The following is a 144,179-nucleotide window of genomic DNA, read 5'->3' as shown; positions in this document are numbered from 1 at the left end:
CCAAGCACTGCGACATGCCAACTCGGTGCATGAAACGCGCAGAAGGGCACCCCACCTCCGAGTGCTCCTTACAGAGAGGCGATCCAAAGAGCAAGTGCGCCCTATGCGGCGAATCTGGACACGGCGCCTTCTACCAACGCTGCCGAGTACAAAAAGAATATCGACTACGCGCGCAAGGCACCAAGACCCCCGCCACACAAAAAACCAACCGTGGCGCCGGCCCTACGATCTCGAGAGCGCCGACCAACCCACAACCGCGTCAAACTCGACCGACAACCCGATCGAGACCGTGAGGTGGCGCAAGCTACGCGAGCGTAGCAGGCACTGACAGGAGTCAACAAACAACACCCACAATACACTTAGCCCAGCAGCCGTTCCCCGCTAACGGAGAAACGTCCAGGGAAGCCTCCTCCCCTCAAACTCCCAAGTCCAGTCTGCAGCCAGTAGCGGCAGCTGAGTGCACGTCACAAGGCCCTCAGCCCAGCACTTCTGAAGAGAGTGCAAATGCCCTACGGCCCTCAGGAGTCGTGGAGCAAACGTTAGGCCTCCTAACGCAACTGCTCCACGAAATCAGGCAACAGAACGCCCAAATACTAACCGCCATTAATTTGGTACTCCAAGGGTCGCATAACAATGCGACAACAGCAGAGAAATCCTCCTCCCAGTGATGGATAGACGACCCCACATCCAAGGACTTAGAATGTGCGTCTTCAACGCAAACGGTATCGTCGGACAAAACAATGAGTTCCGCGAGTTCCTACGCGATGAAAACATAGACGTATGTATGGTGGCCGAGACACACCTAACACCGGGTGTAAGGGTGTCGGTACCCAATTACAACTGCTACAGGACCGACCGGCCCACCGCTGGAGGCGGGGTAGCAACATACGTCAAACGCGGAATCCCCCATCACCAGGTCCACCCACCAGCAACTAGGCAAATAGAAACAGTGGCAATAGAGATTGCCACTGTCACAGGGCCCCTCACTGTCGTTGCAGCATATCGCCCTCCCTCCTACACTCTGGAAGAGGACGACATAGCAGCCCTAGGTCAAATCAGAGGAAAACTCTTCATTGGTGGTGACCTGAACGCCAAACATGCAGACTGGCACTCGCGAAACTCAAACAGAGCTGGTCGTCAACTGCAACGACTCGCGCGCACCCACCACTTTCACACATGGGGTTCAGAGGAGCCCACCCACTTCCCCAGAAACGGGGGTAGGGCGGACGTCCTCGACATAGCGCTCACTAAAAGAATAACAGGATTTGTGACCGCGCAATCGGTTAACCGAATGTCTTCCGATCACAATCCTGTGATTCTCGAGGTCGACGTAGGAGACTGGGTACCTCTCCAGCAACAACACATCTCATACAAGCGCACCAACTGGGAGCAATTCAAAGTTGACGTAACTTCAGCGATTGCCCAGGCCCCGCCTCCCACTGCAGACTCTGCAGAACAAGCGCTCAAAGATTTCACCAGCACGATCCTGCAAGCAGCAAAGGAGGCCACACCACAGCCACCGGACGGCCCTCCCCCTGTTAAGCAACTCCCGCCGCACCTGCTTGCCCAAATTAGAAACAAAAATAGGATCGCCAAAGAGTGGAAGCTCACTAGAAACCCCGCAACTAGGAGGCTACTGAACCGCCTACAAATAGAGCTGAAGGTCGCACTCACTGAGCACCGCAACCAGCAATGGTCGGCGCCTCTTTCAGCCCTCCGCGTGGACGACAACAGCCTCTGGCAGGCGACCAAACAGATCACCAGAAGGCGCGCCAGACTGCCACCTCTGCACGGCGAAGGCGGACTTGTCTTTAGCACCACAGATAAGGCAAATGCCCTACCAGATGCCTTTGAAAAACAGTTCCGCCCCGCAGAGGCGCAGGACAGGGACCACGAAGCCGTCGTTCGACGTCAGCTCGCCACATTCCTCGCGGCGGACGATGCCGACGACGACGAAGAAAACACGGCTCTTCACACCCGACGACGTGAACCGAGTAATCAGATCGCTACCCGACAAAAGAGCCCCAGGCCACGACCAGCTCAACAACGTAGTAGTGAAACACCTCCCACCCCCTGCCGTAGCCCACATCGCAAATATCTTCAATGAGATCACGCGTTACCGCAAGTTAGCAAGGTGCTGGAAACACGCAGAAGTCGGTCGCGATCGCGAAACCCGGTAAAGACCCGGTTATCCCGCAGAACCACCGACCAATCAGCCTTTTGCCAACCCTTAGCAAAATTTACGAACGCCTGCTACTTATTCCCATTTTCGACCACGTCAAAACACAACAAATCCTGCCCGACTTCCAGTTCGGTTTCCGGCAGGAACACTCCGCGCCCCAGCAAATAATGAGGGTCGTCGAAGCAGCTACCGAAAGCTTCAATCGCAATAGTTACTGCGGGGTAATGCTACTTGACGTAGCCGCTGACTTTGACTCTGTGTGGCACACCGGGCTCTCTCTAAGCTATTCTCCCAAGGCTTCCCAGGTCCGATAGTCAAGCTACTCGCGAGCTATCTCTCCCAAAGGACTTTCTCCGTTAGGATCGAGTCGTCGCTCTCCACAAAGCGGTGCATCAGGGCAGGCGTGCCCCAGGGGTCGGTACTGGGCCCGGTACTGTACAACCTGTACACTGCCGATCTCCCGACCGTACCGCTGGTGCACACTGCCCAGTATGCTGACGACACAGCGTTCTTCGCGCGTAACCCGAACAGAGACAGGGTTACGCGAAGATTGCAAACAGCGCTGGACGAGACCGGCCGCTGGGCTAAAAAATGGCGCATCACACTAAACGAGACGAAAACACAAGCCATAATGATCACCCAGAAACTAGGTAAGCGACGTACCGCCAGGTATCTTGGAGTCACTCTCGACACCAGGCTCACCTGGAGGGCTCACATCGAGGACTTGCGCCGTAAAGCTAGTGGTAGGATGCAAATGTTGTATCCTATCCTAAACACTCACAGCACCCTAACGGCTGACATAGGAGTCAGAACATACTGTTCACTAATACGACCCATAATGTAGTACGCTTGCCCTGTCTGGGGATATGCGGCGCACTGGCACCTCCGCAAACTCCAGTCGGTCCTAAACCGTGCGCTTAAAAGGGCATTACACCTTCCCTTCCTCTTCCCCACTGCTGACCTACACGCAGCAGCAGGAATATCAACGCTCCACGAGCGCTTCAAAGAATTGGCCGAAAGCTTTTACGAAAACACGGCCAGATCTGACAACAGACTCATCAAAAACTTGGGACAGTACTACACAACACTAGACAGACACAGACGACCAAAAATTATGCTAACAAATTAAGACAGCCTTTACGGCAGCACAGAAATATCAAACACACTGCACCACCATAACAAGACATACCACACAACAAAGACAAACTACACATACAGCATAGAAGAGGAAATGTCCTGAAGGACAATACCCTCCATCACATATGCTCTCCTCGGAAGTGAGGAAAGCACAAACGCAGTAGTCGCCCTGCCAGCGTCCATTCGAGGGGGACGACCGGTCGAGTGCGGACGCGCTGCTGCCGCACGCTACCGGACGATTCATCGAGCGCGCTACGCTTGCCGTAGCCGGGCAAAATTGTTGTGTGCGTTGCGCATGCGTAAAACAAGCAAAATTGTCGGGTGTGTGGGTGCGCACGCTTTGCGACTGCGTCGCATTATTGTCGTGTGGTGACACGGGCCTGGCCCCTTTGTCGTACAGCTGCTGCCGGTCTACTGGCGGCGCGGTGGCGGCGAGGGCCGTGGTTTTCTTGTTCAGACGTCGTCTGATCTGCCTCCGTAGTGATTCGTTCAGACACTGCCGCAGGGCATCCTCCCTGCTCCCCCGAGAGTATGGAAATTCCTACGCCACGGCCCGTGGTGCTACCCGGTAACCCGCGTGCAGTCAATGGTAGGGCTGGCGCTGTTCGGGAATACCTAACGGTGCCAACGAGCGAGCAACCAGGGCCCCTTGGCAGTGCATGTCAGGCTTCCAGCCCAAAGCCCCAGCCCGCTGCGGCACCCAGTCCCTGGGTACCCGCGGCCAATCCACTACAGGCATAACAAAGGCAAAAACACGTATTCAAGAAACGGACGTATTGCCAGCACCTAAGCGTCCGGCCCCAAGCCGGCTCGCTGAGGAACACGAGAGCCCAGACAGCGATGACATGGAAGTAAGAGGGGAAACCGTTGTAGCCAACATCCCCACTTCAAACAGCTTCGTGCCGATCGCTTCCGACGGCGCGGAAGCGGACGAAGCGACGCCTGCCCGTCCCTCGACCTCCGGCGCGCAAGCGCAACAGAAACAGAGACGGGAGAAAGTGCCTCCCATCATTGCTACAATTCAAAAGGCGACCATGAAAATCATCAAAGAGGTCGCCCCTCACTTAAAAGGGGGACTAAACACGTCATGTAGAGGGTCGTCGGTGAAGTTTCAACCATCGACGACACCCCCTGACTACAGGTTTCTAGTGGAGTACTTCACGCAAAACCCTTTTCACACATATCCGATAATGGAAAAGAACACATATAAGGCGGTGATTAAGGGTCTCCCGCGAGACACCGATCCCGCCGAAATAAAACAGCTGCTCATTGAGCGCAAATACAGAGTTATCGAGGTGAAACAAGAAACACGCGCCTCTGACCCCAACAACCCTGGTGAGGGACGTAAAAAGCGTGCGCAATTCAAGGTGATCCGTCACCCAGACGAAAAGAATAGAGAACTCCTAAGGACCGAGCTTTTCATGAATTGCAAAGTTACCATCGAAAAGTACAGACAGCCTGAATGCCCTGTACAGTGCCACCAATGTCAACAGCTGTTCCACACTGCGGAACAATACCACCACCCCCCAAAATGGGTCAAAATGCGCCGGACCGCACTTGACAAACGCATGCAAAAAGAGCCGCAAAACTCCAGCAAAATGCGCGCTGTGTGAGGGCGATCACCCGGCGAACTACAGCCGCTGCTCCACACGCATACAGCTAATGTCTACCCCGTACACCATTGTCGGTAAACGGCGCTGTCGCGGGGCGCTCCCGCTCCTGCGGAGTCGACGCAGCCTGCCTGCCTCTACGGCCAAGGCGCCTGCAGCTAAATAGCTCTCCCACCGCCAACAGCCGCAGAGCGACTGCGCCGGGGCGAGAGGCCTTTCCCTCGCTTCCCCCACCACACGCCCCGAGGGCTGCCGCCGCCTGGCCTCCCCCTCCATGCCACCAGCGCACTGAGGCGCCCGCAGCTGCCGCGCCGCCCCAGTCGGCTGCTGGCCAGCAGCTAGGGACGCCGCACGGCGTCTTTGACGAGCTGCGGAAACTGTTGGCGGGCTTCAGCCTGGCAAACGTAATCACATCAGTTAGGGACACCGTGGCGTGCGTGCGGGCGGCGCCTGATGGCCTCAGCAAATTCATGGCCCTCGCTGAGGGTGCTATGTCATTATTCGATTCTTTTAATGGATCCCCCTAGATCCAGAAAACTAACAATATTAAACTTTAACGCAAATGGCGTAAAACCACAAAAGCAGATACTAGAAGAATTTTTCGACCGGCATGACATCGATGTTGTGTGCCTGACAGAGACCCATCTTAAGCCCGAGGACCGCTTCTCCGTCCGTAACTATTCCATACATAGAACCGACCGCGTAGGCCGCGCACGTGGCCGAGTGGCGATTCTCGTGAAAGGCAGTCGGTGCTTTCGCACCGTGGACTTACCCCAGACACGCAGCATCGAGGCGCCCGGTATAGAAATCAAAATTATAAACTCGACATACATGGTAATTTCCGCGTACCACTCCCCAGCCACCACTATACTGCAACAGGACCTTCAGGCTCTGCTAGGTACTGGCGTTCGTGTAATTGTGGGAGGGGACCTCAACTCGAAGCATAGGGCCTTTGGCTGCCGCGCCGAGAACAGGAGTGGCGTGAGGTTGCATAGACTCGTTGAGGGGCGTGCCGCCCTCAGCGTCATCGCACCCGACGAGCCTACGCATATCCCTGTGGACCCGACAAAAAATCCGGATATCCTGGATATTTTTGTCGTAAAAAACTTTGCACTCGACGCGACAGTCACTGTGGACTACGAGCTGAACTCTGACCACAACCTGGTCGTTCTGGACATAGCCAGTGTCGAAGACGAAGCCGGGAGGATGGCAAGAACAGAAGTAATAACAAACTGGGACCGATACAAATACCTGGTGGGTGAGCACGTGGAGGAAATCCCACAGATGGAAACAAAAGAAGAGATAGACGAAGCAATCACCAACTTTACAGACGTCCTCCACGCCTGTGCTCGCGCTACAAGCGTCAGGCTCACGACAGAGCCTGGCGCCAGGGACCTGCCCCCTGACATCTGGGACCTCATAGTCGCCAAACGCAGGTTGCGTAAGCTGTGGCAGCGTCACCGCGACCCCGCTGACCGCCGCCTGCTGCGGCGGCTGGAGGACCAGGTGAAACTCCGACTGCAGGAGCCGCTGCTGGGAGGAGATGTTACAAACCGCCGAAACAGAGAACAGCAAACGCAAGATCTGGCAAATAGCCCGGCAGCGGACAGCCCCCACCAGAGAGAACAGGCCACTCCACGGCGAGAACGGTCTAGCTTACGAAGACCAATAAAAGGCGGAAATAATGGCAAAATCACTAGAGTCACAATTCCGAACTCACGTCATCGATGACGACGAGAGTGAGAGGCCGGAAAGAATAGTCATCGGACGAGTGACTCGGATAAGAAATACGCGCCCAAACACACAATTCGTGCCCGTTAACGAGCCGACAGTAAGTGCACTCATCAAGCGACAGGGAAACCACAAGGCTCCTGGCCCTGACCGCATCCGCACCCCACTCCTAAGGCACCTTCCGCTTCCCGCCATAACATGTCTGGCAAGCGTCTTCAACGCTTGCCTAAAACTCACCTACTTCCCCTCAGCGTGGAAAACTGCTAAGGTAATCACCCTCCCCAAACCTAACAAAAACCTTCTCCTACCCGAAAGTTACAGACCAATTTCCTTACTCACTGGCGTGAGTAAAATCCTTGAGCTGCTAATACTCACAACCCTCCAGCAATTCCTTGCTGACAACAACACCCTGTTGCCTGAACAGTTTGGATTCCGCGCTGAGCACTCCACAGTCCAACAATGCCTACGCTTGGTAGAGCACGCTTGTCTGGCCAGGGCAAAGAGAGAATCCACAGGAGCAGTATTCATGGACATAGAGAAAGCATTCGACCGCATCTGGCGCGATGGCCTAATATTCAAACTAGATCACATAGGGTGTCCAGAACGTATCATAAAGATCATTGACTCATTTCTTGCGGAGCGTCACTCCTTCGTAAGAAATGGGACAGGATCGAGCCAGGTGCGACCGATTGCGGCCGGAGTTCCGCAAGGTTCGGTTTTAGGTCCCGTCCTATACTCCATTTACACGAACGACATACCGAAGCAGGTCGGCGTAGAGATGGCTCTCTACGCCGATGACACTGCCATCTACAGGAGTAGCCGCAACCTTGACTTCATATGACGAAAGCTGCAAGCCCACCTCGACTCCATAACGCAGTGGTACAATTTATGGAAAATTAAAATCAATCTGAGTAAAACCCAGGCCATATACTTCACAACCAGGCTAAAACTCCCAGACCAACAACTAACAATTGGTGGTCGGGACCTAGCCTGGCGAAATTGTATTACCCACCTCGGGATGGAGATCGACAACCGCCTCACATGGAGACAACACATAAAGAAAGCGGCAAACAAGGGGTGTGCGCTCCTGTCCCAACTATACCCTCTTCTGAAGGGTGAAGGACTCACCTTGAAATGCAAAATGCTTCTCTGGCGCCAACTCATCCCTCCGGTCGTCTTGTATGGCTCGGAAGTGTAGTCAATGGCGTCAGACACCTCACTTTCAAGACTACAACGGCTACAAAATAAAACCTTCCGGGTAGTGACAGGTGCTGACAGATACGTCCGCAACACACAAATCTGAGATTTCTTAGAACACCCCACCATCTATTCCCTCATAAAGGAAAAATCTGCCAAACTTTATGAGAGGACACAAACATCGCCCCATCACCTCATTCGAAATTTAGGCTGCGAACATCCAGACCTTCAACATAAGAGACCTAAACTAACCCTTACGCGCCACTTTAGGGACATTTAAAACACACAAACACACACACAAAACAAACATTTAGTCAAGAACACGCACACAAACCAAACCACCATCTTCATGAACCCCCTAGCGCATTCCTAGTAGTCAGACGGGCACAGCCCAGTGGTACTTCAGTACAAGAGTGCAAACAGAAGGCCTGTCCAGCGCCCACAGCAATATTGTCGTGCTCTACGCTATTTCAGCTGCGATACAAATTGATCAGCATCTATTTGTATAGCGCTTAGGGACCTATAGGGCACGCTGTGAGCCAGGACCCCCTTCATGTGGGATCAGTCCTCGGTCACTCGCTTAGATTCCGTCTCTTCCTCTCCTGCCCTCCTCATCATGGAAGCACAAAGCATTGACGCGGCGGTTACCGCCCCATCTGAGCACGCTCAGGCGGCGGCCGCACCCGCCCCACCACCTGCGGCAACCGCGGTCACGACCACGGTCGTGCCCTCTGCTGCGCCCCCAGGATACATCCCGTTAACCGGGTTACAACTGTTTGCCATCATGAATCGAATGTCCAAAGCCACCACAGCCTCTGAAAGAGAGGCTGCTGAGAAGGCTTACGAAAGGTTCAGAAAATACGAACTTGCCGCTGCGTCGCCAGACGCAGCCAGAGAAGAGGTCTGTGTACCGACGGGAGCCCCGCCAGGCGTGTCCAAACAAGAGGACACTGTCCTGCCGGAGGCGGCCCTGAAGGGAGCAGTGCCACCAGGCTTGGTTTCCCAAAGCAACCAATGTTCTGCTGGCCGCCCCTCCGGTTCAGACCAGTCAAGAGGCTGTTGACCTACCGTCTGCAGCACAAAAGGGCACAACGATTCCAGAAGCGAACCTGGAACAGCTCCTTCTGCACGAAGAAGCAATGGACGTCGCGCTGCCGTCTCGCAAGAGGCCAGCGACGACGGACGATGACGAGCCACCCGCAAGCGCGCCTTTCTTCTGTTCACAGGCTGCCCAAGAAGAAGAAACAACACGCGCCAGAGGGCGCCGCAGATGAGGAGGCCGCCCAAGAAGAAGATGGGGAGTTTGTTGTCCCCAAGCGGAGGCACACGGCTCGGGCAAAGACGCTCGAAACCGTGGCGCCGCTACAGACGACTAACTCCCTTGCAGCCGTCCAAGACGATAACGAGGCCATGGAGACGGGGCAGGCGCCCATAAAACGTGCGCCTGCACCGCCTCCGATCACTATCCAGTGGAAGGAAGACTACAACTCCTTCCTACAGTTGTTTAAAGACATCCCCTCCCTAGCAGTAAAGACTCAGGGACCTGACCTGTTACAAGCAACCGTCCGCTCGATGGACGATTACCGTCGAGCTATGAAAGTCATCGAACAGGAGAAGCTCAAATGCTTTACTCACAACGCCGACCCCCAGAAACAACTCAAGGTGGTCCTTCGCCACCTGCCAATGAAGATGGCGACAGATCACCTCAAGGAAGAACTGGTAGCCATGGGCTACCCAGTCAGCTCGATGACTCTCATGAAGTCACCACGGACCAAGCGAGACATGCCACTGTTCCTGGCTATCCTCCCTGACAACCTGGATAACAGGAAAATATTCCAGGTAGAGAGGGTAGCGCGGGTGACAGTGGTGGTCGAGCCATTACGGGGAAAACGCAGAAGGGCCCAGTGCTACTCATGCCAGAGCCTGGATCATGTTGCATATTATTGCAGCATGCCATCCCGCTGCGTTAAATGCGCCGGCAAACACCAAAGCCGGGACTGCGCAAAAAAGAGAGAAGAATCTCCGGAGTGCTGCAACTGTGGTGAGCCACATGTGGCGAGCTACAGGGGCTGCACTATATTCAAGCGCACAACCAAACCCCAAGGCAAAAAGCCTCCTCCTCGCAAAGTACAGCCAGGCACTAACTATGCTGCCGCTGCCAAGGGGACCACTGCCACCCCATCGCGCCAACAATCACAGAAATCTCTGCCCCAACAGCAAAACGCGGAGACCACCTCCACAGCCCCAGAGGACTCAGGAATGTCGGACATGCCCTTGCCCAACAACACAGTTCGTGGACACCCCCAAGTGCGCCCCACCACCAGCAACTCACTGCAAAGTGCGGAACGCCCCATGCGGCAACCGGTAGCGGCGTCGCAGCTGCAAACCGTTGCCGCCGCCGCGGCACCCGCCCACGCAGCCGCCACACCTCCAGGTACAGATGCAACCAGCTTGGGTGAGCTACTACGCTCACTCAACACACTACTGACCCAACTGCCAGTGCTCGTCACGGCAGTAACGGGGGCCCTCCAGGCCATCACCGTTCCATCATCAGCCCACCATGGATAGACAGCAGATCCATGGCCTATCGGTCTGCGTATTTAACCCAAACGGACTGTCTGCACGACCGTTCTACAGCAAGGCTGAGGGTTCAGAAAACCGGCTTATACAGGATCTGGGCCAAAATATACACCGCAGGCCAACCACACATTGGCCTGACCTACTGAGGGATTAATAACCCTCAGCAGGCAGGATGCAATTGCATCCCTATAGGCCGAATCAAAAAACAAGGCACTATAACCAAAACCATAGGTATAGCAGGAAAAACAAAACATTGTTTACCCTGCTCCTACACGAGCAAAGGACAGCTCGTAAGGTACAAGCGAAGCGAATGCCAGCGTCCAGACGAGACTGGGACGCCGTCGCGGAAGGGTCGTTTAGCAGCGCAGCAGCGGGGAAGAGCAGCCAGCTCCCCCCACCCCCCTCCATCAACAACGGAGCGGCCCGACGCCGGCAGTCGCTAAACAGCGACCACCGCGGGGTACTCCCACACCAAAATAAGCTGAAGGGTGCTCCATAGTCGATTGCAAAGCGCAGGAGTTGGCAAATTGTTGTGACTCTTAAAAAGCAAAACTGTCGCGAGAGTCCCTGCGTTGCGATCGGGAAGCACCATCCTACCACATCGTCGCACCGCGCGGACAGCCGGAGAACACCGAACAAGAGGACCACCACAAGGGCGCAGGGAGCGCAATTGGTAATATTCACCCCTCACGCTGCCGCAGAGCCTTTCTCTGCCCCACCCTAGTCTGTTAGGGCAAGTACTCCTTCAGGGCCCAGTCACTGGCCGGATACCCGCAAGGAGAGGTGTAAACTACCCTCACTAAGGCATCAAACCCGCCCGCACACAACGCCGCATCCGACCAACATGGCGAAGATAGGGAGACTCGACCCAGCGACCCAGGAGTCGTCTGACTCACCTGACTCTCCCCCAGACACCCCCGCCATCAGCCTTTACCCCCACGACGAGGTCGACCATCACCCTCGCGAAGAGGTCACGGCAGACGAGGACAACGAGGGCTGGACAGTGCAGCGCTCCAGAAGAAGAAGAAGGCGTAAATCAAGACGGCGACGCCCTCTCTCCTCACCATCCCATAGATCCGAGAAGGATTATTCCGGAAAGGGGACCTAGGGAGGACAACGAGCGGAAAAGGCCTGCTGGAACGACAAAAGCACCCACCACTACGACATACTTCCTCAAAAATTTACCTGATAAGACTACCAACAAAAGTCTGTCCCTGCAGATCAGGGAACACATTAGAGACTACAGCGGCTCCCTTAACGTCTTCAGGGACGGAAGGACCGCTAAACTCACTGCAGATAAACATCATGATGTTAACTATCTGCAAAGAACTCTTAGGCAATTTCTCCCAACCAATGTAAGTAGGCTGTTTAGATTTTCTTATTGGTAACGCCCCATAGCGCTCTGTATGAAAATCACTGGCTGTGCTGTGTGCAGTCTGTGGCTAGTTTGCATAGTTGTCTGCCACTGTAGTGTTGGGCAGCTGGAAGTGAACAGCGCGTAGCGTTGCGCAGTTGGAGGCGAGCCGCCAGCAGTGGTGGATGTGGGGAAGTGAGATGGCCGATTTTTGAGAATGGATAATCTGGAGGTGTGTCCATCAGAAACAGTACATTTGTAAGAATGGATGTCATGAACTGCTATATATATTATGACTATTAAGGTAAATACATTGTTTGTTCTCTATTAAAATCTTTCATTTGCTAACTATGCCTATCAGTAGTTAGTGCCTTCCGTAGTTTGAACCTTTTATTTAGCTGGCAGTAGTAGCGCTCGCTGTATTGCAGTAGTTCGAGTAACGAAGATTTTTGTGAGGTAAGTGATTTGTGAAACGTATAGGTTAATTTAGTGAGGGCCATTCTCTTGTAGGGATTACTGAAAGTCAGATTGCGTTGCGCTAAAAAAATATTGTGTGACAGTTTAAGCACAGACATGTATAATTTTTCTAAGGGGACGTTTCAATGTCATACTGGAGAAAAAGCTGAGCAGGCCGATTGCAGGGCCCTTGCCGAAGCCCAAGCCCCCATCGTTTAGAGCAGTCATAAAGGACGTGTACTTCGATGTTGACAAAGACGATGTGATAGCTGAGCTGAAACTTCAGGGCCTAGAAGTAAGCTCAGCAAGGCTCATCAAGTCGCGCAGAACAGGGAGATTTGGCCCGATGTTCAGGGTCATCACCCACAACCAAAAGCGCACAGATTTTATGCTTGAAAACGGCGTGCACATTTTCCTATCACACCACAAAGTCGAGCCCTCAAACCCACCAAAACCCCAACCTATACAATGCCGGAGGTGACAGCAATTTAATCATCACACCAAAGACTGCACATCCATCTCAAAATGCAGTCGCTGCGGCGGCAACCACCATCTTGCCGAATGCGCCAACGACGTCCGCTCCACCCCTTCCTGCGCAAACTGCGGAGGACCACACACCGCAAGATCCTTCAAATGCAAGGAAAGGCCCCCAGCAGCCATAAATGAACTGGCTGACACGTCCTACTCACAAGGAGAAGTCCTGAATATCGAGGACTTCCTTAAAGCCATAACTTTCTCCCTAACCAACCTCTTCCACGGCCGCAAAGAGGAAGTAATATACACGATCCGACAACTGGCCCAACGCTTCTTCGACAAAGACGTAATCTATAACCAAACAGGACAACAAGTGACAACCACCATTACCCGCCGCTCTTACGTGCAGACACTCAGGACTTAAAGACCTCACCGACCCCTTCCCTCCCCTAGACTCACCATGGACTACCGCCCCAACAGGCACACCTCCAACCTGATGTTCGTCATTGCAGGCGGCATCAGGAACAAAAAAACCTACTAAATGACATTCTGACAAGGCAGGGCATCGACATCGCGGGCATAGCCGAGACATGGACCAAAGAATCACACAACATCAACACTAACAGAGACTACTACACCTACATGAAACATCGATCAGACGGCAGGGGAGGAGTTGCAATACTCGCAAAAAAATCCCTCGCGACACAGGAAACCCCGCTCCCTATCCAATTCAATCACCTAGAAGCAGTAATAGTCACCATTCCTCGACCAAGACGACGCCGATTGCTGATAGTCTGTCTATACGTCACCCCAGACACTGAAATTCCGAGGGCCTTCCTTAGATACGTGGCCACCTGCCGAGAATACATCTTAATGGGCGACCTTAACGCCAGACACGAACTCCTTGGCGACAAGGGCAACAACAGAAACGGCGAAGCGCTCCTGGACTTCCTAACCACGGAAAACGCTACTAGAATCCCGATGACGACATACACCTTCGTAGGACACGGTGGCAACTCCCTTCCCGATCACATCCTACACAGTCCTAGTTTGTCAGACTCCATTACCGCAGCAACAATAGGAGACAGCATTACGAGCGACCACCTCCCTATTCTCTTCAGCACAACTGCAATTAACCCTCCTCCACTCCCACAAACCTCCAGAACCATACGACTGTACTCAAAAGCAGACTGGAAGAAATACCAAGAGACGATGAACAACGATCTACTGGCACCACTGACTATTACTAACTACTTTGAGTTAGGCTTAATTAACGGCACAATCGTGGACACAATAAAAACAGCCATGGAGACAGCCATCCCCACCAAGACCATCGAACGCTGAAAACCTCTTCTACCCCCTGACGGACTAAAACTCATAAAACACAATGGACAACTACACACAGAAATAGTAACGATAAACAATCCAGAGCCCAAACCACAATGGAATAGACTGAACGCGAAAATAAAGCGACTCGTCTCGGAACATCGATAAAACCAGTGGGACAACACATGCAAAAAAACTTGACCACAGACAAGGACGCAAGTTCTGGACGAAATTCAAAACACTCACAGGACAGAACACGGACAGGAAATACAAACTGACAATCGACAACACTCCCACTACCAACGGCAAAGAAATTGCGGAGGCATTCAAAGAAGTACTGGTCAATGCCCACAGTTTCCCCTAAGACAACCTCTTCGACGAACAATTCAGACAGACAGTCATGGACGAACTTCCCCCCCCCCCCCCCTCCTCCACCATATGGCCACTGTGCCCTCCGAAAACGACCACGACTTAAGGAAATAACGGAAAACGAAGTAGCAGACGCCATCATGTCGGACAAAAACTCGGCCCCAGACGAAAACGGCATCCAAAGAACTCACCTCAGGAAATACCCCTCACGACGCTAATCCCCCTACTGCCTCTACTGTTTAACTACTGCATGACGCATGAAACTACCCCCACAGCGTAGAAAAAGACGAAAACCATAATGATACACAAGCAAGGCAAACCGAAAACAGACCTGAAATCCTATCGACCCATATCCCTAATAGACGTGCTCAGGAAAACCTTCGAAAGGATAATAACCGACAGACTGACCAACTATACAAACAAATTACAAATAATCCCCCACCTCCAATCAGGTTTCAGAAAAGACACTCGACAAACGACCCCCTACTAAGACTTACCACAGACATAACAAGACACCAGAATCTGGGACAATGCACACTCGCGGTCTTCCTAGACACCGAGCGCGCATTTGACAAGATCTGGCACGACGGCCTACTCTACAAACTACTGAAACTAGGATTATTGCCCCCCCTCCCCCCCCCCCCCAAGACAGTAAGACTCATCCAATCGCTACTACTAGACAGACAATCCCAGGTACACGTAAATGACGAAACATCATCACCCTTCTCGCCACAAGCAGGAGTAGCGCAGGACGGAATAATCTCTCCCCCCCCCCCCCCCTGCTATACTCACTATACACCACGGACGTACCAACTACCACCAGACCCAACGACCAAGTCCAACTCTATGCAGACGACAAGGCGTATTGGAATTCAGGACCATCAACAATCACAATCAACCGTGAAACAACGACCTACCTGACGAAACTACAACAGTGGATGCAGAAATGGTGCATAAAGCCAAACCCAAACAAAACTCAGTTAATCCTGTTCAGACATCGCGACATACCCAAAAAGACGAAACAAAACCCTGACAACATCACGCTAACGCTGTGGGAACCAGACTGAATATGACCGACAAAGCCAAGTACCTGGGAGTGAGTCTAGACAAGTACCTAAACCTGGACCACCATGTCAAAGAGAGACTCAACAAAGCAAGACAGCGCCAGTCCTTAATTAGACGAGTCCAGGGAAAATTCCATGGCTGCAATGATAAAACAGCAATCAACACATACAAACATTCGTCCGGCCCCTCTTAGAGTATGCAGCTGCCCCCCCCCCCCCCCCCCCAGCCTGTATGTCGCGAACAAAAACAGGAAGACTATATCAGACCGAAAGACGCATTCTACGCAGTATTCTGAGACTGCCACCCACCACCCACCACCCCCAGACAAGAAGCGTACGAAGAAGCGAAGGTCACTCCCCTTCAGGCGAGACTCGCGGTCCTCCGCGCACATTACGGCCGACGCATACTTACAACTCGCCCTGACCTCACACAGCTATTCACAAACATACCTAGACACAAAAACAAACCGAAATTCAAATACACTTTTCCACCCTGAACAATTATACACAACATACTAGCAACACACCCAGACACCAATCACGACCATGAACACTCTGCACAAATAACACTAATAGCACATGAACCACCAACACCACCACACCTACTGGCACTAGACCCGGATCCCGATCCAATGTGAACTCCCACACACCGGAACAACCTAAACATTGCACAGCCATAGGCCAGGAATCAGAGCAAACTGGTCACCCATTCATTCAAAATCATAGTAACTCAAACATTAATGTTTCACATTGTCAACCATCGAAGTACTTATTGCCTGAGTAATTGTGTACCAAATATATCAAAAATTTAGCTATATTCCAAATTTCCCTCCGTTAACTTAAGTCTAGCTCTTGAATCTTATTGTCAATCACCTTACATAATTGTAGTATGGCTTAATTCTTATTGTCAATCACATCACATAATTGTAGTAAGCCATAAAATTCAAATAAATATCAGCAATCTGTACATATGCCCAAACATCAATAAGTCCGACTGAGGACAGCTAGAATTGTAATTATACAAAATGTATAGTAGATGTAAGTCATAGCTATAAGGATATTGTCAATATAGAGAAAAAAAGCAAGCAGAAATGTTAAGCTAAGGCCAAATAGAGCGAGAAGCTCTCCAATGGCCCGCCCACTACCCCTCACGAGTGGGAATGAAAAGTATAAAAAAAATTTTAAAAATGCCAGCGTCGTCGTGCTGGCAGATGCGCTCCTGCCGTCGCAGCGAAAGGAGCTCTCAGACGGTGATGGCCGGCGCAACGGTAGCTATTGGGGTTTAGGCCTCGCTGATCGCTCTGCTCTACAGAGAGTTCCCTTTCGAGGCGCCAGTAGCGCTCGGTGGATCGGCGGAAGGTTGAGCTTTGCTCCCTTTTGTCGTAAAGCCGCGTAGTTCGCGGAGAAGCTTGATTGTCGCAAGAGTCACTGACTCGCAGCAACCCGTAACTTCGGTTACAAACTCCCTTAGCGAGACTATCTCGTTCTGTGTTAGGGTTGACCGTGCCATGGGCCCGTTCACGTCGGACCATCCCTCGTACTGTACGCCACTTTTCTTCCTCCGCACCTCCTTTAGGTGCCGCGCCACTGCACCAACGGCGCACGCTAGGCCGTAGGGCATTCCCCCTCTTCAGTAGGACCTATTTGATAGCTCTTTCTTTTCAGAAAAAGCAAAATTGTCGTGCCCACCCGCACCTAATAAAGCTCCTGACAGCACCAAGATGGCAGATTCCGCCGGTGTTTCCCCGCCCTAACCCGCAGCAAGGCTGCAGCGAATGAGGTGCGTGAGTCGGCTGTTCCCGTCCGACGTCAACGTCCCGCTTGGCGCCGTTGAGGGGGTGTTGGCCGACAAGGATCGGCAGATCGCTGCGAAAGCGCAGGAACTGCTGAACCAGCGTCGATTAATAACCGACCTCTGCGGCCCAAGTGATTCCCCCACGCGGACAAGTACCCTCCACATCACACTACATTCACCTGCAACTGGTGACTCATGCACTACCGTCCCACTGCAGCAGCTGACTCCAACGGCGGAACCAGCGGCTGCAGATGCGGACACAGAACACCACTACACTGGGCCCTGGCAGGTGGAGGGCCCACGACGAAAACCGAGAAACAGCACGCAAACAAGCGAGCAATCACACTCGCTAGGTAGCCGAAAGGCGCTGCTGCCTACACCGAAACCCACACTTCTGGTTAGGACCTTAGTGTCCTCAACACAACATTCGCGGAAAGGCACACCACACCTTGCACGCTACACACGAAGTACTCTGGGGATAGGGCCTCACTGTACGTGTCAACTAACAACGAATATACAGATCTCCTTATCTTCTTCAAAGAAAAGGGGATCGAACATTATACGTACAGGACCGCTGAAGAACGAACACAGCAGTACGTGGTAAAGGGAGTGGACCCCAATACCCCAAACACTACAGTACAAGCGGCGCTCAACTTCCTAGGATTCGACTGTAAAAGTGCTTCCAGGATGACGGGCTTCCGCTCCCACCATCGTCTACCACACTACCTGGTCGAGATGGCCGACATGGCCGACACGGCCGCCTCCCGCGTCCTTCTGCAGATAAAAAGCCTTCTGCGGATGGACGTAAGGGTAGAGATATACGAACCACCACTAGTCCGCCAACAATGTAACAACTGCCAGCGGTTCGGTCATTCGGCCCTTCGCTGCGGCCTGGCACCCCGCTGCCGCGGATGCGCTGGCAAACACGCATCCAACGCCTGCACACTAATCCACCAAAACATACCCCGCTGCGCCAACTGTGGCCAAGGCCATGCGGCCAACTACAGGGGCTGCGACGTGTACAAAGAGGCGCAGAGTCGAAGCCACCCAACGCCATAACACGTTCAAGGCGCGCACCAAACCCTGTTAGGAACGGAGTATAGTTCGCCATGGCTACACGCCCTCGAGGATCAGAGAAGGCCGCGGAACCTCTGCGCCCAGCACACGCACCTAACACAACCGCTGCGACAACAACACAGCCGTCTCAGCCAACATGCAACACTACAACCTCACCGGTAACAACACCAGTCCCCAAAAACAACACAACCCCACCCCCTGAAGTCACTGCCTGCGAACCCACACACGACACACAGGAAGACACACCTACACAAGGACCCCCAGAACCAAAAACCCAGAGAAGGCGTAGGCGACCACGAGGTAACAGGAGTGGGAACACACGTGCACCACAACAAAGTACCCAACAACAACAACAAAACACTGACACACAGTCAGCAAGCCAGTGATACCAGCACACACACACACTAGTCCACCCCTCACCACATCTGAAACACAGGCACCTCAAAATGTTCCACATAACAACAACACAAGCGCCAACACCCGCAGCAGCAGCCGCCAACACCACAACCGAGCCACAGACCGACACACACAACACCAACACAACACTTGAGGGTTTATTGGCAATAATATTCCCCCATCACACGACCGCTCAGATCTTTAACAAGTTCGCGGCGGCCGTCACCACACTCGTCACATGGCTCATAACTGCTCAACCTGGGCAGTACTGGGCCGCCATACAAACAGCGCTCACCACACTGTTTACACCCATACATGGATAACACGCCACACCCGGCCCCCATCGCAAACAACCAGACACAGACACATATCCTGTTCTGGAATGCAGACGGGATCAACAACAAAAGGGCGGAATTTGCCGCGCTCATGGAGTGTAAGGGTATCCTTATCGCACTGCTGAGCGAAACTAAGCTCAAACCACGCAACCAACTAAACTTCACCGGCTACTGCGTCTATCGTACCGACCGACCGGACGGCTCCGGTCATGGCGGAACAGTCATCATCATACACAAAGACATAGAACACACAAACATAGTGCTCCCTGAACTTGAAAAACTAGAGGCAACCGCCGTCAGGGTCATGTTCAACAGATCCTACACTACACTAGTGTCAGTATACAACAGTCATAAAAACATCAAAACACGCGACATCGGCACAATACTCAACAAATCACCGCGAGTAATCGCCGCTGGAGATCTTAACGCAAAACACCCGGACTGGAACTCACGAACACGAAACTCCAACGGCAAGAAACTATACGAACACGCACTAGGACGAAACTACATCACACTAGCGCCGACCGAACCGACGCACATTCCCTACCGGAGGGGACACAGGCCAGAGGTGTTAGATATGGCCCTCATCAAGGGCATAACAACGACACTCAACGTTGCCGTTGAAAACGATCTGCCCCCAAATCACCAACCCGTTATACTGTACATTGAAGAAACACTGCAGCACATGCAACAACGCAGGATGTTAGACTACAGGCGCGCGAATTGGACCCAGTTCAAGGAAACGCTTGACAGTCGCATCCCACCCACCCACGCGATTAACGAGACAGCCCAAATAGATGAGGCAGTCGAAACCCTCACCAGCGCCGTCCAAGACGCAATAGCCGACACCATACCGATTCGCACACAACAACAAAACAGTGCTGCCCTGCCCCAGGAGATCCTGGGCCTAATCTCAATGAGGAACCGCCTCAGGAGACTTTGGCAGCGTACCAGGCACCAGCACTTCAAACAGCACATGAACAGGCTCCAGGGTATAATCCGGGAAAAAATACAAATATTTAAGACACAACAGTGGGACCAGAAACTCGAAGGGCTGGACACCACGCGACCTGGCGTGTGGCAGCTGGCCTGACACTTCACCAGGGAGAAACTGTACACCCCCACGTTACAAGGGCCCAACGGACCAGCATATTCTGCGGAAGAAAAAGCAGAACTAATGGCTAGAACACTCGCAGCGTCATTCACACCGAACCTGGTCCCCCAGATCCAGCGTTCACACTTGCTACGGACCAGGAGGTCACACGCATCTTGGCCCAATCAGCGCGCAACATCATCCGACAAGCTAGTACAGCAGAAGTCAAATGGGCCATCATGCATACCACCACTAGGAAGGCCCCTGGTCACGATGGCATTCAAAACCGTGTCCTCCAGTTCACGGACAAAGCTGTAGATTACCTAACAGACATAACGAATGCCATACTCAAGCACCTAACACTTCCCCGCCTTTTGGAAGACGGCCAAGGTCCTGATGTTCAGGAAGCCGGGGAAAGACCACGCCCTCCCACAAAATTACCGACCCATCAGTCTGCTGAGCACGCTCAGCAAGATCGTTGAGAAGGTAATATTAAAACGACTCACCAGGCACTGTATCACAAACGACACCCTGAGGCCGGAGCAATTCGGTTTCAGGAATCACCACTCAACAACAACTCCTCCGCGTCGTTTAATACATAACACACGGATACAACACAAACAAAACGACTGGGGCGGTGTTCCTGGACATCGAAAAGGCTTTCGATCATCTATGGCACAACGGCCTAATACGCAAACTTAGCGACGCAGGGTTCCCCGACGGGCTCGTACGTCTCACACACTCATATCTCACGGACAGGAGTTTCAACACTGACGTGCAGGGCAAACAATCGACACGACATGGTATCCAGGTAGGAGTACCCCAAGGAACCATCCTAGGGCCCTTTCTGTTTAACCTCTACATTAACGACCTCCCAGCTACACACAACACGACGGTGGCAATCTACGCGGATGACATCGCCATCCTTGCGCAAGATTGGAAGGCGTCTAACATTAATTCACGACTACAGACTGCACTCAGAACGGCGGAGCCTTGGGTGGTGAAATGGCGTGTTAGAGTAAACGTCGACAAGAGCGAAGCCGCTCTGTTCACTAGAAGACCGAAGCAACTGCGCAAACATCAGCACTGCAACCCAATAACACTACACACACGCCCGATACGTTTCCGCGAGAAGGTCAAATACCTCGGTGTCTGGCTGGACAGGAAACTACTCTGGGGGGACCACATTCAACACATGACCAAGAAAGCAAACGCGAGGCTCAAACAACTCTACCCTATGCTTAACAGGCGTAGCACACTGAACAGGAGGGTGTCTAGGTCCATGTACATGACATTTATTAGACCCCTGATGACGTACGCAGCCCCTCTCTGGGGGTACGCTGCGCCAACTCGCCTGCGCCGTCTGCAGCTCATACAGAACAAAGTACTCAAAATCATAAGCAACGCTCTGCGCTACACACGCATCGCGGACCTTCACCGGGAATACCGGCTAGATACTATCTTGCAGGTATTCCAAAAACTCTCCACACGACTGTACAATAACACGAGACACTCGCGCAACCCGTTTAACCTTTCTCTGGGTAACTACAACCACAACCATAGATGGAAGCATAACGGACGAAAGACACTACTGGCTAGGAACTAAACATCTATGGTCCATAGCATGTTAACACGACAGTACTGGCGAGCCCCTGCAACACAGCTACTACTGGTAACCCCAGATGTTCGACCAGCCGAAAAACAGGGAACCGCAGGGAAACCGTACTGTACACAGCACGCAAACCAACCACACACACCCCCTACACTGTCTGTGAGCCGATCTATGACCGACCGCCCACTAATGTACAACGACCTTGAACTGTTGCAGGGACGCAGCAACTGCAGCAAGCCCCGCAACGAGCTCCAGCAACGACAAATTTAACGATGCACGATACCTCGCACTAACATAACCACACCTTGCATGCACTGTCGCAGCTAGCAAGCCGCTACTGCACTTACTACCCATCCTACTGTCGCAGAGGTTTTTTTTCGCTTGGCACTTTTTTTATTCTGCCCTTACAACCGCTACCCTTCGATCGCTTTCGTCCACTTTCTACACTCCTGGAAATGGAAAAAAGAACACATTGACACCGGTGTGTCAGACCCACCATACTTGCTCCGGACACTGCGAGAGGGCTGTACAAGCAATGATCACACGCACGGCACAGCGGACACACCAGGAACCGCGGTGTTGGCCGTCGAATGGCGCTAGCTGCGCAGCATTTGTGCACCGCCGCCGTCAGTGTCAGCCAGTTTGCCGTGGCATACGGAGCTCCATCGCAGTCTTTAACACTGGTAGAATGCCGCGACAGCGTGGACGTGAACCGTATGTGCAGTTGACGGACTTTGAGCGAGGGCGTATAGTGGGCATGCGGGAGGCCGGGTGGACGTACCGCCGAATTGCTCAACACGTGGGGCGTGAGGTCTCCACAGTACATCGATGTTGTCGCCAGTGGTCGGCGGAAGGTGCACGTGCCCGTCGACCTGGGACCGGACCGCAGCGACGCACGGATGCACGCCAAGACCGTAGGATCCTACGCAGTGCCGTGGGGGACCGCACCGCCACTTCCCAGCAAATTAGGGACACTGTTGCTCCTGGGGTATCGGCGAGGACCATTCGCAACCGTCTCCATGAAGCTGGGCTACGGTCCCGCACACCGTTAGGCCGTCTTCCGCTCACGCCCCAACATCGTGCAGCCCGCCCCCAGTGGTGTCGCGACAGGCGTGAATGGAGGGACGAATGGAGACGTGTCGTCTTCAGCGATGATAGTCGCTTCTGCCTTGGTGCCAATGATGGTCGTATGCGTGTTTGGCGCCGTGCAGGTGAGCGCCACAATCAGGACTGCATACGACCAAGGCACACAGGGCCAACACCCGGCATCATGGTGTGGGGAGCGATCTCCTACACTGGCCGCACACCACTGGTGATCGTCGAGGGGACACTGAATAGTGCACGGTACATCCAAACCGTCATCGAACCCATCGTTCTACCATTCCTAGACCGGCAAGGGAACTTGCTGTTCCAACAGGACAATGCACGTCCGCATGTATCCCGTGCCATCCAACGTGCTCTAGAAGGTGTAAGTCAACTACCCTGGCCAGCAAGATCTCCGGATCTGTCCCCCATTGAGCATGTTTGGGACTGGATGAAGCGTCGTCTCACGCGGTCTGCACGTCCAGCACGAACGCTGGTCCAACTGAGGCGCCAGGTGGAAATGGCATGGCAAGCCGTTCCACAGGACTACATCCAGCATCTCTACGATCGTCTCCATGGGAGAATAGCAGCCTGCATTGCTGCGAAAGGTGGATATACACTGTACTAGTGCCGACATCGTGCATGCTCTGTTGCCTGTGTCTATGTGCCTGTGGTTCTGTCAGTGTGATCATGTGATGTATCTGACCCCAGGAATGTGTCAATAAAGTTTCCCCTTCCTGGGACAATGAATTCACGGTGTTCTTATTTCAATTTCCAGGAGTGTATGACGAAGCCGTAGATATATGCCTCATATGGGAGACATTCCTGAAACCTGGAGTCAGGTTAGGAGTACCCAACTACGACTGCCACCGGCAGGACAGACCAACACACAAGGGAGGGACGGCTATCTATGTAAGAAGATCACTCCGGTACCACCCCATAGAACTCCCGCGCCTCAACACACTGGAAGCAAACGGAATGGCAGTGGACACGACGCTCCGAAGAATAAACTTCATCGCCGTCTACAGGCAACCCGGCAGAAACGGAGCACTCGACCCAGCCGACATAGAAGCTCTCCTCTCAATCCCATGAAACATCTTCGCAGGAGGCGACTACAATGCGAAGAACCACGCGTGGAACTCGCGAGTAAATAACAACAGCGGAAGAAGACTACTGAACGCCGCTGAAAGAAGACAAGCAACCATAATAGGACCCAACAGTCCGACGTACTATCCGAAAAACTACAATCCGGACGTACTGGATGTAGCCCTGGTAAAAGGACTTCCCCTAACCATCCATGCCAGCAAACGCAACGCGCTGGCCTCGGATCACAAACCAGTCATCTACGACATCGCCCTGGAAGGACTCGCCCCGCCAAAGAACGGACTCGACTTAAAAGGCAACAGATGGCAGAACTACAAAGAGCTGCTAGCTGAAGATCTCGCCACCCCACCCGGCCCGGACGAAGTCGGAGCAGAGGAAACCATCCGGTGCGTGACAGAGAGAGCCATAGACGCAGCCGTAGCCACTACGCCAGCAAGGAGGGAAGAGGAACAAGATTCCACACCACACCACCTCCCCCCCACAAATAAGAGCAACCAACAATAGCAGACAAAAACAGAGTCTTCCGAGAGTGGACCAGAACGAGAAACCCAGCAACCAAGAGGCACGTAAACAGGCTACAAAGAGAAATAAAGGCAGCAGTGGAGGCACACAGGAGTGCAGCCAGGACATCAGCACTCCGAATCGAAGATGGGACTGCCTGGAACACCACAAAGAACCTCCTGCGCCACTACCAGAGAATACCACCACTCACAGTGGCAAACGACACATTATGCGAACCCAACAGAAAAGCGGACACGCTTGCAGACGTGTTTGCGCAGAACTTTACACCGATAGAAGGCCCCAGCGACCCGGAGCACATCGAAATGGTGAACAACCGCCTCCCCCGGTTCCTGAACGCTCAAGACGACGGAAACCAGATACAGGAAATTACCACGGAGGAAGTAAAGTTACAGTTCAAATACCTAAACCCAAAAAAGCGGGAGGTATAGACCTGTTCACAAACAAGATGCTCAAATAAATGCCAGAAGAAGCTGCTGCAGTACTAGCAAAGACCTTCAACGCCATACTGTGGACGAAGATGTTCCCCCGAACATGGAAAAACGCCATAATAGTACCGGTCCCCAAACCGGGAAAGGACGCCACCCAACCAACAAGTTACAGGCCCATAAGCCTGCTACCGGCTATTTCAAAAGTATTTGAACGCCTATACCTAGCAAGGCTACTGCAACATGTGAACGAGGACCAACTACTACCCAACGCACAGTTCCGCTTCCGAGCAGGACACTCAACAACACAGCAACTCCTAAGAGTCACACAGGAGGCGATGCAAGCGATGGAACAAAGGGAATTCTTCGGCGCAGTGTTCCTGGATGTTTCCAGAGCATTTGATTTGGTATCGCGTGAGGGCCTACTATTCAAATTGCGGACAAAGGAGTGCCGGAGTCACACGTGACACTATTGAAGTCTTATCTGGAAGGAAGAACATTCCACGTTAAAGTACAGAATGGAGAATCCTCAAGAAGAAGCATCCTAGCTGGAGTACCGCAAGGAAGTGTACTGGGAACGGTGTTATACACACTCTACACCAGCGACATCCCCCACTGTGCTCCACGCAAGTAGCAGGAGTGCCAGAGTCCTCAGGTATAGACTGCAACGAGCCACAGACGAACTCTGCGCCTGGCGTTCAACGGAACGAAGACACAAGCAATCCCCATCTGCAGAACGAAGTTCCCGATGGACCTGCCACCGATAGAAGTACGCGGCACCGCAGTCCCCTGGAGCAGAACAGCACTCTACCTAGGAGTCACGCTACACAGACACCTTACGTGGAAATACCACGTAAACAACATCAAGGACAAGGCAATGAGCAGACTCAGGATGCTCTACCCAATCCTCAACCCCACCTCTGCACTCCCGCAGGAGATGGGTATAAATTATACCTCGCACTGGTGCGGCCACTCCTAGAGTACGCCGCAGTGGTGTGGGGTAATGCAGCAGAAGAACACATTTGCAGCCTGCAGTGAGTCCAGAACCGGGCGCTGAAGAGAGCCCTGCACCGGCCGTGGGATTTTCCAACAGAAGAGCTCCACGAGCTGGCCGGGGTCCCCCAACTCCACAAGAGGTACCGGCAAGCAGCGCACATCTTCTACGAGAGGGCGGCAGCAGCAGCAGCAGAGAATCCCCTCATCTCTGCCCTCAGACACCGAGAGCACCGCAACGTCAACACGAGATGGCCGGACCTGCTGCTGAGATAGACGAAGAAAAGAAGACAATACCCCTCCTGTTACCCCTATCCCGAATGTAAATAGTGTAAATATCCCCCCATACAAATGTAATGTAATATTGTAAATATTCCCCCATACAAAAATAATGTCACCACCAACAGGGGCGAGTCAGTGAATGAATGATCGAGTGAATGAGTACAGAGATCACCTTCAATGGTGAGGATGAATGTGTGTGTGAATGTGTGTCTGAAAAAAGCTATCCAGCAAAGTGGAAAAAAGCATGGCACCAAAAAAGTGTTCCTCAAAGAAGCCAATCACAATTGTATGTACACCCTACACTTGAAAATTAAGATTTGTCCACAGGAATAGCTACAAAGCTCACATTGAAAGACGCCGAGGAAGAAAGAAGAACCTTCCTCACAAGAAGAAAGGTGCACGCCGACAATAGTGTCAGACATCATCGCCGAACACCCTTGCGGCGCACATAAGAAAAGCAAGTGTCATGTAATTCTAAAAAAGCAAAAGTGTCGATTGCTGTTTCACCATGGCAGCGAAACAAACATAAGGCCGTACAGCCACAGCTCCAACCACCACACAGTGCCGCATGGCAGAGCAGCTCTGCCCCCCTCTGTAGGGAAAAATCCGTGCAAGGGCTGGCAGCACTGCTCCGTAACCTGCACACGAGTAGATAGGGCTGATCACTCCCGTGGGTACCTTCAGGCTTCAACGCAAGGTGCCAACCAAGCGGGAACTCAGCGCCCCAAGTGCGGCCACACATACCTAAATATTTAGACTACCCAGCTGACAACGCGCCAGCGCACCAACAAAACCTAACCAAGGTGACTGGACGACCCACTGGTGACCCCCCAACCCCACAACCATCAGCCCAGCATCCCCAGATGACATACCATCTGCACAGAGGGATCAGAGGAGCCGGACACCACCAAATACACCATCATCGAGCTCCTACTGCAGCATGCCGCCACGAAGGCATAGAATCACCACATATGAAATACTCAACTTGCCGCGCGAAACGACCCAAAACTCTACTGCGACAACCTTCAAACAATTCGCCAGTTCAAACATGAAGGCAAACGTAGTGAACATCAATGTCAGGAGAGGCCTCTCGACAATTGTAAAATACACATCCGAGGAAGCTGCGCCAATCCTGCAGACCTCCTTCCGCAATCACCTCTCCCCAGCAATTAAAGTGCAGCTGCTCCCACCCTGAGAACTATCACAACGCAGACAGCTGAGCAAGCCCTGACTTAGCACAGTGATCAAGGGTGTGGAGCAAGAGGTGGATGAGGAAGAAGTAAGGCAACAGCTGATTGAGCAAGGATTGAAGGTCCATAAAACCTGGCGAATCACCTCCCGTGAAACTGGCGGGCCAACCATGAAATTCCGCGTACTGACTCACGATGCTGACACCATCGGCAGAATGCTGAACGATGGTGTCAAGATCGATTCCAAAGTATGAGCAGTAGAAACATCAAACATTCTGCCCCCCCCCCCCCCCCAACCGGCGCAATGGGGTCGCTGCCTGTCATTCGACCACAAGACGCACGGCTGCACTGCCAAACCAAAATGCCCACAGTGTAGCGGAGAACAGACGTTGTCAAGGTGCAACGCACCCCCACAGAACACGAAATGCGCAAACTGCGGAGAAAGCCACTGTGCACTGTCACTAAAATGCAAGAGCCATCCCAAAGAAGCAGTAAACACTTACGCACAGGCCGTCATCAAAACAATTGACGAACCTGCCCCGCACCCCCAAACAACAGCAGAACTGAAAGAAGAGGCAGTCATGAAAGAAGACTTCATCCGTACACTCACCACCGTCCTGCTGAACGTCTTCCAGGACAGGAAACACGAAATTAAGACCGTCCTGCGCCAACTGTCAGACAACTGCTAAATAAAGACCTGGAAGTGACACAAAGCAATAACAGGGTCCACATAACCATTACAGACACGACATAAACACCTCCCCCCCCCCCCCCCCCCCCCCCCCCACACACACACACACACACACAGCGGTCATAATCATGATGGCGAGACGGATGGAGAACGACAGCGCCAACATCATGTTTGTAAATGTCCAAGGGCTGCGAAGCAGAAAAACGCACTAATGCACAGCATGCACCAACACAAGTTACACATCCTTGGCGTATCCGAAACATTGCTGCACCCAACAACAAAACTAAACTAAACAGATACACCTGCCACTCCGAAAGCAGACCTGACGGCAAGGAGGGGGCGGGGGGGGGGGGGGGGGGGGGGGGGCGTTAGCAATATACTCCGACATCAATATCCCAGTTATAGAGGTGCCCCTCCCGCAACACTTGCAGGATACAGAAGCTGTTGTGGTGCAAATTAGGCCAGAACAAAGATGCAAGCTGACTGTCGCATGCTTGTACAACCCGCCCAGACACCCCACCCCATATGACTTCTTGCAATACATGACGATGACCCACAAATTCATCCTGCTGACCGACCTGAACGCACACCACACACAACTAGGTTGCACAGCAACAAACGACAATAGACGAGCACTCTTCGACATACTAACAACCGACCCCATATCCAGACCTGCACTCGACCAACCAACGTTCATTGGACACCGCAGCTCCTCGACCCAAGACCATATCCTCCATAGCCTGATCCTAACCAATAACCTCTCCAATCCCCTCCTAGGAGACCCCATAACCAGCGACCACCTCCCCATCATATTCGCCACAACCGCCATAAACCCACCACCACCTCACCCCACACAACGCACAATCCGCCTATACGCAAAAGCCGACTGGACGAAATTCAAAACCATCATACAAGACGAACTAGCAACGCCAACAACCCTGACAGACAACACAGACCAGGAATACCTAAATGAACAACTAGAGACCACCTTCACAACAGCAATAAACGAGGCAATCCCCCAAAAGACCATAGAGAACTGGAGGCCCACCATTCCGGCGGAGGCGCTAGCGATCCTAAGGTGGAAAAGGCGACTGCAATGCGAAATTAGACGCACCAATAACCCAGACTTAAGACGGGAATGGAACCGACTAAATGCACAAGCAAAACGTATTATCTCCCAGCACAAGCAAAAAGAGTGGGACGACACCTGCCGCCAACTCAACTGCAAAGAAGGCAGGAAATTCTGGAACAAATTCAAGACGCTGGCCAGACAAAAGAAACCCCACAACCAGACACTAATCGTAGACAACGACCGAATCACCGACCCTAAAACCCAAGCGGACACATTCCAGAACGCCCTTCAAATCATCCACTCCTTCCCAACAGACGTCAAATTCGACAACGACTTCTACCGACACTTAGAGAACCAACTCCTCGACCTACTAACAAGTCCAACAGCAGAAACGGAACACACCTCCAAACTGACCAAACCTATAACAGACGCTAAAATCACCAACACAATACGAACCGGACGAAACTCATCCCCAGGACAAAACAACATCAAACGTATCCACCTGCAGAATGCCCCCCTCCCTGGCTTAACCCCAATCCTCTCCCTGATGTTCAACTACTGCCTAACGACAGAAACAATCCCGACTGCATGGAAGACAAGCAAGACCATAATGATTCCCAAATCCGACCAACCACGAACGGACCCCCTATCCTACTGACCTATCTCACTACTAGACGTTACAGGCAAAACTTACGAACGTATACCGACAGACAGGCTGCGAAAATACGTGGACAGCAAACAATTACTTCCCCCGCTCCAAGCCGACTTCCGCCCCAACCCCTCCACCACAGACCCACTCCTCAAACTGACATGCAACATCACCCAGGGCTTCAACAAATCACACAGTACGCTAGCCATATTCCTAGACATCGAACGCGCCTTCGATCGTCTATGGCACAGTGGACTCCTGTTCAAACTGCTCAAACTCGATCTTCCACCAGAATTTGTACGCCTCATAAAAACATAAATCACCAGATGACACAGCAAAGTACATGTACAAGACGCCACCTCAGAACCATTCACCCCACAGGCAGGAGTTCCGCAAGGTGCAATATCATCCCCGCTACTGTACGCGCTATACACATACGACATGCTGACCCCAACAGACCAACACGAAAAAAATCGCCCTATAAGCAGACGACACCGCATATTGGTGCACAGGACTCAGAACTGACGTAACACAAAAAAAAGCTGCAAAATACCTGACCAAACTAGAGACATGGATGAGCAAATGGAGAATTCGACCTAACCCGACCAAAACACAACTAGTCTTATTCCAACATCGCAACCTGACGAGAAAACGACAGCAGAAACAAGAAGACATAACACTATGGAACAAGCCCCTACAACTGACTGACAACGCGAGATACCTTGGTGTCTACCCTGACAAGCACCTCAACTATCAAGTCCACCTACAATATCTGCTCAACAAAACGACAACAGTTAATTCGACAAGTGCAAGGACGACTGTATGGCTGCTCCACCAGGACAGCCATACACACATACAACACATACGACCAATATACGAATACACCACTGCACCACTGGGCGGAATACCAAAGACAGTAGCAAACAGACTGTACTCAACAGAACGCCGACTACTGTGCAGCATAGCAAAGCTACCATACCACACCCCTAGCGACGAAGTATATGAGACAACAGGAATAACCCCACTGCAAACAAGACTGGCAAAACTTAGGGCAAGATACGTCTCACACATCCTACACAAACAACCCGATATGGAAGACATACTGACCACCAAGCCACACACAACAAGACGCCCGAAAAAGAAATACATTTACCCAGCGCGTACAGTAGCACAAAATACATCAACCGAGTTCCCCGACTTAGCACCCACAATGATAAAACTGACAAGAGGAGAAACTACCCCACCCCACCTAGATGAAAGACAGTAATACAGTAACAAACAACCTAGTGCACCACGACAGCCCCCAACATTCAACACACAAGACACCTCATAACACAGAACACAATAGCTTCAAGGAGATCATAGATAAGATCAAGACCTATTGTAAAAACCAGCTCCAAGTACTGCCAAAAGAAAAGGAGAATATGTATAAAAAAAAAAGCATATTGTAGCAACCAGCTTCAAGTACTGCAAAGCAGGAAAGGAGAACATGTAACACTAGTATCAAGATTAGTTTAAGCTAGAGTATATCACCCACAACAATAACGCCACCCTGCAACATTTTGCAATTCGTAGGATGGTTACATAGGGAAAAATAACTGTAAACACTACAAGAATCCCCCATTAGGTTAACGTGTCACTTCCACTTGTATAGTTATATTGTCAAATCACCCCCATATACATTATAAAGTCAATTCACTAATCATATTTTAGATTTAATTAATTGACTAATTAATTTTGTTAAATTAGTTATTTTGCTAAGTAAGTTCACTTTTTGCTTAAGTAATTCAATCAATTTTCTTCCACATTCCATTCATTACAAAGTAACGTAAAGCTAAAGATACTCAATATAAAATAATAGCATATAATCAAATATAGGAAAAAAATGGAAATAAATAAAATAAAAATTGCAACCTCTGGCTGATAAAGGGCAAACAGATAAGCCCTCGAACAGCCTGCCTTCTCCCCTCAGGAGAAGGAAAGAAATGTGCTGGTTTTTTTTTAAAAAGAACCCACACTCAGGGAGTAGACGAGCCGTGGGTGCTGACCGGAGCAGACTGAGAGCCGTGCAGCAGCAGCAGTCGTCAAGCGAGCGCAGTGCCCACGCACCCACCCCTCCCCCACCACTCCACCCAGGGGGGACGCCGCAGCCGCCGCTGAACAAAGCGTCCAAGCTCACGCACTGACCAGCTGTCTGCAACGACGAAGAACACGCTGAGGTGCATTCTAAAAGAGCATTATTGTCATGTTGGTCTGTCTGAATAATCAGGCAGACAAGCAAAAGTGTCGTGTCTCGTCTAGTCAGCGCAAGCAGGTAGGCAAGCAAAATCGTCGTAACACCGGCATCGCACGGCAGCCAGTGCTGCCTCCTCCCACCAGAGTAGGGCAATCTTCGTACCAGGGCTGGTGGCGCAGCCCCGTTACCCGCGTACATGTAGAATAGGACAAATCAGCCCACAGCTACCCTACGGTGACAACAAGTGTGACTGAACTGGAACAACCACTGGTGCGACCACACAAAACATCGCATGACTCCAACATGAACGCTGAGGATCGAGGTGGGACTCCCCATTCCCGATCGCCGCCTCCTCACGACACTGATGGCGGAACAGGAGTGGCAACGCCAATCACTGACAACTGGACCGTGACGTACGTCACGGAGAATCTTCCCCACGACCTCACTCAGAAAACAATGGCCGCCAAAATTAACTCCTTTGTTGAATATGCAGTGAGGGCCAAAATCAAGTCCCTCAATGTAGTCAGAAATGGGAGGGCATATATCAACACCACAAGCAGAGGTCAGGAAGACGACGTCCAAAAAGTCTTCCGAAACCACATAATCTTCACAATCACAGTGCACCCCCAGAAAATCCGTGAACCTAGGCAGTCCATGCTTAGGTCCCGAAAACCACCATTCAGTGCAGTCATTATAGAAGTTGCACTGGATGTTGAGGCAAATGACATAATTGACCAACTGCGCAACCAGAGACTGGATGGGGAAAGGGCATGGTGTATTACCTCAAGGGAAAGGCAAGCTCCCACAAGGAACATTAAACGATATGTTGGCCTAGTTGTACTATAAAATTGTAACAAAATTTTTTGTGTAATAAATAGCTTTATCCTTCAAATATGTTTTCTTAAGTACATACTTTTACTCCAAATAAACTACAATACTTCTTTTCTTTTTATGCAATTGTAAGAGGTAGATTTATTCCTTCAAGAATCAAATCTGATGCATCTATGTAACACCCGTAACATTTAATGTAACACCTGTAACAGCAAAAAATATATACACTGCGTTATGATGTCCAAAAAAATAAAAATTTATATTTCAAAATAAAATTTGGGGCAATACCTCTTAACAGTTGTTTTACAAGAATAAAAGTTTCATCAAGTTTGCAGAAATTAGAGAATTCCCTAACTCTTAACAGGGGCCAGGCCTACTTTTGGTAACACCTGTAACACCACTTTTTTGATTAATAACCAGGAGAACAATAAAACAATTCCAGTATCGACATTTCTAACATGAAATATAATGTGAGCCTTAAAAGTTTTCAATACTAAATTCAATAAATATTTTTCCTTACATTATTTTTCCTGATTTTAAGGTGTGTACATGTAACACCCATAACTATGGAATTGCCCCATGGCAACTAGGAAAAAGTCACACTCTAACGCATTCGCGCGGTCGAAACGGTTCTAACCATAACTCGAACAGAAGAAGGAAGAAATCTGCATATTTTCTGATAGCCATGGAAGAGGCAGAGGTTTTATGGCAAACGTGCAGACGAAATACAAGGTAACTCAAACAGACAAACAGTAATATACGCTCTCGTTGACTTTGGCGATGCCAACACAGTATATGCTGGTCTCTAGCATACTACCATTTGTCATCTGTGTGCACCATATTATATCAGATTGAGTTTTGTGCTATGTCGTGTTATGGTATATTACTTTTGATAAGTTTAGTTGTTTTTCCTCGTCAATAACAACAATAACAATACTTCTTTGCAAGAACGAGTTAAAAGAAGTGCAAGTGCTCCTTCAATGAACAATTGCAGAAAGAATTTCCATTCATCAGTGACATTAGTTCTTCGGTCTCAAAAGGAAAAGTGAGGTGCAACACATGTGCTTCTAGTTCTCACTAAGTCACAGTTGATGTGGTGTATACAACTATATTTAAAAAGTGACAAACATAAAAGAGCAGTCTCTGCAGCAGCATTAAAGTCATTTTTTTACATCAGAGAAACTTTGTGGTCGGGAGGAGAGGTTAGTTGCAACTGATGGCGTTTTTGCTTATCATACAATTCAGCACAATCATACTTTCAGATCTATGGACTGTACATCGAAGCTTCTTCACGTGACATTAGAGCCTAAATTCGCTTGTGCACGTATAAAAACAGAGACAATTGTGAATGTGTTAGCTCCTCATGCATTGGATATGTTACGTCATGATTTAGAAAAAGTGACATTCATTTCACTTCTGACTGATGAATCTAACCACAAAGAGATAAGGTCTTTCCTATCCTCGTCAGATATTTTGATTACAAAACTAGTGTAAAAGTAAGATTATTACAATTAAAATTGTTGCCTGGGGAAACATCTACTATTGTGAGTGGCTATTTAACAGACTGCCTCAGAAAAAACAGCCTAGAAGAAAAAGTTGTTGGACTGTGTGCTGATAACACTAATTGCAATTTTGGAGGTGCTGAAAGAAAAGGTCAGAATAATGTTTTTACTAAACTACAAGTGGAACTCAGTCGTAGACTGATAGGGGTTGGTTGTGCTGCTCATATACTGCATAATACTGTTCGAGCAGCTACTGATATTTTGCCTGTAGATATAGAAATGGTAGTTTCCAAAATATTTCTGTATTCCAAATCACACACTGTGACAGTTGAAACTGTGAAGGACTTTTGCAGCTTTGTTGAAACAGATTTTGCAATGCTTTTGGGTTATGCTCAAACAAGATGGTAGGCACTGTTGCCTACTGTTGAGCGAGTCATCAAAATGTTTAAACCACTAAAATCATACTTCCAATCTGAAAAAAAGTGTCCATTGTTACTTCAAAACTTCTTTCAAAACCCTTTGTCTGAAGTGTGGCTATACTTTGTTCACAGTCAGGCTTCATCATTTCATGAAGCAGTTAAAAAAGTTGAAGGACAGACAGTCACTATATTTGAAGTGGCTGATTGTATTAGTAAGTTGAAAACTACATTGCAGTCCAAAATTGAAGACCAGTTCCTTCCCTCAAGAATTAAAACAATTCTTGAAACTCTTGAAACAGAGGTAGGTCTGCTTCCAGCAGAGGTAAATAGATTTCATGCTGCTGTATTAATGTTCTATAAAACTGCTCTATCCTACTTAAAAAAGTGGACTGAAAAAAGTCTCCAGAACTTGGACTGCTACAATTGGGTTACCTTGAATCAAATACCTGTACGGGATGACATTGAAAGAACTTCTTCTCTAGTTAGCGAAACTGTGCCATATGTTCAGTTTGCAGAAAATGTAATGTATGATGAGTGTGTCAGTGTCAAACAGTTTGTAACCACTGAGAAAAATCATTGACTGGACTGCTTACAACACTGTTCCAGGTCAAAGATGGGTTGAGATGATTTCTCATTTCAGCCAGAATCATGTGCCATTCTCAAACGTACTCAAGCTAGTGGAGTTTCTTTTCTGCCTTCCTGGCACTAATGCTGCTACTGAAAGGGTATTTTCCCACATGAAAAATATATGGACAAGTGACAAAACACAGTTGGCTGTAGAAACCATGAAAGCAATGTTAGTAAGTAGAATAAATTATGATGAAACTTGTGTCGAGTTTCTTCACATGTTGAAAAATACAGACTTGATAAAGAAAATTCACAGCACTGATAAATACAGTTGCCCTAATCACGCTCATTCATCTTAGAAGGTATTAATAAAATGTAAATGTGCTTTGCTGTGTAACAAATTTAATTGATATTTTGTATTTATTACATTTAATTGAAACCTCCTTCTCATATAATAAATAAATAAATACTTATAGCATAATTTGCAAAAATTTTAACGAGTCCCGGATTTGGGCCTAGGAAATATGTTAATGTCCCAAATTTGAGTCTATAAAATATGGTCACCTTATCATTATGGTTCAAAACTAATAGCTTCTTACTAAATGAAAACAAAACCCAGACACTTTAGCATCAAAGAGATTTCTAACTACCAAGAATTAGAAACCGTTAAATTTTTTGGTGTTACTATTGACAATAAATTGACATGGGAACCACACATTAAAAATATATTGGCTAGGCTTTCAAGAGTTATTTATCTAATTAGAAATTTAAAAAGACATTCCCAATGACTATGTGATATCAGCATAGTTTATCTTCTTCCATAGCATCATCTCTTATGGAATCTTACTGTGGGGTAGTAGCTGTCATGTAAATGACATTTTACTTTTACAGAAGAAAGTAATAAGAATAATAACGGATTCTGATAAAACAGAACATTGTAAACCTCTGTTTACTAAACTGCAGTGTCTTACAGTAGTAAACTTATTCATCTACAATGTTTTATTGTACATTAGAGACAATGTGTCTAACTTCATGTTGAGAAGTGATATTCATAGCCTAGATTATCAAAATTGCAGAACTCCTACCTAGTTCTTGGACTAAGGATGTTTAATAGACTAAGTACTGACTTTAAAGAACTGCCTGTAAATATTTTTAAAGCTAAGAAGCTACTAGTGAACAATCCGTTTTACACTATTGATGAATTTTTTGATGATGAAAATACTGTAGTCTAACGTGTACTTATTTTATGTAAACCAATTTACATCGATATAGTAGTTTATGTAGAAATATATGCTCTTGACTTTGTCTATTACTGTAATCAGCCAAATGACAATAAAATTTTTATTATTTTTTTACTATTATATTGTAAGCAGTTATAATTACAGTGTTATAGAAAAATATATTTTAGATTTAGGAATGTCAAAACCATGCAGCACTATTTGTATCATTATCAAAATTAAATTTAGCAAGTGCAAAAATGTCTGAACTACAGCCAAGAAAATGTGGAAGTATTTATTAAAAAACTAAGCCTCATGTATGGTCAGTCAGCACACTCACTTCAACAAATGACAACTACAATAACTTTTCAACTGAATTAATGAACATATTCAATGAATGTTCCCTTTTGTAGCAGTACAGATTGGGTCTCATAAAAGTAGATCATGGGTAACAAAAAGGATTAGAGCATATAACGTTAAGAAGAAACTGCATATAGAGAGGTAACAGTTAATCGAAATCCTGAATTTCTTATATATGTAATCACATACAAAAAAAACACATGACAAAGTAGTCAAGCAAGCAAAGTGTACTGAAAACAACACATTCGTTTTAAATGAAAAAACCAAATCCAATGTTGTATGGTCCGTTGTAAAAAGTGAAGTTGGCAGTGAAATGGAGGGAAGATGTTCCTTTTAACTAACGATAAATGGCATGAAAGTTTCACATCCCAGTGCCGTATGTGAATCCTTCATTAGTTGTAACAGAATTGGTGACTGCTCACCACCAAGTACGATTCCTAATATGGCAGAGAGAAATTGCTTGGGTTTTTAATTTTCGCCTCTTTCAAGCTCTGACATCACTGAAATCAAGATGTACTGTGGTGCCACGTGCAGCACCGCCATTACCGCAAAACGCACCCGGCCACTATCAACCGTGACCTGGTCCGGTTTTGCGTCATTTGCAAACTAATCAAGGACATTTTTATGCCCACAATTATCTATACTCACCCTCCACACCGGTCGCTCAAGTTTTTGACCATGTCGGATCGAGTGCATCATTTGGTGTTTCGCCTTCCAATGGCGTCTCACCACACCACCTTCTACATCGCCTGGCAACATCCGCTCGCTCGCTCTCCCCACCGTCTGAGCACTCCAGGATCGTCCACGCACCATACATGCCGGTATCCACACCAGAACAAATCAACGAGGGCAAGCCTCCTCCGATGCTGCAGTCACCAGCACCACCACCACATCCGGCTCATCCGTACTGCTGGTACCACAAGGTTTTCGGCGAGGATGCTACGAATTGCTGGTTACCTTGCAAGCACCCAAACGCCGACCACAGGACATAGAAGTCGCCGAGTCCTGAAGGGAACCTCACGGGCATCCTCATACATTGCACTCTGTCCACTCGTTCACCCTGCTGAGCGGTCGTTTGGATGTGACTGACATTTCGTCACGGCTCACTTTCCTAGTCGACACTGGTGCTGACAATTCTCGGTATCGATTTTCTGTCCCATTACAAACTCTATCCGAACGTAGTTCAGGGCTCAGTGCTACACCATCCCACTAACACTGAGATACTGTGTCCCACACTTATGTTCCCTGCTCTGCATCCCTCGCGACATGTGAGCTAGTACACGAGTGCTCTGCCCTCGCGGGCGACATTGTGTAATTAATCTACAGTCAGAATACGACTCGGCGGCACAACTCCGCAAGGAAAACACCGAGCTGAAACAACGCGTCACACACACCTACATCGACCTCATCGCATCTCTTAACTCACTGCTAAAAAGGCAGTCCACAGTTCTGCCACCTAATCGAGCTTCTCTAGCTGACACCAGCTCCAACACTCATCAGGTTAGTCCGAACACATTAATCGCGTGTGACGATTCGCGTCCGGTAGACTCCGCACCCCCGACGCACTCGCTTCGTTCAGTGCCTTGTGTTTCACACAGTGCTTCTAACGACAGTGGTGCGATCGACACGACCACGGACACTGCCGCAAATAGCCACACGTGTGTTGATAAACATTTCCCGCTCTCTCGTGCGCCATCCACGTGACTCGGTGGCCATCGCTGTTCCATGCACGCCGCCAACAACGCTCTCGCCCACGCCGATTATCAAGTGCAAAGTTGACAGTAGAGCTCTGCATTTCGATGAAAACAACCGCTCGAGCATTTCCCATTTCGTGCCACTGCTCGAGGGCTGGGAAAGGCCCACGCTGTGATACGGCTGTGGCCGTCTAATGCACCATGTGGCCGGTTGTCTTCCACCTCTCGGTTATCGGTTGGACTGTCGAGCACTGCTGGGCACTTGAGCATACTCACAATCTCGGCCGGTGACAGTACAATGGCAGCGCGCTCTACAGTGCCGAATCGCATTAGAAACTGTGTATAAATGCAGTTGACGACCTGTCATTATGGATAAATCAAGTATAGGTCGTAAATGATCCATTCATGAAATGAAGAGAAGTATTATGGTGAGAATTAGGAGCGGCTCATTAGTCCCGAAGAAGAAAGACATGTCGGAAGAGGAGGTGAAAAGTGAAGCTTGGAAATCATTTGCACTTGTAGTGGATCCTGTCATGCAGGCTTCTGCTGGTTTCGTGCAATGTACCACATGTGATACCATACTTTCGTACCAGTCAAGCACAACAGGTATGATTCGGCACTGCAAAAGTAAATGCAGAGCAGAAGTCCACCGGCCACTTGCAGTACCAAGTAACATAAAGAAAGTTGTTGTTGATAGGTTGGTCGATATGAGTGGAATAAATCTGCTACCATTAAATACTTGTAGTAAAATTGGCTTGAAGAATTATTCGCAGGAGTTCATCAATGTTGGCGCCACTTACGGCAAAGTCAGTATAGAAGATGTTCTACTGCACCCTACCACTGTATCGTGGCATATTAAAGAAACGGCAGACAAAATACGGGTGCCTATCACCAGATTCCCGTACCGCCAGAAGACATCCCTAAAACAGGTCATAATATGTGCCTTAAAGAACAAAATGTGCGCTTTAGACACTGATCTATGGTCTGATAACTACAAGAAGAGACATTTTTTTACTGTGACATCGCATTATGTGAATGATGAGTGGCAGCTAGAAAAGCTTGTTTTGATAACAACCAAGTTTCCGGACGTACCTAAGACAGGACAGAACATACGGCACAAAATCGAAGAGCGGATGCTTGAGTTAGGAATTAACAAGAATGATCTTACAAAATGTTACTTTGTCACCGACCAAGGAGCTAATATGAGGAAGGCTTGCCTTGCTTTGATCACTGCTTGATACTGCGCTTCATCACACATTTCAAGAGGCGTTTTTAGAAGATGAAGCCCCTGAAATCCTGTTGTGTCTACTATCAGCAAGAGTTATAGTAGGCTATTTGAAGAGATCGGGTCACTCGGGGTGTCTGTGGCACTCTGTGAAGCAAGAAGCTGTAACTTGGTGGAACAGTATACTGTTAATGCTCAATTCCGTCATAAGTCAAATCGACAATATTCGAGATCTACTAGAATCCCGAGGGCAATCGACACTCTTAGAAACCTTCCAAGAAGGGTGCGTACGAGACGTTGTCGCTTTTCTAACCCCCTTTAAAAAAGCAAGTTTGGATTTGAAAACTGCAAAGATAAGAATGCTGGAATGTGCGCTGCCATAGTACAAGAGTCTGTTACATCATTGTGAACCAATAGACAGTGACAACGAGGTAAGAACACTTTCTATAGGTTACGATCCACCATCACCACCAACCAGGGTCGGCAGTTAGAGTCTTCCCTGTTCACCATTTTATGTCACATCTGCAGCACAAAGAAAATTCATACCACAGCCTACCAAACACAAAGCAACGGGTTGGTAGAATGGTGACACTGCACTCTGAGAACGGCCCTCAGGTGTCACGACTGCCTCTGGTCTGAAGCCCTTCCATGGGTGCTCCTCGGCCTCTGCTCAACTTTCAAGCCCGACTCACAGGGAACTGTCTCAGAATTCGCTTTGGAGGAGAACCCCATCCAACCTGGGGAACTCATTCAGCCTCAGGTACCTGAAGATTTCCCCCCCCACCCGTATTTCTTAAGTCGCATGCGCACTCACTTCAAACATGCGCACCTGCACCCACCCATCAGCCACTCCTGCTGGACACTTACGTGCCAACCGCTCTCAACAACAAAGTCCTCCAGCAGGCGGATACAACTTTCGGCATCATCATCAAAGACTCTCCCCAAACTGTTTCGTTACACCGACTCACACCAGCATTCGTGGACCCCGACGCCCCTGCTGGCTCAGTCAGATTCTTCTAAAGACTCTCCCACCGTGGAGTCCGACAACGTTTCTCCTCGGGCCACCACACCGATTTTTTCACCAGACGCCTCCCCGGCGCCATTCGCAGGTTTCTCGGATACGTCAACCTCCACCCCGTGTGCTGGTTTCGCTGCTACCTCACCAACTACTGAGAAACTCTCTCCCATAGTCACTCTGCTCTGCAACGTACCCCCACACCACATGAATGACATTTCAATCATAACTCTCGATGACAGAGTTCTCATTCTACCCAAACACACCGTGACCTCGTCACCCAACGACCAGCTAAACTTCAGTTTTGCGCATAGCTTCACCCTCCCTCGTGAGTGCGACCCGACGACAATCCGAGTCTTCATCTCGCTGGACAGCTCGGTTAGCATCCGGGCTTGCCACACCTACACCCGGCCATCCACCGTAAGGCCAACCTGCTCACGGGCCGGCTGCCGCATCGTCCGCCCTCGCTGGTTCAACGACTTCGAGGTGGACCTGCCTCCCGTCGTGCGTCTACCATCTTGTATGACCACCAACAGTATTAATGCCCACACTGTCTCCATCCAAGACTCACCTGTGGTACTCTGTACTGCAGGAGGGGGGGGCTGTGTGCGGTCGATAGGTCATATTGACCATGAACAACATGATCTTTGGCTGAGATCGGACATTCGAGCCACCATGTTATTCTAACAGTCTGTGTTAATGTTCTTGCTGTGTACATGTGCACGACTACTGTGGAAATATATATTTAGGTGCAGATATTTGTGGGACAGTTCGTTCAGTATACCTTTACATGCACCCCGATCCCACAAGTTAAATCACCAGCATTCAATATACAGTAGCTTATTTCCTTCATCATAATGACCCAAAATGCTCATTGAAAATTAAATTGTATTCATTTATTACTCTAATTTAGCATATTATGAAAGTTATTATGCATACGGTTTCATGTTAAACATGATAATATTTTATTTATCGACATATAATTGTTAAACTTTTCATGTCCTATTTTCTGTGTAAGACAATGTATGACAAATCCTACACCATTTTTATAATGATGAAATACAAAGATTCCAAGTAAATAAATAAATAAGTACATCATAGTATTGCACATTGTGTGTTTATTCAGTGCGCTCGTAAATATAGGTGTTTACTCGTGGAAAAACAATTTATTAAGGCAATATTCTGGCTTAAATAAGTAAATTAGTATCTATTGTGATCCATATATTGAAGGTTTTGCTTTTACTTGCGTAGTTTTCGTGAAAAGATAACTGCTCTAAAATGCAAGCCGTTGGCGTGGGTTCGTTTTCATTATCGAACGCAGTAAGTTATGCGATTATTCAATAATTTCTGGGTAGTGACTGTGTAGCTTTATTGCGAAGAGTATCGTGTGTGTATAGTTTGCATTCGGTTCGTGTTTTTTGTGTTTCTATACTTCCGTACAGTTAATTTTCCATATTGTGCAGTAAAGTCATTAAGTGGTGTTTCTGTTTCCATTACAGTATTTATACACAATTCAGTGATATCGCCTGGTCAAATTTGTCGTTAGAAATTATCAAGCCTCTTCAGTTTCTTGCTCGTTTCGTGATTTCCGCCATTATAACTTACGCCAGCTATTAACTTCACGCTGTTTACATTTGCCTGCTGCTGCAGTCATCTGACGTCCAGAAGTTCTCTGCTCATCTCACCGGAAGCTAAGTTACTTTCTACTAGGCCTGATTATTAATTGGTGTAGTGGAGTTCTTTGTAGAGTAATTTGTATTGTTTGTATTCATGCTGTTTGTTTGTAGAGTAATCTGTACTGTTTAATCTGCCGTCATGTGTGACAAATGTGGATGTAGTAGACTAGTAAACAGGGGAGTGAAATGTCAGGGTTGCGAGTTGGTGTTTCACTGTGGTGACTGTAGTGGGGAAGTTGTTATAGTGCCAGATGAAGCTCGCCAATGGAGTTGTAGATTATGTAGCCGTGACAAGAAAATCGTGGAATAGGGAAAAAAGATTTGTGCCCTTCAAGCTGAACCAGAAATGGTGTACTTCGAATTAGACAGGTTGAAGGGGGCAAGAGACAATCAGAGCTGGAACAGGTAACAAGTCGTAGTCAGAAGGAGAAAACCCCAGAAATCACTTTTCAGATTCCAGTGAGCAATCAGTTTGATTTGTTACCTGAAATAGAAGAGCCTCAAACAGTTTTTAAGCAAAGTAGGGTGCAGCGGACTCCTAGTAACAATTGTAATGATACGTCGGGAGTAAAGTCAAGCAGAAAGAAAAAGAGTCCTGCTGTTAGGTAGCAGTCATGGGATAGGTTTAGGCAAGTTGCCACAAGATAACCTAGGAGTCGAGTACCAGGTCACAAGCATTGTGAAACGTAGTGCTAAGCTCAGCCAATAAGAAATAATCCGCACAATTTTGAACACGAAGTACAATAAAGCTTGTGGCCTAGACAACATCTATAACGAACACCTGAAAACTACACTCCCTCTACTAGTGATTCCACTCAGTGCTCCTCAATGAGTGCCTGAAAGGAGGAATTGTACAGGATCAGAGGAAACATTCAAAGGTGATAATGCTGTAAAATGGAAAAGGTAACATGGCTGACCCAAATGTGTACAGAGGCACTGCACTACAGAACACCCTATTCAAGATCTTTACAACACTACTGTGCAAGCTTCTTAGAGATATCATCGATAAGAAACTCCCCGATTCACAGTTTGGTTTCAGATGTGAGAGATCAATGACACAAGCTGTACACTGTCTCCAAACCAATATAGAAATGGCCTTAGCGAACCGTGGGGGAAAGCCTCATGCAATTTTCATAGACCACGCCAAGGCATTTGACACAATCAATAGATCCATTCTAATGAAGAAACTGGAAACCGCCTTAGATCCAAGACATTACCTGTTGCCAATCATTAGACATCATCTCACTAACAACTGGGTGGAAATACATGATGGTATAGGTAAGTCCAGCCTGATACTGCAAACAGCTGGAGTGTTGCAAGGTGAGCCACTGAGTCCCTTACTCTTCATCTTAGCCACGTCAGACGTTACTGAGCCAATGAAACCCGACAATGTAAATCTTCTCATGTATGCAGACAACATGGCATTAACTTCAGTTTCTGAAGATGATCTGCAGAAAACCTTAAACCAGTCAGTGTACTGGGTACGAAAAAACGACCAATCCTTAAATGAAGAGAAGACAGCCTCCATGACTTTAGAAAAGGAGGAAGACCCAGCACTTTATGTTCGAGAGACACCGCCAAAGTTAGTCACCAGTTTTAAGTACCTAGGAGTTACCCTTCAGTCAAAGGGAACAGTAATCACAAGCCACGTACACTACAAAGCCAGCGCCGCAACAGGAGCCATAAATGATATCAAGTCAATATAGGCAAACACTCCCTGGTGTAATGGAACTGACAAATATACCTCATTCTGTTATATTATACACCAATTAAAGTTGTTATAAAAACCATTTGGTCAATATGATAATAGATAGGTGATACAATCAATAATCAATAATAAAATTGTATGTTTTTTGTCACTATGACTGATCTTTGGTGAGCAACGGGATTTTGGCCATGGTCGAGTGTAGTCGTTTTCAAGCTCTGACAGTTTTCGTGTCATGGACCAGAAAATTTCTAAATGATTAAAAACAGTAATCGAGAATTTAGAACACACTATAGATCAGAAAGTGTCGCATCTCAAGGAAGTGATGAACAAATATTGACAATGACTTGCTTTGCGGTAATAAACATCGTAACGACATATCACAGATAGACAAGAAACTTGAGAAACCTTTAGGGAGAGCTCGGCTCGAAACAAAAATAACCAATAGCATTTGCGGGTAGCGATATCCAATAGGACTGCTTCATTTTGAACACCCCATGGCGTAGACATTTTTATCTTTGGAAAGTTTACACATGCAGTTTTGTCAGCAAATATGTAATTAATGGAATAAGTGCATTTTGCCCTTACTGTTACTTCGTGCTGTGGAGTTCACTCGCCCATTTCAAAGTGAAACAGTGTTTCAAGTTACTGATACATCAATAAACATTCGCAGTGACTTAGAGACTATCAAAAGTGCAGAAGATAAGTGTGCAAATGAAACTACAAACGCAAGTGAGTCAACAGAAGTGACAAGAATGATAGGAAAGCCATCTTTTAATGTAAATATTCATTCGGATAGTCATGGACACGGACTCGAGAAAGTTCTACGTTTGGATTATGGTGTTAACTTTTGTAGCTATGTTAAACCTGGAGCACCTATGTGCGAAGTCACAAATAATATAAAAGCTGGAACTTCACGAAATGTAAATGAGTTTACAGTAATAATGGGAGATGTCAATGATGTCTACAAGAATGAATTATCTCGTGCTGTTCTAAACTTAAAGTTAGTGTTGGAATCTAAGACAAAAAACAAGCTCATCATCGTTGGAATACCTCACAGACACGACCTTATAAATGACTCTTGTGTTAATAAAGAAATCAATGAAGCCAACAAACAATTTGAGAAGCTCTGTACAATGCATCAAAACACCCAGTTCTTGCCTCTAAACTATCTGGAGAGATAATGCTTTACCAGACATGGACTGTGCCTTAATGGTAAGGGCAAGAAACTTCTCTGTTATAAAATTATGGAATTGTTGGATGCAGCTCACAGAAGTAATATTAATAATGTGCTGATAGCAGGAGAACCACGTTTAGCTTGCCAGTCACAAACAATAGCTCATCAACCCTTACCAACTGTAGCAGCAGAACCGACACTATCTACTGATAAAACACAGATGTCACCAACAGCAACGTTACCTTCTCTAGAAACAGCAGCAATTACAGAATAAGCATTATCGTCACCCCAACAAACATCACAACTACTGTTACCAGAGTCAGCTGTTATGCCAGAAGCACAAATGACACAAGCATCAGCCTCCACAACTTCGGTAGAAGAAGAAACTATAGCAATAGCAGCACCAATAGAAGACCCCTGTGCCCCACCAACATCTCAACAGGCCACTACCACAGTCTCCAAGGTCCTATCTCCAGCATCACCTGAAGCAGCTGAAAAAGAAGAGATGAACAATGAGACACTTTTTTCAAAGCTTCTACCGTCCACTGAAATGTCTGCTTCCACATGTCCAAGAAAAAGCCACAGAAGTAGAAGACCTGCTGTTCACAAATACTATTTTTATGGGATCAGTGCTGCATCAGGAAACAGAGGAAAGCACAAATCAAATAGTAAGTAATGTGTGCACAAGTAGGCCCCTTAACAGGGAACCAGTCAGTAAATCAAGTATCAATCCTGATGTATTGAGACATTCTAATTTAACACCCATAAACTGCAACTTTAAATCTGTATTGAAAGATTAATTCTGTACATTCCACCAAAATATCATGAGCCTTAGAGGAAAATTGGAGCTTTTGGGTCTCATGTTAAATGAAAACCAACCTCATATATTGTGCTTTACAGAACACCATGTAAGGTCTGCCATGCTGATGCATCATCTGGAAGGTTATGTTTTAGCTGATAGTTACTGTACATCAAACAGAGAGAAAGGTGGATCTGTAATTTATGTCAAATAGGGTATACCTCGTAAATCACTTGACTTAAGTATGTATTGTGAAGATTTTAATTTTGAAAAATGTGGATCTGAAATTTTTGCTGATAAGTCTGTTTATTATAGGGGTAACAATTTATAGGGCTCCTGCAGGGAAAATCTGTATTTTCTTAAGACAGCTTGAATCAGTTTTGGTAAAAATATATTCTAAGGCTAAGCAGTTAGTCATCATGGGTGACTTTAATGTAAACTTCCTTACAGGCAACACCAGTAGAAGAGAATTGGAACATTTATTGGAAACCTTTAATTTAACTCCAATAGTTCAATTTCCTACCCGGGTGACGGATCCCAGTGTAAGCCTTATTGACAACATCTTTATTGATAAGTTTAGTCGTAGTCTTAGTACTGTATGTCAAATTCTTAGTGGTCTGTCAAACCATGATGGGCAGTTGCTAACTCTTAATGACTTATGTTCTGACATTAAAATATATAAACCAGTTTTTAGGTCCTTCAGAACAATCAATGTGGACACTTTAGAAAATTTCAATCAGCTCTTGCAGCAGACTGACTGGAGCCCAATATACAAAGAAAGAAATGTTAATATTAAATTCAACCCATTCACAGATGAATTCATGTCCCCCTTTGAAGCAGTAATCACAAGAAAACTATTAAAATTAACCCCCAGAACTGCAAAATCAACCCTGGATTACAAAAGGGATAAAAATTTCATGTAACACAAAAAAAGGTTATATATGTCACAAAGATGTTCTGAAGATCCTGCAATAAAAGAACACTACAGATTATATTGTAAAATCCTAAAAAGAATTATACAGTGCTCCAAAACCTTACATATTAAAAGTGAAATAGACAACTCTAACAACAAAATAAAAACCATCTGGGATGTCATCAAAAGGGAGTTGGGAAAAAAAAGAGGAGAGTGTATCCAGCATAGAAATAAGACAGTGTGGTAATTTAATTAAAGAAACAAATGCAGTTGCAACAGTCTTAAATGAGCACTTTCTAACAGCTTCTGAGAAAACTGGTTGCAGGGGTTCAGTCAACGAGGCTATGGACCTTCTGAAAGGATCTGGTCTGTGTAAAATTGATCAAATGCTCATAGCCCCAGTTACAGTCAGTGAAGTGAAAAGGATGATCACTAAAACACAAACCAAAATGTCATCTGGCATTGATAATATCCCCACTAAGGTACTTAAACATTGTCATAATGCCATTTGTGTAATACTTTGCCATATATTTAATGAATCCCTTCGACAAGGTATCGTCCCTGATAGAATGAAGTATGCCAATGTGAAACCACTGTTCAAGAAGGGGGAAAAAACTTATGCTCCTAACTACCGCCCTATATTTCTTTTAACATGCTTCTCCGAAGTTCTCGAGAAACTGATACACAGAGAATTGTAGAACACCTGAATTTCCACAAGTCTCTTAGCCAATGCCAATTTGGTTTCCAGTCAGGCCTGTCAACTGATGATGCCATATTCTCCTTTACTAATAATGTTCTAGAAGCACTGAACAGTAAATTGGCTTCAGTTAGTATTTTTTGCGACTTAACCAAAGCCTTTGACTGAGTGAGCCATGAAATCCTCCTTTCAAAAGCAGCCTATTATGGTTTAACTGACACAGTGGGAATGTGGCTCAGATCATACCTGACTAACAGAAAGCAGAGGGTATTGCTGAATCATGAAGATGGCTCAATAGCTTCGTCTGGCTGGGGAACAGTTACTGTAGGAGTGCCGCAAGGTTAGGTGCTTGGCTCTTTGCTCTTTCTTATTTTTATTAATGACCTTCCTCACTGTTCTAAGGCTACCATCAAATTTACTCTTTTCGCAGATGATACATCCCTTGTAATTGAAAAAACACCTGACAATGATATTGCATCATCTGCCAACTTGGAGTTCCATGACCTCCGTAACTGGTTCAGATGCAACGACCTAACTTTAAATCTAAAAGAAACCCATTTCATACATTTCCATGGGTCTCACAAAGTTCAGGATGACATAAGGCTAAGCTGTAATGATCAAGATACACATCAAGTTTATTCAACAAAATTTTTAGGCCTCCACATTGACAAATTAAATTGGTCTTGCCATATTTTGGACTTGAGAAAAAGACTTAATTCAGCAACTTATGCTCGACGTATTATAGCAACAACTGCTAATAGTGATGCTGTTAAGGCTGCGTATTTTGGCTATTTCCATTCATTGTTATCCTATGGCTTAATATTATGGGGTAGCCAACCAATGGCAAATAAAGTATTTGTAACTCTGAAAAGAGCAATTCAAATTATAAGTGGAGTCAACAGGAATCATTCAAGCAGAAATCTTTTTAAAACACACAAAATATTAACAATGACCTCACAATACATCTTATCCCTTATGTGCTTTTCAGCTAAGAACCTACACACGTACAAAACCAATACTTCTTATCATGACTATGACACAAGAACAAAACATGACTCATGTTGACAGAAAAAACTTGAGTCTGATACAAAATCTTACCAGTTAAATGCCAAAATTTAAGAGTAAATTGAAGGAATATCTTCTGGAAAAAGCATTTTACTCTCTTAATCAATTCTTTAATGTAACATTGTAACTTAGACGTAATGCTTTACTTGTAATATTTGCTATTGCCACTTTGTAACTTCATACATCTTACACCAGTATGGGAATTTGTGTTCAGGCAATTGGCACTATCAAATTCCTGCTACTGTATAGTTTGTAATATGGAAAATTGTAATTTATTATTTTATCGTTTTATACCTCTGTTTTACCATAGAAAATGCTTAAGCCTGTAACTATTAACATACTTTGTTTCTTATACACCAATTGCAATTTACATTTGTTAGCATATAGAAGTAGGCTACTGTGTTAATTTATATTGTGACTCGTTCCATATCCATGCAATTCTTTTGTATACCGGATCTACGGAACACGAATAAATAAATAAATAAATAAATAGTGTGTCCGTGTAAGCAGTGAAATTTTCATTGCGTCCAACATGATTTTTCAGCGTCGTGTGAGATAAGGTCTATCCTAAAAAAGGAAATTTGAATAGACACTTCTTAGAGGTTCATGGACAGCAAATAGAGCATCACAAATTGTTTGTGTGCACCCTGTGCAATGAAAGAAATATTTCTGGGAAGTGCCTCTTTGAACATTTACAGTCGGCACATGAAAGAGATGTGAAATACTACATTTTAGCACCGTTGATGAATTTCAGAAGTGGAAGGAGGAAACTGAGCATACAACGCTCTCAAAGTTCGTCAAGCATCATGGTTCCCATGCTAAGGTTGATTCAGAAGCTGTTTCTTATATGGGTCACCGATCTGGTGAGTTTGTGTCTAGAGGAAAAAACGTGATGATGTCTTAAATTGCAAGGTAATAGTAAGATTGATGCACTGTGTCCTGCTACGATGAGTAGATATGAAAAAGGATGGAACCTGCTGTGTGAAATGTGTTTCAACACATGTTGGCCACAAATCCAAGTTATGTCATCTGCAACTAACAAAAAGAGAAAGGGAAAGTATTGCTGCAGATAAGCAAGTGGCATACCATTCTCTGTCATATTAGACAAAATTCGAGATACAGATGTAGATTTGAACTTTGAAAGGATACATTTGATTACGAGACAGGATCTACATAATACAGATCAATCTTATAATTTGTCCTTCAAGTCAATAAAACACCATAATGATGCAATAACTGTGGAAGCATGGGTAAACGAAGCAAATGGTGGAGACAGTCTTTGTGTGCTTTTCTACAAACCACAAGATGTGGTCCTTGATTCACACACACAATTAAAGCCCTGTGATTTTGCATTGATAATTATGAACAGTGCTCAAGGCAAAATATTAAAGAAATATGGGAATTACTGTGTTTGTGTTGATGGGACACATGGTCTCAATGTATATAATTTTGAATTTGTAACTCAACTAGTGCTACATGATCTGAGACAAGGGTTTCCACGCGTGTTTCAAATATCTAACAGGATACCAGACACTGTCCACATTTTTCCAGCATATAAAGAGGCAGGTTGGGCCAATTTCGCCAAATGTTTTTATGTCGGATTTGGTCAAGTCTTTCTTTATTGCAGGGAATTATGTCGTGGCAGCTCCATCAATGTGACTTTATTGTACATGGCGTGTTGATAGATGTTGGAGGAAGAATATATTTAAGATTCAAGGTGTAGAAAAACAAGGTGAAGTATACAAGCAAATCATAACTTTGGTGCATGAGCAGGATGTATATTCATTTGACACTTTGCCATGAAGAAAAATAATCCTAATCCTACTCCTAATGATCCAGCTCCCCAAGACACTATACAAATTGAACCCTGCCTGGAACAGTTCCGTCCTCCGTCACAATGGGACCCACCTCCTCTTCCTCAAAATCACCCTCTCCGAACCTTCCAGGAATTTGTCCTTGCCTCTCAATCTTTCTTGAAAAATCTTAATCCTACTCCCAACATCACCACAGCTGAAGCCCAGGCTATCCGTAATCTGAAGGCTGACCGATCCATCGTCATTCTTCCGGCTGACAAGGGTTTCACGACCGTGGTACTTGATCGTCGGGAGTATGTGGCTGAGGGACTGCGTCAGCTTTCAGACAACACTACATACAAAGTTTGCCAAGGTAATCCCATTCCTGATGTCCAGTCGGAGCTTCAAGGAATCCTCAGAACCTTAGGCCCCCTACAAAACCTTTCACCTGACTCCACCAACCTCCTGACCCCACCGACACCCTGCACCCCTACCTTCTACCTACTTCCTAAAATTCACAAACCCAAACATCCCGGGCACCCCATTGTAGCTGGTTACCAAGCCCCCACAGAACGTATCTCAGCCTACGTATATCAACACCTCCAACCCATTATATGCAGTCTCCCATCCTTCATTAAAGACACCAACCACTTTCTCGAACGCCTGGAATCCTTACCCAATCTGTTACCCCTGGAAACCATCCTTGTAACCACTGATGCCACTTCCTTATACACAAATATCCCACACGACCAGGGACTCGCTGCGATGGACCACTTCCTTTCATGCAAATCACCTGCTACCCTACCTAAAACCTGTTTCCTCATTACCTTAGTCAGCTTCATCCTAATCCACAACTACTTTACTTTTGAAGGCCAGACATACCAACAATTACAGGGAACAGCCATGGGTACCAGGATGGCCCCCTCATAAGCCAACTTATTTATGGGTTGCTTAGAGGAAGCCTTCTTGGTAACCCAAGCCTGCCAACCCAAAGTTTGGTACAGATTTAATGATGACATCTTCATGATCTGGACTCACAGTGAAGAACTCCAGAATTTCCTCTCCAACCTCAACTTCTTTGGTTCCATCAGATTCACCTGGTCCTACTCCAAATCCCATGCCACTTTCCTCGACGTTGACCTCCTCCTGTCCAATGGCCAGCTTCACACATCTGTCCACATCAAACCCACTAACAAGCAACAGTACCTCCATTATGACAGCTGCCAACCATTCCATATCAAACAGTCCCTTCCCTACAGCTTAGGTCTTCGTGGCAAACTAATCTGCTCCAGTCCGGAATCCCTGAACCATTACACCAATAACCTGAAAACAGCTTTCGCATCCTGCAACTACTGTCCCAACCTAGTACAGAAGCAAATAGCTAGAGCCACTTCCTCATCCCCTCAAACCCAGAACCTCTCACAGAAGAACCCCAAAAGCGCCACACTTGTGACAGGATACTTTCCGGGACTGGATCAGACTGAATGTGGTTCTCCAGCAGGAATACAACGTTCTCAAATCCTGCCCTGGAATAAGATCCATCCTTCATGAAATCCTCCCCACTCCACCAAGAGTGTCTTTCCGCCATCCACCAAACCTTCATAACCTCTCGGTTCATCCCTATGAAATCTCCAAACCACCTTCCCTACCCTCTGGCTCCTACCCTTGTAACCGCCCCCTGTGTTAACCTGTCCCATGCACCCTCCCACCACCACCTACTCCAGTCTTGTAACCCGGAAGGTGTACACGAGCAAAAGCAGAGCCACATGTGAAAGCACCCACGTGATTTACCAACTGACATGCCTACACTGTGAAGCCTTCTATGTGGGAATGACCAGCAACAAACTGTCCATTCACATGAATTGACACAGGCAGACAGTGTTTGTTGGTAATGAGGATCACCCTGTGGCTAAACATGCCTTGGTGCATGGTCAGCACATCTTGGCACAGTGTTACACCGTCTGGGTTATCTGGATACTTCCCACTAACACCAACCTATCATAACTCCGGAGATGGGAACTTGCCCTTCAATATATTCTCTTTTCCTGTTACCCACCAGGCCTCAACCTCCGCTAATTTCAAGTTGCCGCCCCTCGTACCTCACCTGTCATTCAACAACATCTTTGCCTCTGTACTTCCGCCTCGACTGTCATCTCTGCCCAACCTCTTTGCATTTACATATGTCTGCCTGTGTCTGTAAATGTGCGGATGGATGTGTGTGTTAAGTCTTTCCGCTCCCGGGATTAGAATGACTCCTTACCCTCCCCCTTAAAACCCACATCCTTTCGTCTTTCCCTCTCCCCTCTTTCCTGATGAAGCAACCATGGGTTGTGAAAGCTTGAAATTTGTGTGTGTGTTTGTGCGTTTTTTATTGTGTCTATCAACATACCATCGCTTTCTCGTTTGGTTAGTTAAAGCATCTTTGTTTTTTATATATATAGTAAATGTGTCAAATGTTTAGACAAAGCTATTTTTGCATTGATGTCTTTTGTGAAGCATAAGCTGTTTGACAGGCTTATTGTGCTAGTTAAAGGTAGACTGACTAAGGACATTCGCCTTAGGCATAAATCTGGGAGTAAAGTTATAGAGGACCTCATTACTATGGAGTTTTCTGGTTGGAAAGTGCGTTCTTCGTCAAAAGAGTCAACAGATTATTTTGTAAATGATAACGACTTTCAGTGCAACTGCAGATTGATGGGCATTAAATTTACGGCATGCATTCACAGGTATTCTTGTAAGTGTATCGACTATACCATCAAATGGAATATGTGCAAGCACACACATAGTGTGTGCCAGATTCAGTTAAAGCAGCAGTCTTCTGAACACCCAGGAAATAGTAAAATCATACTTATTGAGAGTGAAGATATTTCTGTTGTAGATGAGAAAACAGAAATACTAGCTGAGGGAATGAAAAATAGTAGTAATGATTCTGTCTCTTTGTCAGTCCAAAAAGGGAACTTATCGCAGAGTTTTCTGGTACTGTATCTGAACTGACCTCAAATGACTTGGAAACTGCTAAAAAAATGTTATCATCACTAAAGGCAACTGTAGCTGTCGGAATGTTGCAGCAAAAACAAGCACCAATACAAAAAGAAAGGAAACAACCACAAAAGATTTTACTTAAACGTAGACTGTACTCTACAAAGAAAAACAATAGGAGTAATAATGTATCTCTGATGCTACCAAATTCAAAAGAATCCAGTTTAATCAAATTATCTCTACTGGCAGACAAAGAAGATGCACTTGTGGAAAAAGGTATGTTACTGGTGCCCCCCCCCCCCCCCCCTCCAAACAAGATACATCCCTACAACAAAAAATGCTTATAATTAAGAGCACTGGTAAAATTTTACCTATGACTCAAGTGGTATAGTGTGCTGACGTTGGCCATGATCAACCATGAAGTAAATAATTAACGCTGTTCCTGTTCTCTGGTTGTCAGGTTCTTGTATGTACCCTTGTTTGCTCAGTAATTTAATTATCCTTGTAAAGCAAACATTTAGAATAAGTAATTACAAGAAACAAAATATACAGAATAAATCAACGGTCGTTGCCAACATCGCAGCACCGCGCCGCTTGAGCCAGTAAAATTTAACCAGTGCTCTATTATCTGTTAATGTCAGCAGTGTAGAATAGTATTGTGCTTGCAGGTTCAACTGTTAAAAAGCCACCAACAATAAGAAAGATGAGGTTGTAGCAGGTCCATCCCTCATTTCAGCATCATTTAACGATAAAATAAACACATAATTGTAGCAAGCAACAAAGTTCGTCTAGACAGATATTCATTAAACTAAGTGCTACAAATTACAAAAGTATCAGTGGATCTTCACAACATGTGAATGTTTCAGCACGATAAGCACTTGCGTATTCAAAATATGGGCCACATTATGTTTTCCTCCCCTTTTTCACAAAAATAACTGCAGTGACAAAATACACCATTCCACTTATAAAAACGCAATGAAACATTTCACTAGTATAGTTGAGAAATCGTCAAAAAGCTGTTGCCAAACAGATATTTTATCTTCTTCTCCTGAATAATCGTACAAATAAAAAACTGTCAGTGCAAGGAAAACAGATATTCACTGATGATGGGTAATTTTGTTGCTCGTAAAAGGAGTTGTCAACACGTTTCACCTGGCCGCATGCAAAAACGGTAACTATCGCACTAATATAAGGAATTTTGCAATAACTATGTTAACTGTATCTCTACATATGTAAAGACAATATGACAAGACTTTTTATTGTTAAAATTAATGCTGGATTTCAGTTATAAACGAGAAAAACAATAACTATCTCAAAAGAGTAGAGAGTATGCAGTATAAAAGAGAGAAACAGTAACTATCTCAAAAGATTGGAGTGTGTGCAATCTATGTTATTGAAGATGGCATGTAAACACCAAATATGAAAATATCCACTCCAGGTTCATCCGAAGCGAAGCAATCCTATTGGCTCTAGCTACCTTGAAATGCTATTGGTTGATCTCTTTTCGAGCCGAGCTGTCTCCAACGGCAAGCAGAAACTTGGCAGGGTGAAGACAAAGATTTTGACAATAGAATCTAAAGTGAGGGAAGTCACATCTAGTCTGAGAAACAAAATTCAATCTGTAAAAAAAGAACTGGTCACGGACAGAGAAAAATGCGAAGTGTTTTGTTAATATTAACAGACAAATAGATACAGTTTGTGTAAATCTGAAAGTTATGGCTGTAGATCTTGAAAGTAGAGTAGATTCGAAACTAACTGTTGTGAATGATAAAGTGGAAACAGTCAGTGACACTGTAAAACCCCACAAGGTTGAAACTAAGACAAACAATAGTGAACTAAAAAGTACAATATCAGAATTAAATACATAGCTAACAAAAATTTTTCTTTGGACATGTGAATCTTATTATTCAATATTCCAGTTAAGAACTTTTCTATTGAAAGTAGTTTGCATCCTGTTGACTATATGCAGATTTGTAAGGGCAACAGTAGCCCAATATGAGTAAAAGTTTGAAAATGAAGTTTGTAAAAAAATTCTTGGAGGGGGGGATCTTTGTCATGGGCCAATCAAATTTTTTCTATGGACATGTCTTATGCAGAATTTGAAATGGAGTTCTTAAAATGGCTCTGTTCTGAAACTGAACAAGCCATGAGTGTTCCTGAATGGACCAAATTATAGGGAAACACAGTTTCGTAAAAATCAATTGAAGAAACTTGTACATTTGAGTAAATCCTTTGATGAGCTCACACAGATTGATGCTTTAAAGAGATCCTGATGTGCAATGGGACCTAGTTTATGGATCAGATAACAACATTGAAGTATTTCTAAACTATGTGGACAAACTAGACAGAAACATAGACAAAGTGGGGTAACCACATAACTATTTCAATCTCACACAAGAGATGTGTAGGAATCATAGTTGGGGAAATACTAATTTTAACAGAGGGGAAAACAGTACCTGTAGGCCTAACGACAATAGTTTTCATCATAGGGAACAAAATCATCACAATAATAATTTCCATTCAAGGGAAAACTATAATTTCCAATCAAGAGGAAAACTGGTTGTAATGATGAGACATAGAAAGTAATTGACTTGGTTGAATTTTATGAGTGGACAGAAACTTATAGTTTGTCAGAGGACCAGCAGGTTAACAATTTACATGATTTAGGAATTGAAGCACTGATGAGGGAACCAGGTTAGCAAATTGTTGACACTGCTTTAATGAGCAAAGAATTAAATACACTTAGATGTGAAAGCAGTGTTGTAAGTTCTCAGGAGAGAGGAGTTGATGATATTCACTGTTATGGTATAAGGGGGAATGCAGTAGACATTAAATCATTTTTGGAGAATAGAAAGCACTGTGTAAAAAAAAGCAAAAAGTGAAAAATAATATTAAAAGTGTCTCTTCAAATTTTGAAATATGGGGTTCCTCAAGAATTCGTCCTTCATCCAGTACTTTTCATTCTGTATGTTAATGATATGACCAAAACAGTATCTGATAGCGTACTCATGTATGCATGACACTTCATTTGTTGTTATCAGTTCTACAACAGATGACCTGCACGAGAAGGCTTCACTAAATATGAAAAGTGGAAACAATTATTTCAGGGAAAACAATCTCTTTATAAATGGAGAAAAAACAACTTACTTGAAGATTCACGCAAACAAAATACGCACTATGCGCAACTTAGGTGTGAGGCTTGGAGATCTAGAACCAAAGGGGACAGACAGCTAAAAATTTCTAGGTGTAACAGTGGATAGATATATGATATGGGAGAATCACATAACTAACATTTGCAGCAAAATAGGTTCAAGCATATTTATGATGATAAAAATGTCAAAGTTAGTAAATAGACACATTCTATAAATAATGTACTATGGACTAGTCCATTCACACCTCTCATGTGGCATCCTGGTTTCAGGAAATGCTGCCTATGTGCGCACACGAAAGGTATTAAGATTACAAAAGAGAAAACCATATCATGCATCCCAATAGTATCACCTAGAGAACCAACCCTGCAGAAATAAAGTCAGGGTGTGTGTGTGTGTGTGTGTGTGTGTGTGTGTGTGTAACAATTATCTACTTAAAAAATCGAACTGTACTCCATTGCTAAATGGAAAATATCATGAACATAATACAAGAGGAAAAAAGACTATAATATAGAAGGAAGTACGCTAAAAGTAACAGACAAAGAACCTGTAAATGCTAACCGCATACTGTACAACAGTTTACCGCAATGTATAAAGATGATAGAAAGTATGTCTCTTTTAAAGAAAATAATCAATATTTGCCCTTACAGTGTTAAAGAATATCTTCGAATAAAAAATTAAATAGTGTGTCTGTATACATTGCAAAGGGAAACTGTAACAAATTTAAAGCTGTATATAGAATCATTTCCAAGATATATGAAATAATATTTCGGGTCAAAACCCAGACGCTGCTATCTTTTTGTAACAAGCAGATATATGTAATAGATTATAAATGCAATCATACCTTAATTGGTATACAAGTATATCACTGCATTTCGCTATGTATGTGTAAGTTTTATGTAAACATGACATGTACAACATCATTGTAAGAAGTGATCCACAGACAAAGAACCAGAACAGAAAAAACGGGGTCAAATACTTTGCACAGGAGAAAAACAGTGCCGCATATCCATTTGAATGATTTTTTAGTTGGAGGCAGACAGAAGAGGAAGCACAGAAGATGAATGGTAATGGTGCCTCCTGTAACTTGAAAAGGAACAACACAGAAGCAAAACCACCACACTATGTAACAATTAAGTTTCAAAGCCCAAAGTTAATTGCAAATTTGTCAGTGCTTCATCAAAATGTGCAGTCACTGACAAAGTGAGTGAACAACCCACAGTATCTGAATCCTCCTCACTGGAATTAGGTTTTCTGAACTGAGTAGATAGGAGTTGTTCTTGCGACACATTCTTCGTTCCTATAATCTGTCCAGTCTCAACCTCCGTTATCCCTCTGCCCCAAACTCACCACTTTCACTATGCCCAAGATCCTAACTTCATTCACACTGTACTCTCATGTCCTAAACTCACAGTCACCCCCGTTTTCTGTTGTTACCCTCCACCAATCCACTCACCCATACCTCTACTATTCGTTGAATCTTCCTTACTCCCAAATTATTTAAATTTGGAGAACAGTTGCCTACAGTGATAGCATACTGCATAAATATTCTATTGGGTTTCTACAGGGTTGGAAACGGCAGTCCCGTTCCTTGGCCCGCGTGGTCCTCCAATCCAAGGTCTCCCATTCATAAGGAGTTTGCGGATTTCACTCAGATATTTTAGCCATAGGCTATGATTTTTAATAATAGTGAAAAACAAGCTCAACTTTAAATACTTTTATGGTTTTCAGGTCTAACACGACAAGCAATTTCAAGTGGTCATTTTAAGAAACATATTAGACAGCAGCTAAAAGTAAATTACAATCTTGATGCGAGGAATGAATGGAGCGCAATTCAGACCAAGTACAAGCCTGAAATGTTCGCAAAACACTGAGTTATCATGGACCCCAACGAACAACGTCAACAGTGAGCGGATTTTATCTTGCTATAATAAAGTTGTTACAGACAACAATACAGACATATGTAGACTACTTTCTTTTGACCAGGAAAAATATATATTTAAAAAAATCAACTCTCAAATACCAGTTTACTTACTTTCCTTGAAAATACTGATATAACAGTAGCAGTTAATGAAGTAATTGGCAACTGCAAGATGTTACATACACTAACAACAGGGAGTAATCAGATTCTATTAAATCTAGAAATCTACTCATTTCCACAAAATAGAAGCTAATTTTGCCAAAAACAGATGCTAATTTCGCAAAATATGGTAAAACTCCACTTTTACGTTCCTGGATTTTATGTTTTCCTGCTTTTTACATTCATTTTTGTTGGTCCCACCAGGAGCCACTCAGTACATTTCCTTCCTGTCATTAACAATTCCGTGTGATAACATTTCCAGCATTTTTTGTTTCTCTTGATGTTATCATGAACTTTAACATTGAATTTCATACGCATTTCTGCAAAAAGTGCATTGTTTTCTGGCTCAAAGCCAGTTGGAATAAAGCAGAAAACACAGACTACATGCAAAGGCACTGATCATGTAACATAGTATAGCGCAGATTTTTATTGTCAGTGCGTTGGGTCATGATCGCCTCTGTTACAAGTTTGCAGTGTTTTGAAGTGTGGAAAAGTGTGCAGAGTCCCTGCCTTAATGATAATCACGATCTGATGATAGTGACTCCGCCAGCAACCTTCCTCCCATTCACCGTGTTGTATTACAGCAGCTTTAATTCAATTTCACAGTCATTTATACATATAAACACCAATTTTGAAGACAGTCATCTCTATAATGGGCTCCCACGAATCACTGTTACTTCTGCGGAAAATATGCTAATCTGTACCAGGTGCACAGTCTTAGGTTGGTACAACGTAAACATTCCTCCTCAAGATGCTCTGTAATGTGATGACAATTATTGCCCTCTTTTTCACCCAGGACGTTCCTGAACAGAGTGACCACGATGTTGGTAACAAGCTGTAGATTTCATTCCTCCTGTTCTCTGTTTACAAATGCTGGCAATGTTAGTATTTTAACCAATATTGTGTTCATAGTTTGATTTACCATAATTTTATAGTGATTATCAATAATAAGTCTCACTTTAGAACCTGACTATCACCTTAATGTGGTTTCACACATGAGTAGAGTTAACTGCTATTAGAAAGAAACAAAAATAATTATTTCAGATTTTTTTTTTAAATAGGCAAACTTTAAATTGTGTTAATTTCATATTTTGAACACTGTAAAGACAATAACAGTGAGAGTAATTTATTTGTTATTGCTTGTTGTGTTTCCTATACTCTCTTGTATTTTACAGTTTCCTGCATTTTACACTTTTTGGGTCAGTACACTGAAAGTGTAAAAAGGGGCTTTTACTGTATAGATGCTACATTTTATGTCCCCATTGATAAGTTTGCACAGTGGCTACATAAAAACAAACCAATCTAAAATAAACTGTTTACCTTTTTATATTACAAAACAACTCAGAAAGTGAGTGAGTACAACATCATCAGATCACTAGTAACATATCTGGACCAGAAACTGAAATGTGATGCACAATTTAACATTACGATAGAAAGATGTCTTTGTCTTTGGGGCTTCTTTGGTCGATATATGGAGTTGAGTGGAGGTCAACATGGTGAGTGGAGTTGAGGATACCAGGCTGACTGAGATAACGTAATCGTCTGAATTTAGGAAAGTAATCCAAGTGCTAAGCAAATACAAAGAAAAGCTAAGTGTGTATCAATCATTTTGTATTCAGCTTTTGGACAGAGTTGAGGCAGGCAAGCCGAGTGGAACAATGTAAATGCCAGGAGCTATAAAAATAGCTGGAGTGTTAAATATAATAAAAGGAGAAAGACATCTATGTGAACTGTACATTTTTGAGCAGAATTAAGTCCTCAGTGCAATAAAAAGTTTTGATTTAACTTTTTTTCTTATAGTTTATGACTCCAATTATCAAAGTAGTATGAGTGACATGATGCACGACAATCCAGTACTTGCTCCCCCACACCAGTACCCCACAACAACCAGAGAAGTTTTGCACCAAACTGTCACAAGTGGTTCACCTATTATGCAAATTAAAAATTACCAATAAGGAACAGATTCTGTCTTCATATATTCATCCTCACTTAACGTGCAGATATTTAGCAAGGGACCAATTTTCCGGTGCAAAAAAGGGGAGGGGGAGAGAGAGAGAGAGGGAGGGGGAGGGGGGGGGAGAGAGATTTTTTATATATATATATATAACTGAGCTTCACCATAGCCACACTTCAAGCCAAGCTTCATGGCAGCAACAGTTAAAAAACCACAAATCCTAACAGGACCTTCCATTTGTATTAAAGCCCATTTACTCTCAATGAGAAAGCAGTCGGAGACTAACTTGAAGAAATTATGTTCACAATAACAGTTATGTTTCTGACATAGAATTTCCTACAGCAAATATGTAATTTTTAAATTGAAATCTAAATCTAATCTGTAGTTTTTAATGTAAAATCTCATAACCAAACCTGCATAGTAAGTGCCATCATCAAAACTCGATGTGTGTGATCTGTCGTACATGAATGAATAAATGACCTGCCAAGAACATGCTTATATCATGCTACATGTCTGGTAAACCCCAATGGCCCAACATTTACATTAAAAACTTTCAGTCTAACCAGCTAATGGACAGAAAACTGAAAGGAAGAACATATGAAACACTATTCACAGAGCTAAGGAGCTAACCAAAACATTACAGGTCTTCATTTTTCTCATATGAGTGGGTTAGACCCAAACTCTTCATATGAAACTGTGTAGTACAATGTGCTTAGAGGCAATAAAAAGTAATTAATGTAATCTGTTGTTCAGATAGTGTGACAAAACAATTTGAAGAACAATGCAGAGATGCTGAAGTAGTCCAGTTCATATGTAACTTTAGTTACAGCACATACATGTATGGTCAGCTAAGGAACATAAAAACTCCTGTTGTTATTAAGCTGTTACCACAAAACAGGAAATTCAACAGACCCACATTGTGACTTCACAGTGTTTCATATTTTCTCTACTAAATACTAATAAATGGTTTGCCTTATATATCACAGACTAGCAGTGAAGAAATAGGCAACCCATCAAATCCTTATACTATCTGGTCCATTATTTTGTAAAGATGATATAAAATGTACATTTCACAATGTGGTCAAGAGAGACCTTTACAAATTAAGTACTATAACATGATTGCAGACTCATTTGCAGAATTTATGTCTTTAACTGACAAACTATCTGGCTCAATGGACCAGTAGTAAAGTGCCAGACTGCAGATCCAAATGTATCAGCCTCAATCCCTGGTCACTCCTAAGATTTGTATCTGTCATCTTTAGCAATTTTTCTTGATATGAAACATGACAAGTTCCACCATGGTTTGGAATACAGATTTACATGTAGCTCCCTCTACAATCATCTGGTTGTAGAAGAGGAAGGGTATGACGTACTTACTCCGACAGGACCATGCGTAGTAAGCACTGTGGTATACAAACCAATCTTATGATTGGTAACAGTTTTAACTTTACTTTTGAGACCAAAGCATACACTGTCTTTCTTCTTGCTGCAAGGAAGTAAATCTCCAGAGTCTCAATAGAGAACAGGTTACCTTTCATTCTCTGTCTAGTCCTGCACCTTTCTGATGGCTAACACATCTTGAAGTGACATCTAGACATATGCCTGCGAACTGTAGACTACACACCAGCAAAAGGTTATTTCTTGTAGTTTTCATACCAGTGCACCTGCTCTTGTGACAAAGAGGGCCGAGACAAAGACAGAGCTTTGCTGAAGTGATTGTGCTTCACATGACTAGCATCCATTCCTTCATCAGTTAGAGCCCACAAAGCAGCCTGAAAAAAATAAAAAAAATAATGCTCTGTAATTAGGTAAGAATCACTTCAAACATCAGTAATGGATGGGACAGAATGAGCCAAAATGTCAAGGATAAGAGATGGAGGGACAGGGCACATAAAGGTATACGAAATTGTTGCATTCCACTGTGTATCACTCTCTTCCTGTTCTGCTACCTCTAACATACCCCTTTCGGACTTTGTCAGATCATTTGGGGAGGGGGGAAGTCCACTAAACACAATATGAAATACTAGTACTGAAAGCTTTGATGTTATTCACTTCTGCACCTGTATGACAAGCACACTACTACTTAGGACAGTCACATAGGACTCCACTTCAAAGGAGATACAATAAGCCAGGACAACAGGAAATATCTACATATACATCTATACTCCACCGACCACATAATGGTGTATGGGGTAGGGTACCTTTGTACCGCCGTCACATCCACTTTTCCTATTCTACTCATGCATGGTTTGCAGGAGGAACAATTGTAGTGTTCCATGTAACCTCTAATATTACTGGCCTTATTCTTTTGTGATATATCTGTAGAAGAAAGCAATTGGTTGTCTCTTCTAAGAAAGTGCACTGTCAGAACTACCAGCAAACTGCACTGTGATGCAGAATGCCTCTCTTGAAGTGACTGCCACTGGAGTTCGCCGACCCATCAGTAATGCTTTCACATTTACTACATGAATGCATAACAAAAAGTGTTGCTCTTCTTTGGATCCTCTCTATTTCCTCTGTCAATCAGGATCAGATATGTATTCCAGACAGATAAGTAATATTAAAGCTCAGTACAGCCGATAGATAAAACAAAACAGAACAGAAAATTTACATTCCTAGCTTTCGGAACTTGCACTCCAACACATCCTTTCATCCCGCCATCCCCCTGGACTGAACCTACATTAACCAACCTCACTCCCATTTACTCTTCAGTCTTCTTCTTTTTCCCTCTCCTCTTTAGCCATTCATGCATCTTTTCATCCTACATAGTTGTGTTTATCTTTATACTATAAACCTCTTTACTTCTGTGTGCACCCTCTTTGGTTTGAAGCTGGCACAGTACTTAACAGTAGAATATCTTTGGCTTCCCTCTGACAACCATGCCTCCATCCTTGCTACCCTCCCTGTTTACCTTTCCCTGTTGCTTCATAGCCTGGGTTGTGAGTAACTGAATCCACTTTCCCTTCTTTCCTTTTTTCCCCTCTCTCCTCCCTGAAGAAGGAACAAAGTTCCGAAACCTAGGAATGTAAATTTTCTGTTCTGTTTTGTGTTATCTATCGGCTGTACCAAGCTGAGGTAAGTACTGGCAAGCCCCTCTATCTCTTTTTAGTATTTTTTTCACATCTTTATATGAGATTTTCCATTAATCATTAAGCAATATTGAAGTTCATACATTTCGACAACATTGTCCTCAGAGCGCAGTGCTCTGGTGCTATACTTTGATTAAAACAATACCTGAGATCACTGTAACATTAGTTTACCTCATGACAGGTTTCGGCTTATTTGATGTCATCCTCAAAATATTTGGCCCCCCTATGACTGGTGCTGGTGGCTCCTCGGTTTTTCACTTGATACCACGTCTGTACACTGTCACTGCATACGATCTTGGTATCATGCAAAAAACCAAGGAGCCACTAGCATCAGCCATAGGAGGCCCAAAAACTCTGAGGACAGCTTTAACATCAGTCATAACTGGTCGTACAATAAACAAACATTATTGTGATCTCGACTGTCGTTTGAATCACAATATTCAAGTATTGGTTGAATGAAGATTTTGTAAGCTACCTCCTTAGTGAGTGGGCTACATTTCCAGAGGATTCTTCCAGGGAATTTCAATCTAGCATCTGCCATGATAAGCTTTATGTAGATGTTTTATTTTGTATTGCTCTGTAGACATACACCTACATATTTTATGGGCTAATATAACAATGAAAATGATCAATTTTTGACCAAATAAATTAATTAGATAGATAGAAAATCCACTTACCATGCGGCGGCACAACACACTCATAAAAGAGGGTTACAATTACACAAGCTTTCAGAGCCAGTAGCTCCTCCTTCAGGCAGAAGGGCTGAAGGGGAAGGAAGAGGGATGAAAGAAAAGGTCTGGAGAGGTCTAGGAAAAGGAGTAGATTTCTGGAAAGTCACCCAGAACCGCAGATTAGGGGAGACTTACCAGACAAGATGAGAAGAAAGACTGATTGTTGGGGACTGCATTGGATGAGATTTGAAAACCTGAGAGCTTAAATATGGAAGGCGGGGTAATATGCAATACAGAGATTACTGCTTAACATCTTGCAAGAGTTAATAAGAGTAAAAAGCTAAGCGCATTGTACAAAACAGATGCGGGAGGAGGCAGTGAAAAAAGGACAGGTAAGACATTGAAAGATGTAGAATACTAAAACAGAGTGAAGAAAAGAGTAGTTACTATGAAGAAATGCTGAAATGGAATAAATTAGCATAAATTAAGGCCAGGTGAGTGGCAAGAACCAAGGTCACGTTGTAGCACTAGTTCCCACCTGCAGAGTTCTGAGAAACTGGTGTCTGGGGGAAGAATCTAGATGGCATGTGTGGTGAAACAGGCACCGGGATCACGATTGTCGTGTTGTACAGCATGCTCTGTAACAGGATATTGTGAGTTGCCGGTATACACCCTCTGACTATGCCCGTTCATCCTAACTGATAATTTAGTGGTTGTCATGCTGATGTAAAAGACTGAACAATGTTCACAAAACAGCTGGTATATGACATCATTTCACAGGTTGCTTTCCCTTTGATAGTATATGTTTTGCCAGTTACAGTGTTGGTATACGTGCTGGTAGAAGGGTGCATAGGGTAAGTCTCGCAGTGGGGACAGTCACTGCGGTAGGACCCATAGGTTAGGGAGATGGGTGCAGGAGCAGCATAGCGTTTGACAATAATATTGCGGAGATTGGGAGGGCAAATAAAAGCTGTTCTAGGTGTTGTGGGCAAAATCTCAGACAGAATGGATCTCACTTCACTTCAGGGCATGATTTTAGGAAGTCATGGCCTTATCGAAGTAGTTGATTAATACATTCCAGACCAGGATAATACTGTGTGACCAGTGGGGTGTTCCAAAGCTGTTTTTGGAGGAAGCAGCAGTACCAGGATTGGATGTGATGACCAGGGAAATTTGCTTTTGAACTAGGCTGGTGGGGCAACTATGTCCAGTGGACGCTAAGGTGAGAATGGTGGGGTATTGCTGTAAACAGTCTCCTTCCCCATCGAAACAAATATGTTTGCCTCGAATGCCAAGGCTGTGTAGGAGCGAACATTTGACATGGAAAGGATGGCAACTTCAAAATGTAAGTACTGTTGTTTGTTAGTAGATTTAATGTGGACAGAAGTATGTAGCTGGACTCCAGTGAGGACGAGATCAACATCAAGGATGCTCGGGATTTGGAATATGGCCAAGTGAAATTTAATTGGGAGGAGGAATTCAGAGATTCCAAGAATTTTAAAAGGTCAGCCTCACCATGAGTCTACATGGTTAAGTGTATCTAAACCAAACCACGGGATGAAGACTTATGGATCCCAGGACAGCCCCCTCCAAATGACCCTCAATTTATGTTAATTTCTTCCATCTTTGCATTTCTTCATAGTAACTAATCTTTTCTTCACTCCGTTTTAGTTTTCTACATATTTCATTGCCATACCCATCTGTTTTTCATTGACCCCTCCCACCTCTGTTACATACGATGCACTTAGCTTTTCACTCTTATTAACTCACGCAAGATGTTTAAGCAGAAATCTCTATCTTGCATATTACCCTGTCTTCCACCTTTCAGCTCTTAGGTTTTCAAATCTCATCCAGTGCAGTTCCCAACAATCAGTCTCTCCTCCTTATCCTGTCCAATAAGTCTTCACTGACCCACATTCTGGGAGACTTTCCCAAAATCTACCCCTTTTCCTAGGTCTCTCCAGCCCTTCCCCTTCCCCTTCACCCCTCTGCCTTCCCCTTCAACCTTTCTACCTGAAGAACCAGCCACTGGCTCCGAAAGCTTGCCTAATTACAATCTTCTTTTATGTGTGTGTAGTGCTGAGTTGTATGGGGGGGACACCAGACAGCGAGGTCATCAGTATCTTCAGATTAGGGAAGGACGGGGAAGGAAGTTAGCTGTGCCCTTTCAAAGGAACCATCCCGGCATTTGCCTGGAGCGATTTAGGGTAATCACGGGAAACCAAAATCAGGATAGCAGGATGCGGGATATGCGTGTGTTCTGCTGCTGCTTGGGTGAGTACACTTTTTTTAATCTATCCAATTAATTCATATATTTTATGGATGTGACTGCTTCAAGTGATTATTCTGCAATCACGTAATTATTGTAATAATGGGTCTCTTACATTTGCTTGCACAGGGGCTGAACTTTCACTGCCTGTGTCACATGTTAATCCTCTCCAGGTCCTCTGCATTTTGTTACAATTTTCTAGCATTGCAACTTCTCTGTGCACAACAGCACCACCCGCAACAAGCCTCATAGAATCTCAGATGTCATTCATGACGTCATTTATACATATTGCTTAGGTATATTGCGAAAAGTAATGATCCTGTAACATTCTTGTGAGATACACCCAAAGTTACTTTCATGTGGGTAAATTTCTCTCCATTTGAATGTTCTGCTGTGTTCTGTTAGCCAGGAATGTTTAAATTCATTTACACAGCTGGCCTGATATCCCGTACACTCATATTTTGTTAATTAGACAGCAGCGCTGTTATACTGAATGCCTTCCAGAAGTCAAGGAACACGGCATCAACCTGCATGCCAATACCTACTGCTTTCCGGATCTCGTGGAAGAACAGAACATGCTACCTTTCACAAAATCATTGTTTTAAGAGGCCAATTCGATCCTACAAAGGAGATTTTCAGTCTTCACCAACTCATAACATGTGAGTATAAAACGGGTTATAAAATTTTACAGCAGGCCAGTGTCAGATATAGTCCTGTAGTTTTGTGCATCTGTTTGCTGTCCATTCTTAAAAACGGGAATGACCTGCCCTTTTTTCCAATCATTAGGAATTCTTTGCTCTTCCAACGACCTATGGTGTACTGCTGTAAGAAGGGGAGCAAGCTCTTCCACATACTCAACAGAGAACAGTACTGGTATTCTGCTAGGTCCAGTGGCCACTGTTCTGTTGAGCAATTTTGGTTGCTTTTCTATCCCAGGGTCACCTGTTCACTACCTGTCTTTTTGACATTCGTGCAACAATTTAAAGGAGGAGTTACTGCATTATCTTCATCAGTGAAACACTTTTGAAAAAAGACATTTAGTATTTCAGCCTATGATTATCTTCTGTTTTAGTGTCATCTTGGTCACAGAGTGTCTGGGCACATTGCTATTATTTGTTTAATGATTTAACATAAAACCAGAATTTCTTAAGATTTTCTGTCAAATCACAGACATAATTTTACTTTAGAATTTGTTGAAGCTTCACACACATGCCTCTCCTTACACTAATTTTTGCTTTGTTTGGTTTTTGTCTGTCTGTGAGTCACATTTGAATTTGCAATGAAGTTCACTTTGCTTTTGTAGCAACCTTCTAGCATGGCTGTGAAACCATGGCATGTTTTCAGCCCTCACAATTTTGTCTGGTACATACCTGACTTGGGAGTACTGCACAATGCTTTCGAACTTTGTCCACTGATGTGTGTAGAGCATCTTATTTATTCATAATGTCAAAGTTGAATATTATGACTGTCCATGATATCATAAATGATCATCAGCTTTTCTGAACTGTAAGCTTTCAATATTTGCAGCCCATAACTCCAAAAAAGTAAAACCAATAACTCAAGACTTCAATAAACGCACTTCCATAGACACTGTGACTGTCATTTCAAATCAGGAGACTTACGTCGCCTAGGAGGCAGAGCAGAAATTGATTTCCCCTTCCTTCAATGTATCTTCCAGTACTGTTACAAGGGAAGTCAAGTTACTCACCAAATTACTATGAACTAGGTATGTATCGAATGAAAGAACTGCGTCAGACAAAACAAAGTACAAGTTTACGTGAAACTGAAAGAAATTGAAAAATCACTCAGTGATGTTAAGAATTGTATAAGAACAGAATTTTCATTTGTTTTTTCTTAAAGCAGGGCTCGTTAAAATCAGGACAGATTAACATTGTTCTTGCAGGTGTTTTGCCAGAACTGGTGGAAATATTCGTTAAAAGTATTTCCTGAAAAATGGGTTTCTTAATTCAGAGTTTTACTGTACTTGTTAACTCACTATGTAAAATGTTTAATTTATTTTTACTTATGACCTTTTAATGCCATGGTGTGAATTTTTATCAAATTCATTTCATACATTACCTCCTTACACAAAACAGCCAAGTCCGCCCCACTGTAAAGGTCAGTGGCAGCTGCAACTGATGACAGGTCAACACAGGGAGCAAGAGGCATGTGCGCCGTATGCACGCGAAGTATTTCCAGACGGGCATGACCATTTGGTGCAGACACATACACCAAGCGGTCCAATCGTCCCGGCCTCAACAGGGCATCATCAAGCAAATCCGGCCTATTTGTTGCTGCCAGTACAATCACACCAGCTACCTGCAAGATTTGTACAACTTAAGCATACTCAATACAAAATTTCATGTGCCCCCAAGTGCTTGTATTAATATCTACAGACATTATAGTAAAATATTAAGTTAGCACTACTAACATCAAGCACACCTTTCAAACAACAACTGTGCCTAAGCTTACCTGCTTCTATACTATAACAACTCTTTACATCAGTAATGTCACAAGTTACATGGAACCATTTGAGTCTAATTCAATTACACAACATCTAACTCATCCTATTCACATAATGCTGATAAAAGGAAAATTTCAGGAATTGAAGAAGACATGACAAATTTGCATTATTATATTAATATAAAATATGTAAGAAAGTATGGTGAAGGCATCTAAGTTATTGTAGTTCTTTTTATGAGAGTCCACATTGCAAACCACAAATCCAATGAACCTACCCAAGTACAGGGACGAAAAAATTTAGACAGGCTCTAATAATGGCTGACACAAAATTTGTGACCAGATACCATAGATCATTCTGTTAATCTTCTGCTATGCAAAAAACATTATTTCTGAATGCACCCAGTTACACCAAAATACGGTGCTATTACATAAAAATAAAAAGCTTTTGTATTACAGTGTCATTGTATGCAAGAATATTTACAAAGTGAAGACATCATCAGTCAAATTTCTGCACAAGATTCTGAATGTGATTCTTAGAAGAAACATTTTCATGTGCCATCAGTCTTACAAATTTAAAATTTGAAATCAGTACCTAAAAATAATTTCCTGTTTCTTCATTAATCACTGCAGCTCCTGAATATACCAAAGTTCTGAAGGCATCCACAATCTTACAGCTTACAAGGAATTTGCGCATTTCTTGATTTGACTTTAATGTTTCCATAAAATTTGTTTTGTGCATGTAAGCATAAGCCACATAAAAGAGGAATGGTTTCAAAAACAAATATTTTAGCTACATAATTTATCAGCAAGGAAAACTTTGTAAAAAGAAAATGACGCAGTCTTAGAGACTAAGTGACTGACATATTGCTTTATTTCTCATAATTTTTTATGACACAATCAAATAAGCACTTCACAATGCCATAACAGGTTTTGATCAACCAGTGGTCATTTTCAAACTAAAGGCACATGGGGCAAGTGGTTTCTGCTGTGTTGTTAACAATAGTCAAAAGCAACTTGTAAACAAGGTATTCATGTTTGTGTAATTTCTGAAGTAATTTTTTTCTAAAATGAACTTCAATTCTGCAAAGATAGAATAATTAGAATAGGAAAGTTTATGGCACACGTGCTCCCTTAGAAGACACAGTCATGTCAATCAACTATCTTGTCAAAAAGTCACCACATGTGGCCATATAATTGAGTGAATGCATGGGTATGGAAAATTTTAACTGAAGATAACATTTAATGATTCAAAGAGTTACGAGCCAGCTAAAGTGGAAGCTTGGGGAGTGTAAGTTATTGTTTAAAATATTCATAAAGAAGGTACGGTGCAATAGTGTCTAGTTAGCCACACATAATATGTGGTGCAAGACTGATGCAACAAAATGCCAAAATGGTGGAGGGAAGGAGCAGTTCAAGGCACTCTGATTAGCTTTGTGAAATGAACAATTATCCTGTGAATGAAATCAAAAATTTACAAGTGTATCGTTCTATAATATCAAATGGGGTTACTAGCAGGGACAGGCAGCAAGATCTGCAAAGAATTCATGACACTATTACATCAGATGGTGATGATAGTATATCTGAAATGCTGCTGCTTGTCTCGGCTAGATACTAAAAATTAGTTCTACCCCTACATTAATGTCAATATTCTGCAAACCATTGAAGTGTATGGTAATGAGGGACTTCCTACTGTGCTATGTATTAGGGCTGCTTCCCTCCCATTTGCATATGAAGTATGGGAAGAATGACTCTTTAAGTGGCTCAGTGCTCACTGTTATTAGGCTAGTCTGGTGTTTATAGTCACTATGGGAACACCACCTAAGCACTTATCTTATGGTCCTAAATACATCACTGGAAGTCAGTTATTGACACTTTGTAAATAGGCTTTTACTGGACAGTTAGTATCTAATTTCAAGTGTGTGCCAATTTTGAGCTTTCAGCATTTCCATGAGTTTCTTCCTCAGGTCAAATGAACCTGCCATCATTAGTGCTGACCTTCTTATAAACATTCAATACCCCTGGTTGGTCCTATTTGGTATGGGTCTCGTACATTCAGGCCAAATTCTAGCTTAGGTCACAAAAAATTTTTATATGCAATACCTTTTGTATACTGACAATTTTCCTAGCATCCTAAAATGGAATCAATGTCTGCCACCTGCTTCAACTATTGTATCCCCACGAATCAAGTTGGCTAATTCAAACTATGACACACTGACACTGCAGCCATAGGATACTAAATTCTTGCAGTTTGCAAAGTTTTACATTTTTGATCATTTTAAGCAAGTCGCCAATCTTTGCATCACTATGTTATCATGCTTTTTTCAGGCAGTATTTCAAGGTAACTATCATAAGCATAAAAGACTGAGGCTATTACTATTGACATTGTCTGCCAGGTTCCTAATATGCTACATCATCATTAAGGGTCCCAACACACTTCCTTAGGGTAAACATGACATTACTGCTGTACCTGTTGACTCCTCATTCAGGATAATATACTGTATCCTCTGTACCAAAAAAATCCTCAATCCAATCAAAACTTTTGCTCGGTACTGCATGTGATGGGGCTCAGGAAATATTTCAAGATTCTACAACAGATGTATACCAAAGATCTGGGCTGCAATTTTGAGGGTTGCTTCTGCTGACCACCTCAAACAATGGAAAATCCAGGATGAAATAATGACAATATTATTTTAAAGGAGATACTGTTACTCACCATACAGAGGAGCTGTTGAGTCACAGACAGGAACAACAAAAAGAAGTAGGAAACACACACGTGGCCACTGACTCTGGCCCAAAGCTCAAATGTATAGCAATCTTCTTTGCTGTGCTTGTCTGCAACTCAACATCTGCTGACCTGACAGATGAGTGTGACTTTTGCTTTCTTCCAGCTACTGGCCACAGTTTTTCTTTTTAAGAAATTTTCTGTATATTTTGGTTAGTGGAGGAACTAAATCTCAGCATTTCTGCTTTCACTTCTATACTTTCAATTTCAATTCCTGTTCATTCACAAGTGTCTGAAAATTAACTTTGGTGGCACACATAGCCTTTGCAAACAACTACGCTTTCTTCATGTTTTCTGAGAGGACTTTTGATAAGATTTTGCAACAGCAGTGACTGAAAGCTTCATGCACTGCCCTTTTGACAGTCTTAACATGTTTCATTTAGCATCTCCCTATCTATATCCTATGTTTCATTTTACACCTTGGGAAGTCTCTTTACAGAGACTGCGTACCATGGTTGGTCTCTGCCATTATGAACTGTTCTACTACATACTTCTCAATCTGGTACATGGTGAATTATTCTTCTAAACAGTTCTTCCAAATGCTCCTGCTCGGAGCAATATAATTCTAATTTTTCCTTGAGATGCGACACTGCCATCTTTATCTAGTTGGCTGAATACATAAATCTGTTCACTTGTTTTATTCATCCTTCGTACTTCAGTAATTATTTCTGTTGCCAGTTCAGTTCAGCACTGCATTAGTTGTCCAATCTACCTATCAGATCTTCAGTATTTTCCAGAGCAGCATTATAAGTCCTAAAATACCCCTGCAAACAATGACGTAATAACCCCCTGGCATATAACATAACACAGCATGTGGAGTACTTGCAAGAGAAATAACTAAGTTACTTATGTGGTTAAGAGTCCACTGTGGCCTTCATGGGACTGGAATGGCTGATAAGTTAGCAAAAGAAACAATAACCATGGGCATTCAGCAACAAGATAAAGTTCCATACTCAGATTTCATAATCCAAGTCAAGGAAGTGTTAAGAAACAAATGCGATTGAATGGAAAAGACTTAGTGCTACTAGAGGACATCATCACAGTGAATTATAACTATATGTATCTCCATTCCACTACTATATTAATGACTCATACTTCAATGATTATATGTGACCGTACTTTACTGATTATATGTAACGATGTCAGGACTAAAAGTCAATCAGGGACGCTATCAACAAAAACCACATCAAACAGAGGTATGACTTGCCACACTGAGTGTGGAGAGCAAGATGACATTAACCACACTGCTCCCCTGTCTGTGATAAATATAGGCAACTGACTTCCTACATAATCAGTTTCTGAAGTAGAGGAACAAAGGACCTCACAGCATAACAAAGCTTCTCTCTACTATGGATGTCAGCATCTTCAAACTATTATCTATCTTCCTTGCTGCAGAGGGTGTGGAGATATGACAGTAGGAGGCTCACACGATTATCTCAAAAATTCTCAAAAACCTAATCATAAAAAGGGCAACATTAAGAATTTTGATGGGACTGTACATGACTGAGAAAGAGTGCGGCTGCAGCATGACAATTTTGTGAATAAATGCTCAACATAATGAGCCCAGATTCGAGGACAATGGGGCAAGGAATATAATTCAAATACTCTGAAGTGAAAGAGAGAAGATAATTCAACTGAACTGTGTGTTTTTATTATTTTGCTTTTTTAATCACCATTATGTATTCACGGGCATAAGGAAAATGAGCAACATCATAATGCCCAGTTTGACTGATTTGCTTTGTATTCCATATGATAAAGATTCTGGAGAAACTGACTCTCCTCAGCCATCATTAATTGTGTACATGTGGTGCATGATGGCCTCTTCTCATAAAGCAAAGCTTCCTCTTTCACATTATGAATGTGGGACTGCAACTTACTTTTGCTTGAGAACCTTGAGTGTCCAATGGTCCACCAATACCATCCATTTCCAGTAGAAAGGCAGACAACACTCTCTCCTGAACACCCCTCTCTCTTCCCTGGCGGCTTCCGACGAGAGCATCTGGTGACACATTTTTGAGACAAAATATCTATTAATAAGCAACAGTTACAGGACCTAATGGCTACCGAGATAATATGGTAACCATAAAAGGGCACAGAAAATTACTTCAAAATTACAAGGAAACACAGCGGCTGATTAGTATTTACTTTCAGGAGATATCGTTCCAATTTCCAGTGGCAGGTGGCACTGTGCCTAGCTGAAGCTGTGTTTCTGTTACTAGTAGAAAACAGTCAATTTTCATAGAGTAAAGTGATTGTGTGAAGCATATTTTGTAAGTAACTTTGTTCTTTTATATCTCATTTATCCAGGCAACTGAAGATTTGAAACTTCCTGGCAGATTAAAACTGTGTGCCCGACCGAGACTCGAACTCGGGTCTTTCTTTCAGGAGTGCTAGTTCTGCAAGGTTCATAGGAGAGCTTCTGTAAAGTTTGGAAGCTAGGAGACGAGGTACTGGCAGAAGTAAAGCTGTGAGTACCGGGCGTGAGTCGTGCTTCGGTAGCTCAGATGGTAGAGTACTTGCCCGCGAAAGGCAAAGGTCCCGAGTTCAAGTCTCGGCCGAGCACACAGTTTTAATCTGCCGGGAAGTTTCATATCAGCGCACACTCCGCTGCAGAGTGAAAATCTCATTCCGGAAACATCCCCCAGGCTGTGGCTAAGCCATGTCTCCGCAATATCCTTTCTTTCAGGAGTGCTAGTTCTGCAAGGTTCGCAGGGGAGCTTCTGTAAAGTTTGGAAGCTAGGAGACGAGGTACTGGCAGAAGTAAAGCTGTGAGTACCGGGCGTGAGTTGTGCTTCGGTAGCTCAGATGGTAGAGTACTTGCCCGCGAAAGGCAAAGGTCCAGAGTTCGAGTCTCGGTCGGGCACACAGTTTTAATCTGCCAGGAAGTTTCATATCAGCGCACACTCCGCTGCAGGTATAAAATCTCATTCTGGAACTGAAGATTTGGTGATCTGGGGTTTTTACCACTTAAAAAAGCACCATACCTAGTAAACCGTATTCTGCCAATAGTAAATATTGGCAAATATCAAAAAGTACTTGTGATAACTAGCCATCAGCAGTTACATTTTATTGTAACCTAGACTACCTGAGTACCCGACACTGTCCTGGTACATATTTATTTCAATCCTACTAGTACAGCTCCCCCCCCCCCCCCCCCCTCTCTCTCTCTCTCTCTCTCTCTCTCTCTCTCTCTCTATCTATCTATCTATCTATCTATCTCTACCCATCTCCACTTTTCTTTCTATGACCACCTTCCATTTCTCTGTCTTCCATCCCTCAGATCTCTTGAACTGTGTATCATAAATAGATATAATTTTGCAGGTACATTCAGTGATAACATCATCTGCAAAATGTGCCACAAAACAGTTAGTAGTACGAAGAAACAAATTAAAAGTCATGTCTGGTGCTTTTCTTCCTTTCATCATCATGTGGGGGAGTGTCAATGAAAAAAGATCTGTAAAGATTTGAAATGATGTGTAAAGTTTATTTCAAGTCACTAAGAGCTCTTGTTCTCAAATACTTGATTAAAATCCGTGTATTTATGCACTGTGGCCTAACATGTATAAATATATTTTTTTCCATAATCCAATTTTGATGCAATATGGCCTATACGGTGCCCCTCGTCATGCTGAAGTTATCAGTGAAAATCCTATAAAAAAACTGTCTACTGGTTTTAAATGATCAGCAGGTCTGGCAGATAAAGTTTTAATAACACTTTCAATCACAATATCTTTTTTTTTTTCTCTGTGATCTGATTTTGATAAACTAAAGCCTATACAGTGTCCCAAACTACACTCAAGTTACCTGCAAAAACCCGACAAAAGCTGGTCTAGTAGTTTAAGAGATCAGCATACTCAAAGATAGATAGAGATGATGGTTTTACACATTCATTATTAATATATATAAGTTAATTAACAGTTAAGTGAGTACCGAGTTCTTGTTTTAAGCAGAAATGATTAACTTTTTCATTATAACATGCACCTGAACGTGGACGTTGCTGTATGGTACATAGAGTGGGGGTGCTGTGTGTAGATTGTGAGCTGGAATTCCACTGGGGCAACTGTAGTGTGGAACTGAATAGGGAATTCAATGAGGCTCTCCCATGGAAGTGTAGGGTCTGCAAAAGAGATGAGAATCACTAAACAGGAAGCAAATATTTGTGCCCTTCAGGCTGAAGTAGATCAAGCAAAATTTGAACTAGATAGGCTGAAGGGGAAAATGATTGTGGGATCATCACACAATGAAAGATCCCTGTGGTTCAAGGTATCAGAAAGTACCTTTTTTGGTTTGAATTTAGGCTCAGGCAACCCTACTGTGAAAGAAGTTAATTTAACAGAAGAGTCCCACAAAATGCTTAAGGATGCATAAAAAAGTAAGGTTAGGTTATTTCATCACAATATTAGAGGATTGAGTAAGAAGCAGAGAAATTTTAGAAAGCTCTGAAAAGATAGACATCAGGAGCTTATCTGAGCACTATATAACTACACGGTTAAAGAAGTTAAATATGAAAGATTACGCTCATGCAGGTCTAACAGGGAAAAGGAGGAGTTGTTGCATATATTAAGATAGAAAACAAGTTCAAAAAGATTGAAGCAAGTGGATCTTTTAGTGGTCAGCACATAGAAGTAGGTGCCACTGAGAAATATTTCACTTTGATTTTTAACTGTGTACAGATTCCAACTCTCAAATTTTGAACTATTTATGAGGAATTTGAATTCCTTACTATGCTATCTGACAGACAGCAGCAAGCTGTTAATGGTCTGTGATTATTTCAATGTAGATTTTCGAAAGGATTTTCATAGGAAAAATGAGCTGGAACCCATATTTGGATTCTACAACTTAATCTCAGCAATCACCTTTCCAACACAGATGGATCAAGACAGTAGGAATTATTAATAATGTTTTCTTTGATGAAGCTCAAAGCAAGAAAATAACTGTACCAATTAACAAATGCTCTCTCTGGTCATGATGCACAGCTACTTAGGATAAATACGAGGGCTACCCACCTCCCCCCTCCCCTCCCCCCCAACCACTAATCGGTGAAAATCTGACGAAACATAGTGCAAAGTCGCTGATACGCCCATTGAGCACGTCACATTGCACATTTCAGATCTGATTACACAGTGAGTATGTGAAGATGCTCAGAACAATAGTGTATCCTGTCAAGTGTGAAGTGCCTAATTAGGCATTCTGCCTGATTTCATGCAGACCATAAAATGTAACTGTCATGCAATTCTTTCGTCATGACAACACTTGGGTGCACAACAGTGCAACAATGACACTCCTATAGCCCGGACTCAGCTCCCTCCAATTTTCATGTCATCACTCACATTAACTGCTAGCTATGAGAACAGAATTTGCACAGACAATGAACTGCAGACCAACATAGTGAGCTGGCTGATAGCGCAGGCAAGTGCCTTCTATGACAAGGGTGTTGGAAAGTTGGTACCACACTACAATAAATTTCTAAATCGAAGTGGTAACTATGTAGAGAAGCATCTGGAAGTTGTAGCTGAATGTTTGAAACAAAACATTTTTGATTTTCACTGTGATTTCTATTTTGCAACTGATCGGATGTTGAAAAAACACTAAATATATCATATCACTGTTTGAAAATAGTTTTCCGCATAAAATAAGCAGAAAGGACACTAAACAGCCATGTCAAAAACCATGGATCACTAGAAGGAGTTAAGAATCTTGAGAAATGGCAAGATAAATATACTTGTTGGGAAGAACAAGCAGAGAGATCTTGCAGTTAATTGCAAACTATGAAAATTGCTCAGAAAACTCATTAAGAACCAAGGAGCATACACTTTATGTCATAAATCACTACTTCTGACAACAGACTTAAGTCTATAAGGAATGTAGGAAATGAGAAATAGGATTACTTGCCGAAGAACAGGATTAACTGAATTAAAGAGTAGGACCATAAGTGTTGAGTCACAGATAACAAATATATTTAATAATCATTCCTTAAATATAGCAGAAAGCATATGGACTGAGAGTTCCAGAGCAGACTCACAGCAGCCAGTTGATAAAGCAAGTCCCAAAATTCAATCAAATGCATGTATCACCAACTTCTACCTCTAAAAATAAGAAAATTATAAAAGGAAGCACCAAAGAAACCGGTATAGGCATGAATATTCAGATACAGAGACATGTAAACAGGCAGAATGTGGTGCAGCGATCGGCAACGACTATATAAGACAAGTGTCTGGTGCAGTTGTTAGAACTGTTACTGCTGCTACAATGGCAGGTTATCAAGATTTAAGTGAGTTTGAATGCGGTGTTATAGTTTGTGCACCAGTGATGGGACACAGCATCTCTGAGGTAGCAATGGTGTGGGGATTTTCCCATACGACCATTTCACGAGTGTACCGTGGACATCAGGAATCCACTGAAACATCAAATCTCCGACTTCGCTGCGGCCAGGAAGAGATCCTGCACTAGTAGGACCAACGACAACTGAACAGAATTGTTCATCGTGACCAGAAGTGCAACCCTTCGCAAATTGCCGCAGATTTCAATGCTGGGCATCAACAAGCGTCAGCATGCGAACCATTCAACAAAACATCATCGATTTGGGCTTTCAAACTGAACGCCGCTCATGTACCCTTGATGACTGCACAATACACAGCTTTACGCATCGCCTGGGCCCGTCAACACCGACTTTGGTCTGTTGATGAGTGGAAACATGTTGCCTGGTCAGACAAGTCTCGTTTCAAATTGTATCAAGCAGATGGACATGTACAGGTACGGAAACAACCTCATGAATCCATGGGCCTGCATGTCAGTGGGGGCCTGTTCAAGCTGGTGGAGGCTCTGTAATGGTGTGGGACATGATTAATGTCCATTGTGCATTCTGACAGACTTTCACAATTCCAACAGGTCAATGTGACACACAACATGTCCAGAATTGTTACAGAGTGGCTCCAGGAACACTCTTCTGAGTTTAAACACTTTCGATGGCCACCAAACTCCCCATACATGAACATTATTGAGCATATCAGGGGTGCTTCGCAACGTGCTGTTCAGAAGAGATCTCCACCTGCTCGTACTCTTGCGGATTTATGGACAGTCCTGCAAGAGTCACGGTGTCAATTTCCTCTGGCACTACTTCAGATATTAATTGAGTCCATGCCACGTTGTGTCGCGGCACTTCTGCAAGCTCGCAGGGGCCCTACACAATATTAGGCAGGTGTACCAATTTCTTCGGTTCTTCAGTTTACATTCTCTCAAAAATAAAAGCTCATTTGGAACTGGTGTTTTTTCCAACAGTACTAAAGATTTATTCCCATATAATAAGCCCTACATAATGTGGAATACATCATGCATCACTAGCTCAAGGTATGTTTCCATGTATGCCATTCCTAAATCCTTCTATAAGAAAGGGGATAGGAGAGCGATCAGTAACTTCCAACAGGACTTCATTTTCTAACATTTTTGAGAAGGTTATGTATTCTACAATAGTATCCCACCTGAGCAACAATAATACCCTTACTAAATGACAGTTTGGATTTCAGAAGAGTTGTTCTCCTGAGAATGCCATTTACATGCTCATTCATCAAATTTTACGACTATTAAACAACAAAATAGCACCAGTTGGTAAGGCAAACACACACACACACACACACACACACACACACACACACACACACACACACACACACACACACCAGACTGGTGCATGGAACACAGAAACACGTAATAGGAAACAGCATTCACACTATCATTCAAGCTCACTCTCTTTTTCTAGCAAAAGTATACACATTCACACACACACACACAATTACATACACCCAAACGTATACGTACATGGCGAGTTTCACTACGGCCATGGGAGTGTGCATTTGAGTGTCCATGAATTGCATGTATGAATGTGTGTACTTCCGCCAGAATAAGAGCAGGAGCCCAAAAGTTAGTGTGAATGCTGTTTCATGTTATGTGTTTCTGTGTTCCATGCATCGTCCACTGTAGGTGAATAGTTGCCTTTCCCTTATTTCATGCATTTGACTTTGTCAATAACAATATTCTCCCATACAAACTCAAGTAATACGGAACTAATTGTATAGCCAACCTTTGTCCATCACAATATTCTTGTATACAAACTCAGGTACTATGGAACTAATGGTATAGCCAACCTATGGATGAAGTCACATCTAACCAAAAGAATGCAGAAAATTGTACTTGGTAATTCAACCAATGTAATTGGGGTTATTTTCTGACAGGGGAGAATAATGTACAGTGCTCCCAAAGGCTCAACCTAAGGTCCACCAATGTTCCTCAAACAACAAGCAGAAGTCATTCTTTTTAAGGGATGCCACTAGCATTGTAATCAGCACAAGCACACATACAGCAACAGAAGAAATTGTAAACAATGTTCTTAAAAGTGTCTGGTTTTCTGCTAATGGTCTCACAGAGACAACATATTCAGTTCTGCACATCTAGACGTACTACACCAATGTTATTCCCTCGCACAAAGTGAGGAAATAACAAATAATGTGGAAACCTCAAAATTATACTTGTCCCTATGGATGAGAATTTAAACTGGAGAAAGTACATTTTGTAATTACTAAAACAACTTAGTTCAGCCACATTTGCACGTAGAATTATTGCAAGTATTGGGAACAGGGAAGTCATTGTGTTGACATATTTTGCATATTTTCATCCAATAATGTTGCATGGAATAATGTTCTGGGGAAACTCATCTTTAAGAAATAAAGTGTTCGTTGCTTAAAAACTTGCTCTAAAGATAATACATAGTGCTCACCCACTATCATCTTCTAGATACCTGTTTCAGATCTTGGGCATTCTGACCGCTGCTTCACAGTATATTTATATCCTCATGAAGAGTTGTAAATAATACACTCCAGTTCAAAAGGAGCAATGATGTATATAATTACAATACTAGAAAGAAAAACAGCATTCATTATTCCACATTAAGGCTGTCTTTAGCATAGAAACAGGTGCACAATGCCACAACTAAAATTTCTGATAGCTTACTCAGTGATATACAAGGTGTACAACATTGCTACTGCAATTTTCCCCCAACATTTGAGGCTTTAATTAAAACTAATTGGTTACACATGTATCATTCAAAGTATTTTCCATCTCTGGCCACTACTTTCACCCATATTTCGGGCAGCATACGAATCCCGCGTCGAAAAAATTGTTCATCTTTTGAAGCGATCCACGAATTGATCCAACTTGTGACTTCTTCATGAGGTCAGAAGTGTTGGTCAGCCAGGCCATGTGCCATTGTTCTAAACAGGTGATAGTCAGAGGGAGCAATATCTGGAGAATACGGCAGGTGGGGTAGGACTTCCCATTTTAACATTTCCAAGTACGTTTTGACCTCTTTTGCGACATGAGGTCGAGCGTTGTCATGCTGTAAAAACACTTTATTGTACCTCTCGCTGTATTGTGGCCGTTTGTATTTTAATGCTCTGCTCAAACACGTTAATTGCATTTGTGATTGTTTCACTTGGTTTTAACACCTCATTGTACATGACGCCGAGCTAGTCCCACTAAATGCAGAGCATAATCCTTGAGCCATGAATATTCGGTTTGACCATCGACGTGGAAGCATGGCGGGGATATCCCCCATGAGTTTTTGCATTTAGGGTTACTGTAATGAACCCATTTTTCGTCCCTGGTCACTATGTGACGCAGAAATCCCTTCTGTTTTTGCTTCTGAAGCAACTGTTCACAAACACACAAAAGCTGTTCAACATCTCTTGGTTTCAGCTCACACGGGACCCAAGTTCCTTCTTTCTGAATCTCACCAGTAGCCTCGAGAAGTTTTCAAATGGCTTGCTGTGTCACTCCCACTAATCATGCCAATTTTTCTTGAGTTTGACATGAGTCATCACTCAGCAATGTCTCCAATTCTGCATCTTCAAAAACAGTCTCTCTTCCACCACTATGCCAGTCTACGATGTTAAAATAACCATTCTTGACGTGTTGAAACCATTCATGACACGTTTTTTCACTAATGGTGTCCTTACCATACGTACTTGAGAGCATTCCACGAGACTCAGCCGCCGTTTTCTTCATATTGAAACAAAACAGTAAAAACTGACATTTTCAATCAAGAACAACTTCATGATGCCACCACTACTTACCGTTGTCACCACCTATCGGCAAATAGCAGAAGCAAAGTTGTACACCTTGTAAAATGTCTGACTAACAGACAGCACAGCAAAATTTGAAAACAAAACAAATAATTTTCTCCTAGTCAACTTCTCCTATTCCGTAGAAGAACTTCTGTTAACTGTAGTGTGTAAAAGGTGGTGGGTGGAAATGACTAATTCACATCTCCATAATTTTAAGAGAGAGAGAGAGAGAGAGAGAGAGAGAGAGAGAGAGAGAGAGAGAGGGGGGGGGGGCACAGGGGGCTCAGCATTTAGCCATATTTACAAATTATTTTTTATGTGAATGTGAAATGACTTGTTCTACATCATTACTATTTATCATGATAACTAACAAGGTGTGCTGCACTTCATTTTTTGGTTTTCCCACCTTTTCTCCTAATTCTTCATTGCACTCTGTGAACTGAGAGGAGGAGAAATGAATTGTGCATTTAAGAATTAGGCAAAAGGCAAAAACAAAGACATGCAATGACCAAGGATTGACACTTTTCCATTTTTAATCTCCTGAAGGTAAGTTTGAACCAGTCCTCCTGTTTTCTAAAATTTTATCAAGTAAATTTTCCTTCTAATGCAGAAAAGCTATTATATCATCCACTTAAAAAAAAAAAGTCAACAGAGAGGAGATGGGAGAGAATTTGAATTTTATTTCCCGATATGATGGAACACTGATCTTCACTATGCAACATATATGGCTTTTTGCATACTGCAGCTCCACTTCAGACATGAAGGAAAATAAACAACAAATAAAATAACGTATGTGACACCAACTTACACAGCAATTATCTGGGGAAACTGAGAACAGGTCACCAGTGAACACCACAATGAGTCTAAAAGCTTGATTTTCAGAACAGACAGTTCCTTTTTCATGATCTAGTTAACATTTCATGATACAATCAACAGTAAAACCTTTTGCCAAAATTTCATTTTCAAAAAAATGGCCTTATTGGGAGACTGGTTGCCACTTTTGTTTGTACATTTAATACTCTCACCAATTCTATCACATAGAAGTTTTATACTGTTACTATTAACTGGTTTCGGCCACCATCAAATCAACTGAAGCAGCCTTAGGATGGGTGCCAAGTAATGCTTTGCCAGACAAAACATTACTTGGAGCCCATCCTGATGCTGCTTCAATTGTTCTACTGGTGTTTGATACAGTATAAAACTTTTATGTGATTAAATCAATGAAAATATTAAATGCAGAAACAAAATTTCCTTCGCTGATGGCACCATACCAATGAAAGTGATTGTACTCACACTAATGGAAACAAATTAAATGCTTCACATAAATGAATTTACAGGAAAAAAGAGAGGAGGATGCCTCTTAGTACACTGGCTGGTTCAGCATGCAATATACATGCAAAAAATATTTAAAGTTCATCCAACACGTAACATTTATAAAATTTGGTAAAAAGTACAAAAGAATTCTTTTACTAACTTTAACATCACATTATGTCAGATGGTACAGACCACAGACACACAGAGTTATTGATATTGTGTGTTGCCCTTCTTGCCTCCAGAATCTTCAGACAGACAGATTGCTACTCACCATATAGTTGAGACATGCAGACAGGCACAACAAAAAGACTGCTGACAAGTAAGCTTTACTTCTTTAGTATTCTTTTTGCTGCGACTGTCTGAGAATCAACATCTCCATTGCGTGGTGATTAGCAAACTATCCTTTTCATAATATTTTCATTATTCCATCCTGGATTTTCCACTGATTAAATAATATTCAGAGAGATTTTACCCAAAGTACAGTAGGAAGAACTAAATCAGTGACACGCAGTAGACAGTAGACAAAAGACTTAATTACTTTTTAAATCTATTCAAGAATATCCATAAAGCACATTTGGTACCAACCTACCTATTTCATCCACAAAGAGCAAAGTTGGAGCTGCAAGTCTAGCTCGCTGAAAAAGTTCACAGACATTCTTCTCAGCTTCCCCAACATATGGTGAATACAATTCTGCAGCAGAAGTAGACATGAACGTCACTTGCATCTCTGAAGCCAGTGCTCTCACTATGCTGGTTTTTGCACATCCTGGTGGGCCATACAAGAGAAGACCTAGAACAAAGACAGTACAGTTCAGCATCTACAAACGACAATATTATGTTTAGTATTTAAGTTTTTATCATCTTAGTCTAAATCAACAACCATATTCTGCAAACCATACTGCCAATAGGCCAAATTAGGGCTTCTCCCCATGCCCTTCACATAAGGTGCCCATGAAGAACGATTTTTTAAGCATTTGCGTGTGCTCTGCAATGAGTCTAATCTTGTTGCAGTATAGATTGGAAATTTTACATGTGAAACTGCAATGTGTAGATTCTTATGGTTGTAATGGGCTACCTATGCAACCACATAGGTAAATGTAATCATTATCTGCAATTTTTTCTATCTATTGTGAAATAATGGAACAATATGGAAGTGACTGATTGCTATTCATCACAAATAGGAGGCAGTGAGTCGCAGACAGGAACAATGAAAAAGACTGCCAAACTGCCAAGATGTTTACACTTGAAAACACACACACACACACACACACACACACACACACACACACACACCCACACACACACACACAGCCATTGTCTCCAGGTGCTGGATCCAATCAAGACAGTGAGCTTGTGTGAATGCGTCTGTTTTCTACTTCAGAAAGAGGACTTGGTCTGAAAGATTAACCATCTTAGCGGTCTTTTCCATTGCCCCTCTCTGTGATTCAAGCCACCTCTACGTGGTGAGTAGAAGTCTGTCCTTTCCATATTATCGTTATTTCATCCAGGACTTTCCACTGTTCGAAAAGTAGATAATCTCTTTTTAACTTTGTTTTATTTTTAGACCTGAAGATGACCAAATGTTGACCAGAGCTAGTCATCATAAAAATAAATGAGCAACTGAGAGATCTGACCAATTTCTGTTTTTGCTTTGCTACCCTCAATTTCAGTTCCTGTTTCATCAATGAGTGTCTGGATGCCAACTCTGGTGCCACTGGTTGTGGATGACACTGGAGTTGTCATCAGATGATATCCTGTATGTGTTCAATTGGAGATAGAGCTGGTGATCGAGCAGACCAAGGCAACATGTTGACACTGTCTACATCTACATATATACTCTGCTAGCCACCAAGCAGTGTGTGGCGGAGGGCACAATTTGTGCCAAAGTCATATCCCCCCCCCCCCCCCCGTTCCACTCACGGATTGTGCGAGGGAAAAAAGACTGTCTGAACACCTCAGTATGAGCTCTAATTTCCCTTCTCTTTGAATGGTGATCACTGCGCGATTTTAATGTTGGTAGTAATAATATGTGCTCTACTTCCTCAGCAAAGATAAGATTTTGGAATTTAGTGAGCAGCCCCTTCCATTTAGCGCATCGTGTACCTGCATGTGTGTCCCACTTCAAACTTTCCATGTAATTTGTAACACTCTCACGATGGCTAGATATAACAGCCATGAATCTTGTCGCTCTTCTTTGGACCTTCTCAATCTCTTTAATCAGACCCAACTGGTAAGGGTCCCATACAGATGAACAATACTCTCAGACTGGATGAACTAATGTATTGTAAGCAATTTCCTTTGTTGAAGGACTGCATCGCTTCAGGATTCTACCAAAAAACCACGATCTAGAGTTCGCCTTGTAATTGTATCATTGCACTTGATATAATTTCGAACAGTCACACCCAAACACTTGATGGATGTTACTGCTTTCAAAGACTGGGCATTTATTTTGTACTCTTACATTAATGGGGATTTTCACCTTGTTATAAGCAGTAGGTTACACTAATATTGAGAGATAACTGCCAGTCATTACACCACGCATTTATTTTCAGCAAATCCTCATTGATTTGTTCACAACTTTCATGTGATGCTACTTTCCTGTAGACTACAGTGTAATGCCACTGTCAATGCCATCAACCAGATCGTTTATGTAAATCGTAAAAAGCAGCGGACTATTACACTGCCCTGGGGCACACCCGAAGTTATGCTTGTTTCTGTTGAAGTCTCCCCATTCAGGACGACATACTGCTATCTGGCTGTCAGAAAACTTTCTATCTAACCACACATGTTATCGGATAGACTGCAAGTCCGCACTTTTTGGAGCAAGCAACAGTGTGGAACTGAGTCGAATGCCTTTCGAAAGGCGAGAAATATGGCATCAACCTGGGAGCCGGTATCTAGAGCCTGTTGTATATCATGCACAAAGAGGGCCAGCTGTGTCTCACATGACCACTGTTTCCTAAACCCTAGCTGGTTTCTGCAGATGAGCTTCTCAGAGTCTAGAAAGGTCATTATGTCTGAACACAAAATATGTTCCATGATTCTACAACAGATCGATGTCAGTGAAATTGGCCAGTAATTATGTGCATCCAATTTTCTACCCTTTTTATAGATTGCTATGACCTGGGCCTTCTTCCAGTCCCGTGGAACTTTCCGCTGTTCCAAGGATCTCTGATAGATTATGGATAAGAATGGCGCTATATTTGTAGCATAGTCAACATATAATCTTATAGGTACACCATCTGGGCCAGATGCCTTCCTAGCGTCTAAGGATCTTAACTGTTTTACAATTCCAGACACACTAAACACTATGTCAGCCATCCTTGCGTTTGTTCGATAACTGAAAGGGGGAATGGTGCTACAGTCCTCTACCGTAAATGAGTTTTTGAAAGCTAGGCTTAGAATTTCGGCCTTCTGTTTATCATCATTCGTTATGTTATCCATACTGTCAGCAAGAGAAGGTATTGAATTATTTGTAGCATACATAGATTTTACGTACGACAAAAATTTTTTTGGGGTGTTTTTAGAATCTGCAGATAAAATATTGCTGTCAAATTCGTTAAAAGAATCCCTCATTGATCTTTTGGCAGCTGCTTTCATTTCGCATAATTTCTGTTTTTCAGCGGAGCAGTGACAATCTTTAAAATGACTGTGCAAAATTCTCTGCTTTCTCAGCAACTTCCTAATAGGTTTGTTGTACCATGGTGGATCCTTTCCCTCCCTTACATTTTTGCTGGCACATACATCTCTAGCACCTGGTGGACAACACCTTTAAATTCCAACCAAAGATGCTCAATATCTTTGTGTCCTGCAATGAATACTTGGAGCTGACTATGAAGATATTCATTAATGACACTTTTATTTGCTTTCCCAAAGAAGAAAACTCTATGCTGTTTCTTTGGTTAACTTCCATTGACACAGAAGCCACAACGACATTATGGTTGCTAATACCTTCTTTTAGATTAACTTCCTCAAAAAGATCAGGTCTGTTTGTCAGCAAGATATCTAATAGGTTCTCATCTGGAGTTGATTTTCTAACCAATTGCTCAAGATTGTATGTTGAGAGCGCTCCTAGAATAACTTCACATGAGTCTTTACTTCTGCCCCCTGTGATAAACATGTCATTTTCCCAGTCAATGGATGCCAGATTAAAGTCTCCACCTATAACTAATGGATAATTGGGATATTTATTTTCTATGTACTCAATACTTTCCCTTAAATGTCCTGCGACGTCCGTTGCAGATGCTGGTGGTCTATAAAAACATCCTAATACAATGGTCAATCCTTGTCCGATTGACAGCTTTATCCAAGACTATTGCACAGTCCGGCCTAGTATCGATCCAAACTGCATTTAAACAGCTTTCAGCTGCAATGAACACACCACCTCCCATGGCATCAGTAATACCATTCCTAAACATTGTCCAATCTTAGTTCAAAATTTCACTGCTATTTATGTCTGGTTTCAACCAGTTTTCAGTACCTAATACAATATTGGCATTGCTACTGCTTATTTCAGAGAGCAACTCGGGGATCTTGCTACAGACACTTCAACAATTTACCAGCATGAGATTTAGCATATTTAAATCCTTTGGAATGACCTGTTTAGGTGAACTAACAATTTTTATAGTTGACACACCCACATCAGTGTCATGCACTGGTAATTTTTCAGGCCAACAGTTTGTTTCCCGTGGGGAGGATCCTAATCTAAGAAAACCCACGTGCATGCCACAAGTACTGTGCTACCCAGTACCTGCTTCCTGTGTGTAGTGCATCCCTGATCTATTGAGGGGCGTCCTACAACCTTCCACCCCATAATGTAGGTCGAGGAATCTACAACCACTTTCGTCACAGAGTCGACGTAACCTCTGGTTTAGATTCTCCACTCGACTCCAAACCACAGGACCCTGGTCCACCTTGGGTACGATGCCGCAGATCATCAGCTTGGCTTCCACTCCTCGAGAGATGGAGGCCGCCTTCGCCAATTTAGCCATCCGTCTAAAGGATCCAAGGATTTCCTCGGAAACACGACAACAGGCATCATTGGTGCCGGCATGTGCAAAGATCTGCAGCTGGCTGCACCCCACACGCTCAATAGCTGCCGGAAGAGCCTCTTCCACATCCTGGACAAGGCCCCTGGCAAGCACACTGAGTGAACTTTGTACTTATTCCCCACTTTGCAACAGTTTGTTGTGTCACTGTGGTACCAACTGCTGCTAAAATTGATGCTGTAGATGCAGTATGATGCACCAGAGCCTTATGCTGAAAACAATGGTATTCCCTCTAGGTAGTGCAACTTGGCCATCCGGAGTCCAATCTTCTTGGTACCATACACTCCTATGACCATCGCTGCCAGCAATTGTGTACACTGGCTACATTCCTGCCAAGTGTCTCGGTAATATCATAGAAGGAACATCCAGCTTCTTGTAACCCTATTACATGACCTAATCAAACTCAGTGAGGAGTTGATAATGGTGCCTTTGTTGCCTTAAAGGCATTCTTGATTAACCAATTCATCATGTCCAATCTCAAAGCCAACTAACCCTCACAACCATTACAGCATGTATTTAAAGCAGACCTGATTTTCAACCTCATACTGGTGCTACTAGCAGCACTCTTTGCAATTGCCACAAAATTTCAAGGGACGTCATCTTTCAGATGTAGAAAAATGCCCACCAACTTTTGTTTACGTTGTACAGCTCCTACTTTTGTTGCTTTTTTTCCCCTGTCAGTGTATTTTTCACTTTCAAACAAAATCTTCCTCCAGAAGTAGAACTCTCACACAGTCACAGTTCTCCACTTCCCTAACACCTAACCCGTTCCCTGCTCCCACTCCCATACACGCACGACTTCTATTCCACCAATGGACCTAGAAGTCCTTTACTCTACTACCACCCCCCCCCCCCCCCCCCCCGCATCACTGACTCGCGCATTCCTACATCTCTCCAGCATCCTACCTGATCTTCCCCAGGTAAGCGTCTACCAGTTTTGCACTCTTTTGTAAATAATTCATGTCAGTATTTTGCAGGCTTAACTTGTAAGCACTGGCATTATTACATTCTTCTTGAAGTCTGAGGGTATTCTGCCTGTATCACCATTCAGGCTGCATCTTATTCACTTAAAACTTGCCCTATTTGGTGTTCTATCTTCTGTTTCTCATTGATGAAGGGATCTGTTGCCTGACTGCACATTTTACACAAATTCCGTCTTTGAAACTAGTTTTCTTGCTCATTTTTTTTTATTTGTAGCACAGTGCCAAAGATAAAAATTTTTGTGCAATGAACATATAGACATCAAATCAAAATTGTGAGTAAGAAAAGATAACCAAAACCCCACAATTCACAATGTTTTGAGTGAATAAGGTGAAACATGTATCATGATGAGAAAAAATGCATTGCATCAAATGGATGCACACTATGAACTTAATGAACTATACACACAGCAGCTAAAGGTACCATTGTCACACGAGTGAAGAACTTGACTTCTTATTCTAGAAGCATCGGCAATTGAACAGGTAATGATTTAATATATAGGGTTGTCCACAAGTAAGTTTCGTTTCTATTTCCATCTCAACAGCACTATGATTGCAGTTCCGAGCATGTGCGGCAGTTACTCTGACTCCAGGAGAAGACATGTATGCCATTTTCAGATTGCTACTGCCAACGTGTGCTGTGTAGTGCTTCTTTATACATCTACATGACTACTCTGCAATTCACATTTAAGCGCTTGGCAGAGGGTTCATCGAACCACAATCATACTATCTCTCTACCATTCCACTCCCGAACAGCGCGCGGGAAAAACGAACACCTAAACCTTTCTGTTTGAGCTCTGATTTCTCTTATTTTATTTTGATGATCATTCCTACCTATGTAGGCTGGGCTCAACAAAATATTTTCGCATTCGGAAGAGAAAGTTGGTGACTGAAATTTCGTAAATAGATCTCGCCGCAACGAAAAAGTCTTTGCTTTAATGACTTCCATCCCAATTCGCGTATCATATCTGCCACACTCTCTCCCCTATTACGTGATAATACAAAACGAGCTGCCCTTTTTTGCACCCTTTCGATGTCCTCCATCAATCCCACCTGGTAAGGATCCCACACCACGCAGCGATATTCTAACAGAGGACGAACGAGTGTAGTGTAAGCTGTCTCTTTAGTGGACTTGTTGCATCTTCTAAGTGTCCTGCCAATGAAACGCAACCTTTGGCTCGCCTTCCCCACAATATTATCTATGTGGTCTTTCCAACTGAAGTTGTTCGTAATTTTAATACCCAGGTACTTAGTTGAATTGACAGCCTTGAGAATTGTACTATTTATCGAGTAATCGAATTGCAACGGATTTCTTTTGGAACTCATGTGGATCACCTCACACTTTTCGTTATTTAGCGTCAACTGCCACCTGCCACACCATACAGCAATCTTTTCTAAATCACTTTGCAACTGATACTGGTCTTCGGATGACCTTACTAGATGGTAAATTACAGCATCATCTGCAAACAACCTAAGAGAATGTCAGCCGTAGTTGAAAATGCCACCGCATGTGAAATCAGATCTGTGATTCGTTTTCTAAATGCAAAGAAATTTAAACCAAAGGAAATTCATCGGTAAATCTGCGAGGTTTATGGGCAAAATACTATGAGTGATTCAATGGTTAGAAGATGGATCAGACTGTCCAATGAAGAACATGATCCAATGCATGATGAAGAACGAAGTGGATACTGATGAACTGGGACGGCTTTGATCATCCTCTGTACAGCCCGGACCTCGCTCCTAGCAACTTTCATCTCTTCTTACACCTAAAACCTGTCCTTCGAGGTCAAGACTTGAACGATGATGACGAGCTGAAAGAACGTGTTACCACATGGTTGAATTCACAGGCGGCAACCTTCTATGAAGAAGGCATACAAAAACTTGTGCCAAGCTATGACAAGTGCCTACAAAATTTCGGAAGCTATGTAGAAAAGTAGTTTAACAGTTGTAGATTTTTGTACAATAAATACTTTTTCTGTATCTGTACATGTTTGTTTTATATAACCAAATGTAACTTACTTTGTGGACGACCCTCGTATTTACATTGCTTTTGTACAGACAAATCCGTAACACAATTGATGCAATTACATTAACAATATCTTTAGAACAGCATGTATTTCTGTCCTGTAAATCACGTCGCGGCATGCAGCTACATTCATGTTGTGCACATTCTTATCAGCTGCAGATAGGAAGCACCTCTGCCAGCCTAATATGAGCTGCTTAGACGAATCACTACTAGCCACCCGAAATCTTAAATTTCTTACCAATCAGTTCTCCAGGACCTAGGGCCATTCTGTACTCATTTCTGCACTGTCTTAAAACTTTTTCTCATGTATGTTTCACCTTGTTCTTTTTAGCTCAACCTGAATGCTAGTGATGTCTGTGCCATTGCGTGTTTACTCCACATGTAAACCAGCAACAGGTGTGTGGCTGCCTCTCCCAGTCTCTGTTTATTACAACACAGAATACAGCCCTTATAACTTTCTTTGGTATAAGTTTGCTACACAACACCAAATGGAAGTTTTTAGTCTACCTTAACTTCATAATAGTTCAAGATCTTTCTTTGTATGTTTGCTAGTGGCCAACAAATAAAACTTTTATTGTATCTTAATTTAACAACAGTTCACTTTGGAGGTCCTTTTCAAATCAATGCAAAATTATATGCTTAGCAGAGTCCATTAAAGTGTGGTGAAAAATTAATCATCAGTATTAATAGAGCAAAAAGTGTGAATAGAGTTAGCCCTACACATTTCTTAAACAAAACATGAAATGTACAGTAACAAATTTGAACAATTTGTATGGAGAGAATTCTCCATTGCATTTGGCCCTGAGTTACAGAGCACTACTTATATGCACAAGGAACTGAAATACAATTTAAATAGAAAATTACTTGACATGGGCTCAAAAACTTACACAAGACATATTCTAAAAATAAGGTAGAATCCATTATTTATAAAAATCTCTCACTTTCTAATATTTCTACATTAAATCCAACAGAATGTACTTTTACAAACGTCATTAGCAAAAACAGGATCTGATTTACCTCTTGGATGTGGAAGACCTAATCTGGAAAACGCATCTGGTCGGAGTAATGGCAGTTGAACAGCCAACTGCAATATACGCTTTATTTCTGAAAGACCACCAACTTTTTCCAGGCCTCCAATAACTTTCTCTGCGTTTGTGATACGTCCAGCCACCATATAGCTCGGTCGCACTTTTCGAGCAGCAGCAAGCAGCATAGCTTTCCACTGTGCAGCACTACAAGGTGTGATAACTGAACTATCCTCTGCATTCCTCTGTACAAAAGACAGGGCTAATATAATTAACTATCATAATCATATGGGAATACTGAGTTACTACACAGTGAACATGGTAAAAGTAGCAGCACACAGAGAGAAAAAAATAAACATACTTTTTCTGCTATTATCTTTATCAGATGGCATAAAGGAATAGAAATTGTAAGATGAACTCAGCAGACGGGTACTATGATGATGTAACAGAGAGAAATTAGAATTGACCTATATAGTTTAATTGAAATTAGCGATACCAGAATTTAAAGTACTAAAACAAAACACTTCACAGAACTATTGCAATAACACGAAAAATAACAAACCTGCAAATTACGAGTGGAACCATACGAAAATTCTCAAAGAATGCACAGTACATACCCACTGCAACAACAGTAGCCCAGAGACTACCGCCAAAAACAGAAGCCCTATGACAAATCACTGCACACACTTACTGTGAAAAAGGGAAAAATAATGACCCATGGAATCGGTAATTACAATTGACTTATAGGTCAGTTCTGGCAACCGATTTCAATGTTTGTTATTCATTGCAATAATACAGAAAGCAACACCAAAAATAGAAATCATATAACAAAGAATTGCAGACATTTACTACAAAAATGCTGAAAATTATGAACCTTGGAATGTGTCATAAGGATTGATCTGTATAGTTCAATTGTAGTTACCGATTCCAAGATTTGTTATTGTTTCGTGAATTTTCATTACTTGTGTAGTGCCTTTACTTTTATGATTTCTGTGTAGCTCACTGCTTACTTTCTGGTAATGTCCTTTTTACGATTCCTGTAGGTTACTATCTATTCAATTTTACATTAGTTGTGTCAGATTTTAGTACGTCCCCGACCAAAACCCACCAATTTCCCACTGTAGCCCCCCTTAGATTCATTATTTATTACTAATAATTACCACTATTCCATAATATTATGAGTGTACCATGCAGATATTGTAGTGGACTTTAAGGGTCGTCTGCAGTTCTTTCACTTACTCGCATAAACTAAGATAACTTATTTGAGAAATGAGGTTTTTCCTGAAGTTACTGTCTTCTTTCTTACTTTAATTTCTTTGAATTATAATTCATGGCTGTGTAATTAATCACTTGAACTGCGATTGTATATTATCATATGGATTTGCATTTTTTGTGATTCATTTGCTTGTTTATGAATGAGCCCCTATGGCCTATGCCTTCAAATATTGCCTCTATGTAGCATCTTTGGTTTAGCTATGATGTCGTTGGTTAAAGCCAACAGGTGGGAAGAATCTAATCCAATTTTGAAGCTGTGGCCACAATTAAATTATCATGAAGAAATGCAAAGACAGTAATTTGTAAACATAGGTCACTTCCATGCAAACACCTTCAATTACTTCTGTGTACTCAGGATACCTTTTTATGTAATTAAGTATGATGAAAGCAATGTTTGATCTACAAAGACTTACGAAGTTCCGTGAATTATCAATCAGTGCAATGATTTAACACACAATGGAGACTTGATTAACAGGACTAATTGTTATTTTAAGTCATTCGGATCTTCAAAAATCAGGATAACTGAATGCATGAAGTCAAGTTATTTTTGCACTATTAATTCTAGAAAGATAATCTACGTCCATATGGTTATCTTTTATGTGCATTGTCATATGGTCATCTTTATTGGGTTAATACGTAATGTTAGGTGTTTATTCAAAACAACAAAAACAGATTAAACTTATTAAAATCAACAAAAGTCAATGTTTATTAAGATATTAGAGACATTTTTGTATGTAAATATTTTCTTAAAATTGCTAAAATACTGCAAGCCTAATCTTGGAATACCTAAGAAAATTCATGGTAGACAATCACTGTAGTTGAATTTTGTTTAAAATATTTGGTAACTGTCATTTGACAAACAATTTTTTCTCTTTATTGCTACATCATGAATACAGTGTCATTTAAACCTGTTTCCAGGGCTTCAAACCTTCTCTATCAGAGGGTCCTACATCATTTTCTGCATCTACACATTGTTCTGTTTCATCTTCTTGCATTTCCTGCTGTTTGTTTGCCTGTAATATGCTTTCAATGATTTCGTCATCTGCAATGATCTGAAAATCTTGATCATGACTGACACAAGAAAGCCACTCTTTCATATCATAGATTTTACATTTCTGGCATTTTTGTATGTTTATCATAAGCTCCTTTACATCTTCCAAAACAAAATCATCCATACCAGTAATTAAATTTTCGTGCTCCCATTTTAGTACTCTGTTCCAAGTTCTGTTCAGAGACTTCCTTTCAATCAAATCTCATTGTGTACAACCATGTAACAACACAAATTAATTTATTTCAAAAATCACAAAATGACTTTTACGCTATCTTCATCAACAGATAACATTCTAAGTAAAAGTTGTTTTCTGTAAAGTTGTTTTAATATTTCAATACTCCACTGGTTGTAGCAAGGATGTCATATTAGGAGGCAAAAATGTTACTGTGAACGTCCCATTTCTCTCTCTTATAGTTCAGCCAAAGGATGAGTCGGTGCATCTGACAAAAGTAGGGCTTCTCCTTGTTTTCCAACACTGTTTTGAAATTTTTTACTTCACAGATAAAAGTGTTGTCATACCAGTCAACGTGTATTTCGGTGTTCAGCCACGCGCTTTTGATGCGCGACATGTTTTGACAGTAATGATTTCTAATTTACCCTGCTTGACCAGTGTTGGAAACAAAGTCCAAGTCAAAGTAATTTTCATCCAATTCTTTTTTAAAACCATCTTTAAAAGAATTTGCTGGATCTACATCAGCAACCTTTTTTTCACCCTGTATTTCCAATTCGCGAATTGCATAAGAGATTTAATTCCGTACAACCACCTGCTACTTGCCACAAACGATTCGTCATTACCTCTCTTTTTATTTAACTATAGTACCTATTCACAAAGCAAAGGACCAGATATTTGTTGCTCTCTTGATAGTTTTTGTAGAAACTAACAATGCAAAGCTTCTTGCAGAAGTTCATTTCTTGGTTTCTTCACCATTTTTTGATATTTACTTCCATCTTCACTATCAATTTTGCAGATGTACTTCAAAATTGAATTGGTAGTCTTATTAAAGTCACTTATCTACACCAGACTTGTCATCTGACTAAAGACCAGTTTCCCCTCTTTTTAATGAATCAATAATATTTATTTTATCTTTATGCAGTAACAGTACTCTCTTACACTTTGACATTTTTAAGCACAGATGCAACACAGCACAGCAGCATAGAAATTGGCATCTGTCTAACTCAAACAACAATGAAATGCAAGGGGCAGATATCACACGGGGTGTAGGCAGATAGTGCCAGCATGACATGTCCATGCACAGACAGACTAGACTACAAAGATATTTGCTCATAACTGACAATCCAGGAAATCGCAAATCCGTATAACTAAGGTACAGATTCTCAAGTCTGCACTGTAAAATTAACAGTTGACATTCGCTCCATGCGAGAAAAAAGTGTATTTAGTGAACTAACTGGCACTATCCAAACCAGTCCATACACTCGCAGGGAATACCTGAACCAATCTATTTACAGGAAGAGAAACAAATAATGCATCACAGTCATGTAGGAAGTTCTTTAACATATGAAATATAATTTCCATCAAACGCTTGACATGATTAAATAACTGTAATAGCTCTTCTAAATTTTCGAGTTGATCCACTTTGTGGAAGAATTATGCTGTTCATTGCTCTGGCTTCCTATAGAAACCTAATAGTACCATTTTGATTCATTACTTCTTGTACAGGACTACAGTACTCACTATCTGATCACTGAATGATTCCCATACCTAGCACTCATTGAATTTCTTTGTCAACTGCATGCTTCTAGGTTGATGGAACAGAGAAAGTTTTCATACAGAATGGCTTTACTTTTAATTTAAAATCACTTCCTCTCATTGTTCCAGGGTGAGATGAAAACACACCTTAGTACAACTGGAATACCTCTCTCAACTCTCCCCTTTCATGCTCGGTAAGTTCTGTTTGTTTGTTTTGTTTTGTTCAAATATCTGCAGCAGTGCCATTTACATCAACCTGTGACTTCATGTCCCCTTCAGCTCCCACTTCTGTAAGTTCCCTTATGGGCTTTGTCCAACCGCAGTTACAGTTTCATTTACCAGATAAATTGGTATGACCATTGAGATCTTGAAATAAATTCTCAGGAATCGCTCCAAGTCAGAATCCAATAGGAAGTCAATATCAACTCTGCATACATTAGCTGTAACAACTATTGTTGGCATCCTTAGTACGTGGCTCATCTTCCCTTAATAAGTCTTCCACAATGTCACATCCATTATCTATCTGCATTGTAAGAGGTGACCTCATGTCCAAACATTCAGTTTCAAAGTGGTCGCATCAAATTTAACTCAGTTTTCCGGCAGACCCCTATGTGGAACCACATTATGATTTCTCCTCTGTTGTTGTGATTGATGGTCTCACGACCATCGTTCCTCTGGAATTCACAACACCCCTGGTTTTTATCATACGATCGTGTATGGCCATCATACCTCTGTGATCCGTTATGATCATTCCAATTCAGTGCTCCAAAACTCCATTCGTTACGATACTCATTTCACAATGTCTCATTGGAACGATTGAACCTCACTCCACCTTTTCTCTCTATCAAGAGCTTCAATTCGATGTAATACCAAATATAAATTGTCGATGCCTTTGTATCTTGTGAGAGCTACCTTCTCACGGGAATGGAGTAGTAATTGCTGCATAAGAATCTCTACGAGTTCTGTGTCTTTGGCAGGTTCATCTAGATATACTGTAAGTTACAATCCCAATACTTCAGCTGAAACTCACCAATGGTACTGACTCTGTGACCATCCGTTGGCAGTTCCAGCGATTTTGTCTCAAGTTTCCCCAGTATTGTTTGATAGCCCCAAATTTATTAAAGAAGGCTGTATGGAACTCACTGAAACTAAAACTATCAGCAACTCTCATGCGTCATGTATGTGTACTGTCTTTCAGATTATTCACACAAATATCTATTTTTTTCTTAGAATACAATGTTAGAAAGCATGCTTAAACTACTGTGTGAAAGCAATGGGATGCAATAAGCAATGGGATGCAATCCTCGATTCAGTTCCATTACCTTACAGCAATCATACTTGGAATTGCACTCAGCATAATTTGTCATTTTTCTTGTAATTCATTAATGATTTTTTTCTTCTAGCACACATCACCTAAAGTGGGTTGCTGCACATTTTCAACTTGATTGGCGAGCTTTGTGCATTGTTCCTGTATGCCAACTACCACCTTAAAGTGTGTCTTCTTGTAGTATGAACAATCCTCCTTTACTGTCGTGGTCTCAATTTTACTTTCCACCAAACTGAATGACTCACGCAATTTCAACAGTTTGATTCACAAGATACTTGGCAGTTTGCTGTTGATCATCAATTTGCTTTGCAATCTGCTGTTTAATATCATCATTTTGCTGCCCAAGATCATTATTCATTTTCTTAATGTGTCCAAACAATTGATTTAGCCACACCGTTACTCCATTAATGGTGCATGGATAACTGTTGGTGTGGTAACCTTCATTGTTGAGCTGCCTACTCATTTCCCCAAGTTTATTATTCTCACATTTAAGTTGCTGCTATGTAACAAAATTCATGATTTGTTTTCAGAATCAGAAGTTATAGTTGGATTGTTGTGCATATTGATATTTTCTACACTCCCAATGGTATCATCACTTAACATTAACTGTCCATCGAAGCATGAGACCTATTACCTCTAAGTCGCAGATTACAGGGGAGCGGCACAACATCGCAGAGTGGAGCGGCATATTTGGTAGCTGCCGCACTGCTGCTTCGCACCCAGGTATAGTGCGACCAGGTAGCAGCAGCCAGCAGACTTGCTTCACTGTGTGGATGGCAAATGCACAAGGCAACTGATCTACAATCTTTCTCAAATGATTTTTGAGGAACTACTCAGTAAAAAGAAATTGATTCTCACACATCTCATAACTTTATTTGTCACCTTCATGATGAACTGCTTATTTTGTTAATCCTCATAGTTATTGTGATAGTTCAAAATTTATTAAACTACTGCAAGAAAGTCCAATAGCATGCAATGGAAAATACAGGTCACTATGAATGCATTTAGTGCACGTTAGGTCACATGTTGCTGCGTATCAAATGTAATTAACATATTGAGATATTCTTTAACCTTGGAATGGGATCTACAACTCACTCCATTCTGGGAAAATGGATTGCATATTGCACACTTCATTCCACTCTGGCACCTAGACAATAAGTGGGAATGGAATATTCATAACACCTTTGTATCTGAAATGGTTTAAGATACCGAAACAAGACTTCGGCAAATAATAGCACGCAAAGAGGAAAATTGGTTGCCCTGTGTACTGTTTGTAACTACCTTTCTAGCATGATAAAATACAAGCAACTCCAGATATTTTCAATGGAATAATGCAATTTTTTGAGGGGCATTGACAGCTGGTGAAAAGAAAGTTGTTACAGGGCCCAGAAACCAGAAGTAGTTTCTGCGATGTGGCTCCGACATTCACAACAGGATTCACAACCATTGCAAGAATTGTGGAGTCAACTAAGTGTTGTAGGACTGTCTCCAGCCAATCTACATGAGAGTGCCTTCTCAAAAAGATTTTCTAAATACTGTAAATCATTTATATAACACACAGAATGTTCCAGTGCAGTTGGTGATTTTGACGGACAACAAAATTGTTTCAAATGCCCAGAAAATTCTGGTACAATGTTTTATAGTTATAAACACTTTCGTTCAATCGTAGAACAAGCAGTTGCTGATTCTCGCAGAAAATTCATTATAACCAATGTTGCGGGGGATATGGGAAGGAAAGTGAAAGTGGTAGATTTCATTCTTCTAGTGTATTTCACTTAATGCAAGAAGGGGATCTTAATGTACCGCCGGACTCTCCAATACTGAAGACATCAGTTATGTTGCGTTTTGTATTCATTGGAGATTTTATCAAATATTACATTCGAAGTGTTTTACATCCAGGGAAAGAATATTTCAACAAACACTTTTCCATACCATGAATACCAACTGAACATGCTTTAGACATAATGAGTGCTAAATGGAGCACATGTTGGAAGCCAACAGAAACTTCACTACAATTTGCTGATGATATTGTGAAATGTACATGTTGAGCACAACACTGTCAGTGACCAAGAAGGATTCCAAGTGTCAATGAGCAACATACAGTAGAAACTGAGCGTTTTATGCAAGTCACTTATCAGACAGTATGAAATTTTAACAGAGCTTAAAATTAAGCTGTCAAAATGAAATGGTTTTGAAAACCTTTTCCACATAATAAAACAATTTTTATGGTGCTAAACAGAAAAATTGGTATCAAGGCTTCCCCTGATGCCATTTCCTCAACAGTAAAATGAAAGAAACACAAGAGCCAGTGACAGTGTGGACTGCTACCAGCAGCAATAGCCAAATGCTGCTGGCATTGCCCAAATGCAGCTGGAGTCACACTAATGCTCTGGTTGCCATGCTCAGAAACAAGCGTGTATAATTCACTCAGAATCGTTCTACTTGCAGCGCCACAATAATCACGCGCACTGAAGAGCTCTCGTTTGTTTTTCCAGAGTCGCTCTGGTCTGCTCGGCATGCTGCTCGGGTCGTGCCACAACCTGGAAGTCACACCTATTCCCAGTTTATAGTAACCAAATTATCACTACTTTACAACTTTGTTTTTAAAAATATGAAGTGTCGCTGTGCTAGAATGCTGCAACTCACCATTGCTGTATTTTTACATTAGTCGTCCCTGAAGATTGCAATTACATCTCAGTTTGACACATGTGACACCTGTTAAGAGTCCCACCCTTCTTCTTTGCCTCATTTAAATGATAAAAACACCTCCCCTTTTAAACAATGACTTGTTGACTAATTAGTAACATTTAATTACTGGTGTATGAAGTTCATAAAGTATGATTGACTAAGATGCAACTATTGATTTATTAATTCATTTGTACATGACAGTTATGAAATCAGAATAATGAAATCATGCCATGAGGTTCTCACAACACTGTGTTCTGAAATGAGTTATCTTAGGGTGACATTCCCTACATTCATACTAAAACTAAAACAAGTCGCATGAACATGGCTGAACATGTTACAGCACCTTTTTAACGATGTACGATATCTTAACAACTACAGCCAAATCTGAACAACTACCACATTACGTGCCCGATGACGACGACGCTGACAACAACCACATCTGACTGCTGTAACCAAAGAGGTTTAGCCACATATTGCTGCAACTTGCAAAGGCTGTACTACTTGTCCTAAGAAGAGAGGTGTAGCGACAATAACCTCCCAGTAGCCCAGTCAGCAATTCCATTGTCTGTCATAGCCAAATTTCTAAGTTCAAGTCCCAGACTGGCACACAGTTTTGATCTGACAGGAAGCTCCAAATTAGTGTACTCCACTGTAGGATGAAAATTCATTCTGCAATCAACACCCACATACTCCTGTGGCTACTGTCCCAACACAACTTGTCTGGGCCCAGTCGGGGCACAGCACTAGGACTATATAACTTGCCATGTATGTGTAAGTGCTTTTTCTGTTTGTTGGCTAGCTCTGAGGAAGAAAATGCCCAACAGCTTAGCCATACGCTCAGTTTTGATTATGTGCTTGTCTACTGCTCAATGCCTCCACTATATGGTAAGTGCTTCTTTTATTTAGTCTTAATGATTCATAGCTCAAAAACTCAGCAAATTCTGATGGAGCCCACAGCATGAAAACAACAAGAACAATGGCATCAGACAAGAAAGATGGTAAAATGTAAACAAATATATCAAACAAAATTCTCACCTCATTTGTGCTGCACTGCACCGCAGCATTCTGGCACAGCAAGGCAAGATCTGCCCCGACATATCCCTGTGTGAAACCAGCCACCTCTGCACACACTTCATGAAGTTCATTCGTCTTCATTTGACTGACCAATGGACGCAACACCACCTGTAGGATTTGTTCTCGTTCCTGGTGAGTAGGCACTCCTAAGTGTATCTGCAAATTGAACACGTATATGTACAGTACTAGATTCAAACCAAACAAGGCAGCAGTTTAGGTCACACTTTCGAATTAGAATATTTTTTACCTGGCACAAGCCCCACGAGATTTAGTCAGAAATACAGCTTAACTTCAGTGGATGGTAAACCTCCACTACATATACAAAAAGAAAAAGCAGCAAATTAGCTATGAAGCTGACTTGACATAACAGCCCTAATTTATATCCTTCTTGGTGGAATCATTACACAGGACATGGAAACATTCAGTGACCCTATTGTCACTCAACATCAAACAGTGAACCTGTTTCGTCTGCCGGGCCGAAAATATTTACATGGAAGCTTATCAAGCTAGAGATGTTCTCTTAATTCTTCACAGAAATTACTGATTTTCTCTTGCAAGCAGTGATATTTGGCTTCCAAGAGTCCACTATCTGAATAACACCAGTTTCACATTGCATGACCCTTTTGGAAAACAATTCCTGAGGGGTAAGGAGAAAAAAAAGTCTATATGTGTATATGGCTAGAAATGCAATCCAAGGCAGGTGCACACACTTAAAGGAGGAGGTTGGTTGGATGATTAAAGGGACAAAACTACTAGGTAATCAGTCCCTTTTTCCTCAAACAGATATGTCTGCATGAATGTACATCAGAGATGGTCTACCAGGCAAAACCCTGGGGAAGAAAACCCCAAGATCTACCAAAGATGAGATAAGAGACAAAAAAGAAGAAAGGGACACGGACAGGTCAAGAGAAACACAGATAGACAAACAACAAACAAGTCTAACAGACCAATTGAGAGGGGGGAGGAAGGGTAAAAGAGCAGTTAGGGTAAGGGCCGGGTTGGACCACAAAGCCCAGAGAGCCGCAGCCCTGCCTGGCCAGAGGCAAAACAGTGTCCAGTCAAGCCCTCAATGGGTGGATAAGGTTAAGTGGTAAAGGGCTCCTTCATGAAGAAAACATAAAAGTAGCTCAGCTGCTGAGGCACTGCCTCCTAAACCAGGGGTAGCGAGTCGGGACGATTAACAGTCTGCCGCAGGATGGCTAGGTGAGGGCAGTTCAACAAACTATGGACCACCACCAAATGGCAATCATAATGACATGGGGTGGATCTTCATGGAGAGACGGCCATGAGTCAGCTAAGTATGGCCAATGCAGAGTTGGCAAGGACAGTAGAGTCCTTTTGAAAGGCCTGCATGGGGGACCTCCATAGGTTCGTAGTCTTGTTTATCACCCATAGTTAGTCTGGTGAAGTCAGAGTGAGCCATTTCATATTCCAGATCCCTACAACTTTATGACATAAGTCGATTGGAGGTCCATATCAGGGATGCCGATCCCAAGAGTCAGCTTGATGGTAGCCAGTGTGTTCATTCCCCAGGATCCCAACACCGTCTGGGGTCCCGACAAAGGTCACTAAGTGTCCACACTATTCAGGGGCATAATGGGAATCCTGGACAGCCATGACCGAGGAATGGCGAGGGTAACACTAGCAGAGATTTGCAAATGGCACAAGGAGTTGCTACACATGAGAAAGGACTCACGGCGGCACGAAAGGATATGCTCAAGAGCACAAGAGATGGCTACCGACTCCACAGTGAAAACATTACAGCCATCCGGCAAGGAGCACAGTTCAGTATGTTCCGCATGAGTACAAGCAAAGCCTGCATTACCAGCAACCATTGAGCCATCAGTATAGACTACTTCTGAACCCCAGGATGAGCCAAGGATGAAGAAAAATTGGTGGTGGAGGGCCTCGAGATGAACAGGCTTTCGAACTTTGTCAAAGGTCAAGGTGCACCATGGAGGGACTCACCACAGAGGTCTACAGAAATGGGCCCTGATGAGAGGCGGTAGAGGAAACAACTGAAATTCATAGGGCCGCCATTGCAGGAGATGGATTCCCGTGTTTGGACAGACGAGACAGTAGTTCAGATGCTTAACAGAGCTGCATTTGGGTGTAGCGTAATTGACAAGCTGTTGTTGGCACCTGATCCACAATGGAGAGACCCCACCATAAGGCTAGTTCAAAAGGCTCCTGTCAAATCAAACCCTGCAGTGCTGTATCGGATCCACTATCCACAATGCTCAGGGCAATGCTGAACTGTATGCCACACTCCCATAATCCAGATGGGATTGTATCAGGGCTTTGTACAGCTGCAGGAGGGTAGTGCGATCCGCACCACAGCTAGTGTCACTCAGGCAATGAAGTGTATTAAGGTTCATCCAGCACTTTAGCTTAAGCTGGCAAATATGGGGAATCCACATCCACCAAGCATTGAAGACCACTCAAAAAAAGTGAGTGGTCAGTTGTCGAGGTAATGTTCTGGTTGTGTGTGAATGGTACGACATTGATAAAAGTACACGATGTGAATCTTGGTGGCTGAAAACCTAAAGCTGTGGGTGACAGCCCATGACCGCACGTTTCACATGGTCCCTGGCAGTCGACATTCAGCAACACCCACACTAGAGGAGCTACAGTGGAACCAAAAGTTGTCGGCATACAAGGAGGGTGATACTAAGGACCCCACAGCTGCTGCCAGACCACTGATGGCACCTAGAAAGAGAGGGACACTCAGTACAGAGCACTGCAAAACCCCATCCTCTTGGATATAGGGAAAACTGCACCAACTTGAACCCAGAAAGTACAGTGAGACAAGAAGTTGTGCACAAAAATCAGGAACAGAGCCCAGAGACTCCACTTGTGTAAGGTAGCGAGTATGTGGTGTCTCCATGTGGTGTCATGTGCCTTTTGCACTTTGAAGAAGATGTGTATAAGGTGTTGATGTCAGACAAACGCTGTTTGGATGGCAGGCTCCAGGAAAATCAAATTAACAGTAGTGGAAAGGCCTTGGCAAAACCCACCCTACGACCGAGCCAGAAGACTCCGAGACTCAAGGAGCCAACACAGCTGCTGGGTCACCATACGTTCAAGCAACTTACTGAGAACATTGGTGAGACTAATTGCATGACAACTGTCCATCTCTAGAGGGTGCTTACCCGGTTTCATTACTGGGATGATGATGCTTTATTGTCATTGCAAAGGAAACACAACCTCACTCCGCATGCGGTTGAAGATGGCAAGGGCATGATGCCATTAATACACTGATAGGTATTTGAGAATATGCTTGTGGATGCAGTCTGGTCCTGGTGCTGTGACAGAGCAGTGAGCTAGGACACCGACAAATTCCCATTTGCTGAATGGGGAATGTGGTTCCAGGCAGTGTGTAGTAAAAGGTAATTGCTTTCACTCCAACTGCTGTTTTAGGACATGAAAGGCGGGTTGATAATTCTCACATGCAGAAGCTTGAGCATAATGCACAGCAAATTGTTTGGCGATGGTACAGACAGCGTCATTCAAGGTAATACCAGGATTACCCGTATGTGTCTGGTTATCAATAGAGACTGCGACGAAGCAAGCTGGGATCTCTTTACTTCCTATCTTGTTTTGCCATCTGCCTCCTTAAATTCATTTTTGACTATCATTAACATACACGAGTATAATCTGAATTCACAAACAAACAAAAAAGGGGGGTGGGGGGGTGGGGAGGAGGCTAGCTCTCAGTCTTAAGAAATATAGTACCAGATCTAAATTGTGTACTAATTTTAAGCATTTGGAAGAACAACTAGGGTTCTTAAAGTATTTATATGGCTCTACCCGAAAACACACCATCAAAGCCAGCCCTTAATTATTTCCAAAATAATTACCAGATTTGTCAAAAGCATTGTTTGCATACCTATATCTGTTAATTTCATTATTTAAACAAATAATTCTGCCTACCTTTGTGGTAGAAGAAACTGTTAAATTGAAGAAATTTAATGGATTCAGTTAGTTAAATGAGTTATGTTTTAACTGTAATTTCTGTAAATTAAACGTTGAACAATGTATAGTTTCAGTACCTATTATTGTGAGTATATATAACGACCCAATTTTTCGTCCCGAGACAATCAGTCCATAGCCAATTTTCAGACGGGAAGTCTGTGTCAGCGTAACAATAATGCATTAACTTAACAGTGGCATAAGTGTAACACCAATAGGTCGTGTGTTAAAACAATGACAGTGTCTGTTCAATTTATTTGAGAAATAGTGACAAACGTTCTGTATTATTCTGAAAAAACTGAACTGTGTGGTTAGGTATTCACTGCTCATAGATGTTCAACAGCAAACTACTGTAGCAGTATGCTGGTGTTTGCCTCCAACCAATTAATGAGGCTTAACATTTACCAATAGTGAACTGGCCATATAACTGTGTAATATTGGGGGGAGGGGGGGTTGTGAACAGTGAAAGTAAAGAACTGCGAAACTCAACTGTGCAACTGTCGGCTACATCATTCACAGAAGTCAGTGTTAAATTTCCAGCCCCCATTTTTCAGCTAGTATAACAATGCAGTACGTCAACACTGAGGACTATCAACGAAGAAATAAAGCAGCTCAAACCTGCCCAAAGGAGAGGTACGTGGTCTGATGGTTGAAATGTACCACTCCCAGCATTCTCACTTCTGCCACTATTAGGTGGCAGACCTGGGCACAGAGACATTTTAATGCAATGATGTGCTCCATCAATGGGTGCCACCTATGGCACAGTTAAAAATACACTCTCTCTCAGAGGAAAAAAAAAAAAAAAAAAAACACTTTTTCCCTGTTAAGTAACAGTATACTTTTCCTATGAACTGTAAAACTTATCAATCCTTTCAATGGTTGTGATTTCATACATTGGCATAGAATTTCCCAGCACTTTAGAAAACGAAACTCAGGGGAAAAAACACATTTTGGAAAGATGTCTGGTGTGCAGCAACATGTACACTGCATATTTTCATATTATGAAAGTATAAATTCGAATTCCAGCAAACACCGCATGTTATTTTCCAAAGGATTGAAATTGAGATTGCGATGTGCTTTTGTAAGCCAGTTGTAGGTCACATCCAGCAATCTCGCCAGCCGATGACAGCGGATATTCAGAGCATAGGACACTTGATGTAGTCAGCCAATAGCAACATCACTTAAGTAGCGCGAACACACAAATAGGAAAAGGTTATGGTTTAAGTTAATAGACATAGTGCTGCTATAAGAAAAGAAAAGCTTTCATGTATAATATTGGTCTTGAAGATTAATAGGCTACAAGAAAAGCTAAGCTTTCACACATAATGTTGATCTTTAAGATACATCACACAAACGTGCCAGTAAATGTCTGATCTTCTGTGCTCAAAAATATTGTAAATGGTCGTCCTCAAAGATCTGATTTTTGAATGAGAGTCAAATGCTCTGTGATTTAAGAAATTCATCGGACATTCACGCACAGAGTTAATCTTGCGTAAAAGGAAATTTACTTTGAAAGTAACGCTTTTCAAAAAACCATTCGCAATATTTTCCCCACGACCTGTTAGAAATAGATTCGTTTTAGCAATTGCCAGAGAGCGTTAGGTAACAGGCATCACTGTGCTTGCGCAGCTGTGATGACGTAGGAAGCCCGTACGTTCGTACGTGTAAAACATTAAATGATCTTACATTATGTCATAAAAGATACAAAATATTAGAGAATACTCCAAGACCGTGGGAATTTTGTGAACCATACTAAAATGCATAATTCAGCTTAAAGTGCACATTCCTATGTCCAGATTCAGATGTAAATTTTCTTTGAGTACCGGTACTGTATTATCTCATGTTTGGTTCTTAATTATGGCACAATGCCATACGTGCTAGAAGATGAAAACGTGAACTTGAAATGCAGCGAACAGTTGAAGCTAGCCAATAGTGTGGAATTAAACACTTTGTTTCAAATAAATTGACTACCTCAGCAGAAAAGATTAATAAGAGTCAAATTTCTTTAACAAACTGACAGAAATAACTTCATTGTTCTGCAAGGCGATTAAAGCTTGACTGTCAGAAAGATGGAAACAAAATAAAATCTGAAACTAATAACATGTTTTAGCATTCCGTAATTGTGTGCATGTATTTTAATTCACTTGATAGCTCCCAGCCACAAGAAATCTGTTTTGTTTTCATTTGACATGAGAGCAATAAATGATGAGGAAACAGCAAAACCACTTAACGTAAACATGGGTCACGTGGAGACTGCCACCTCCCCACTACAACTCAGACTGCTCTGTGCATCAGGTCTGGATCTACGATATTTCCGAACCAGAGCAATATTAGACAGTAGCGCTCCCCCTCCCATGAGCGTTTGAGGTAGGACACCAAAAATTTAAAAAATCAACTTTTCAAAAATATCTATTTTGTACTGTACATCTTTCTGAAGAGTCTGATACATAAAACATAAATGTTCGAGGGAATGTAAGACATGTTATTTGGTCTTAAGTGTGCCAAAGTGCAGTGCAACACCTTTTCACACAATATTCTTCCATCGCACGTCTCTGTATTTCGCTCTGTGGAATTCAAACGTGTAATATTTTGTAATGGGTGCCATCAAACTATATTCAGGCCAGTGGAAATGAAAATGGCCTGTGGTGCCTCTCCTGCTCCCAGTCGGCCGGCATGACACCCTGCACCTCTTAAGAAAATTCTCGCAATTAATACTGGATGGGATTACTTGTAACCAGCAGAACAAGAACTCTTCTGAAAATTTGTAGTCTTTACTGCCTATTAGCTAATAACTTGCTGTTTTGTGTGACATAAAATTAAATATAGGATACCTAAAACGAGTAAAGACAAGAGAAAAGCAAGACAGTACACATTTCTTCAATCCTTAAGTGTTATCGTGTTAACAATGTCGAATTTTGCACCAGAAAGTGACGATTTGTGGAAAGCATTAATTTTTTGTTTTCATTTGAAAAAAAGTGCTGCAGAGTCGCATCGAATGCTTGTCGAGGCATATGGTGATCATGCTCTATCAGAAGCAATATGCAAAAGATGGTTTCAATGGTTCAGAAATAATGATTTTGATGTAAGAAATGAAGAACGTGGAAGACCACCACAAAAGTTCGAAGACGCCGAATTGCAGGCAATATTGGATGAAGATGATACTTTGAGTCAGAAGCAAATGGCAGCAATACTAAATGTTGGACAACAAACAATTTCTGACCATTTGAAAGCTATGGGAAAGATCCAAAAGTGTGGAAAACGGGTGCCACATGAATTGAATGAAAGACAGATGGAAAAACAAAAAACCATTTCTCAAATTTTGCTTCAAAGACATGAAAGAAAATCAACTTTGCGTCGAATTGTTACTGGCGATGAAAATGGATTTATTTTAAGAATCCTAAACAGGAAAAATCTTGGGTTGATCCGAGACAACCATCAACATCGACTGCAAAACCAGGTCGATTCGGCAAGAAGACAATGCTCTGTGTTTGGTGGGATCAGAAAGGTGTGGTGTATCATGAGCTTCTAAAACCCGATGAAACTGTGAATAATAATCGCTACAGACAACAAATGATCAATGAACTATGCATTGATCGAAAAAAGACCAGAATGGGCCAGAAGACATGGCAAAGTAACTTTTTTTACACAACAATGCACCTGCACACAAGGCAAAACTGGTTCAGGATACAATCAAAACACTTGGCTGGGAGCTGCTACCCCACCCACCGTGTTCACCAGACTTGACCCCTTCCGACTACCATTTATTTTCATCAATGGGACAACATTGGCTGAGGAACACTTCGATTCCTACGAAGAAGTCGAAAATTGGGTGTCTCATTTGTTTGCTTCAACGACGAACATTTCTATTGGCGTGGTGTCCACAAATTGCCAGAAAGGTGGTCAAAATGTATAGTAAGCAATAGTCAGTACTTTGAATAAAATGTTTTTACTTTTCAATTCAAAATTAGTGTTTCAGTTTCACAAAAAAAACGCTCATTTCATACAGGTACACCTGGTACACCCTGAAATATGTATATGCTAATGTGTGCCTATCAGTACAGTACCAGTTTGCTGATAACTAACTCAATTTCTTTTAAGGAGATGCTGAGTCCATCCTGGATTTTCCATTGTTCAATTTCTTTTAATTATGATGAGCATCACAACTTGAAATTTTATTGATTTCAATGTAAAAACACAAGAAGCATAAAACACTAATAAATTATCCTAGCAACAGTAGTTAATTATAGAATTTCTTACAGTGCTGATTCACACAGTAATCACTCGGAAAAATATTTATGTAGCATGTCTACTTCCAAACTTAACAATGGGCTAGGCATTCCAGCCTTTCTTGGAAACATCTGCTATCTTAGCAAATCTACTTTTGCCATGGAATACAAATTTCTACACACTGACAACTAATCCTAATAATTATGTTAACCTAATGAAATGGAAATGAAGTCCCATGCTTCTGCAGCAACTCATTTGTAGCATTGTTGTGTACCCACAGTTTGTAATTAGCAAGGTAGTTTCTGTTGGCGGCACAAAGTAATAATTACTTCCTTGAAGTCTGAATGTTTCAGATATGCTGTTATCACTAGCAATAATCATGCAACATACATTGTGACTGATAGAATAAACACATTTTACAGTGTCAGCAGAAGCCACCAAGCTGCTTCTAAGGATGGGGCTGGGAGAAGCATAAAAAAGAATTGCTGCAACAAGTTAATGTAAAAGCTCAGATTTGCATTCAGTGTAAAAGAAATCAGCTGTAGGTTAGCTAGGCACGTAGGAATCTCTCTGTTTTACTGCATAGTGAATTTAATACAAACAAACATAGAAACTAAACGTTTACCTGACTACTGTCTGTCTCCCTACACATCATATTCAAGGACATTTAATGCTAATGGGGCTCTCAATACTGCTACAGGAAATAATATTTGAGACATATATTACCTCTGGGCTCACAGGACACTCACCTCAGTGGACAACCTGCCTGGTCGCCTCAGAGCAGGATCCAGATCACCAGGGCGTGTCACTGTAGCAACGACCACCAACCCTGGAACACTGTCGGCACGTTCCAGGAGAAGAGCAAGTTCTCCTGCTACTCTTCTCATGACACTTGCACTTTCAGAGTGCTCCTGTGATCTTCCAAACAGGATATCGACGGCTTCCAACACCAGCACGCAGACACCTAGGATTACAGCTTCTTAACTTCAGCCAGTCTTGGAATAAACAATTACAGCATTTACATTTCAGAAATGATTGGGTGCATTAAAGAAAGCTAATAATATTAATGACAGCAGTGCACAGTTATTAATTATGATCTCTACATATTGAATGAAAGGAGAGATGAAAAATATATAATTTTATTAAGAAGTGTGACTTGAAAATTAGCGCAGGTTTCTTATCAGTTACACATCTCTGGAGTGCAAATTCCGCAAGCAATATGCATCTTCTGTCTGGAATCTACATAATCAAATGAGATCCATCCTTCATGAAATCTCCCCCCCCCCCTCCCCCCCACTCCACCAAGAGTGTCTTTCCGCCGTCCACCTAATCTTCATAACCTCTCGGTTCATCCCTATGAAATCCCCAAACCACCTTCCCTACCCTCTGGCTCCTACCCTTGTAACCGACCCCGGTGTAAAACCTGTCCCATGCACCCTCCCACCACCACCTACTCCAGGCCTGTAACCCAGAAGGTGAACACGATCAAAGGCAGAGCCACATCTGAAAGCACCCACGTGATTTACCAACTGACATGCCTACACTGTGAAGCTTTCTATGTGGGAATGACCAGCAACAAACTGACCATTCGCATGAATGGACACAGGCAGACAGTGTTTGTTGGTAATGAGGATCACCCTGTGGCTAAACATGCCTTGGTGCACGGCCAGCGTATCTTGGCACAGTGTTACACCGTCCGGGTTATCTGGATACTTCCCACTAACACCAACCTGTCAGAACTCTGGAGATGGGAACTTGCCCTTCAGTATATCCTCTCTTCCCGTTACCCACCAGGCCTCAACCTCCACTAATTTCAAGTTGCTGCCACTCATACCTCACCTGTCATTCAACAACATCTTTGCCTCTGTACTTCCGCCTCGACTGACATCTCTGCCCAAACTCTTTGCCTTTACAAATGTCTGCTTGTGTCTGTATATGTGCGGATGGATATGTGTGTGTGTGCGCGCGCGCGAGTGTATACCTGTCCTTTCCTCCCCCTGAGGTAAGTCTTTCCGCTCCTGGGATTGGAATGACTCCTTACCCTCTCCCTTAAAACCCACATCCTTTCGCCTTTCCCTCTCCTTCCCTCTTTCCTGATGAAGCAACCGTTTATTGCGAAAGCTTGAATTTTGTGTGTGTGTTTGTGTGTCTATCAACATGCCAACGCTTTTGTTTGGTAAGTTACATCATCTTTGTTTTTAGATATATTTTTCCCACGTGGAATGTTTCCCTCTATTAAATTCTAATCAAATGATTTGTACAAGTTAATCATAAGAAATGTTTAATATTCTTTAAATTAGTAGAGATTCCTAATAGCCTACTTCACTTCTGACAGAAGCTTTGAGCCATATGCAGAACATATAGAACAGCACAAAACAACCTAGAATAAGAGGCAAAGTTAACTTGAAAGGTATTTTTGCATATTTTATTGTGCTTGTTAAAGGATCACACTCCAATTGAAACCGATTTTTATTTTTTTACAACAAATAGAATTAAGGAATAAATGTACTGAGAGATGAGTGCAGGATTCGAAGGAATTTCAAGAAGCTTCTGCAAGGAGTGTGGTTATTCACATTCCACAATATTTAGTTGATTTCTCCAGAACATAGGACAACAGGGAGTGAAAAACATATAAAATTATTCAACACAAAGAGAGTTAATTCTGATGGCAAAAACAGAAAAATACTATTCAGATAGGCAATCAAACCATTAGCTATATTTGGACACTAAGACTATTACAATTATGCAATTGTGAAACATTACAGTTTAACACCCATTAAAATAACATACCTAGTTGACAATAGGAGCAGAACCAACAGCAAACCCTGTGCGACATCTCATTTTGTATATCCCCCATTCTGGATTCAATTTTATTCCTGTGGTGCAGTCCATAAATGTGGTGTACAACTCCATCAGTGCAAAAGAATGGAAGTCTTACTCTAACTTTATAGTGCACGAGAGTCTTATCAAAGCCACTTAATATACTAACAGGATAATTTTTCTTGTTCAGCTCTTCCACGTATTCATTTGTATAGTCATGTATATCTTTTTCTATGGAGAATCTTGTACTAAAGCTAAGCTGAAAGATAGTTAAGAAGTTCTGCTAACAAAAATAAATCAGTGTTTTGAAAAGAGCTGCAAAAATAAATTGGGTGGCAGCTTCCATTTCTGCAGCAGCACATCACTGTACAGAGTTTAGTTTGAGTTGTGACAAGCTTCTGACAAGAGGTGAATTATTTTGACTCACTGTGTGTATTTTAGCTTAAATTCTTAAATTTCTTGTGTGTGTGGGGGGGGGGGGGGGGCGCACACTTGCACTTCTAGCAGCCACAGTTCCACATTTTAATTACTGTCTACTGTACTGGTAGTCAACCTGTTCCATACCAACCACTAGCAGGTGTTCCAGCTTTCTTTCACAGTAGGTGTTAGGGATTTTTAAAAAAATTTCATTACATTTTTCATAAAATTTTTGACAAAGAAATTGTTAAATAATTATAAATTATAAGTTTAACTTGCTGTAACTCTGCTTTATAGATTTTATGAAGTAAAGTTACTTCCTAATTTATAAGTCATCATTACTGTAGATCTGGTTGGCAGTTAGAAAATTTTACAACTAACAAAGGTACAAAAGCTAGAAGTAGATAAAGTCTGACCCCCCTGGTCTAGCATATTTTTCCACAATCTTTAGTGTGGATAAGGACTCTGATCGCTGCGTTCAGATATGAGCCAAGTTGGTGGCCTTTCACTCAAACCTCCAGTCAGTGCTGGCTATGGTCACACAGGTTGAGGCTGTTGCAAATGGTATCACTCAGGGGACCAAACAAGGCAATCCGAGATATGTCCAGTACGTTCCACACTTCCCCCCGATCAGTCCACTACTGTGACTGTCTCTGTTACTGCCTCTACTGCGGTGGCACCCCCACCCATGGGTGAGTGTAAAGCAGCAAAATACCTTCAGGGCTGGAGGGGGAGAACACAATTGAATGGCCTTCCCAGTTTTTCTGACAAACGGATTTCAGGTGTTATCAGTGGCTAACACACATCCTGAGGCAGATGAAGTTGCTTGCCCTGTTTCATAGGAACCCTCTCAACCCACAAGATCTTGGCACCCACAGAGAGTGGGATTGCTGATAATTCAGAGCTCCAATGTTTCATGCATGACAGGACCCCTTAGATATAGGGCTACAAAGAGGGGAAAGAAATTCAGTGTTCACTGTGTGCATACTGGCACACGTCATTCCAGATATGGAACAATTGCTTCTGGACACCTTGAAAAGCACAGGTTGCAGCCAACTGCAAGTGGTCACTCATGCTGGAACTAATGGTGTGTTCCTCTTTGAACCGGATAAGATTCTCCCCAGTTTTGGATGGCTATCTGAATTGGTAATGACTGCTAGTCTTGCTTGCAAGATAATTACACAGTTCACCATCAGTAGTGTTGCCGATAGTACCATTGGTGGACCCTCGGTACAGAGCTGAGTGGAGGGCCTGAATCAGAGACTCAGATGATCCTGCAACTGTAGGCTGCAGATTCCTCAGCTTGTGCTGCTGCAGATTCTTCAACTTGTGCTATAGGTTGGTAAGGTTTCGGGTTCATCGTAAGAGGTAAGGCATCCACTACATAAAGGAGTTGGCTACAAAGGTAGCAAGGGCTTTGTGGAATGGGTTGGGCAGTTGTTTTAGGTTAGGGGGTCTCAGCCTCAGTCTCCTAGGCTGCAGGACAAACACAGAATGAGAGTAGACATAGCAACAATCAGTATTGTAGTCGTAAATTGTTGTAGCTATGTTGGGAAAGAACTAGAGCTCAAAGTGCTGATAGAAACCACTGGACATTAAACCATTATGGGTACCTACAGCTGGCTAAAGGCAGGGAGAGGCTCAGCCAAAAATTTTGACAAGACGACCTGAAAGTTTTCAGAAAGGATAGGTTAAAGAGTGCACAAAATAACGTGGACAGTAGATGTGCAATCGGCAGAGCACTCGTGGCGAGAGCAATAGTGGCGGGGGTTACAGGCAGGCGCTGCAAGGGAAATGGTGAGTGCTGTTTGGGAAGTGCCATTCTTAACTGAAGCCAACATTAACATTTTTTATAAATATTAAGTGGAGTTCCTTCTCCGTCCACACTTGCACCGTGGCCATTCAAGAAGATCTACTGTCATCTCTGCTTTGGTCAGTATCTAAAACCAGTCCCACAGAAAATGCAACAAAAGCAGCAATTTATTTTTGCGTGCCTTTAACCATTTGTAACTTTCAGAGAAGCACATTGAATGATTTCTCTTGTTGCCATGTTAAAATTGGCTTCTTTCGCCAAAACATGGCGGAGTTTACACAAAGTCACCTCACTAACATGTTGCAGACACAACTGCAAAAGAATTCTTAAACAAAAATGTGGGCTACTGACTGCCATCAGTGTAAAAAAACAACAGCATCCCGAAACTCCCATAAAATTTGGCGGAAAAAGGAACGGAACACCATAGGGAGGATGGAATCTTTCGGACCTCGGCAGAGATCCATCTGAATTCGAGGCCGAGGAACTAACCAGGGGGGGGGGGGGGGGGGGGGGGGGGGGAGGAGTGAGGAAGACAGGACAAAGAAGGAAGCTGAAAATCACGGCAAAAAGAGACGCAAGGCGGAGCCCAACCAGTAAACCCGCCCGAGGGTGGGAGTCGGGTGGGCGACGTCCATGGTCTGGGAACAGGAGAGAATAGGAAGGATGAGTGGGAGAGGAACAGATAGCGAGTGCATAAGACACCACAAGCTGGGACCGCCGAACAGAAAAGGGGGGAGGGGGGGGAGATCCCAGCTTCAACCAAGAGACTATCAATAGGGATAGTAGAGAAGGCACCGGTGGCCAAACGGATACCACGATGGTGGACTGGATCCAGCATGTGCAGTGTGGAAGGAGCATCTGGACCATAAACTTGACAACCATAGTCCAAGCGAGACAGAACTAGAGCACGATAAAGACGGAGAAGGAGGGAACGCTCCGCACCCCAAGAGGAGTGGGCAAGGAAGCGAAGGACATTGAGTTTACGGAAACATCCTACCTTCAGAAGTCTGATATGGGGCAGCCAAGTGAGCTTGTTGTCGAAAAGAAGACCCAGGAAACAAAACTGTGGGACCACAGGCAATCGTTGTGCATCGAGATAGAGCTCTGGATCAGGGTGGATCGTAGTACAGCGACAGAAGTGGACCACCCGCAATTTTGAAGGAGAGAACTGAAACCCGTGTGAGAGGGTCCATGCAGAGGCACGCCGTATAGCTCCCTGGAGCTGCCGTTCTGCAGATGCCATCGAGGAGCAATTAACCCAAATGCAGAAATCATCCAAATACAGGGCAGGGGCGACCAAAGGACCAACAGAGGCCACAAGTCCATCGATAACAATGAGGAAAAGAAGGACACTCAAGACAGAACCCTGTGGGATGCCCGTCTCCTGGGTCCGTGAAGAACTAAAAACAGTACCAACTCGAACTCTGAATGACCGATGGAACAGGAACTGGCGGATAAAAATCGGGAGTGGGCCCCGAAGACCCCACTGATGAAGGGTAAGTAAGATGTGATGGCTCCAGGCCGTATCATAGGCCTTGCGAAGGTCAAAAAACACTGCAACCAAATGGCGGCGCTGGGAAAAAGCTTGTCGAACTGCGGATTCCAAGCGAAGTAAATGATCGATGGGAGACCGTCCCTCTCGAAAGCCACACTGGTAAGGGGACAATAGATCCCGAGATTCGAGGACCCAATTGAGCCGACGGGCTACCATCTGTTCAAGTAACTTACAAACAACATTGGTCAAACTAATTGGCCGATAGCTGTCAACAGATAGGGGGTTCTTACCAGGCTTAAGGACAGGAACCACGATGCTATCCCTCCACTGAGAAGGGAATTCACCCTGGAGCCAGATACGGTTAAACACCCGAAGAAGATGTTGCCGTTGTGGAGCACTGAGATGTTGAAGCAGTTGGTTATGAATGGAATCTGGGCCAAGGGGCGTATCATGAGAAGAAGATAGAGCAGAAAGAAATTCCCATTCAGTAAAAGGTTCGTTGTAAGATTCTGACTCACAAGGGGTAAAACATAAGGTGGAAGCTTTGGCCCACTGTTTCTGGTGAAGGAAAGCAGCTGGATAGGAGGCTGATGCTGACGCCACTGCAAAATGGGTCGCAAGATGGTCTGCAAGAACTAATGGGTCCGTACAAAGGCCATCTGGAAGGTGAAGGCCTGGGAGGGTGGACTGCCGATGGCAACCTTGGAGAGAGCGAAGTGTAGCCCATACCCGTGACAGAGGGACAGTAGAACCAAGGGAAGAAACGAATCGTTCCCAACATATCCGCTTGCTCTGTTTGATTAAATAACGGGCTTTAGTGCAGAGGTGTTTAAAGGTAGTAAGGCTGGCTACGGATGGGTGCCTCTTTAAGTGCTGCAAAGCTCGAAGGCGATCACGGATGGCAATGGCAATGGCCGTACTCCACCATGGGACTTGTCAGCGACAAAATGGTCCAGATGAGTGCGGGACAGCAAGGTTAACAGCGCGAACAATCGCGTCAGACATGTCACGTAGGACGTCATCAATACAACCCAACAAAGAGGAAGAAAACACGACCTTTGCAGTGTATAGAGGCCAATCGGCACGTTGGAAAGACCAATGAGGTAACCTGTCCATCGGGGAGTGGGAAGGGAGCGAGATAATCAACGGGAAATGGTCACTATCACAAAGGTCGTCGTGTGGTGACCAGTGTAATGAAGGGAGGAGAGAGGGAGAAGAAAGAGAAAGATCAATGGCAGAAAAGGTACCATGACCAGCACTGAAATGAGTAGGGGAGCCATCATTAAGAAGGCACAAGTCGTGGTCTGCAATAAACTGGTCTATAAGAAGACCTCGTCAAGATGGATAGGCACTGCCCCACAAGGGATGATGAGCATTAAAATCCCCAAGGAGGAGGAAGTTGCTGAAGAAGGGCAGTTAAGGCAGCAGGTGTAAGAGTCCTGTCAGGAGGGAGATAAAGATTGCAAACTGTGACCGCAGAGTTTAGGTGGACCCTAACAGCAACCGCTTCCAATGTAATTTGAAGAGGAATCCACGTGCTAGCAATGTCTGTACGGACCAACGTACAAACGCCACCAGGAGCCCGCAGGGGTCCGACCCGATTTCGACAGAAAACACGGAACCCACGGAGGGTCGGCGAGTGAGCATCAGTAAAATAAGATTCCTGGAGAACCACACAAGTTGCAGAGTAAGACGAAAGAAGGGATTTCAATTCCGGAAGGTGACGTTAGTATCCATTACAATTCCATTGGAGAACCACAGAACGATGGTTTAAATGAGGGCTGAACACGCTAAATCCAGTCATACCGCCAGGTCCCCACCCGTCACCAACAAGGAGGGGGCGACATCCATGAACGACAGGTCAGAATCCGGTTGTGAAGTCGGAGAACGGACCTCCGGCGACACCAGAGGCTCTTTGTCCCGGGACTTATGTTTCTGCTTCTTTTCAGGGTGAGATCGAGGAGGGCTGTGTGGCATAAAGGAGCCAGCTGCAGCAAGATCAGGAACAGAAAGAGACCGGGCGACCTAGGGGCCGACCGTCCACGGCTCTCGCGGTCGTCGCGCGGCAGCAGACCTTTGGCCTGGAAGGTGCCAGGAAGGGGCATCCCAGGAGAGGCGCCCTAGACCAGCACACGCCGAAGGAGTGGGAAACTTCTCCGGCTGGGGAGGGGGAGCAGCGCCCAGAGGAGAAGGTGTGGGAGCCGCAGGGGAGGGGGGGAGGAGAGGGGTCCGGGATGGGGGTAAGGAAGGGGGAGGAAGGGGTGAAGATGTAACCAAGGCGTAACTAGATGTCATGGACACAGGGTGAAGACTTGTATATTTCTTACGGGCCTCTGTGTAGGTTAAACGATCGAAGGACTTATACTCCTGTATCTTCTTTTCCTTCTCATATACTGGGCAATCTGGTGAACATGGAGAATGACTACCATGACAATTTACACACACAGGAGGGGGAACACAGGGACTCCCTATGGAGTGGACATCCACAGTCACCACAGAGAGGGGCCTGTGAACAGCAGGAAGACATGTGTCCAAAACACAAGCACTTAAAACACCTCATAGGAGGTGGGATGTACGGCTTCACATCGCATCGATAAACCATAATCTTAACTTTCTCAGGGAGGATATCCCTTTCAAAGGCCAGTTTGAAGGATGAGGTCCCTTTGAAAAATGACACCTTGTACCATATTTAGAAACTGGTGGGGGGTAATGGACACAGGAATTGTGCCTAGATGGGTACAGGCACGAAGGGCCGCAGATTGGGCAGCTGAAGCAGTTTTGATCAGCAACGAACCCGACCGCATCTTGCTCAGGGAGTACACTTCGCCAAACTTGTCTTCAATGTGTTCCACAAAGAATAAAGGTTTGGTATTGGTGAAAGTATCTCCATCAGTCCTGGTGCAAACTAGATAACGGGGAAAAGGTTTTGCCCCTAGCTGACGGGCCTGACCATCTTCCCAGGGGGTAGCCATGGAAGGGAAGGCCGAAGGGGCAAGAGAAGCAGCACTTGAGGAATCAGTTCCACGCAGAGAGACGGCCGCACAAGAATGGCCAGAGTTCTGGACCCGTATGCGTTTTATTTGCATAGCGTCCACCCTGATACCACCCACTCCGATCAGGGGCTCTCCTCATGGGCACCACCCAGCCACAGCAAGGGCCGTCTGGCACGGCGGCCATTGCCGGGAGTTCTGATGCTCCAGGATGACGAGCAACCACTCCAAGGCATGCATGAGGAGGTCACAGCTCGGGTATCAGAAGTGTGATCCCTGTGTGTTCAGGAGGCTCAACCAAAAGGGTACATAGCGACCCCACCACACGGGCTGGCTAGCATGCTGGCTATGCACCCTAGCATCAGACAACGACGTGAAAGAAAAGGTGGAATGTACTAGGAGGGCGCATGTCAAAGACACTAGGTAAGGTGCTCTTCCCCAAATGGCTCACACTACGGAGGAGAAATTTTGTAATGGAGGTCAAACCCCAGTGGGGGACCAAGGAATGCCAAAAGCAGGAGATGATTACGCAACAAAGCCGAATTGTAAAACCAACAGAACCAGGAGGACAGCGGGGGGCCAACATAAGCAAGGACACCAAGAGAGGGAGAGGAGTGGGCGATGGGAAAGGAGTAAGGAGGGGAAAGGAGGGGAAGGGGAAGGAAATGCAGCCCTGGAGAGAAATAAGGCTGCAATAGCTCGGGGCCCCGTGCTCGCCACACACGTACCCACAAAAGAGTTGTGGACCCCCTGGGGGGAATCTGTACGGGAGGGATGCCAGCCTCCACAAGTACATGGGGCTAATCCGAAAGACACCTGTCACAAGTCCAACCCCACAACAGCGTATTGGGTCCAGCAGAGCCATTAGCCAGGTTCCCATAATCAGGTTGTCACAGGATCAAAATTTTGTAGAGCCACAAAAGTGTAGAGTGATCTGCACCCCAGCTGGTGTTACTGAGAAAGGGAGAAGAGTATTAAAGTACGACCAGCATGACTGCTTAAGTTGCCATAGATGGGGTAACCATGTCAACTGGCCATTGAAGGCCAATCCCAAAAAACAGTAAGACTCCACCACCCCGAGCATTTTGTCCCTGAGGTAGCGTTCTGGCTGGGTATGGACAGCACAATGGCGACAGAAGTGCACAACAAGTCTTGGTGGCGGAAAACCAGAAGCTATGGGCAGAGCAACTTTTGTATGGTATCCTGCAGTTGGTGTTGCGTGTTGAGGAACAATAATAGATGCAAGGTTGTCAGCATACAGGGAGAATAAAACTGTAGATACCACAGCTGCAGCTAGACCAATGATGGCCACTAGAAAAAGAGGCACACTAATTACAGAGTGCTGTGGGACCAAATTCTCCTGTACAAGAGTACTGCTGTAGGAAACACCAACTTAAACTCAGGAAGCACAGCGAGACAAGAAGTTCTGGATTAAAATTGGGACTTGGCCCAGCAGACTCCAGTCATGCAGGGTAGCAAAAACATGGTGACAGCATATGGTGTCTCACATCCTACACAAATCAAAGAAGACAGCAATGCGATGTTGAAGCCGAGCAATAGCTGACCAAACAGCAGACTCCAGGCAGACCGAATTGTCAGCAGTAGAATAGCCTTGGCGAAAACTGCCCCGATACAGCCAAAAGACCTCAAGATTCAAGTTACCAATACAGCCATTGGCTCACCTGATGTTCAAGCAACCTGCAGAGAACATTAGTGAGGCTAATTGTGCAACAACCATCCCTCTTGAAGGGGTGTTTACCCGCTTTCAGTACTGGGACGATCACACATTCTTGCCACTGAGACGGGGACTCACCCTTGCTCCTTGAGAACAGAAAGGATATGACATTGGCAATCCACTGATAACTGTTTGAGCATTTGGCTGTGGATGTGGTCAGTCTGACCCTGGAGCCATGTCAGGTCAGTGCACTAGAACAATGAAGAATTCCCACACACTGAATGGAGCATTCTAAGATTCCAGGTCACATGTAGTAAATGGTAAAGGAAGTCACTACCACTGTCTGAGGAACAAAACGCAGGATGACAATTCTCAGACGCAGGGGCTCGAGCATAATGAAATGCACAATGTTTGGCAATAGCATCTGGTTCAATGTAGACATTACCATTCACAGAGGCACCAGGTACAACCCCTTGGTACTGGTGTTCATAAACTGATTGAATCTTGGCCCCAACCTATGAAGAAAGAGTACATGGTCCAATGGTAGCAAGTCATTTTATAAGGTGGTGGACCATGGCACAAAGCCATTTAAAGGCAATGAGGGGCTCCATTGACAGATGTCACTTATGGCTTTAGAGAGCCCACCCGTCTGCAATCTCTAATGGTAACGGTGATTTTGGTGGTCCAACAAGGGACTGTCTACCAATGGGGGGGATCCAAGGAAGAGGGTGGTGATGATGGTTTGTTGTTGTTTTTTTGTGGTTTTAGGGCGCAAAACATCTAAGGTCATAAGCGCCCAGTATAGAACCATAGAATGCTGGGACCACGAGGGTAAAAAACCATTTTGAGGTCCAATACAAAGGGGAAGAAAAGACAAATCTAAAATGCAAGACGTTACGGAGAGTATCTAAAAAGAGTTCGACAAGACACCAGAGTCACCAGGTAGAAGTCTAATCTCTTTTGTCATATTACTGTTTTATAAAAAACTTAAAATGTGAGCCACAGCTTGCACATCATCCATTAAAATGTCCGGCAAAGTGGGCGGCAGCCCGATCCTGAGACGTAAGTGGCTAAAATAGGGGGCAGAGGATCAGGAAATGTCTAACTGTTAATGGCTGGCTACAGAAAGGACAGCTGGGTGCAGGGTCACCACTCGACGAGTGGCGGTGACTTAAGCGACAGTGCCCTATTCGCAACTGAGCTAACATTACTTCCTCATGGCGAGACGGCCGGGAGATGTTTGACTTCTCTGAGTTTGTTCCCATGAAAGGAGCACCAATGGTCATGCCATAGTGATGTGATACACCGATAGAGAAAATTACAAATATCTTGCGAGGAACAGAGTAAGAGGCAGGCCGACCGAGATGGACTGTGGCCTCGGCTGCAGCATGAGCAGCATCATTCCCAGGCACACCAATATGGCTAAGAACTCACACGAACATCACTTGGGTTACCCCATCTGGGAACAAATGGAGCCTGTCCTGGATTTGTCGAACGACAGGGTGGACTGGATCTGGAGGGAGTCAGAGCAGATCACACAGCAAGTGAGCTGGTGCCTCCGGATGTAGTGAACAGCCTGATAGAGGGCAAAAAGCTCTGCAGTAAAAATTGTGCATTAGTCGAGAAGCCGGTATCTAAACTTATCATCCCCGATGACAAAAGCACAGCCAACACCGTGGGCGGACTTGGAACCATCAGTGTACAAAAATATGCTTTCAGCAAGTTGTGAGCGAAGTTGGAGAAATTTGCAGCGATAGGTCAGCTCAGGAGTTGAATCCTTCGGGAATGAGCTGAGGTCAAAATGAACACAAACCTGTGCCTGAAGCGAAGGTGGTGAAGGGCTCTCACCCATTCGGAAAGTGGCAGGAAGTGTGAACTGCAGCTTCTGAAGCAGGTGACGAAAGCAGACGCCGGGACGCCGCAAAGAAGAAACGTACATCTCATATTGGTGGTTAAGAATGTCATCAAAAAAAGGGTCAAAGATTGGGTGGCCTGGTATGGAAGAAAGCCAACGCTCTTACCTACTGAGCAGGATGTCACACCGGTATGACAGGGGTAGTTCACCGGCTTCTGCGTATAGACTCTCAACTGGGCTAGTACAGAAGGCACCAGTGGCGAGACGGATCCACAAATGGTGGATTGTACAGGGCTATTACAAATGATTGAAGCGATTTCATAAATTCACTGTAGCTCCATTCATTGACATATGGTCACGACACACTACAGATACGTAGAAAAACTCATAAAGTTTTGTTCGGCTGAAGCTGCACTTCAGGTTTCTGCCGCCAGAGCGCTCGAGAGCGCAGTGAGACAAAATGGCGACAGGAGCCGAGAAAGCGTATGTCATGCTTGAAATGCACTCACATCAGTCAGTCATAACAGTGCAACGACACTTCAGGACGAAGTTCAACAAAGATCCACCAACTGCTAACTCCATTCGGCGATGGTATGCCCAGTTTAAAGCTTCCGGATGCCTCTGTAAGGGGAAATCAATGGGTCGGCCTGCAGTGAGCGAAGAAACGGTTGAACGCGTGCGGGCAAGTTCCACGCGTAGCCCGCGGAAGTCGACAAATAAAGCAAGCAGGGAGCTAAACGAACCACAGCCGACGGTTTGGAAAATCTTACGGAAAAGGCTAAAGCAGCAGCCTTACCGTTTACAATTGCTACAAGCCCTGACACCCGATGACAAAGTCAAACGCTTTGGATTTTCGGCGCGGTTGCAATAGCTCATGGAAGAGGATGCGTTCAGTGTGAAACTTGTTTTCAGTGATGAAGCAACATTTTTTCTTAATGGTGAAGTGAACAGACACAATGTGCGAATGTGGGCGGTAGAGAATCCTCACGCATTCGTGCAGTAAATTCGCAATTCACCAGAAGTTAACGTGTTTTGTGCAATCTCACGGTTTAAAGTTTACGGCCCCTTTTTCTTCTGCAAAAAAAAAAAAATGTTACAGGACACGTGCATCTGGACATGCTGGAAAATTGGCTCATGCCACAACTGGAGACCGACAGCGCCGACTTCATCTTTCTACAGGATGGTGCTCCAGTGCACTTCCATCATGATGTTCGGCATTTCTTAAACAGGAGATTGGAAAACCGATGGATCGGTCGTGGTGGAGATCATGATCAGCAATTCATGTCATGGCCTCCACGCTCTCCCGACTTAACCCCATGCGATTTCTTTCTGTGGGGTTATGTGAAAGATTCAGTGTTTAAACCTCCTCTACCAAGAAACTTGCAGAACTGCGAGCTCGCATCAACGATGCTTTAGACTCATTGATGGGGACATGCTGCGCCGAGTGTGGGAGGAACTTGATTATCGGCTTGATGTTTGCCGAATCACTAAAGGGGCACATATCAAACATTTGTGAATGCCTAAAAAAACTTTTTCAGTTTTTGTATGTGTGTGCAAAGCATTGTGAAAATATCTCAAATAATGAAGTTATTGTAGAGCTGTGAAATCGCTTCAATCATTTGTAATAACCCTGTATTTAGGCGGCGTAAGATAGATGGCCGTGCAGAGGAATAGACAATGCATCCATAATCCAACTTGAAGCACACAAGAGATCGATAGAGGTGGAGGAGGACAGTCCGGTCAGCTCCCCAAGAGGTACCTGAGTGGTACATGATGGTTTGAGGTGAGGAGTGTTTGACATCATGGTCATTAGCGCCCTGACAAAAAGTCAGCATGCTAATCTCATGGGACCAAGGAAGAAGGGATCACCGAGACAGCTGCCGAGAGAGTGGCTGCAGTTTTGCTCTGGTCAACTGCATCAATACCTCCATGTGGCATGGTGTGAAGGGCAATAGCATGGTGAAAGCATCCCAATCAGCTTTGGAGAGAGCCCACCTGAGTGGACACTCAGGCAAGTAATGCCAAAGGAGGGTCAAAATGAATAGAAAATGATCACTGTCACGCAGTTGATATCTCCAAAGGATGGACAGGAGGAGGCCTTGACTGCAAATGGAAAGGTCAATGGCCGAATAAGACCCATATGCCACAAGTGTGTGGGAACACTAGTATTCAAGAGACACGGATCAAGCTCCGTAGCAAGTTTTTGGCAGCTTACTGTTGTCAGTGGTTGTAGTTCCACTCCACAAAGCGTTGCGGTATCAAAGTCACCTAATATTAAGAAAGATGGTGAGAGGTGAGAAAACGGTGTACACAACACATTTTGGGACACTTCATTGTTGGGAGGAAGATACAAATTCCAGAGGGTAAATTCCAGAAATGCCTTCCCATGAACAGCCACAGCCTCCAAAGCCGTTTTGAGTAACATGTTTCTGCAGTAGAATCCAGAACATATGTGTAAACACCATCCTATGCTCTTTCATAGTCATGTGGTTCTCAAAGTAGCCCAGGTAGCTGCAGATAGCAGGTGCCTGCATTGTTGTGAAAGAAGTTCCCCGGAGAGCAATGCAAAAAAACAGGGGAAGCACAAACACACAAAAGGAATCGTACATCTGCCGAGTGGCAGAAAAATATGCTACAGTTCAACTGGAGGATCACATTATCAGAATCCTTTGGGGGACTGAAGAGACCAAGGAGGCAGGTCACGCCTCAGTGCCTCCTACTGACACTGAATATGAAGATACACCATCAATAAACACTTGTTCCAAATCTGTCTGTGTGTGTGTGTGTGTGTGTGTGTGTGTGTGTGTGTGTGTGTGTGTGTGTGTGTCTGTGTGTGTGTAAACGGGGTGGGGGGCAGGGCCATAGGGGCCACCAGGAATGCTGCCTCTGATACGGAGGTGGAAAATGCGGGTTCTGGCAGCATGGGGCCATCACAATCTCCCTCTTTTTGGTGGACTACTTCTCGTCCTTGGATGATTTAGACTTCTGAAAGGGCTTGTCCGCCCCCAGATACTGGGACAGAGGAGGAACATGAAGTCATATGACCTGCAACCTGTGGCTCCTTCAGCCATCAGCTGGCATCTTGTTGCATGTCAGCAGATACTGGGACAGGACCATCCTGTGGGACACCTTCCTGGTAACTGCTCCTCCAACTATGGGGTTGGTCACTGCTCCTCCGGCTGAGGATTGGACACTTATGTCCTGATTAGATACACAGTCTATGGTCCCAAAGGAGGTGTAGGGGGAAGCAGTAGGAGGAGGACCACCAACCAACAAGGGAGCAGGTGTAGTCAGATGACCCCAAGGGCCAGACGTAGAAGATATGGAGGGCAATGGCACAATGACTAAAGTGGGCGACATTGTCATAGCAGTAGTATATGTTGTCATCATATATGTAGGATGTAGGCAATCTTATTTCTTCTTGGTCTCTTGATATGTGAGGTGGTCAAGAGTCTTGTATTCCTAACTTTTCATGTTTGAAAACAATGCAATCTGGTGAACAGGGGAATGGTGCTCTCCACAGTTAACACAGACGGTGAGAGGGGCTCAAGGAGCATTTGTGTGCATCTGATGGCCACAACTCTTACAGACAGGGCTGGCATTGCAATGTGAAGTCGGGTGTCCAAATTGCTTGGTAGGGTGAATATAAGGCTTGACATCACGGCAATACATCATCACCTTTACGTTCTCAGGCAACAAGTTACCTTCAAAGGCCATGATGAAGGCTCCAGTACCCACTCTGTTGTCTTTTGGTCCCCACTGCACACAACAGGCAAAATTGACACCCCATCACTCTAAGTTAGCACACAACTCATCATTTGTCTGTAAAAGGATATCTTGGTGGAAAATGACACCCCACACCATATTCAGACTTTTATGAGGGGTTAAAGTATGAGGAACAATACCCAGCTTGCCACAGTCAAACAGTGCCTGTGACAGTGGGGGAAGCATCATTTTAAGCAGAATGGAGCCATTTTGCATTTTTTTTTTCTCTTCGCTGTCACTTCCCAAAACCTGTCCATGAAATTTTCAATGTTGAACAAAGGTTTTGCAGTAAAAAAGGAATTCCTGTCCATCCCAGAACAAACCAAGTATTGGAGGGAATATTTATTGCCTTGTGTCTAACCCCTATGTTCCTCCCACGTGCAGCCAAGGAAGGAAATATTTTGGGGTCATTCTTCTCCACACTGTAATATGTCTTAGCTTCAGAAGAGACTGATGGGGCCATGTGTCCACCAGTGGAAAGTATAATTCATTTCATGTGCAAATCTTCTGCCATGGTACCACTGATTCCAACCAGGGGCTCTCCTAATGAGCACCACCCAACCACAGCAACAATTACCAGGCCAGTAAGCCACTGCCCAGAGTCCCTGTGCCACAGCCATGACAGGCACAAAGGCTTGTGTGAGGGAGTTTCCAGCTCAGGCAACAACTATGTGATCCCTGCATGGCTTGGTGGGGTGGGAGGGGGGAGGCAGGGGGGGGGGGAGAAGGTGGTACCATTGCACAGGTACTTGACACTCCAATACCATCATCCCACAATGGAATGGCTACTTTGCTGGGTTTTCGATGTAGTACTTTTTCAAGAAACAAGGATGCAAAGAGAGAACAGCACTTACATAAAATTTAGGAAAGAAGTACCAAGTCAGACTTGATAGCGGGACCATATAATTAATAATGAAAAGGTGTAGAAAGCTGGAAGGTAAGAAAACTTATGTCCAAAACACAAACCAGATCCAAGCACAAATGACGCCAAGAAGACCATCCAATGGAAAAGTAAGCAAAACAGGATAATAGAAAGCCAGACTTGCAGCACAGAAAGGGAAATAGCACTGCAAGGGCTGAGGGCCAATGGTGGTCAGGCAAGTACTTACAAAAGAGTTGAGAGTCCCCTGGGAGGGGGAGGGGGGGGGGAGGGGTTGACGTAGTTGCATGCAATTTATACTGGTGACAAGTTTCGAACATAGCCATTCATTTTCAAACCAGACCCACACTAAAACTGCTTGTCACAGCAAAATCCCACTGACAGACTTTGGTAATGTCACACAACACATAGTCCTACAAACAGATATGGAGTCTCTTATTACCTGTGTGACACAGTCAACAGACTGAACACTCATTTCCACTCTGTTTAATGTATTATGCCTGTAATAAGATCACTCCATGTTTATTTAAGGACTATGTGTTGTTTGGATGTTACCCAAGTATATCACTGGGATTTTGCTTTGATAACAATTTCAGTCCAACTTTGGTTTGTAACTAGTCACCACTATAAACTAAATGCAACTGTAAGAGATTTAAATGAACAGTTATCAAATGTAAATTGTTGGTCTTTCTCCTACAAATTGTCAGAACTACATAAACAGAATATATCTATTTAAGGAAGCAGATAAAAATTCTGCTTGACGTCCTCCTGAAACTCACTCTCCACTCCTTCCAATCTAAGGATATAAATTTAGAGCAGATATGGCTTAAATTCGAAGAAATACTATCAGCAGCAATTGAGAGATTTATTCCACATAAATTAATAAAGTCTGGTACTGTTCCTCCATGGTACACAAAACAGGTCAGAACATCGTTGCGGGAGCAATGAAAAAAAAGCATGCCAAATTGAAAAGAACACAAAATCTTCGAAGTTGGCAGCGTTTTAATGAACCTCGAAACTTAGCACAGACTTCAATGCAAATGCTTTTAACAACTTTTACAATGAAACTCTGTCTCCAAACTGGGCAGAAATCCAGAGAGATTCTGGTCATATGCAAAGTACAGCAGCAGCAAGACACAATCAATACTTTCACACTGTCTCTAAAACAGAATTACTGAACACAATTTTCCAAAATTCCTTCACTAAAGAAGAAGTAAATATGCCAGAATTCTAATCAACAACAGCTGCCAAAATGACATCCTCAGTGTAGCGAAGCAACTTAAATCACTTAATAAAGCAAGTCTTCTGGTCCAGACTGCATACCAATTAGCCTGCTTTCAGAAAATGCTGAGACAATAGCTTCATACTTAGTAATCACATATATTTACTCCCTTGATGAAAGAACGTGCCTGAAAACTGGACAATTGCAAAGGTCACACCAATACTCAAAAAGGAAGTAGGAGTAACCCCACAAGTTACAGATCCAAATCACTGATGTCAATTTGCAGCAGAATTCTGGAACACATACTGCATTCGACCATTATGAATTACCTCAAAGAAAATGGTCTATTGACACTATCAGCACAAATTCAGAAAACATCATTCTTGTGAAACACAGCCTAGCTCTACATTCACACAAAGTAAAGTGGGCTGTCAACAGGGGTCTCAAATGGATTCCATATTTCTAGATTTCCAGAAAGCTTTTGATATCATTCCTCAGGAGAGACCTCTGACCAAATTACATGCCTGCAGAGTATCATCTGAGTAGTACGACTGTATCTGTGAGTTCCTGTTGGAAACATCTCTGTTCATAGCAACTGATACAAAGTTACCTAGTAAAACTGAATTAGTGTGTGGCATTCCCAAAGGAAGTGTTATAGGCCCTCTGCTGTTTCTATCTATGTAAACAATTTAGGTGACAGTCTGAGCAAACCGTCTTACAATGATTGCAGATGATTCTGCCATTCACCATATAGTCAAGTCATTAGAAGTTCAAAACCAACAGCAAAATGACAGACACAATGTCTCTATGGTGCAAAAAGTGGCAACTGACTCCAAACAATGAAAAGTGAGAGGTCATCCACAAAATATTACATGGAATATGTTTAATCTCGTGACACAATAAACCAACAAAGCTAATGGCTAGGAATTACAGTTATGAGCAGCTAAAACTGGAATGATCACATGGATATTGTCGGGGTGGGGTGGGGGATGGCAAGCTAACCAAAGATTGATTTATTGGCAGAACACTTAGGAGATACAACAGGTCCTTCTAAAGAAACTGCCTACACACTTGTCCTCTTCCTCCTGGATTATTGCTATGCTGTGTGGGATCCTTACCAGATGGGACTGACAGACGACACTGGAAAGTACAAAGGAGGTCAGCTCATTTTGTATTACCACAAAATAGAGGAGAGAGCATCACAAATATGATAAGCAAGCTGTGGTGGTAATCCTTAAGACATGGGGTTTTTCATTGTGGCAAGATCTTTTCGCAAAATTTCAATCACCAACTTTCTCCTGTGAAAGTGACAATACTTAATGATGCCAACCTAAACAGGAAGGCATGATGATCATAATAAAATAAGAGAAGTCAGCACTAGTGTGCAAAGATTTAAGTGTTCTTTTTTCCCACCCGCTATGAGAGAGTGGAAAGGTAGGGAAATAGCCTGAATATGGTTAAGTGAACACTCTGCCAGGAATTTAAGTGTGAACTGCAGAGTAACTTATGTAGATAAGAATTTCAAAGTGGCAGAAAGATTGGAAACTTACTTTAAATGTTCAGAAATGTAAAATTGTACACTTCAGAAAGTGATACAATATCAGTGAGACAAAGTCAGTCAGTCAACTAATACAAATGCCTAGGTGTAACACTTTGAAGGGCATGAGTGGAATGATCACATAGGCTCAGCCATAAGACTGATTTATTGGTAGAATACTGGGGAAATGCAGTCAATCTACAAAGAAGATTGCTTACAAATCACTCGCAATGCACATTTACATATCTACACCTACATCTATACCTATACTCGAAGCCACTATTAAGTGCAGGGCAGAGAGTATGTCACATTGCAGCAGTTCGTAGGGTTTCTTCCCTCTCCATTTACGTATGAGTGCAGGAAGAATGATTGTTTAAATGCCTCTGTGAACGCTATAATTAATCTGATCTTGTCCTCATGATCCCTATGCGAGTGATACATAGCAAGTTGTAGTATATACCTAGAGTCATCATTTGAAGCTGATTCTCGAAACTTTATAAGTAGGGATAGTTTATGTCTGTGTATACGTTCAAGAGTCTTCTAGTTCAGTTCCTCCAGTATGTCTGTGACACTCTTCTATTAGATCAAACGAACTTGTGACCATTTGTGCTGTCACTCTCTGTATGTGATTGATATCCCCGTTAGTCCTATTTGGTATGGCTCCCACATCACACACTAGCAGTAGTCTAGAGAGGGCATACGAATGATTTTTAAGCAATCTCCTTTGTAAACTGATTGAATTTCCCCAGTATTCTATCAATGAAGCTAAGTCTACTGCCTGCTTGACAAAGACTGACAGCCTAAGTGATCATTCCATTTCATACCCGTACAAGTGTTACAACCGGGTATTTGTATGAGTTAGCCGATTCCAACAGTGACTCGATATTATAAGACACTAAGATTTTTTGTTCTGTGAAAATTTTACATTTCTGAATAGTTAAAGCAAGTTGCCATCTTTCTACCACTTTGGTACCTTATCACGATTTGACTGAATATTTCTGCAGCTTTTCTCCGACAGTACTTCATTACAGATAACTGCATCACCTGCAAAAAGGCTGAGGTTCCTATTAACACTGTCCTCAAGGTCATTGATATACAAAATGAACAGCAAGAGTTCCAACACACCCGAAGTTACTTCTACAGCTGACGATGACTCTCCATCCAAGACAACCTGCTGTAATCTCCCTACCAAAAATTCCATAATACAGTCACAAATTTCACTTGACACGCCATACAATTGTACTTTTGACAAGAAGCAGAGAGATGGTACAGAGTCAAACGTTTTCCAGAAATCAAGAAATTTGGTATCAATCTGACTGCCTTGATCGAAAGCCTCCATTATGCCACTGAGAAAACTGTGTGTTGGGTTTCACATGATCAATGACATCCTAGAATATTGCTCAAGAGTGTGGGACCCATACCAACCGGGACAAAAGAGAGACATTGAAAATATAAAAAGAAGAGCACCATGAGTGGTCATTGGTTAGTTGCTCATGGAAGAACGTCATGGAAATTCTAAAAAACCTGAATTGGCAGATGCCTGTAGATAGACAAAAACTATCTGAAGAAAGCTATTTATAAGCTTTCAGAAAACAGTGTTTAGTGATGACATGCATTACATCCTCATGTAATTCAGCTCCATAGATATTGCGAAGATAAGAGCAGACTAACTACAGTACACACAGAGGTAATTAAGCAGTCATTCTTCTTACATTTCATATGCAACTGAAATAACAGGAAGTGATCTTAGTACATCGTACACTGCAAAGTATCATCAGTCATTACAAACTTCCTGGCAGATTAAAACTGTGCACCAAACTGGCATTTGAAACTTGGACCTTTGCTTTTCATGGGCAAGTGCTCTAGCAAATGCACTATCCAAGCACAACTCATGACCCTCCTTCATAGGCCCCAAGTATGAACCCCTGCTTGGCACAGTTTTAATCTGCCAAGAAGCTTCAAATTAGCACACATTCCACACTTGTTTTTCAATTACTGAGAGTTGTCACCTGGGCAGATGTAGACGGGGAGGGGTAGGAAAGGCTCCACAAGTTGAGAAAGGGGTAGAAAAATAGTTTGAGGTAAATTTTTCAACAGGTAACTCAGCAGCTACACAACAACAGGAAAGGAGTTCAGAGGGTAGAGCATATATGAGATAAAATGGGGAGGAGGAGAAGAGGAAAGGGGAGAGATGGAGGGAAGGAGAGATGGAGGGAAGGTGAGATGGAGGGAAGGAGAGATGGAGGGAAGGTGAGATGGAGGGAAGGAGAGATGGAGGGGGGGGAGATGGAGGGGGGAGATGGAGGGGGGAGATGGAGAGATGGAGGGGGGAGAGAGATGGAGGGGGGAGAGAGATGGAGGGGGGAGAGAGATGGAGGGGGGAGAGAGATGGAGGGGGGAGAGAGATGGAGGGGGGAGAGAGATGGAGGGGGGGAGAGAGATGGAGGGGGGGAGAGAGATGGAGGGGGGAGAGAGAGATGGAGGGGGGAGAGAGAGATGGAGGGGGGGAGAGAGATGGAGGGGGGGAGAGAGATGGAAAGGGGGGAGAGATGGAAGGGGGGGAGAGATGGAAGGGGGGAGAGATGGAAGGGGGGAGAGATGGAAGGGGGGAGAGATGGAAGGGGGGGAGAGATGGAGGGGGGGAGAGAGATGGAGGGGGGAGAGAGAGATGGAGGGGGGGAGAGAGATGGAGGGGGGGAGAGAGATGGAGGGGGGGAGAGAGATGGAGGGGGGGAGAGAGATGGAGGGGGGGAGAGAGATGGAGGGGGGGAGAGAGATGGAAAGGGGGGAGAGATGGAAGGGGGGAGAGATGGAAGGGGGGAGAGATGGAAGGGGGGGGAGAGATGGAAGGGGGGGAGAGATGGAAGGGGGGGAGAGATGGAAGGGGGGGAGAGATGGAAGGGGGGGAGAGATGGAAGGGGGGGAGAGATGGAAGGGGGGGAGAGATGGAAGGGGGGGAGAGATGGAAGGGGGGGAGAGATGGAAGGGGGGGAGAGATGGAAGGGGGGGAGAGATGGAAGGGGGGGAGAGATGGAAGGGGGGAGAGATGGAGGGAAGGAGGGGGGGTGGTGGTGGTGGTTAGTGTTTAACGTCCCGTCGACAACTAGGTCATTAGAGACGGAGCGCAAGCTCGGGTTAGGGAAGGATTGGGAAGGAAATCGGCCGTGCCCTTTCAAAGGAACCATCCCGGCATTTGCCTGAAACGATTTACGGAAATCATGGAAAACCTAAATCAGGATGCCTGGAGACGGGATTGAACCATCGTCCTCCCGAATGCGAGTCCAGTGTGCTAACCACTGCGCCACCTCACTCGGATCGAAGGAGGGGGGGAGAGATGGAGGGAAGGAGGGGGGACAGATGGAGGGAAGGAGAGGGGGAGAGATGGAGGGAAGGAGGGGGGAGAGATGGAGGGAAGGAGGGGGGAGAGATGGAGGGAAGGAGGGGGGAGAGATGGGGGGAAGGAGGGGGGAGAGATGGGGGGAAGGAGGGGGGAGAGATGGGGGGAAGGAGGGGGGAGAGATGGGGGGAAGGAGGGGGGAGAGATGGGGGGAAGGAGGGGGGAGAGATGGGGGGAAGGAGGGGGGAGAGACGGGGGGAAGGAGGGGGGGAGAGATGGGGGGAAGGAGGGGGGAGAGATGGAGGGAGGGGGGAGGGGGAAGATGGAGGGAGGGGGGAGGGGGAGGGAGGGGAGGGGAAGAAAAGTGGTAGGGAAGGCAGCACATGATATGGTTGAGAAAAGAGTGGTCCACACAGAAGAGAGACGGGGAAAGGCCAAGTGAGGTATTATAAAGCAGGTTAGAAGATGTTTAGGCCATGAGGAATGCGGCAGTGCAGGATACGCTGGACCCAGAATTTCCAACTGAATAATTCAGAGAAACTAGTATTGGAAAGGTGTATCCAAACAGCCTATGTAGAGAAACAGTTGTTGAAATCATTTTGTGTTGTCGTGCACAGCATGTTGAGCAACTGGATGGTCAAGTTTGTGATTGGCAGTGGCCATTCATGTGAATAGACAGTTGGCTACTTGTCATGCTCACACAAAGCTGCAGTAATTGCTGTATAGCTGATATATAACCTGTCTGCTTTCACACGTGTCCTAGCCCTTTATAGTGTAGGAAATGCAAGTGAGTGGACTGTGGTAGGAGGTGGTGGAGGGGGGGTGTATGGGACAGGCCTTGCACCTGAGTATCAGAAGGGAATTACCCATAAGATGCAGGAATGGAAGCAGGTTTGCAAAAGGGATGGACAAGAACGTTCCGTATGTTGGGCAGGCAGTGGATCACTATTTTGGATGATGTCTGACATTGGGTACAATATCCATCTCAGGGCATGACAGCTGAGTAATTTTGTGCCAAACCTGTCAAAAACAAGGTTTTTTTTTAACATTCATTTTATCTACCAGCCTTCTTGCAAGGCTTCTCCCTGATTTTCAAATCGAAATTTAAAATTAGTTTCCTGAAACGAATATGAGAATAAAATGAAGTTATATTTTACATGATCACATTCTTATTTTTTAGTTACTGGCATTTTATTAGCATTTGTTTTAATTTTAGGTAAGCAAAGACAAAAAGTTGCATTTTCTTCAATCTGAAAAGTTTTGAAAACCTAGCTTCCATTCACTTAACTTGCATTCAATAACCAATGGTAGAGAGGACGAAAAACACACACACGCACCTTCGTACGTCAGGTCAGATGATTCTTTAAATGCATGATTCAATACTGAAGATGGAGTATTTGAAGCAGAGTGACAAATGTCCAGCACATTGATACTGATCATTACAGCACTAGTACGTGCACACACATGCCTGACCAGACTGGTTTTACCACAACCTGGAGGGCCAGCCAAAAGCACCTACAACAAAATTTTCTATGAAACAATTTCAGAAACATCTATTCAAACATTGCACTACTGTTATAATAAATAAGTTAAATCAGTAATCCACATCATATTATAGCTTTCTGGGTGTTTACTGTATCATACACAAAAAACAAATACAGCAGACAGAATGTAAAATGCTCACAGGTTTGGTATTTACCACAAATTACTTATAATAAAATAGGATCCCATATTGAGTCTGCTCTCCTACAGGCTTTATTTCAACATGCACACAATTAACAGGAACAGCTGCAGTAATTAACTTCAGCTTACATTTTCAACATGTTACCTGATTTAGAACATCCTAGTGATGAAACATACATTTTCAGGCTCATGTTAAGATGTTTCTTTGTAGATATACCTAAGACCTGTTTAACTGGACTTTTCCTCATCATGAACAATATTTAACTAGTACTGTTTCTGCAATGAAAACTCAAGGGGCATATTAACATTTATACAAGGAGAATTTGATTTTCCTGAATCACTCCAAGTAAAATAGACTCTCCTAATTACTATTCTCTAATAGTTGTTTACAATCAACAACTTACAGACAGCAAAATTAGACACTATTCATTCAATGCATAGGCCTATTCACTATAGGTATGTTCCAGTGATTGTGCAAACATTACATGATCCCCTACAATAAAATACAGAAATTCAGTTTTTAATAATTTTCCTTGAAAGCCGAACTCTTTCAACGACTTTTTTTCGTTGTCTACCTGGATTTATCATGGAGGGTATTAGTTGGTTTGTTCTCCGGTGTTGGCAAGAAAACATTACCAAACTGGGCCGCTGTCAAATGCATACAGTCCAAACGCAAAACTTAATGTCCCGTGAGGATAAAGTTCAAACGAATAAACGAACTTGTCTTTTATACTTACTTGCTCATGGTGCCTTAGCGTGAGTCGTGGTTTTTCTCTAGCTTGTTTACTCTGCTCTATGATATCTATCAGTTTTGCGCAAGCTTCATCTAACCCACCGATTGCTGGAGCTGTATGTTTATCCTGTAACTGTTCAAATCTGACCTTACTAAGAAAACTACTAATAGAAATCTTCGTTGCCGAATTGATTCTCCCGCATGAGTTTTTATTGGATGGATAAATATCCCTTACAAACACGCAATGTATTCCACTTTTCTGGATTTGTTTTAAGTTGCGAAAAGATATTAAGCAACAATCTGTAAACACATACAAGCGTAGCATGGCTCTGAGCTGAGAAATTAACACATTTCTGTTTTTCTTCCATAGCTTCAGCTGCGTAACACTGTCAAAAATGACAGTAACGTTCAGTGATTTGAAAGCAACTGGGCTGTCCACAAACTCCAATTGCTCCATCTCTATCACACTGTTCTCCACTACGGAAGCAATAGGCGGAATCACGCAGTCAGGTGATTCTTGAAAATCTCCACATTTTACGACGCTGGTATCCACTTGGGCGAAAGAGCGATGGAGATTATGCCTAGGATATATTTTACAAACGGTTTTCCAATTATTCGACACTTTAATAAAGGCGTGTTGTCCAACTTGCCACTTCCCTTGTAATAATTCTGCAGGGACATACGCTTTCTGAATGTTAAACACACTCTTCTCCACTGTCAGTAAGTTCATCATTCTCTATAGCATTTGAAATCACAGTAGCGGGCAAATCGCACACGACGCACGTGCTATACTATTTGTTTATATTGAAGTGCACTGCGCACGTATCACTTGCGTGGCTAAAAGCCGGGCTTCCACGTGCATAACGCCACCGCCACTCGCGCAAGTCAACTTATGGAAACACCCTACTTTCACAACGCCAGTTAAAACACAGCTGCTAAAAAGTCGGGTTTCCACAGGATTGAATTAGTACCAGTATCCTTACACGCAAGTTAGTGGCTCCACAAGCGGAAGATGTAAATGCTTCTTCGCAACTTAGAAGAGGGCGACAAGTGAAGTTATTCGATCGGAGCTGCACAGCTTTTATCCAAAAACCTTGTAGTCACGTTGATAAAGAGAATACGGATCCACAAATGTTGGGTACAGAAATGGGTAGCTCGTAGGAATCGTTTAGGGCCAACCAGTACACTAATAAATGAGTCACTTGTCAAGGCCAAGTCTCCTTCGAAGTAAACACAAATTTGAATTCCTTTTGAGCTACCTTTATGACTCTATAAAAAAGTCTAATACACAGATGCGAGATTCAGAGGCAGCTCGCATTAAATTACAAGTAACATAGCGCTATCTGATAACTTTAGACGCATTATCGTCAATGTAAAACGCGTATCGTGTTATGACGAGCTCTATTTCTAAATTTTTATATGTGTACTGGTTGATATCTACAATACACAGAAGGTAGACCGGATGATTTTCTTTCGTGGAGGACCACACTCATCATTTATTCTACATTATCATGGTGTCGTCTTTATGGTCATTCTCGAGTGCAACAATAAATCTTAAAATTGTCCATTCTATGTAACTGACTGGAAAATGACGCAAATTTCTTTTACAAAAATACATCGGAAAGTAAGTGTTTTCCATCAACAATTTTGCTTGGTTTTCATCTTTAGAGTTAGTCTAAGTTCTGACAGGACACAGGTGTTGCAAACATTAACGCTTCTTGTACCGGCATGTTAATTAATTTAGTAACCAAACTTTATAATATTGTGCAGGACAATCATTACTTAGTGATCGCCCCAATACGAACATTGTTGAATTTACATATGATTTTAATTAGGGTCAAGGGTAGCTGTATGTCTCTAATTGCACAAATATTTTTTTTAAATTCCACTTCATTGTTATATTTACTCCCAAGAGCTAAAGATAATAATTATTATGATGATACTGAAATATACGCTGAAATAATTACTGTTCTGCAGTAATAGGAACCTCAGCCACTATATACTCTCAGTTAATATACTTTTCGAGTCAGTTTCGCCACTTCAAACCACGCTGTATAACGTCATACAAATAAGTGATTATAAGGAATTACTGAAACCCAGAATGAGATCACTATTGTACTATTTATTTAGTCGGTTTACAAAGTATTTATTCACTTAGTTGAACAATAAGCGCATTATTTTGGCAAGACGCTAAAGTTAGGATCACACATACAACTCAGGTGACGCCACGGATAATGGCATACTGCAGTGACACGGTAGTTGCATGTGTAAACACCTAGTTTTCACTGGCGTCATTCAAGTGACGCAACCTCTGTGATACCACAAAGAGTTCAACTCAGTTGTACTCTGTGCCACCGCTAGCTTTCTCCTTCACTGAATACCATTGTTGTTGTTGTGGTCTTCAGTCCAAACACGGGTTTGATGCAGCTCTCCATTGTACTCTATACTGTGCAAGCATTTCATCTCTGAGTCACTACTAATCTACATCCTTCTAAATCTGCTTACTGTATTCATCTCTTGGTCTCCCTCTACGAATTTACTCCCAACACTTCTCTCCAATAACAAATTCGTAGTCCCTTGATATTTCTGAATGTGACCTACCAATGGATCCCTTCTTCTAGTCAAGTTGTGCCACAGATTTCTCTTCTCCCCAATTCTATCCAGTACCTCCACATTAGTTACGTGATATACCCACCTGATCTTCGGGCATTCTTGTGTAGCATTTCAAAAGGTTCTATTCGTTTCTTGTCTAAACTTCTTCGTCCATGTTGCACTTCCATACATAGCTGCACTCCACCCAAATACTTTAAGAAACGACTCCATTGATATTAAAATCTATGCTCCATGTTAACAAATTTAACTTCTTCAGAAATACTTTTCTTGCCATCGCCAGTCTACATTTTATATCCCCTCTACTTCGACCATCATCAGTTATTTTTCTGCCCCAATAGCAAAATTAATCTACTACTTAAAGTATCTCATTTCGTAATCTAATTCCCTCGGCATCACCTGATTTTATGCAACTAGATTCCATTATCATGGTTTTGCTTTCCATGATGTTCATCTTATATCCTCCTTCCAAGACACTGTCCATTCTGTTCAACTGCTCCTCCAAGTCCTTTGCGTTCTCTGACAGAATTACAATGTCACTGGCATACCTCGAAGTTTTTATTTCTTGTACCTGGATTTTAATTCCTACTCTAAACTTTTCTTTTTTTTCTTTTTCTTTACTGCTTGTTCAGTGTACGGATTGCATAACATCAGGGACAGGGTACAAAGCAGTCTCCCTCCCTTCTCAACCACTGCTTCTCTTTCATGCCTCTCAACTCTTATATCTGCCCTCTGTTTTCTGTACAAGTTGTAGATAGCCTTCTGCTCGCTGTATTTTACTCCTGCTTCCTTCAAAATTTCTGAGTATTCCAGTCAATATTGTGAAAAGCCTTCTCAAAGTCTACAGATGTTATAAACGCAAGTTTACCTTTCCTTAACTTATTTTCTAAGAAAAGTGCTGCGCAAGTGTTAGTCTTAGTCATAGGAAATGGGAATTTTGTTAAAATTCAGTAAAGGTGCGGTTGGGCGATAAAGTCTGGGGCTGTTGGCAGTGTATAGTAATAGTCGGCAGCCAGTAGGCCAGACCGGCTAAACATAGTGAGGAGCTGCGATGGTGTTATTGCATGCTCTATGAGTTATGAGTGGTGCAACAACGAGGCAGCAAACCTCAGTGTTGCTTGAAGTTATTGCGATGTATGAGGCGAGGCAGTAGGCCAGAGCCTGGAGGACGATGTGTAAATGGCTGACATATGGGAATTTACCCCTGCCATAGTTTCTGTCTCTCTCTGACACTACATCAGAAGCGAGGGGAAAAGCAGTATAAATAGACGGGTAATTTTAGCTAGAGACTAGGGTGTGCCAGGTCAGTTGAGAGTCGAGATGCACCTGTGCTGGTCTATCCTTATAGGGGCCAGTCTGGCAGTGATGCTGTAAATATTCTGTGTACTTGTTTTTTTAGGCTGTATTCCACCTCTGGGGATGCAACACCGGGATGGGACAGAACGGCAGCCAGGTACTTGGAGACTGCATGGTGTGCCTGAAGGAGGGCAGTGACAGCGGTCTGCAGCGGGTCCTGGATGGGCCATGTTCGCTTCCCATCCGGGGTCCGGGCGAGGTGTAAGCCGTGAGAGGCGCGGCAGTGCTGAAGCTGGGCCAAAGACGGCGGCGGGTGTTGCCAACCAGCAAGCACCACTGGTGGCAAGTTGCGGCACTGCATCCAGGGGGGCACAGGTTCGAGTTCGGTCCTGTCCTGGGAGCAGCGGCAGCCCAAGGGCCACAGGTGACCAGTATATCAACCTTTGTCCCATGGTCGGACACAGCTGGCCAAACGGGGCGGAGGGTGGTGGGGACCGGGGACTGTAACAGTCTCCGGAATCGTGGTAGTAGAGTGGCACCTGTCGCTACATGTCAGCGAGCGGCGACCAGGCGAGCACGGCTGACTTCTATCTTTGGGCAGTCTTCATGACTGCAGCAGCAGAGTCGTCAGTCCAGGAGTGCTGAGACAGCTGGACTCGCAGAACAGCGCGCGGGTGGCGCGCTGATATTATGCCTCTGTAAACTAGTTGAATAAAGAAACGCTTCTGAATACTGCTTTATCACTCTGCTCTGCCCCTTGACGCTACTGAACTTCCTCGGCCTCCTGACAAAAGCAACACAATGGGTCTCAGCTTCAGCTCGGCCATCTAGAGTCCTGGGTTCGACCATCGACCACCGCAACAAAAGTCATAGGGTCAGTATTGCCTCACATGTTCCTACATTTCCCTTGAATCGAAACTGATCTTTCCCAAGGTTAGTTCCTATCCGTTTTATCATTCTTCTGTAAAGATATTGTGTTAGTATTTTGCAGCATGACTTATTAAACTGATGGTTCGAAAATATTCACACCTGTCAGCATCTGCTTCCTTTGAAATTGGGATTATTATATTCTTCATGAAGTCTGAGGGTATTTCGCCTGTCTCATACATCTTGCCCACCAGATTGAAGAGTATTGTCATGACTACCTCTCCCTAGGCAATCAGTAGTTATAATGGAATGTTGTTACTCCCTGGGTCTTGTTTGACTTAGATCTTCTAGTTTTCTATAAAATTCTTCTCGCAGCATCATATCTCTTGTGTCATCTTGCCATCTTCTCTTGCATTTCTATAATAATGCCCTCAAGTACATTGATTTATTGATCCATTTCATCTACAGCTGCACAATGTGCAAGAGATATTTGAACTTTTATGTCAATATTAACAATTTTATGTATAATTATATCTTTGTAAATAAAATAACACACATTTATATACCAATTAATTATGAATACTTAAATAAACGTTGTTAAACTATATATGGGGAGATAATATGCAAATTTCTGTATAAGACTACATTGGATTAATATAGGAAAATTTATTTTTGTAGATATTTATTTACTGTGAAAAACCAGTGGTCAACCAATTTAGATTTGCAGTGACCAATCTTCTATATGTGTTTAATGATATCTGGTAATGCGTTGTACAGTTTGATACTATGATGGATAAGACTGTTTTGAAATAACTTTCTGTTGGCACTTTGAGGTGGGATCATCCTTTCTTGAAACAATGGTTTACTTGATTTGTGATTATCTACCCTCTCCATTATTCTTATAATTTCTTTTTGAATTTTGCTTATTCTGATAGCATCTCCAGAATTTCCTCAGAACATAAACCCATACCAGAGGTGAGATTGTATGACTGCATAATATACACATTGAACAGTGTTGCAGCTGGTACAGTTTTTTAATATCTGCAACACAAAACGAGGAGTACTTAATTTTTTGTTCATTTGCTCAATATGTGCTGTCCATTTCAAGTTGTCTTGTAGATGGAGTACTTGAAATTTGGTACAGGCTGTTTTGGTAATTGTCTGTCCATATAGCTCTAGACATAAGATTTTTTGTTTGTGCTGTGTGCATATGCATAGCTACAGTCTTTCTAGTGTTAATTTTTAAGTCATTGTTATCAAGATAACATGTTAGCCTGTCAGTGGCTTCTCTTATGTTTTTTTTATGAGGGTTTCTTCTGAGTTTCCTGTAATTATAAAGCTTGTATCATCAGGAAATTGAAATATTTTAATGCTGTCATTACTTATGTTTAGGTCATTTACATAGAGTAAGAACAGAACAGGACCCATTACTGATCCTTGTGGCACACCATATTTAATAGTCAGTAGCTTGGAATTACATTTCCTAAAGACATTATCTCTTTCATGCTCAATTTCCACATATTGTTCCCTGTTCTTAAGATTAGAGCAGAGCCAGTTATTAGCTGCTACAATGAGGCCAAGATTTTCTATCTTGTAGAGCAATTTATCGTAATTTATGGTGTTGAATGCCTTTGACATATCTAAAAATGTGCCCTGGGTAAATTTTTTCTTTAATGCTAACAGCACCTCAAATAGAAAGGAGTGAATTGCTGATGTGGTTGAAGGATTTGCTCTAAACCCTTATTGAGATTCTGACAGAGTACCATTATCCTCTAAGAAGTCTGTTGGTCTCTTATTGAAGAGCCTTTCCAATATTTCTGAGAAAACAGACATAAGTACCAATGGTCTGTAGTATGAAATATCATCTTTGTTTCCTTTCATGTACAATGGTTCTACTTTCACCATTTTAAACATGAAGGAAAAGTTCCTGTAACAAAAGATAGATTACGTAGGTGAGTTAAGGGCTCAATAATCAGGCCCCCACATTTCTTTATAATTAAATCAGGTATATCATCTACTTCTACAGAGTGTTTCATTTTGAGACTTTTTATTGTAACCTGCACTTCTTCTACATTTGTTGGGTACAGAAACATTGGTTTGCTTGACGCTTTTTTGCCTGTTTCTTTATGCTCTTTTCTATGGGAGGTCTGTTGTTGTAGTTTCTCTGTTACATTAATAAAATAATTATCAAACATATTAGCTACTTCCACCAGGTTATTAATGTTTTCCAAGCTAGATGAATTAATCTTTACACAAAAGCTTATAGCCTGCGCATGATGGTCTTCGGGTCCAGCTTTAATTACTACTGATTTATATTTTGTTTTGGAGTTAATTATCATTTGGCCTATAGTAGTACTAGACTGATTCATTTTATTATTATTATTATTAGTCGTAAAGCTCCCAACATGGAAGACGCTAAGTAAAGATGGTTCACTTCTGGGGCTTCTTATTCTTCTTGTTTGCCCACCAGGTCTTCATTCTTTGCGAGAATTCAGCTTTTCTTTCTTCGCTCCATTTTGTTCCAGTTCTCGGCGCTTTGGTCTCTGGTTTGACCTCCCATTTGTCAACTTTAAGTTTGAAATTGTTTCTTTTGTTCATGTCTTCAGTAGTAATGTTGGCTAATTCCAGATCTTTCTTTACATTTTTGATCCATTCTCCTCCATTAACAAGGGATGCTACGTATCTTACTATTTTTTTTGTAAGTCTGTGATCGGGAAGTCTCATTATGTGGCCATAGAATTTTAGACGCCTCTTCCTCGTGTCTATCTCTATGTTAGAATATTCTTCAATTTTAGAATTTTTCTGTAATCTATACCCCTCTTTGGTCCATCTTGGTCCCAGAATTTTCCTAATGATTTTCCTTTCCTCTTTCTTCAGGTTTTCCATATCTGTTTTCCTTTTAAGTGTCAAGGTTTCGCTGGCATATAGCATTATTGGTTTAATTACCGACTTATAATGTTTAATTTTTGTATTTATAGATAGACATTTTTTATTGTAAATGTTTTGGACCAGCCCTAGACCCCTACGAGCTTTTAATATTCTTTCTTGTTGTGAGTATTTTTCAGAAATTATCTCTCCTAAATATTTAAAGTATGGTACCCTCTTAATTTCTCCATATTTGGTTTGTAACTTAGAAATTTCTAGATTTGTTGTTGTAAACACCGTTTTCTCAAAAGATATTTGTAGGCCAACTTTTCCTGCACACTCTTTTAAGGTTTCTATCTGTTT

General features: G+C 43.4%; 1 protein-coding gene across 1 annotated transcript; it reads right to left on the bottom strand.

The window, feature by feature from the left end:
- Positions 1 to 61,021: 61,021 nt before the first annotated feature.
- On the bottom strand, positions 61,022 to 137,084 carry LOC124551446 (spermatogenesis-associated protein 5-like protein 1). Its single transcript, XM_047126441.1, has 9 exons — positions 136,183 to 137,084; positions 135,100 to 135,277; positions 110,706 to 110,920; positions 101,719 to 101,913; positions 92,627 to 92,879; positions 84,145 to 84,345; positions 74,004 to 74,125; positions 68,961 to 69,200; positions 61,022 to 62,624 (listed from the first exon to the last, which is right to left on the bottom strand). Exons 1-9 carry the CDS (start codon positions 136,909 to 136,911, stop codon positions 62,487 to 62,489), a joined length of 2,271 nt encoding a protein of 756 aa, XP_046982397.1. The 5' UTR covers positions 136,912 to 137,084; the 3' UTR covers positions 61,022 to 62,486.
- Positions 137,085 to 144,179: the final 7,095 nt, after the last annotated feature.

Source organism: Schistocerca americana, chromosome 1, assembly GCF_021461395.2.
Source record: "Schistocerca americana isolate TAMUIC-IGC-003095 chromosome 1, iqSchAmer2.1, whole genome shotgun sequence".
Taxonomy (NCBI): Eukaryota; Metazoa; Arthropoda; class Insecta; order Orthoptera; family Acrididae; genus Schistocerca; species Schistocerca americana.
The sequence above is the reverse complement of the archived record's forward strand: the minus strand, read 5'-3'. Positions and strand labels throughout refer to the sequence as shown.

Coding starts and splice junctions, on each gene's coding strand:
- LOC124551446 (XM_047126441.1), bottom strand. CDS start 136,911: ATGATGAACTTACTGACAGTGGAGAAGAGTGTGTTTAACATTCAGAAA. Junction 101,914..110,705: donor CAGGCAGGTTGTCCACTGAG/GTGAGTGTCCTG, acceptor TTCAATTTGCAG/ATACACTTAGGAGTGCCTAC. Junction 74,126..84,144: donor GCTCTTTGTGGATGAAATAG/GTAGGTTGGTAC, acceptor ATGTGTCACCAG/ATGCTCTCGTCGGAAGCCGC.